Source organism: Coptis chinensis, unplaced genomic scaffold (assembly GCF_015680905.1).
Source record: "Coptis chinensis isolate HL-2020 unplaced genomic scaffold, ASM1568090v1 utg1929_pilon_pilon, whole genome shotgun sequence".
Taxonomy (NCBI): domain Eukaryota; kingdom Viridiplantae; phylum Streptophyta; class Magnoliopsida; order Ranunculales; family Ranunculaceae; genus Coptis; species Coptis chinensis.
The window spans coordinates 38,746-165,716 of NW_028238118.1; the positions used below are offsets into that span (position 1 = coordinate 38,746).

The window sequence follows — 126,971 nt, forward strand, 5'->3', positions numbered from 1 at the left end:
ATTTTTTTCTGTGCATTTTCGGCCATCTTTTATTTAACTACATTGCGTCCCGTATACGTTAGTTTGACATTATTTCGTTCCCGATAATTCACGAATTTTTTTCAACAGTCAATTTTCCAAATATTTTTTTTCGACGACGCCTTTATACATTTCGCTCATTTTTTCTTTCTTCTTTGCCATATGAACTTTGTTAAGCATGCCAAAAAGGGGTGATGTTCGACCCCCACCTACGGGTAAGCGTCCATTGGTAGGAGTCTCCACTTTATTCGTTTAATCGGCGGGGCTAAAGCCCAATTCGCGAATATCATGGATCAATGTACAAGCCCATAACTCATGTGTCTAAGGCTGAAACTTAGCCACATGACTTGCCACCTAATGTACGTTGATTTATGTCCGTGATTTCTTATCAAAGAGATAATTATCGGTTGAGATTTATATTCTATCACAACTACTCAAACTACAAGAATACTTGATCTACAAGGACTCTCTACTCTACCTATATAAATACCAAACTATTTTTCATTGAACTACGTTCTTGAGACTTGATCCGATAATTTGGGATGCGTAGGCAACCGCAAGAATACAGTCTCATTATTCCCCGATCACCATCATTTTTCTAATTACTTTTTCTCGTTCTTCGTCTTTTTCATCAACACTTAGTGTTTTAATCATATTTGGTCGAAACAGCGTGCACTACTCTAAAAGCTCATAACAGCTTCCACTATTGAAGTTTGCGCCATTAATTCAGAATATACTTGTTGGTCTAACTACCTTGTGAAACATTCTTCCATATGTTCTACCACATTAGAAAGCCACGATCTTCATCTAGGAAATCTGAAGTTAAAAAACCCATCTTGAAAAAATTAACTTTTCACGTACATACCACGTAAGAGTGTTCAGACAAAAGCACATGTCTCATTTAGTGTGCTATCTCTTTCCTATTGCGTGATATTTGTTTGTTTTCTTTAATTGGTGTGATATGTTCAACTTTCTTTTGACATGTTACATATTGTGCTCGACACACTATTTGCCGCTGTGTTAGCTGAATTTTTTCTCAAGCTTCACAGGTATTTTCTTTTTTCATCTCTTTACATTTTGAGGAGAGAGCATCCTTCAGTTTGGGGGTGGTAAGAACCTGAAGCAAAATTTAAACAGTTTTTAGGTTGTATATAGCTTCTTTATGAATAAGTGTACTTAGTGACAAAGTCTTGTTTCCTTTTCTATGATGAAAATCGTCTAGAAATCTCACACTAGTATTCGAATTAGGATTTGTTCTTAGAAATTTAATATAATATGTACGCAATAGTTTTTACATCTTTTCTTGAATATTAATGCACGAAGTATCATTGACAACACATTGTATACATTTTCTAGGTTTCAAATACCGATATGATCATGTCAGGGATATTTTATGTGATGCATTTTAGATGGCTGGAGTACAAGTGAAGAAGGATACTCCTGTAAATTTTTTCATTGATCCAAATGAGGGAAGATCAACACTTCGACCTATGGATGTATTGGTCTACAGTTGGTTTAAGGGGAGGCATGCGTGTGTTGATGTAACTGGAGCCTCTCGATTGGTACGACTTAGGAATGGAGTATTTGAGTTTGGAGAAGCAGCTAATAGAGCAGCGGTAGGGAAGATTGGGAAACACGAGGAGGCTTGTAGAGCTAACCAGCATTGTTTCATTCCGTTCAATTTTGAGACTTTCGGTTTTTTGGCACAACAATCTGTTAAGCTCTTTAAGTGATTGCAGAAAATTACGGACTGCAACCTAATGACAGCTGGTTCAAACGAGTTTGTATTAAGGAGGATAGAATTTGCCGTTCATAAAGTACTTGTGTTACAATTTGTCCTAAACGCTTACTTAATTATTTGTAAAATTTCGTTATCATTATCAATAAAATTTCCACTTAAAAACAACAACAACAATATTTTATTTTATTCAAGAGTATATACTATAAATAAAAAAAAAAATAAAAAATAACAACAACAACAATATTTTCTTTTATTTGAAGAGTATATATAAAAAAAAAAAAAATAAAAAAACTACAACATCATCATTTTTTTTTCGAGGATTATCTAATACAAAAATAAAATAAAATAAAAAAATAAAACCATTAAAATAAAACAAATAAAAATCTCACAAAGGCAAAGCTAATTGAACTTATTCTGCTCAAATACAGTCGCGTGCACAACTCTATAAGCGCCAAACAGATTCCACTATTGAAGTTTAAGTAGTCAATTCAAAATATACATGTTGGTCTAACTACCTTGTGAAACATTCTTCCATATGTTCTACCTCATTACAAAGCCACGATCTTCGTCTACGAAATCTGAAGTTAAAAAACCCATCTTGAAAAAATTAACTTTTCATGTACATACCACGTCAGAGTGTTCAGATAAAAGCACATGTCTCATTTGGTGTGCTATCTCTTTCCTATTGCGTGATATTTGTTTGTTTTCTTTGATTGGTGTGATATTTTCAACTTTCTTTTGACATGTTACATATTGCGCTCGACACACTTTTTGCCGCAGTGGTAGCTTAATTTTTTCTCAAGCTTCACAGGTATTTTCTTTCTTCATCTCTTGACATTTTGAGGAGAGAGCATCCTTCTGTTTGGGGGTAGTAAGAACCTGAAGCAAAATTTACACAGTTTTTAGGTTGTATAGTGCTTCTTTATGAATAAGTGTATTTAGTGACAAAGTCTTGTTTCCTTTTCTGTGATGAAAATTGTTAAGAAATCTCACACAAGTATTGAATTTGGATTTGTTCTTAGAAACTTAATATAATATATACGCTAATAGTTTTTACATTTTTCATGAATAGTTATGCACGAGTATCATTGACATCACATTTTATACATTTTTCAGGTTTCAAATACCGACATGATCATGTTAGGGATATTTTATGTGATGCATTTTGGAAGGCAAGTACAAGTGAAGAAAGAGGAGGCTCGTGATTTTTTCATTGATCCAAATAAGTGAAGATCAAAACTTCGCATCTGAATGTATTGGTCTGCGAAGTTGGTATGGGGAGACATCGTGTGTTGATATAACTTGGAGACTCTCCATTGGTAGGGCTTGGGAATGGAGTCTTTGAGGTGGGAGAAGCAGCTTATAGAGCAGCAACAGGGAAGATTGGGAAACACGAGGATGCTTGTAGAGCTAACCAGCATTGTTTCATTCCGTTCAGTTTCGACACTTTTGGTTTCTTGGCACAACAATCTTTGAATCTCCTTAAGTGATTGCAGAAAGTTATGAACTGCAGCCTAATGACAGCTGGTTCTAATGAGTTTGTATTCAGGAGGATAGGATTTGCCGTTTAGAAAGGACTTGCGGCACAACTTGTTGCATGCTCGTCCTAATTATTTGTAAAACTTGTTATCATTATCAATAAAATTTACACTTAAAAAACAACAACACCAACATTTTCTTTTTTCGAAGAGTATATACTACAAAAAACAAAAAACAAAAAAATCATTTTTTTATTAAAAAGTATATATTAAAAATAAAAAATAAAAAATAACAACAACAACAATATTTTCTTTTATTTGAAGAGTATATACTAAAAAAAAAATATAAAAAAAACAATGTCATTTTCTTTTTTTTCAAAATTATCCACTTAAAAAAACTATATATAAAATAAAACAAATCAAAAACAAAAGCAAAGCTAAGCGAACTTATTTTGCTCAAATACAGTCGCGTGCACTACTCTATAAGCTCCAAACATCTTCCACTATTGAAGTATGCGCCATCAATTTAGAATATACGTATTGGTCTAACTACCTTGTGAAGCATTCTTCCATATGTTCAACCTCATTACAAAGCCATGATCTTCGTCTAGGAAATCTGAATTTAAAAGACCCATCTTGAAAAAATTAACTTTTCACGTACATACCACGTAAGAATGTTCAGACAAAAGCACATGTCTCATTTGGTGTGCGATCCCTTTCCTATTGTGTGATATTTGTTTGTTTTCTTTGATTGGTGTGATATTTTTAATTTCTTTTGACATGTTGCATATTTTGCTCGACTCACTTTTTACCGCAGTGTTAGCAGAATTTTTCCACAAGCTTCATAGTTATTTTCTTTCTTCATCTCTTGACACTTTGAGGACAAAGAATCCTTCTGTTTTGGTGGTGGTAAGAACCCGTAGCAAAATTTAGGCAGTTTTTAGGTTGTATTTAGCTTCTTTTTGAATAAGTGTACTTAGTGACAAAGTCTTGTTTATTTTCTATGATGAAAATTGTCTAGAAATCTCACACTAGTATTCGAATTATGATTTGTTCTTAAAACTTAATATAATATGTATGTAATAGTTTTACATCTTTTCATGAACATTCGTGCACGAAGTATCATTGAGAACAAATTTTATACATTTTTCAGGTTTCAAATAGCGAATGATCATGTTTATTTTTTTGTGATGGATTTTGGATAGTACAAGTGAAGGAGGAGGAGGCTCCGTGAATTTTTTTTTTGAGGGAAGCTGGATGGATGTATAGGTCTAATGTTGGTTTTAGGGGAGGAACATTTGGTAAGGCTTAGAAATGGAGTCTTTTCTAATTTGAGAAACACAAGGAGGCTTGTAGAGCTAACCAACATTGTTTCATTACTTTTAGTTTCGACACTTTTGGTTTATTGTCACAACAAAAAAAAAAAACAAAGTTAATTTTTTTTTTTTTCTAGCGAGTTTGTATTTAGGACGATAGGATTTGCCGTTCATAAAGAATTATCGCTTATCCTAATTATTTGTAAAACTCGTTATCATTATCAATAAAATTTCTACTTAAAAAACAACAATGACAACATTTTCTTTTATTCGAAGAGTATATACGACATTAAAAAAAAAAACATTTTCTTTTATTTAAAGATTATATACTAAAAGAAATTAATAATAAATAACAACAACAACAACAACAACATTTTCTTTTATTCGAAGAGTATATACTACAAAAAAACTATAAAAAAAATTAAAAAAAAAAACAAAAAAACAACAACTTCATTTTGTTTTTTCGAAGATTATATACTACAAAAAAAAAAAAAAACCATTAAAAATATAACAAATCAAGCACTCAGAAAAACATAGCTAACTGAACTTATTATGTTCAAATACAGTCGCGTGCACAACTCTATCTACTCCAAACAGCTTCCACTATTGAAATTTGGGCCATAAATTTAGAATATAGGTGTTGGTCTAACTACCTTGTGAAGCATTCTACCATATTCTAACTTCGTCTAGGAAATCGGAATTTTTAAGACCCATCTTGGAAAAATTTATTTTTCACATACATACCACGTAAGAGTGTTCAGACAAAAGCACATGTCTCATTTTGTGTGCTATCTCTTTCTTTTTTTTGTGATATTTGTTTGTTTTCTTTGATTGGTGTGATATTTTCAACTTTCTTTTGACATGTTGCATATTGTGCTCGACTCAATTTTTGCCGTAGTGTTAGCTAAATTTTTGCTCAAGCTTCACAAGTATTTTCTTTCTTCATCTCTTGGCACTTTGAGGAAAAAGAATTCTTCTGTTTGGGGGTGGTAAGAACTCGTAGCAAAATATAGGCAGTTTTTAGGTTGTATGGAGCTTTTTTGTGAATAAGTGTACTTAGTGATAAAGTTTTGTTTCATTTTCTATGAAGAAAATTTTCTAGAAATCTCACTATTGTATTTGAATTAGGATTTGTTCTTAGAAACTTAATATAATATGTACACAATAGTTTTTACATCTTTCCATGAACAGTCATGCACGGAGTATCATTGATAGCACATTGTATACATTTTCCGGGTTTCAAATACCGACAAGATTATGTCAGGGATATTTTATGTGATGCATTTTGGAGGGCTGGAGTACAAGTGAAGAAGGAGGCTCGTGAGATTTTTCATTGATCCGAATGAGGGAAGATCAACATTTCGATCCCTGAATGTATTGGTCTACAATATGGTTTGAGGGAGGCATCGTGTTTTGATGTTAGTTGAGCCTCTCTTTGTTGGTATGGTTTGGGAATGGAGTCTTTGAGGTGGGAGAACCAGCTAATAGAGCTGCAGTGAGGGAAAATTGGGAAACACGAGAGGAGGCTTGTTGAGCTAACCAAAGATTGTTTCATTCCGTTTAGTTTCGACACTTTTGGTTTCTTGGCACAACAATCTGTTAAGCTCCTTAAGTAATTATAGAAAGTTATGGACTACCACCTAATGACAGCTGGTTCTAATGAGTTTGTATTCGGGAGGGTAGGATTTGCAGTTCATAAAGGACTTGCGTCACAGCTTGTTGCACGCTTTTCCTAATTATTTGTAAAACTTGTTATCATTATAAATAAAATTTCCACTTCAAAACAACAACATTTTATTTTATTTTATTCGAAGAGAATATACTATAAAAACAAATTCTTTTATTTGAAGAGTATATAGAATAAATAAATAAATAAAATAACAACAACAACAACATTTTCTTTTAACAACAATATATTTCTTTTATAAAAATAAAATAAAAATAAAAAAAATTTTTTTTTTTGAAAAAATCTACTAAAAAAAAAAAAATAAAAAAATAAAAAATAAACAAATCAAAACCTAATAAAACCAAAGCTAAGCTAAGCTGAACTTATTATGCTCAAATAGGGTTTGCGTGCACTACTCTAAAACCTCCAAACAACTTCCACTATAAAAGTTTAGCCATCAATTAAGATTATATTTGTTGGTCTAACTATCTTGTGAAACATTCTTCCATATATTCTACCTCATTACAAAGCAACGATCTTCGCCTAGGAAATCTGAAGTTAAAAACCCATCTTGAAAAAATTAACTTTTTCGCATATACCACGTAAGAGTGTTAGGACAAAAGCACATGTCTCATTTTATGTGCTTTCTCTTTCCTATTTTGTGATAACACGAGGAGGCTTGTATTGGTTTGATATTTTTTCATTCTTTTCGGTTTTACACTATTGGTTTCTTGGCACAACAATCTGTTAATGTTGCTTAATTTTGATTACAAAAATTCTGGACTACAACCTATTATTCTTGGTTCTTAAAAGTTTGTGAGGAGGGAGGATAGGATTTGGGGGTGGTAAGGACTTGAAGTCCAAAATTGTTGCATGCTTGTCCTAATTATTTGTAAAACTTGTTATCATTATAAATAAAATTTCCACTTAAAAACAACAACAAAACCAACATTTTATTTTATTCAAGAGAATATACTATAAAAAAATTCTTTTTATTTCAAGAGTATATACAATAAATAAAAAAAAAAAAAAAAAATAACAACAACAACAACAACATTTTCTTTTTTGAAAAGAGTATATACTACAAAAAAAAAAACCACCGTTTTTTTTTTTTTGATTTGATTATCCACTAAAAACCAAAAAAAACCCCATAAAAAAATTTTTCAAAAAAACTCACAAAAGCAAAGCTAACTGAACTTATTATGCTCAAATAGAGTGAAGGAAGTGCACTACTCGTAAAACCTCCAAACAACTTCCACTATAGAAGTTTGCCATCAATTCTGAATATACGTGTTGGTCTAACTGTCTTGTGAAACATTCTTCCATATGTTCTACCTCATTACAAAGCCACGATCTTCATCTAGGAAATCTGAAGTTAAAAAACCCATCTTGAAAAATTAACTTTTCACGAATGGAGTATTTAAGTTGGGAGAAGCGGACTAAAAAGCACATGTCTCATTTTATGTGCTTTCTCTTTCCTATTATGTGATAACACGAGGAGGCTTGTAGAGCAAACCAGCATTATTTCATTCCGTTCAGTTTCGACACTATTGGTTTCTTGGCACAACAATCTGTTAAGCTCCTTAAGTGATTGCAAAAAGTTCTGGACTACAACCTAATGACAGTTGGTTCTAACGAGTTTGTCTTCAGGAGGATAGGATTTGCAGTTCAGAAAGGACTTGCGTCACAGCTTGTTGCATGCTTGTCCTAATTATTTGTAAAATTTGTTATCATTATAAATAAAATTTCCACTTAAAAACAACAACAAAACCAACATTTTATTTTATTCGAAGAGAATATACTATAAAAAAAAATTCTTTTATTTGAAGAGTATATACAATAAATAAAAATAAAAAATAACAACAACAACAACAACATTTTCTATTATTCGAAGAGTATATACTACAAAAAAAAAAAAAAAAAAACACCATCATTTTCTTTTTTTCGTTGATTATCCACTACAAAAAAAAAAAACCCTTTAAAAAAAAACAAATCAAAACTCACAAAAGCAAAGCTAACTGAACTTATTATGCTCAAATAGAGTTGCGTGCACTACTCTAAAACCTCCGAACAACTTCCACTATAGAAGTTTGCGCCATCAATTCAAAATATACGTGTTGGTCTAACTACCTTTAGAAACATTCTTCCATATGTTCTACCTCATTACAAAGCCACGATCTTCATCTAGGAAATCTAAAGTTAAAAACCCCATCTTGAAAAAATTAACTTTTCATGCACATACCACGTAAGAGTGTTCAGACAAAAGCACATGTCTCATTTTATGTGCTTTCTCTTTCTTATTGTGTGATAACACAAGGAGGCTTGTAGAGTTAACCAACATTGTTTCATTCCGTTCAGTTTCGACACTGTTGGTTTCTTGGTACAACAATCTGTTAAGCCCCTTAAGTGATTGCAGAAAGTTATGGACTACAACCTAATGATTGATTGTTCTATCGAGTTTGTATTTTGGAGGATAGGATTTGCAGTTCATAAAGGACTTGCGTCACTGCTTGTTGCACGTTTGTCCTAAATATTTGCAAAACTTGTTATTATTATAAATAAAATTTCCTCTTAAAAACAACAACAAATCCAACATTTTCTTTTATTCGAAGAGAATATACAAAAAAAAAATATTTTCTTTTATTTGAAGAGTATATACTATAAATAAAAAAAGAAAAAAATAACAATAACAACAACAACATTTTATTTTATTCGAAGAAGCACATGTCTCATTTTATGTGCTATCTCTTTCCTATTGTGTGATATTTGCTTGTTTTCATTGATTGGTGTGATATTTTCATCTTTATTTTGACAAGTTATATTTTCAAATTTCTTTTGATATGTTGCATGTTGTCCTCAACACACTTTTTGCCGCAGTATTAGATAAAAATTTTCTCAAGCTTCACAGGTATTTTCTTTTTTCATCTCTTGACATTTTGAGGAGAAAGCATCCTTCTGTTTGGGGGTGGTAATAACCTGAGGCAAAATTTTACGTAGTTTTTAGGTTGTATAAAGCTTCTTTATGAATAAGTGTACTTAGTGACAAAGTTTTGCTTCCTTTCCTATGATGAAAATTGTCTAGAAATCTCACACTAGTATTCGAAGCAGGATTTATTCTTAGAAACTTAATATAATATGTACGCAATAGTTTTTGCATCTTTTTAAGAACATTCATGCATGGATTATCATTGACAGCATTATTTATACAATTTCCAGGTTTCAAATACCGACTTGATCATATCAGGGATATTTTATGTGATGCATTTTGGAAGGCTAGAGTACAAGTGAAAAAGAAGGCTCCCATGAAGTTTTTTTCATTGATACGAATGAGGGAAGATCAACACTTCGGCCTACAGATATATTTTTCTACAGTTTGTATGCGTGTGTTTATGTAACTTGAGCCTCTCTGTTGGTAATCCTTGGGAATAGAGTCTTTTGGGTGGGAGAGCCAGCTAATAGAGCAACATCAGGGAAGATTGGGAAACACGAGGAAGCATGTAGATCTAACCAGCATTGTTTCATTCTGTTTAGTTTCGGCACTTTTGGTTTCTTGGGACAACAATCTGTTAAGGTCCTTAAGTGATTGCAGAAAGTTATGGACTACAACCTAATGACAACTGGTTCTAACGAGTTTGGATTAAGGAGGATAGGATTTGCAGTTCAGAAAGGACTTGCGTTTTCCTTGTTGTGATATTTGTCCTAATTATTTGTAAAACTTGTTATCATTAAAAATAAAATTTCATCTTAAAAACAACAACAAAACCAATATTTTCTTTTATTCGAAAAGAATATACTACAAAATAAACATTTTCTTTTATTCAAGAGTATATAAAAAAAAAAAAACAAAACAACAATAACTTTTTCTTTTATTACAAAAAAAAAAAAAATATAAAAAAAAAAAAAAAAAAAACCATCATTTTCTTTTTTCGTTGATTATCCACTACAAAACCAAAAAAAAAAAAAACCCTATAAAAAAACAAATAAAAACTCACAAAAGCAAAGCTTATTGAACTTTATTATGCTGAAAAGTGTTTGCACTACTCTAAAACCTCCAAACAACTTCCACTAGAAGTTGTTTGCCATCAATATAAATATATGTGTTGGTCTAACTATCTTGTAAAACATTCTTCCATATATTCTACCTCATTACAAAGCCACGATCTTCATCTAGGAAATCTGAAGTTAAAAAACCCATCTTGAAAAAATTAACTTTTCACGTACATACCACGTAAGAGTGTTCAGACAAAAGCACATGTCTCATTTTATATGCTTTCTCTTTCCTATTTTGTGATAACACGATGAGGCTTGTAGAGCAAACCAGACATTGTTTCATTCCGTTCAGTTTCGACACTGTTGGTTTCTTGGCACAACAATCTGTTAAGCTCCTTAAGTGATTGCAAAAGTTCTGGACTACAACCTAATGAAAGTTGGTTCTAACGAGTTTGTATTAAGGGAGGATAGGATTTCAGTTTCGAAAGGACTTGCGTCACAGCTTATTGCATGCTTGTCCTAATTATTTGTAAAACTTGTTATCATTATAAATAAAATTTCATCTTAAAAACAACAACAAAACCAACATTTTATTTTATTCGAAGAGAATATACTATAAAAAAAAGTTCTTTTATTTGAAGAGTATATAAAATAAATAAATAAAAAATAATAATAACAACAACAACAACAACATTTTCTTTTATTCGAAGAGTATATACTAAAAAAAAAAAAAAAAAAAAAAACACCATCACTTTCATTTTTTCGTTGATTATCCACTACAAAAACCAAAAAAAAAAAAGCCCTATAAAAAAAACAAATCAAAAACTCACAAAAGCAAAGCTAACTGAATTTATTATGCTCAAATAGAGTTGCGTGCACTACTCTAAAACCTCCAAACAGCTTCCACTAAAGAAGTTTGCGCCATCAATTCAGAATATACGTGTTGGTCTAACTACCTTGAGAAACATTCTTCCATATGTTCTACCTCATTACAAAGCCACGATCTTCATCTAGGAAATCTGGAGTTAAAAAACCCATCTTGAAAAAATTAACTTTTCACGTACATAACCCGTAAGACTGTTCTGACAAAAGCACATGTCTCATTTTATGTGCTATATCTTTCCTATTGTGTGATATTTGTTTGTTTTCATTGATTGGTGTTATATTTTCAACTTTCTTTTGATTTGTTACATATTGTGCTCAACACTCTTTTTGCCGCAGTATTAGATAAAAAATTTCTCAAGCTTCACAGGTATTTTCTTTCTTCCTCTTTTGACATTTTGAGGAGAAAGCATCCTTCTGTTTGGGGGTGGTAAGAACCTAAAGCAAAATTTACGTAGTTTTTAGGTTGTATAGAGCTTCTTTATGAATAAGTGTACTTAGTGACAAAGTCTTGTTTCCTTTTCTATGGAGAAAATTGTCTAGAATTCTCACACTAGTATTCGAATAATGATTTGTTCTTAGAAACTTAATATAATATGTACGCAATGGTTTTTACATCTTTTCAAGAACATTCATGCACGGAGTATCGTTGACAGCATAATTTATACGTTTTCCAGGTTTCAAATACCGACTTGATCATGTCAGGGATATTTTATGTGATGCATTTTGGAAGGCTGGAGTACAAGTGAAGAAGGAGGATCCCATGAATTTTTTCATTGATAGGAATGAGGGAAGATCAACACTTCGGCCTGCAGATGTATTTGTCTACAGTTGGTTTGCGGGGAGGCATGTGTGTGTTAATGTAACGTGATCCTCTGCATTGGTAAGTCTTGGGAATGGAGTCTTTGAGGTGGGAGAACCAGCTAATAGAGCAACAGCAGGGAAGATTGGAAAACACGAGGAGGCTTATAGGGATAGGGATAACCAACATTGTTTAGTTCGGTTCAGTTTCGACACTTTTGGTTTTCTGGCACAACAATCTGTTAAGCTCCTTAAGTGATTGTAGAAAGTTATGGACTACAACCTATTGACAAATTTGGTTCAAACAAGTTTGTATTCGGGGAGGATAGGATTTTGATTCGAGAAAGGACTTGCGTCACGCGGCTTGTTAGACGCGTTTGTCCTAAATATTTGTAAAACTTGTTATCATTATAAATAAAATTTCCACTTAAAAACAACAACAAAACCAACATTTCTTTTATTCGAAGGGAATATACAAAAAAAAAAAACATTTTCTTTCATTTGAAAAGTATATACTAGAAATAAAAAAAATAATAAATAATAAAATAACAACAACAACAACATTTTCTTTTATTCGAAGAGTATATACAAAAAAAAAAAAAAAAAAAAAAAAAAAAAATCTTCATTTTATTTTTTTTTCGTAGATTATTCACAACAAAAATTAAAAAAAAAAAAAAAAAAAAAAAAAAAAAAAAAAAAAATCTATAAAAATAAGACAAATAAAAAACTCACAAAAGCAAAGCTAACTGAACTTATTCTTCTCAAATACAGTCGCGTGCACTACTCTAAAAGCTCCAAATAGCTTCCACTATTGAAGTTTCCGCCATCAATTCGGAATATACGTGTTGGTCTAACTACCTTGTGAAACATTCTTCCATATGTTCTACCTCATTAGAAAGCCACATTCTTCATCTAGGAAATCTGAAGTTAAAAAACCCATCTAAAAAAATTAACTTTTCACGTACATACCACGTAAGAGTGTTCAGACAAAAGCATATGTCTTATTTTATGTGCTATCTCTTTCCTATCGTGTTATATTTTTTTGTTTTCATTGATTGGTGTGATATTTTCAACTTTCTTTTGACATGTTACATATTGTGCTCGACACACATTTTGCCGCAGTGTTTGCTTAATTTTTTCTCAATCTTCACAGGTATTTTCTTTCTTCATCTCTTGACATTTTGAGGAGAAAGCATCCTTCTGTTTGAGGGTGGTAAGAACCTGAAGCCAAATTTACGAAGTTTTCAGGTTTTATAGAGCTTATTTATGAATAAGTGTACTTAGTGACAAAGTCTTGTTTTCTTTTCTATGATGAAAATAGTCTATAAATCTCACACTAGTATTCGTATTAGGATTTGTTCTTAGAAACTTAATATAATATGTACGCAAAAGTTTTTACCTTTTTTCAAGAAATTTCATGCACGGAGTATCATTGACATCATAATATATACATTTTCCAGGTTTCAAATACCGACTTGATCATGTTAGGGATATTTTATGTGATGCATTTTGGAGGGCTAGAGTACAAGTGAAGAAAGAGGCTCCCGTGAATTTTTTTCATTGATCCGAATGAGGGAAGATCCACACTTCGGCCTACAGATGTATTGGTCTACAGTTGGTATGAGGGGAGACATGCGTGTGTTGATATAACTTGAGACTCTCCATTGGTAGGGTTTGGGAATGGAATCTTTGAGGTGGGAGAACCAGCTAATAGAGCAGCAGCAAGAAAGATTGGGAAACACGAAGAGGCTTGTAGAGCTGCATTGTTTCATTCCGTTCAGTTTCATAACTTTTGGTTTCTTGGCACAACAATCCGTTAAGCTCCTTAAGTGATTGCAGAAAGTTATGGACTACAACCTAATGACAACTGGTTCTAACGAGTTTGTATTCAGGAGGATAAGATTTGCAGTTCATAAAGGACTTGCGTCACAGCTTGTTGCACGCTTGCCCGAATTATTTGTAAAACTTGTTATCATTATAAATAAAATTTCCACCTAAAAACAATATCAAAACCGACATTTTCTTTATTCGAAGAGAATATACTACAAAAAAAAAATCTTTTATTTGATGAGTATATACTAAAAATAAAAAATAAAAAAATAACAACAACAACAACAATAACAACAACAACAACATTTTCTTTTATTCGAAGACTATATACTACAAAAAAACTTTAAAATAAAAAATAAATAAAAAACCATTATTATTTTCTTTTTTTCGTAGATTATCCACTACAAAACAAAAATAATAAAAAATAAAATAATAAAATAAAACCATATAAAAATAAAACAAATCAAAAACTCACAAAAGCAAAGCTAACTGAACTTATTATGCTCAAATACAGTCGTGTGCACTACTCTAAAACCGTCAAACAGCTTCCACAATTGAAGTTTGCGCCATCAATTCTAAAACCTTCAAACAGATTCCACTATTGAAGTTTGCGCCATCAATTCAGAATATACGTGTTGGTCTAACTACCTTGTGAAACATTCTTCCATATGTTCTATCTCATTACAAAGCCACGATCTTCATCTAGGAAATCTGAAGTTAAAAAGCCCATCTTGAAAAATTAACTTTTCACGTACATACCACGTAATAGTGTTCAGACAAAACCACATGTCTCATTTTCTGTGCTATCTCTTTCTTTTTGTGTGATATTTGCTTATTTTCATTGATTGGTGTGATATTTTCAACTTTCTTTTAACATGTTACATATTGTGCTCGACAAACCTTTTGCCGCAGTGTTAGCTAAATTTTTTCTCAAGCTTCACAGGTATTTTCTTTCTTCATCTCTTGAAATTTTGAGGAGAAAGCATCCTTCTCTTTGGGGGTGGTAAGAACCTGAAGCAAAATTTACGTTGTTTTTAGGTTGTATAGAGCTTGTTTATGAATAAGTGTACTTAGTGACAAAGTCTTGTTTTCTTTTTCTATGATGAAAATTGTCATGAATTCTCACACTAGTATTCGAATTAGGATTTGTTTTAGAAACTTAATATGATATACAATTAATTGTTTTGCATCTTTTCAAGAACATTCATGCACGGATTATCATTGACAGCATAATTTATACATTTTCCAGGTTTCAAATACCGACTTGATCATGTTTGGGATATTTTATGTGATGCATTTTGGAGGGCTGGAGTACAAGTGAAGAAGGAAGCGCCCGTGAATTTTTTCATTGATCCGAATGAGGGAAGATCAACACTTCGTCCTGCAGATGTATTGGTCTACATATGGTTTGAGGGGAGGCATGCGTGTTTTGATGTTAGTTGAGCCTCTCCGTTGGTAGGGTTTGGGAATGGAGTCTTTGAGGTGGGAGAACCAGCTAATAGAGCTGCAGCAGGGAAGATTGGGAAACACGAGGAGGCTTGTTGAGCTAACCAGCTTTGTTTCATTCCGTTCAGTTTCGACACTTTTTGTTTCTTGGCACAACAATCTGTTAAGCTCCTTAAGTAATTACATAAAGTTATGGACTACAACCTAATGACAGCTGGTTCTAACGAGTTTGTATTCAGGAGGGTAGGATTTGCAGTTCAGAAAGGACTTGCGTCACAGCTTGTTGCACGCTTGTCCTAATTATTTGTAAAACTTGTTATCATTATAAATAAAATTTCCACTTCAAAACAACAACAAAACCAACATTTTCTTTTATTCGAATAGAATATACTACAAAAACAAAAACAAAAAAAAAACATTTTCTTTTATTTGAAGTGTATATACTATAAATAAAAAAATAAAAAAAATAACAACAACTATAACAACATTTTCTTTTATTCAAAGAGTATATACTACAAAAAATCTAAAAAAAAAAAAAAAACAACATCATCATTTTCTTTTTTTCTTAGATTATCCACTACAAAAAAAAACACTATAAAAATAAAACAAATCAAAAACTCCCAAAAGCAAAGCTAACTGAACTTATTCTGCTCAAATACAGTCGCGTGCACTACTCTAAAAGCTGTAAATAGCTTCCACTATTGAGGTTTGCACCATCAATTCAGAATATACGTGTTGGTATAACTACCCTGTGAAACATTCTTCCATATATTCTACCTTATTATAAAGCCACGATCTTCACCAAGGAAATCTGAAGTTAAAAAGCCCATCTTGAAAAAATTAACTTTTCACGTACATAACCCATAAGAGTGTTCAGACAAAAGCACATGTCTCATTTTATGTGCTATCTCTTTCCTATATTGTGATATTTGTTTGTTTTCATTGATTGGTGTGATATTTTCAACTTTCTTTTGACATGTTACATATTGGGCTCCACACACTTTTTGCCGCAGTATTAGCTAAATTTTTTGTTAAGCTTCACAGGTATTTTCTTTCTTCATCTCTTGACATTTTGAGTAGAAATTATCCTTCTGTTTGGGGGTGGTAAGAACATGAAGCAAAATTTACGTTGTTTTTAGGTTGTATAGAGCTTCTTTATGAATAAGTGTACTAAGTGACAAAGTCTTGTTTCCTTTTCTATGAAGAAAATTGTCTAGAAATCTCACACTAGTATTCAAATTAGGATTTGTTCTTAGAAACTTAATATAATATGTACGCAATAGTTTTTACATCTTTTCATGAACATTCAATCACAGAATATTTTATACATTTTCCATGTTTCAAATACCGACATAATCATGTCAAGGATATTTTTTGTGACGGATTTTGGATGGCTGCAGTACAAGTGAAGATGGAGGCTCCCGTGAATTTTTTCACTGCTCCGAATGTGGGAAGATCAACACTTCGGCCTGCATACGTATTGGTCTACAGTTTGTTTGAATTGGGGCAAGCGTGTGTTAATGTAACTAGAGCCTCTCCGTTGGTAGGTCTTGGGAATGAAGTATTTGAGTTGGGAGAAGCTGCTAATAGAGTAGCGGCTGGGAAGATTGGGAAACACGAGGAGGCTTGTAAAGCTAACCAGCATTGTTTCATTCTGTTCAGTTTTGACACTTTTGGTTTTCTTGGCACAACAATCTGTTAATCACTTTAAGTGATTGCAGAAAGTTATGGACTACAACCTAATGACAGCTGGTTCTAACGAGTTTGTATTCCGGAGGATAGGATTTGTAGTTCATAAAGGACTTGCGGGTCACAGCTTGTTGCACGCTTGTCCTAATTATTTGTAAAACTTGTTATCATTATAAATAAAATTTCCACTTAAAAACCACAACAACAACAACGACATTTTCTTTTATTCAAATAGTATAAACTACAAAAATAAAAAATAAGAAAAAAACATTTTCTTTTATTTAATGAGTATATACTATAAATAAAAAAATAAAAAAATAACAACAACATAAACAACATTTTCTTTTATACGATGAGTATATACAACAACAACTTCCACTATTAAAGTTTCCGCCATCAATTCAGAATATACGTGTTGGTCTAACTACCTTGTGAAACATTCTTCCTTATGTTCTACCTCATTACAAGCCACGGTCTTCATTTAGGAAATCTGAAGTTAAAAAACCCATTTTGAAAAAATTAAATTTTCGCGCATATACCACGTAAGAGTATTCAGACAAAAGCACATGTCTCATTTTATGTGCTTTCTCTTTCCTATTGTGTTATAACACGAGCAGACTTGTAGAGCTAACCAGCATTATTTAATTCCGTTCAGTTTCGACACTGTTGGTTTCTTGGCACAACAATCTATTAAGCTCCTTAAGTGATTGCAGAAAGTTATGGACTACAACCTAATGACAGTTGGTTCTAACGAGTTTGTTTTCAGGAGGATAGGATTTCCAATTCAGAAAGGACTTGCGTCACAGCTTATTGCACGCTTGTCCTAATTATTTGTAAAACTTGTTATCGTTATAAATAAAATTTCCACTTAAAAACAACAACAAAACCAACATTTTCTTTTATTCGAAGAGAATATACTAGAAAAAAAAATATTTTCTTTTATTTGAAGAGTATATACAATAAATAAAAAAAATAAAAAAATAACAACAACAACAACAACAACAACAACAATATTTTCTTTTATTCGGAGAGTATATTCTACAAAAAAACTAAAAAATATATATATATATATATATATATATCATCATTTTCTTTTTTTCATAGATTATCCACTACAACAACCAAAAAAAACCATATAAAAATCAAAAAAATCAAAAACTCACAAAAGCAAAGCTAACTGAACTTATTATGCTCAAATACGGTTGCGTGCACTACTCTAAAACCTCCAAACAGCTTCCACTATTGAAGTTTGCGCCATCAATTCAGAATATACGTGTTGGTCTAACTACCTTGTGAAACATTCTTCCATATGTTCTACCTCATTACAAAGCCACGATCTTCATCTAGGAAATCAGAAGATAAAAAAACCCATCTAGAAAAAATTAACTTTTCATGTACATACCACGTAAGAGTGTTTAGACAAAAGCACATGTCTCATTTTATGTGCTATCTCTTTCCTATTGTGTGATATTTGCTTGTTTTCATTGATTGGTGTGATATTTTCAACTTTCTTTTGACATGTTACATATTGTGCTCGACACACTTTTTGCCGCAGTGTTAGCTAAATTTTTCCTCAAGCTTTACATGTATTTTCTTTCTTCATCTTTTAACATTTTGAGGAGAAAGCATCCTTCTGTTTGGGGGTGGTAAGAACCTGAAGCAAAATTTACGTAGTTTTTAGTTTGTATAGAGCTTCTTTATGAATAAGCGTACTTAGTGACAAAGTCTTGTTTCCTTTTCTATGATGAAAATTGTCTAGAAATCTCACACTAGTATTCGAATTAGGATTTGTTTTTAGAAACTTAATATAATATGTACGCAATAGTTTTTACATCTTTTCAAGAACATTCATGCACGGAGTATCATTGACAGCATAATTTATACATTTTCAAGGTTTCAAATACAGACTTGATCATGCCAGGGATATTTTATGTGATGCATTTTGGAGGGCTGGAGTACAAGTGAAGAAGGAGGATCCCGTGAATTTTTTCATTGATCCGAATGAGGGAAGATCAACACTTTAGCCTGCAGATGTATTGGTCTACAGTTGGTTTGAGGGGAGGCATGCGTGTGTTGATGTAACTTGAGCCTCTCCGTTGGTAGGGCTTGGGAATGGAGCCTTTGAGGTGTTAGAACCAGCTAATAGAGCAACATCAGGGAAGATTGGGAAACACGAGGAGGCTTATAGGGCTAACCAGCATTGTTTCATTCCGTTAAGTTTCGACACTTTTGGTTTCTTGGCACAACAATCTATTAAGCTCCTTAAGTAATTGCAGAAAGTTATGGACTACAACCTAATGACAGCTGGTTCTAATGAGTTTGTATTCATGAGGATAGGATTTGCAGTTCAGAAAGGACTTGCGTCACAGCTTGTTGCACGCTTGTCCTAAATATTTGTAAAACTTGTTATCATTATAAATTAAATTTACACTTAAAAATAACAACAAAACTAACATTTTCTTTTATTCGAAGAGAATATACAACAAAAAAAAAACATTTTCTTTTTTTTGAAGAGTATATACTATAATTAAAAAAATTTAAAAAAATAACAATAACAACAACATTTTCTTTTATTCGAAAAGTATATACTACAAAACAACTAAAAAAAAAACAACATCATTTTCTTTTTTTCATAGATTATCCACTACAAAAACCAAAAAAAAACCCTATAAATATAAAACAAATCAAAAACTCGCAAAAGCAAAGCTAATTGAACTTATTATGCTCAAATACAGTCGCGTGCACTACTCTAAAACCTTCAAACAGCTTCCACTATTGAAGTTTGCGCCATCAATTCAGAATATACGTGTTAGTCTAACTACCTTGTGAAATATTCTTCCATATGTTCTACCTCATTACAAAGCCACGATCTTCATCTAGGAAATCTGAAGTTAAAAAACCCATCTAGAAAAAATTAACTTTTCATGTACATACCACGTAAGAGTGTTCAGACAAAAGCACATGTCTCATTTTATGTGCTATCTCTTTCCTATTGTGTGATATTTGCTTATTTTCATTGATTGGTGTGATATTTTCAACTTTCTTTTGACATGTTATATATTGTACTTGACAAACTTTTTGCCGCAGTGTTAGCTAAATTTTTTCTCAAGCTTCACAGGTATTTTCTTTCTTCATCTCTTGACATTTTGAGGAGAAAGCATCCTTATGTTTGGGGGTGGAAAGAACCTGAAGCAAAATTTACGTAGTTTTTAGGTTGTATAGAGCTTCTTTATGAATAAGTGTACTTAGTGACAAAGTCTTGTTTCCTTTTCTATGATGAAAATTGTCTAGAATTCTCACACTAGTATTCGAATTAGGATTTGTTTTTAGAAACTTAATATAATATGTACGCAATAGTTTTTACATCCTTTCAAGAACATTCATGCACGGAGTATCATTGACAACATAATTTATACATTTTCCAGGTTTAAAATACCGACTTGATCATGTTAGGGATATTTTATGTGATGCATTTTGGAGGGCTGGAGTACAAGTGAAGAAGGAAGCTCCCGTGAATTTTTTCATTGATCCGAATAAGGGAAGATCAACACTTCGGCCTGCAGATGTATTGGTCTCTAAGCAGTTAATATCGGATTAAATCGCTGATTAATCGGTGATTAATCGTGTATCGGGGTTAGAGCGATAAGTTTTTTCCCGATTTTTGAGTTATTACTTTCGGTCAAAGCGATTTTTCGGTCATATCGACCGAGAACACCAATTTTCTTGGGTAAATAAGAAGAAAACGCGGCCGATATTATCGGAACCAACAAGTTCTAGAACCGGCGATGGAGGAAAGCATAAAACTTTGAGGATATGACCGAATCAAGGGGCTGATTTGGGTGAAATTCTAGTTGATGAACGGTAAAACCGATGAGATATGCGCTTTCTTTGGAGACAACTAGGCGATGAAGAGTTGTGTGCAAGGTAAAAAGGCGACTAATTGATGAAGAGTTGCGTGCAAGGTAAAAAGTCGCATTAGTGCATCCTACATCTCCTCCTAGAACTTTAGCCATGGATGAGTTAGCTCCAACACAAAGAAGGAGACGAGGAGTAAATGGGTTGAAAACAAAGTGGAAATGGGTTGTTTATCCGAAAAAGGGAAATGGGTTCACACGTGCCTTAATCTTTGTCTTTTAGACTTTTAGTCTCCATATTTCATGTTTTAACTGTTTGTTGTTTCTTAATTACGTATTTGCCATACTTTGTGGCTTTGTGCTATATATATATGCTTATATTGTGGATTTTTTTTTTAATTTTTTTTTAAAGGTATAATTATATATTAATATATAACCGATTAAATCGGCGATTAATCACCGATTCACCGATTAATCGCATATCGCTCTTCGACCGATTACTTTCAAAAACCGATTTTAACTGCTAAGATTGGTCTACAGTTGGTTGTTACATCAAATTTATAATTTCCCGTTAATCATTCATTTAGGTTAGTTCAATGCACTTTCATCCATTTTTCAATGTTTAGTTAATTAGTCTTTGAGATTACTTCATTGCATTTGGATCCAGTTTCCGATTTCCCGTTAATAGCTCTTTAAGGTTAGTTCAATACATCTGCTTCTAGTTTCTAATTATTTATGCTTTGAGGTTAGTTCGATACAATTATATCCGGTTTTTTATTTTTTTATTAACTATTCTTTGAGGTTATTTCAATGCATTTGCATTTAGTTTCCGATTTCCCACCAATTATTCTATGAGGTTACTTCAATGTCGTTGCATTCAGTTTTTGATTTTCTATTTATTATTTTTTGAGTTAAGTTCAATGCATTTGCATCCAGTTTCCGGTTTTCCATTAATTATTATTTGAGGTTTGCTTGATGTATTTGCATACCGTTTCTGATTTTCCGTTAAATATTTTTCAAAGATTTGTATTAAATTTCTAATTTTCCGTTAGTTATTCTCTGTCGTTAGTTTAATGCAATTTGCATAAAGTTTCCGATTTCCCGTTAATTACTCTTTGAGCTCAGTTATGTATTTGAATCCAGTTTCCGATTTCCTTATAATTATCCAATTTGGTATGTATAATACCAACTTCTAATGATCCATCTGTAGTGTCCTTGCAAACATGACATAAAAAGTAAATTATGCTTAATTTACTATGTGGGACGATCATTGAAGATTATCTACGAGTTCCCGATTTTCCGTTAATTATTATTTAAATTATGTATGACTCACTATGTGAAATCTTTAAAGATTATCTATGAACGGGTGTTGTTATATTAATTATTCTGAAAAATATTTGTAAATATACATAACTATTATATATTAATATTATATTGATCACTCAACCAAATTTCTTATAACGTTAAAACCTCACTCTCCATTAAAAAAAAACTCACATTTGATAAAATCCTTCAACTTCATTTCGTTGTTTAATAATAGAAGTTTGATTAAAGTTTTGTGAGATTGCCTAAGGCTGAGTCCAATGGCTCCCTATCCCCTTAAAAGTAGAGCTAAAGTCAACAGATTTTACTCTCTATCATTAATTTCCTCTGTATATATACAAAAGATTTTATTCTCTATCTTTATTTTACTTTGTATATATATAGAGTAAAATAAGGATAGAAAGTAAAATCATTTGTATATATACAGAGAAAATTAATGATAGATAGTAAAATATGTTGACTTTAGCTCTACTTTTAAGGGGATAGGGAGCCATTGTACTCAGCCTAATAAGGCGAAGTTCATGTATATTGAAACTACTTGAATACGGAAAGAGATAAGATAAACACCATTTTAAATGCAAAACTATACTTATCGAGACATTTCCACAACATATAACCCAAATATGTTTTGATGTTAGTTCAATGTATTTGCATCCAGTTTCTGTTTTTTCGTTATTTATATTTTGAGGTTAGTTCAATGAAGTTGCATCCAATTTCCAATTCCCATTATTTATTTTTTGAGATCAGTTCAATGCAGTTCCATCCAGCTTCTGATTTCTCGTTAATTATTTTTTTTTGGTTAGCTCAATACATTTGCATCCAATTTCTAATTTCCTGTTAATTATTCTTCAAGGTCAGTTCAATGCATTTGTATCCAGTTTCTGATTTCTCGTTAATTATTCTGTGAGATTAGTTTAATGCATTTGTATCCAGTTTCTGATTTCTCGTTTATCATTTGATAAAGTTGTATTTGCATCTAGTTTCCGATTTCACGTTAATTATTGTTTGAGGTTAGTTCAATGAATTTGCAACCATTTTCCGATTTTCTGTTAATTATTTCTTGAAGTTTTGCATCCAGTTTATTTTTTGAGATTAGTTCAGTGAAGTTGCATCCGATCTCGATTTCCTGTTAATTATTTTTTAAGATTAGTTCCACGCATTTGCATTATGTTTCCAATTTATAATTAATTTTTTTTTAAGGTTAGTTCAATACAGTTGCATTCAGTTTCTGATTTCCGGTTAATTTAATCTTTGAGGGTTAGCTCAATGCATTTGCATCCAGTTTCTGATTTTTCAACAATTATTTTTTGATGTATTTACATCCAAGTTTTAATTTTCCGTTAATTATTCTTTGAGGTTAGTTTAATGCAGTTGTATCCATATTCTGATTTTCTATTAATTACTTTTTAAGATTAGTTTAATGCTTGCATTTGCATCCAATTTTCGATTTCCCGTTAAATATTATTTGAGGTTAGCTTGATACATTTGCATCCAGTTTTTGATTCACCATTAATTATTTTTTTACGTTAATTTCATTCAGTATTATATATATTTTAAAATATTTGTCATTATTGCTTTGCCGTTATTTTTTTTTTCATTTTCTATTATATATTTTGTGATGTTTGTAGTGGTAGTATTGGGGGCCCAAAGTATCAAAGAGAGGATGCGCCCGAGTTAACGAAAGATAGCATGCCGCGACGTACTGGATCGAGGCTAAGTCACGTGATCGCAGTACGGAAACCCTACACGCGTAGAGATGGAGACCGCGAGATGGAAGGACAGGTGGAGGGCCCGGATGAAGAAAGGAAAAGATATAAAGAGAAAGTGAAGGGAAGAATGAGAGAGGGGCAGCCATCAGAAAAGGAGAGAGGATAGGGAAAGAAGGGAGGGGAAGGAGGGGCTGAGGAGAGAAAGAGAAAGGAGTGAGGAGGAGTCCGGGGAAGAGACAAGGGAGGAATCGGAGAACGAAAGGGTGGAAGAGGAGGAGGAACAGGGACCGACTCTGGTGGACAACCCAGTGACAAGATTAACGATGGAGCAAGTCCAACAAATGATTAACAACGACCGGGAGGCGAATCCTTTGTAACGAAAGTTCGTGGCGGGGCGGCGGTCGTGGTGGCGGGACTGAACCGCAACCCACTGGCAGATGCGATATGGACTTCTGAGGTGCCAAAACGTTTCAATCAGCCAAGGTTTGAGAGATATGACGGAACGGGAGACCCGGCAGATCACATCCACCACTTTCGGCAACAGATGCCTCTCTGGCAAGAGGTGAAGTACGACGGTCTGCGGTGTATGATGTTCCCGGCCAGCCTTAAAGGAGGGGCTTCCGACTGGTACTATCGGTTGCTGTCAAGGAGCATAACCAATTTCCAAGCCTTTGTTGATCACTTTATACATCAGAAGCGGAGGGTGGTAGACATCGCGGCCTTATTTAATGTCAGACAAAGGTCCGCCGAATCAGTCAGGGAGTACCTATGTCGCTTCAAGGCGGAAACACTTAAAGTGGAAAATCTGGATGAGAGGACGGCGGTAATAGCGTTCGAGAGGGGGCTGCGACCAGGTACGGCGGTACATCAGTCCGTGGCAAAGAATGAGATTGCGACATTGCACGAGCTCTATCCGCGTGTAGAGAAGTATATCAGATATGAGGACACTATGCAGAAAGACTCAAAGAGGGGAGCTAAGGCAGTTACAGCGGTAGAAAAAGGAAGGGAGCGCAGGAAGACAGAGGGAGAAAACAGAGGTGGGGAAAGGTATCGCGGTAAGACATCGCGGCTGGAGAGGGGGAGTGAAATGGCAGGCAGGGAGCAGAGGGAGAGAAAGCCATACCGCGAGGTGGAACAAGTGCCCCTGGCGAGACCGTTGAGTGAGATACTGCCGTTGATAAAGAATGTGCCGGGATATGAAGGTCATGAACGCGTTTCGCGAAATGCCTAATAAACCCTACTGCAAATATCACCAGGTGCACAATCATGGAACAAACGACTGCTATGCTTTAAAATGGTTGGTCCAGAGATTAGTTGAGAAGGGAGTGATGAGGGAGTTCGTGGCAGAACCACAGAATAGGGAGCCGGTGCCCAATGCTGGAAGAATATTGGGAACCATAAACATTATCTTCAGTGGGGAAGCACTGAGTCACAATGACCACCGGGATAAGGTCAGGAGGACAGCGAGCATTCAACAAGTTAATGAGTCCCACCGAGGGCAGAGTTACGGCACGGAGCGAAGGAAAGGGGAAGAGGGGATTACCTTCTCCAATGCAGATCTCCGAACCGTGGATACTCCGCATGAAGATGCGCTAGTCATCACGGTAGCAATGGGTAATTATGTGGTCAAAAGAGTCCTGATTGACTGTGGCAGCGCCGTGGATTTGTTGTTTAAGGGAGCTCTTGAGGAGATGGGGATGGACCCGGGGCAACTAAGGCCCCCGCGGACCAGTTTGTATGGGTTCAATGGGAGCGTCACGGAGCCTATGGGTGAACTTTTGCTGCCAGTGACAACGGGTCCGGTGACGGTGTTCTCGAGATTTATGGTGGTGGACTCCCAATCCCAGTACAACGCGATCCTAGGGAGGAGATGGATACATGAGATGAGAGCGGTGCCCTCGACTTATTATCAGGTCATACGCTTCCCTACCCCTACGGGAACATACGAGGTCCGCGGAGATCAGGTGGCCTCCAAGAACAGCCACCAGAACACAATTAAGAGGATGTCCCGTGAACCGGGGTGTGGATCGGCGAATCCGAGGAAGAGGTCGGCATAGCAATTACAGTGCGGGGCCGTGGAGGGGGCGGAAGAGGCCGCGATGGTTCCGAAGACTTTAGATGAAACAGAAGTAGTGGATCTGGGAGAGGGCGGAGAGGGGAAGTTGACGTCGATTGGATCGAGGCTGACGAGCGAGTGGAAGGCTAAGTTGGTGCAATGTTTGGTGGAGAACAAGGACGTGTTCGCATGGGGAATAGAGGATGTTACGGGCTTGGATCCGGGATTCGCATGTCATCGCCTACATATGAGGGAGGACGCAAAGCCTGTGAGACAGAAGATGAGGGGAATGAGGGCTAAATACGCGGAAGGAATCCGGGAAGAGGTTGCCAGACTAAAGAATGCCGGGATCATAAGAGAGGTGGAGTTCACGGAGTGGCTGTCCAATATAGTTGCGAATGTGTGTCGACTTCACGGACGTAAACCTGGAGTGTCCGTTATCATATGCCGCGAGTGGACGAATTGGTAGACAGGACGGCGGGCTTCAGTATATTCTCATTTATGGATGCGTCCATGGGGTACAACCAGGTCGCGATGTATGGTCCTGATCAGGAAAAGACATCATTCGTGGTGGAAGGAGGCACATACTGCTATACGAGGATGCCATTCGGGTTGAAAAATGCGGGGGCTACGTTCCAGCGGTTGGGAGAGAAAATGTTTGAGGGCAAGATCCGACGGGGTATTGAGATATACATCGATGATATGGTGGAGAAAAGCATGTCAGAATTAGAGCACCTGGAGGGGTTGAGGGAGACGTTTTAGATACTGCGGGTCCACAACCTAAAACTTAACCCAGAGAAATGCACATTTGGAGTCACCACAGGGAAATTTCTGGGGTACATCGTGACGCAGCGGGGAATAGAGGCAAACCCCGAACAGATAAGATCGCTGGTGGAGATGCCGTCGCCGCAGACAGTGAAGGAGGTGCAGCGGTTGGCAGGTAGAGTCGCGGCTCTCAACAGGTTTATCTCAAAGTCATCCGACAAATGTAGGCCACTGTATCGACTGTTGAGGAACACCACAGATTTCAAATGGACAGCGGAGTGCGAAGAGGCATTCCGGGGGCTTAAGAGTTATTTAGAGGAGACACCGTTGCTGTCGCGGCCCGAAGTGGGAGAAAAACTATTTTTGTACTTGGGGGTCACAGATTACGCGATCAGCTCAGTCCTCGTTCGGGTAGTAGATAAAATAGAAAGACCAGTGTACTTCCAGAGCAAAACCTTATTAGATGTAGAGACTAGGTACAGTCGAGTAGAGAAGTACACCCTAGCTTTGGTGTTCTCGGCCCTGAAGCTGAAGCCCTATTTCGAAGCCCATGCAGTAATCGTGGTGACTAGCCCGCCTGCGTGCTCGAGGGTTGAAAAATGGAGGATGCTGAAATGGGCGTGATGCTTAGTTCATATGAGATTCGCGATCAAGTCGATACCGAGGTTGAAAAATTCTTGGCGGAGGGAGGATCGGGTCGAAATGGCTATATCCGAATCCGAACCGAATAGTTTTATAATATCCGAACCCGAATCGAATCCGATTATATTCAAATTTAATATCCGAACCCGACCGAACCCGATTATATCCGACTAACCCGATCGGATAACACTAAAAATTCAAAAAGCCCAAAAATATATATCAATTCGAATCCGGCAGAGACCAACCCGAACCGACCCAAATAAATAAAAACGGAACTATTCGGGCGGAGGTCGGTCGGAGGTCAAACCCGACCGATTCCCTACCCGCAGAGGATCCGACATGGGGGGGGAGATGGTTTTGGAGCCGAGAGAGAGGAGGAACTGGATTGTGCGAACCCCGGGATGCAAGGAATGGTTGGAGGGTGTTTGTTTGCCGATAGATCGTTGAATCTTGATGCCGGCAATGGAATAGGCGTGGTAATCGGTCACCGAGGAGAACAATAGGTTAGAGCAGACGATGAAATTGGGCTTTGCAGCGTCAAATAACGAGGCGGAGTATGAAGCCTCGGATCGGGCATGAGAATGGCGGTAGAATTGGGCGTGAGAGAACTCACCGTATACTCCGACTCCAATTTGGTGGTATGCCAGGCGAATGGAGGATTCGCGGCTCGGTGTCCTAGAATGGCAAGGTATTTGGGGGTCTTGCGGGCTTGGGCCTCGAAGTTCAACCAAATCTGATTCATCCATCTGAACCGTGGGGAGAACCGCCACGCCGATGCTCTGGCTTACGTGGCCGCCGCCATTCCAGGATCTGAGGAAAGGACAATCGAGATAAGGAAATTGAGCAGGCCGAGTACCGAGGAAAGGTTAGAGGTAATGATCACGATGGAGGGTGATGACAGATGGATGGGTCCGTTCAAACAGTTCTTGGAGGGGGTCGAGGTGAAAGACCCTAAAGAAAGGCGGAGATTGGAACAGGCGTCTCGGAGGTACACACTGATCCGAGGAGAATTATATAGAAGGAACTTCAACGGGCCTCTGTTGAAATGTTTGGGGCCGAAGCTGGCTCAAGAGGTGCTCAGTGAGCTTCACGAAGGAGACTGCGGGAGTCATTCAGCGGGCCGGACAACGGTACACCGGTTGTTAACACAAGGTTACTTTTGGCTGCACATGAAAAGAGACGTTGTAGAATTCTCCAGGAAGTGTGAGAAATGTCAAAGGTTCTCTCAACTGATATGGGCCCCTGCCGAGCCGCTGCACTGTGTATCGAGTCCATGGCCATTTGCAATGTGGGCCCTCGACATAGTGGGGCTGCTGCCAATGGCCCGAGGCAAGAGGAGGTTACTGTTGGTCGCGACAGACTACTTTACAAAGTGGATTGAAGCCGTGCCCCTGCAAGTGGTAAAGGAAGCTCAAGTGATTAAGTTCTTGTGGGAGAATATCATTTGCCGTTTCGGGTTGCCGTATGCTATCGTCGCAGATAATGGAGCGCAGTTCACGGGATCGAAAGTTAAGAGCTTTCTGCAGGCCTATCTTGTGAAGCAGGGGTTCTCGGCCCCGTACAACCCCGAGGGCAATGGGCAGGCGGAGTCCTCCAACAAGACCATACTAAACAATCTCAAGAGAAAGTTGGAAAGCAAGAAAGGGTCACGGGCGGCGAGCTCAACCATGTACTATGGGCATATCGAACAACGCCGCGGACCACTACAAAGGAGACCCCCTTTTCTTTAGCATATGGTGTTGAGGCCGTGATACCAACAGAACTGGTGGCAGCTACTACTAGAACCTCAGCCATCGAGGATGGATCAAACTGGGGCATCCTAGCCAGGGATATGAATCTAGCTGAAGAAAGAAGAGACACCGCGCGCATCCGACTAGAAGAGTACCATCGCCGCCTCCAACGGCAGTACAACAAGAGGGTGAAGCCTAGGAGCTTTAAGGTGGGAGACTTGGTGCTGCGGCGGGTAACCCCCAATACCAAGAAGGTGAGCGAGGGAAAGCTGGGTCCAACATGGGAGGGGCCTTATGTGGTGATTGAGGTGGGAGGGTCAGGCACCTAGGTTCGCTTAACCTTGGAAAGGAGAGCCGCTGTTGAAAAACCGTGGAATGTAAAAGGTCGCTAAAAAATTTCATGAGTAAATGTAATGGGAGTGGGTGTAAACCACATGAGCTAGTTGTACATATATAAAACTTTAGCACTTTTGAGATGGTTAATGTCGCGTGAATTTTACTGCCTTCTTGAGTATAGGGAACGGAAGGGGAGAGCCTTCCGAGGACGAAGTCTAAAAACTCGGTCGGCAAAAAGAGTGTCCACGACGGGTTCGAGATCTCAGGCGAGCCGGGGCGAGAGGAGTCGCCCCGGATACGATATGAGATGCCGGCAAGGGGAAGCGATGAGGCTTCCTCTGTCCGCGGACAAGGGGTCCGACATGAGTATAGGTCAAGGGCGCGGTCCCGACCTGAACAGGGGGCAAAGGGAGCGAGGCTCCCGACCAAACGGGTGAAGACGATGATAGAGGATCATTACCACTAAAGTCATGTAAATATCGGATACCGACAAGGACACTTGGGATTTACAAAGACAAAATATTTGGTATATCAATAATCAGGTATCCTCAACCGGAGAGAGTAAAAATAAAACAAAAGGTATCAGAAATACTACAAATAGTAACAAAGAAGCCGGGCCAGGGCACAAAACAGGCCATTTCAAGCAAAACACACTTAAACATTTTCGTGGACCACTGACTCGGCGGCTTCCTCGAGGGCGGCATCCGCAGCAGCGTCTATCACCCCGGCCACTATGACAGCGGCATCATCGACCGCTGAAACAGATTCCGGAAGTGGCGCCGCCACCTCTGAAGGGGGGACTGCGGTCGGGGCTTCAGGGAGAAGTCGCCCTTCTTTGATAAGCCGCTCATGCTCCTCCTTAATCTTTTTGGCCACTCTCTTGTCGGCCTCGGCGCGGAAGTGGTCCTCGAGCTCATCCATGTCGGTGTCGTCGCTTATGGAGCGCGCAAACCATTTCAACCGGTGCTTCTCGAGAGGAGGCCGTGGCGGCGGTATCTCGAGCAAGAGGGTTTCCCGCTGATTACTCAGCGGTCATTAACCTTATCCATATAGGCGGTGGGCGGCCTGGGCGATCTTCAGCATTTCGTCCGGGCCCCGAAGCTTCTCCATGTCCGCGCAGCCTCATTCTTTTGCTCCAGCGGCAACGCCGCCGTCAACCGGTCGATCCGGGCCCTTGCACCAAAAAGGCCTCGGATCATGTAAAAGATGTCCAAGCTCATCTGAAAAGAAATAACAGAGGTTAGAGCATCTGGGGGGGAGGGAAAGGCACACAGATAAAGAGAGAGAGAGTACCTTCTCCGGCCCAAAGGTGTAAAAAGGAGGTCCGGTGAGAGTCGAACGTTCCCCCATCAGCATAGGCCATGTCCCTGGGAGATGAGACCCATAGAACAAAGAGGAGGCCACGGCGGCGTTGTCCAAGGCTGAATCGCGAATGTTGAGAGTGCGGTTCCGAACCTTGTAGGTGGGGCAGAAAGTAGGAATGGGCGCAGTGCCCCCTCTTTCAGAGCGGGGGGGCACTTCCTTCCCAGGCCGCTGCTCAGCACGAGGGGGAGCAGCAGGTTGGTCCGCGGACTGATGGGCGGGATCCTCTTCATATGTAGAAGTCCGCAGACGCTTGGAAGCCGGAGGAGGGGAGGATGGAGCGGCAGCTGGAGGGACGACAACGGAGACATCCTCATCATCCGAGTCGCTGTCGAAAAGCTTGCGCTTGTGGGCGCCCATGTCGGGTTGAGGAGAAGAAGTGGAGAGCGAATGAGGGGAAGAGTATTGGTCTTCCCAAGTGGTCAGGGACCGGTAAGGGCGTGGGTCAGCGGAATGAGGTGGGGAAGCGGAGGATGAATGAGGGGGATGGCGATTTGGTCGGTGACGGGGGGAAGCTTTTCTGGTGTGGCTCCTCTTCTTGGGAGGGGGTGAATCCCGAGGCTTTCTTTCTTTGGGCGGTGGAGGGTGGTAAAAAGGGGAACAATATTTTCCAATAAACTTCAGTTGGGGATCGGAGAGGAGGGGAGTGGCAGTGACGGGATCAATTCCTAGTACCACAGACTGGGCATGTCCCAGGTCGCAAATCTTCCTGAATGTGGTGGAAAAGAAATTATCGTAGGGCTGCGACTTCGAGTCCGGACGCCAACCTGAAAAAGAAAACGGTCAAGTCAGAAGGGGGAGCAAAGAAGACCTACACCAAGGGATTAGTAGAGAGGCAGACTCACCGCTGGGGAGAAAGGCCAGATGATTAAGGCTCAAGTCGGGAGGAAGATCCACGGAGAGGAAGTTCCCAGAGATGTAAAGGGGGTAATGGTGCCACAACTTGTCCGAAGAGGTGACACGAAGTATAAAATGTTGCTTCCTAGGTTGAACACAGAAAGAATGGTATCCCACGCTGACATCCTTGGTGCTCTTTTTTATGTAAAAATGAGCAGTCATGTCGCGGACTGTTATTTTGGGGACTTCTGACCGGTTGTAGTGGTTCGCAGCATACATAACCCTCCAGAAATTGTCGATGCCTTGGCAAGGAGGGATGTTGAAGTGATTGCATACTTCGACGTCAAGACGGGTGAGGGGCAAACGGAGGCCGGCTACAATCTGCCCCACCGTGGCAACTAGACAGCCCGGCTTATAGATATAAAGTTACTCACAATGTGGAATCAGGACGAGGTTTTTAGTTGCATGCCCTTTTAAAAGTAATAGGTGTTCAGCATTAACCATGATCACTAAGGTAAGCAATGTAAGAACTCACTGCTGCACTGAGTAAGGGCATCTCCAATGGGGGGTGTAAAATTACACCTCCACCTAGGTGCCATTAGGATTTTACAACTTGCACTGAGTAAGGGCATCTCCAATGGGGGGTGTAAAATTACACCTCCACCTCGGTGCCATTAGGATTTTACAACTCGATCTAATTACAAATTATTGTATATCCCATAAATATCCACTCTCTATTGTTCCCAATGGAGAAGTATAAAAAAAATTGATTTTAAACTCGGACGACACTTAAAGTGACGTCCCTTCAAGTGTCGTCTAAGTTTAAAATTTTCAAATTGTGACTTTAGAAATAGATAGGGACGTCACTTCAAGTGACATCCGAACGTTTCTTTTGTTCAGACGTGTGTTCAAGTGTCGCCTAGGCTATTTATCAACTGATAGCAAGATGTAGAATTCTCCACTCTCTTTATCAACTAATAGTCTATTACCTACGGTTTAGCAACCCCATTGGATAGATGTTTTTTACACTTGGAGTGTAAAGTTTCCACTCTATATGGTTTACACCCCCCATTGGAGATGCTCTAAAGGACACCCCCTTCCCTTGTAATCTAGCAAAAAATAAGTGAAGAAAGAAACAACTTTCAAGTATAATTCATCATTTTTTAGGTTTTGGTTCTTCTAAATAATTGGTATTTGGGGTTTGGTTTGTACTAATCAATTTATTAGGCTTTGGTCCTCCTAAATCATTTTGACTAACGGCCTATGATAGTCAACTTGGCTGATTGTTAGTCAAGACGATTTAGGAGGACCAAACCCCAAATACCCATTATTTAGAAGGACCAAAACCTAAAATACCCTAACCCTTTTGTTTTTTAGCATCACAATCCATTGAGTTACTCAAAAAATTGTATAAGGTTTTGGATATCAATGTGATATCACAACTAGTGCTAATGAGTTTGTTTATGGGAGTGAAGGGTTTGTTATTCATATGGAATTAACACCACAACTTGTAGCACACTTGTCACCTCTCATAGTGTAATTTGTTTATATATCAATTAAATATGAATAAAGTTTGTTTCTATATCAATTAAATATTAAATTTTAAAAAAAAATAAAAAATTATTGATGTACTGTTGGTACGAGGAGAAGTATGTGTGTTGATGTAATTGGAGCATTTTCGTTGGTAGGGTTTGGAAATGGAGTAATAGAGGTAGGAGAAACAACTAATAGAGCAGCGGCATGGAAGATTAAGAAACACGATGAAACTTCTAGGGCTAACCAACATTGTTTTATTCCATTCAGTTTTGACACTTTCGATTTCTTAGTACAATAATTTGTTGAGCTTTTTAAGAGATTGTAGAAAGTTATTGATAATAAGGTTATAATAGTTGGTTTTAACGAGTTTGTATTTAGAAGAATGAGATTTGTCATTCAGAAAGGACTTGCAGCGTAGTTTGTTGCACACTTATCTTAATTATTTGTAAAACTCGTTATTAATAAAATTTTCACTTGAAAAAAAAAGTGTGTAGGGTATCAATTTTGTGTATTATTTTTTTCAATATTTAATAATATATATTTTAGGTTTTCAAAAAAGAACAAAAAGAAAACTTATTTAGGACGCAACACCATTTGTCACTAGCCAGAGCATTTTTTTTATTAGATAGGTTTTATTTAGGGTTGTCAAATGGATCGGGTTAGAATTTGGAGATACATGTATTCGAAACCAACTTAAACCGATAATATTATACTGTATCCGAAATCGAACAGAGAGGAAAACTATGAATTCAGTCAAATCCTAGATTATATCAATTAATTTTAGCCACAATTTATAACACATGTACAAAATTAACCATAAATATTACTAAAATATCATACTATTAGTGGCGGGTTTATATAACCAAACAAATATCTAACCAGAACTTAAAATTGGACTCACTACCAAACTGAAACCGAATTACCAAATCTGAAACTGTTGTTTAGCAGTTTGGTTCGGGTCGAATACCATTGAGGCATTGACAGACCTAGTTTTATATCATATATACGCTGGGAATGTTTGCGGACAGCTTTGACTTGTTAACACATTCGCTGTTGTAAAATGTCATTCCTGCCGTCGGTTCTTTAGAGAATCCAATTCAGCAATCCGTTTGTTGTTAAAAGTCTTAAAACCTATTTTTGTTATTTTTCGTTGTTACCCCACACATATTTGACACTCTAAAATTTCATTCATATTGTTGGTTCTTTAGAGAATCCAATTCAGAGATGCGTGTCTGACCTGCAAGTTTATTTTCATCACAACTACCTAAATGCCGCGTCTTCAATCTGTACTCAGACTCCTCAGTAAATGCGCGCACCCGGTTTTATGATTACGTAGCAACTAGCAACCAACGACCCGCCAATAGACTTGTCAAAGAACACAAGAACCTAAAATCTTTTTCAAACAAAGAAAACAACACATATAAAAGCACCTCGTCATCCTCTCGGCTTGAACGCACAGAGACTTTAACTCTCCAACATAGCACTTCGAGATCTTCGTTCTTTATTGCGCCGAACAATGGATTACCTGGCTTGTGTTGGCATTAAAGTTCCAAAACTTGTAGTCACACACGACCTACTCAAGCTATTATCACATCTCAAGTTGGCAATCTGTGATTCCGAATTCATCAATCTGCTATTGGCGGATTATACTTATTATAGTGATTCTTCATTGCTGGGCCTTCCTGTACTCCCTGCATCAGCAGCACTAACATTATTGTCTCCCAATCTTTTGATGGAACCAATCAAGACAAGGCTTCCAGTTGTGAAATTTGGTGCTTTTCAAGACAAACACAGAGGAAGAGTTTCATCATCATCATCATCATCATAATAATAATGACTCGGAGACGGAGGAAGAGATGTGCGCAATTTGCCTGAGTAATTTGGAGAGAAGCCATGAGATGAGAGAGCTATCAAATTGTTGTCATGCTTTCCATAAAAGCTGCTTGGATACATGGATGGATCAACATCAGATAACATGTCCTACGTGTAGATCCAGCCTACTACCAATACTCCAACATTCATCAATTGCAGCTGCTCAGGATTTACTACTGCATATTTCTTAAGGAATTAAGGGTTGGATTTTGTTATGTATTGTTTTCGATCAATTAATTTTGTGGAGTTAGTCAGATCAATTAATTTGGTGGTGTAGTCACAACCTAACCAATTGTTTCATGTGTCCATAATCTTTTCTTCAATTTTGTATATATCATTTGGTACTAAACTACTAATAATAATATTGTTGTTTGTCACCACTTTTTGTGTACTCACTTCTACCGTTCGGTATCACCTCAACGGTACTTAATAATTCCATCTTGGATAGTTGGATCTACTTGACGATTTTGGAATCCTCTCTGACTACTCCAAAGATTTCTGTGTCTATTTTATTTGGAAAGTGACGCGAAAATGGAAAACCAATAGCAAAACAAAAATTGGCCCAAAGAACAACTTGAATAGGCGATTATCGGAAGACTTATTAGTTTGGGAGCCAGATAAACCAGAGAAGAAGGGCTGCTTGTGCTTTCTTTTAATCCTGAGAATAACAAGGTCTTTTTTGTAAGCCTATATATGGCAGAGGAGTATTTTGTTTGCTAAATTTCAAGTAGTCTAGCACAAAGTAGCGATATTAGATTGTTAGGTTCGTTTTTCTTGATAAGTTGTCTAGCACAAAGCGACACAACAGCTTTTCGGATCCACAAAAGGTTGGCGGTGCTGGCAGAAATCTGGTGCGGATCATTTGGGAATTGGGATACTACTTCTCTCACCCCTTACCAAATTCAGTAAAGTTTTTGGCCTCTTAGATCTAATAAGAGACTAGAACCTTTCAGCTTTCTTTTGGTTGCTTTTCCTTGTAGTAAGGTGGGGACTGGGGAGAAGAGCAAAAATAGTTTTTCATTGCTCATGGGTAGAGACTAGAGAGGATAGGTTGATTCCACCTGATCCATGGAAGTCTTAATGAGATCGAGTTGGGACGAAGTATGGCATCATTCTTGTCGTTGTTCTTGAAATTTTGGGTTGAGTAGAGTTGGATTGGTGTGAAAACTAGAGATGGCAGGCTGAGAATGGAAGTTTTCAAGGCTAAAGTTTGGGACTTGACTCAAAGCTATTTGGCTGGAAACAACGTAGGAGATCGCAGGTACTGGCTGTATTTTAACCAATTCTTCTCTATGGGTGGAGATGAAGATCGATTGGTATTGAAAATCTTGGCCGATGAACATTGATATTATTGTCGCTGTGACTTCTCCTAAAACCTTGCTACGAGTGGATGCTAATCAGGTGTAGGCTAGAGTTCGAAATCTGATGCTTGAAGCTACAAAGAGTACTATAGACCTGAAAATTGCACTTGGAAAATTCCAAAGACTTGAGATGGGGCAGAAACCATACAAGGCGCTGGTTGCTTGTAGAGATGGTGGAGTTCGGGTCGCACAGATCAATCTTCCGTTCTCAGGCCTGAAATCTGTTGGACCATGTTTTAGTTTTGTAGTTTAGAGAGTAACTCTCAAGAGTCAAGAGAACCAAAAAAGAAGAAAAAATCACTCTGGAACCCACTTTTTTTTAGAGTCCGGTTCCTCTCTAACCGGTACATATATCTACTATCTATATAGTAAAACAGAGACTTTTAAAAGATGATTTTCTCTCTCCTAGGTGCCATCAAAGACTATTAATAATGAGTAGTTGAGAATGCTCCCAGTGACCCACGTCAGCTCCCCTTTTTTCTATGAGACTGATACATCAGATTTTACAATAATTCGGCATAAAAAAGGGAATTCTACGCTCTTTTTTGCGGATTTCAATTGTTCGTAATCCAAAATAGATGAAAATCTCTTTCTATACTCTTTTTTCAATTCTACAAAACACTCCCAACTCTGCAAAACAAAAAATCATCTCTTCAAACCCTCTCTCTTATTCTTCTCTTCTTCCCAAAAAAAAAAAAAAAAAAAAACCTAGCTCCATTCTCTATTTTCATTGATAATCAGTCAACTCGCCCAATCGTCTCTCACCTTTTTTCTCCAAAACCAAAAAAAATGAGAAGCACAACATGTAGAGTGGAGTAAGATTAAGACTCCAACTGATGGAGTTGTTGTTCCTTATGATACCTTGAAACCTACTCCCGAAGGTAATCATATATGTTTTTGAAGAATGATTGATATTTGATATCCGCATTTTGTTATTTCGATTATTTGATACAATTAATTGTTTATAACTGGCTCATTTCATTTGCATCTGGATGGAACGTGACTTACAATTGTGTTTTCCATCCAACGTTGTTTCTAGCGAGCCATTTCATTTGTATCTCGATAGAATGTGACTTCCAAGTTCCAACTATGGCTTCCAACCAAATTCTCACGGCTATGTGTATTAAAAATTGTTATGCGTATTAATATTCACGTTAGAAAGGTATAAGAATCAGTTGGGCCTAAGAGGAAGAGAGTTTTGAGTTTGGGGAGAAGAGAAGAGGGAGAGATTGCAACTACTGAGAGCATCTACCCAATTTTTTCATATATTCTGAAAAAGTGCGATGTGTTGTAGTAAAACCAAGAACAAAAAATTGGTTGGTTACTTGGTAGTTGTTAGTTACTTTAGTAGTTGATAACTTACACTTAGTCACCTGGTCCTAAGTCCAAACCTACCCCCAACAAAGCATGGAATAGTGAGTGGTAAGTTGGGTGTGGTGGTAGGTGGAAAGCACCTGACATTACAGCCTTGAGCATTCTCATTGCAACCAACCTCATCAGTTCCACCACACTTATCTTCAAAACCAGAACCCTTTTCTTCCTTGTAGAGATTTGTTTGCTTGAAACTGTTTTGGGTTGTCCCAATGGCACAAGATATTGCATTCCCAAATGATCAGGTACTTCCTTTATTTAGTTTTTCAATTTGGTTTTTCTTGCAATGCAAAGTGTGTTAAATCACTTACTGTGTCATTTGACTTACTAGGTTGTTATTGCTGAAAAAGTAAACCATGTGAGGTTGATCACCTTGAACAGACCCCGTCAGTTGAATGTTATTTCAGCCAAAGTGGTATGTTCAATCAATTCACTTACCAGAAATGTTGTCTACTTAAAGATCTTATGATTTATTTCATTGTGGTCAGGTTTCTCTCTTAGCAGACTACTTAGAGAAATATGAGAAAGACAACAATGAAGGTTATTTCTGATAATGCTTATTTAATTGTTTCGGTTTATTTTTTATAAATTTTAGATCCTACGGAGACTAGAAAGCTTTTGGACAAACTGGTTGTTTTGTTGCTTAATGGAGGCTTGGGAACAACCATGGGCTGTACTGGTCCCAAGTAAAGTTTTATGTTATGTTCTGTGTGTTTACTTTCCGTGTTTGTTTAATATAAATTTGATTAGTTTCTATCATTATTATCCAATAGTAATATACTGTTTGGTGAGAGGTTGAATTTTGCATTTATTAAGACTATGTTCAGATTGTTCATTTCATAAATTGGTTGCATGTGGTTAGGAGTCTAGGACTGAAAATTCGGATTTGTGAACTCAAATGTTGTAATATTGCCATGAGAGATTGTTGGAAGAATCTGTAATGCTTATGGGTTCACTCTGCACAAGGAACTGCAGTCTATGGATATTTCACTGGATAAGATTCCACTACCCAAGTCTTTCTCATCTTCAAGTAGGAATGATAAGGGAAAAGGATTGGTAGAAATTACATCACCATCAAAAGTGGTGGTTCGCGACGAAAGAATGGAGAGACAAATTGAGGGGACCTCTTCCTCATTGTCATCTTCATCATTGCCGGGCGTTATACAAGAAAGACCAAACATGACTTGCCCACTTCAAAGGCCCCGAACTTCGAGAGGTGATGGGCATTGCAAAACTGCAAATCTTGCATCTCAATATGAGTGCTTAAGACGAAAGTCGATGACTCATTTGATGATCCGGGTCCGAATGTTGTGGAATCTGGATTTGAAGATGATGAAAATTTGGGTGATAGGATTAAATCAGCTCCCATGAAATCATCGGGTCGGCAAAAAGTTAATCGCCCCAATAAATGGTCCAAGATGGAACTCAAGGAAGGGACCTCAGTTTTATGTGAAGGATGGGAAGAACTTCTGATTACAAAGTTTCGGGATCGGTTGTTGTGATAGATTCTAAAGAAGCAGCTTTGGTCAATCAATCCCGAAGGAAGTAATTAATGGTCTCGGATGTGGTGGAAACCTTCCACCGGGTCTTTGTTAAAAATTTGATCTAATGAGCAAACAGGATCGAGGCGTCGATGTTATTGAGGTAGGCGGAAGAGGGAGACCAGCTAGCTTGAGGGGCAGGGGAAAAAGAGGTGGTGGTTATCGGAAGGATCAGGCAATGAAGAAACACTTTGCAGGGATAGGTGGTGGTTATTGAGTACATGCATATTTGAGAAATAGCATATGGTCTTTTCCATTTTTATATCATTTGGTGCAACCAAATTTTGTTCAGTAGGCTTCCTGCTTGATTTTGAGTATAATATTGAGTAGTCCTGTCATAGTAAATGTATAGTGTCCTGAGAATCTTTTAACATATAACGTTAAGCTTGGCCCAGATAAACTTATTTGTCTCTGGAATTTGAATAGAGAAAGAAACACATCTTCGGAATTTGAATACAGAAAATTAGCTTTGGTTGAACTTTGAAGATCTTATTACTACTGTAATAGAAAATGTCTTTAATTATAATTGGAACAAGGAGGGCTAATTCTAAATTTTCAAGAATAGTGCAAATTGTCTAGTCCGCCATTATTTTGGGTGCAATGAAGGTGTTACATACCGTGTTATTCACCGACGACCCACCGCTGGAGGAAGGGCTACTAGATTGGTCCTCTAAAAGGAAACCACTGAATGATAATTGATATATATTATTTGCATATTATTAGATATACATAAATATCTTATAATATCAAAAGATGAAACATGCATGTTCATAGTTCCACATACCGACGCTTATTTAGTAAATTGATCGTATCACAATGAAATATTTTTGTCTTTTCATCTAGATCATTTTTAGCATTCAAAATTAAAATAATAAGATGTTCATTCCAACAACCTTCCTCTATCTAATTATGCATGCGAAGGATTATGCATTATCACATGGAGATATTCAAGGAGGTTGATATCTTGGTGACCCCAACAATAGGGTATGTACGTGGTTTCATTAATAACATATGCTCATGAGCTATGTTGCACAATCTTTTCATAGGCTATGTGCACGGTGCTTTGGTTCCTTTTTTAAGATCATTTGATGTCTATCATAGTATACTCCATAATAAAACCCGTCAAATATAGTACTTTATTAGATTGTGTAAAATTTATTACCGAGTCCATTTGTCCAGTTTTTGGAATTCTTCTTAATCCAACACTTAATACCTGATCATTCCAATACCGATAACATTGTCTGTGCAAACACATTCCTAGGAGTACTTTATTTCTTATCATATTTGATTCCTTTTGTTTCTTTTAGTTTAAAATCATATCCGTAGTGTATGAGGGGAAAATAAGGTGTTATCTACTCAAGTTTCATTCTGTTGACTGTCTGATTGACTAAATGCTACTTTGATTTTTTAAATATAACTTCAGAGATTTTTTTATGATGGATTCCTGTATTTGGTATGAGGCGCTTGAAAAATCTAAAATATTCGAGCCTATTAGTATTTTGTATCGGAGATTTTTAAATTAAAATTTTAGAATAGTGCAAGGAAATCTCTTTCAAGAAACATTTGTATACACTATACACCAACTCGAAGAGGTAAATTGGTGCTTTAACAAATTTTTCATTTTTCCTTTGAGGCCAGAGGGCGAGTAATATTTTAAAAAATGCTTTTCTTAACATCTTCTAGATCTTGCCTTTGTGTCTATGAGAAAGTGTTGCTGCATTACAATTTCTGATAAATTTTAATTGATCCTAATCTGCTTTTATCAAGTGCAACGTTAACGACCATATAGAACACAACCGGTGATGACTGTATGTTGCCCATCTGAATGTATCTGTATCATTTTACTCGGACATGAGGAGAACAGACCGTCCAGTCCAATTAAACAAGATGTAGGCAAGAGTTGTCAGACACATGAATTAATTGGACCAAATAAGTTTGGTCATTGTTTTCATTGGTAATAGAATTTGATCTAAAATGAATGTCTTGGACTTTTTTGTGGACCAAATACACAAAATCAATTGCTTGCACATATTATTGTTCTGCTTATGTTGGTATTTGGTTAAGCATTGCTTCCTAATTGTATTTATTAAAATTGAGGCCATTCAATTTCAATCATTGTTGTTATTTTTCTACAAGTGTGTTTGATAAGTTTGCCTACAAGTGTGTCTGATTGGTTTGCATGTTTTCATTAATAATGAAGTTGTTGATGCCATGTTTGACTTTTTTTGTTTTGTTTTGTTTTGTTTTGTTTTAATTTTTTGCAACTAAACAGAGATGGTGTCTTGCTATTACGCATTCTGGACTCTAGGCTCTCCAAGGATCTCCCTTCAGACCTTCAAAAGCTTCGATGCAAGGTAAGTTCCAGTCTTATATATTCACTTCCATAAGTATATATAACCATCAATTTTTTTATTTATAATTAAGAGCCTTTGCTTAACATGTTTAACATCTAATTTGATTTCAAATACATGTATGAGAGGCATCCGTATTTTATAGTTCTCTAATAGATTCAGTAGAATCCAGAAAGAGAGTGTTTTGATCCAAAGATCAAACACTTTGGTTTTTTATTTTTGGATGGAAACTGAGTTGGCCCTTCACTTTGATATATATGAAATGTTCAGAGTAATATATGTAGCATTACATTGTTTGATAGGTGGCGTTTGAGGTCATGCAATTTACCACGCCAATTGTAGAACTTGGAAACAAACTGGCAGAAAGGATGAGGAGCAAGGGCACCTACATAGCTCTCCATCTACACATGGGAAAGGATGTCTAGACTAGAACTGGTTGCCTTACGGGCTGAGCCATAAGTATGATGAGATCATTAGCAATGAGAGGAAGTTCTGATCCCGAGCTCCTAACAACAAGATCAAACATGAGTTATCATGTGAGGGAAACTTCTTTGGGCTCTCGCCCCTTGAATGTTATTTGAGGTCACGAGGTGCGGTTTGAAATATATTTTTTCTTTTTACGGTTTGCAACTTTGCATTGCTCCAATTGTCATGGGACACTTTCATCTACACAATTAAAGCGGATGGAGCTGAAACGACACCACTATATATCTCAAGAGTTGAAAGCGGTCCAAATTTTAAAAAAAAAACTTCGAGAAATCTTTGGAAGAACTTTATACTAAGTTACCATCAATTGATGTTGTCGCAGAATAAAACAAATGGAGCTAAAGCGGCACCTGTACCATCAGAACATCTCAAAGCCCTCCATCTTAAAGAAGCAACTCCAAAAGTACTTGAAGAGCTTAAATCCTTGATGAGCTTAAATCCTTGATACTCGGTCACCACCAACTGATGTAACAACAAGGCTTAAGTCTTCGCATAATCAAACTCATGCCACTATTAAGCAGATTTTAAGTGCACATTCTGCATGAGAATTGATTGTCAACTGGATTGAAGGTCGAGGCAAGTCTGTTGTTTGCGAAGCTATTATCAAAGAAGATGTGGTAAAGAAACCAATGAAACATTTTTTTTAGGAGTCTATTTTACGTGTTTGTGTCGGTAGGATGATTTTCTCTTGGTCGTCATCCTGCACATGCCCAAGCTAGAACATGGTGGTCATTGACCAAGTTTAATTATTAGATTCATATGCGTATTTTTATTTATGTATTGAAGTTTTTACTGTAATGCATTTTGGGTGTTGTTCTTTTCGATTTAAATTGGGTATATTGGATAATTGGAGTATAGGTTTTGTGCTAATGAATCGATTATATTTGGATCTCAATATTGAGAAAGTGCATTGATTAACAGATTTTAATGAGCATTTTAAAGATGGGTTTAACTGGGTAATGTTAAATTAGATTAATTGAGTTGATTGGATGATTCTGTAACACTAAATAGAATTAGTTCATCACAATCTGGATTGAAGCCAATGTGTTTGGATTTTATTTTCCTCTGTTGGATGCTATTCTATTGTGTAATTTGTCCGAGCACTGAGAGAAGTTTGGCTCGGGTCTTTAGCTATCTATGTAGCAAGTCCGGCCATGGGCCGGGCCAAATGGCTAGTTATAATATAAGAGTTAGCCTTTTCTCTATCCTATGTGACACTCTAATATGAAAGATAGTATTTTCTAATAGCCCATGTACATGGAACCTCTTTGGAGAGTTTGAGTATATTTCTAATTCTTATATTTGGAGAGTTTAAGTAAATTTCAAATTCTTATATATTTGATCAAATAAAAAAAAATTGCTAAAAAATAAGTGATTTGTATAAGGTAATTTCCTATTACGAATCAAACACTTTTCGTGTTCCAATTCTTATATATTTGATCCAATAAAAAAAAATTGCTAAAAAATAAGTGATTTGTATAAACTAATTCCCTATTACAAATCATACAATTTTAGTGTCTATGATAAAACACCGACTTATTTCAAATATATCCTTAACACGGCCTCAAAACATAGTTATCAAAAACAATTATACAAAAAATAACATTGTTACAACCCTTTTTCTACTACACGAACTAACCCCTAGTTCTCAGACACTTGTTACAGTCCTGTTTCGGCAGCAAACTGCTTCAACACAACGAGAGCAATGGTAAAGAACACACTAAGAAATAGAGGAATTTGATGTTGGGGGAGATGAAACTGAACCAAATAATGGCTGCCTACGTACCCAAGATCTGTTCTCTAGGGATCAAGTTTCCACGTAGTTCCTTATGAAAAATAGTTTGATATTTATAGAGGTAGAGTAGAGAGTCCTTGTAGCTCAAGTAATCTTGTATCTTGAGTAATTGTGATAGAGCATAACTGTCAACTGATAACTATTTCTTTGATAAGAAATGAATCTGGACATAAATCAATGTACATTAGTGGCAAGCCATGTGGCTAAGGTTCAGCCTTAGACACATAAGTTAATGGGCCTGTACATTTATCTATGGTATTGCAAATTGGGCTTTAGCCCTGTTGATTAAACGAATAAAATAGAGGCCCCTACTAATGGACGTTTGCCACGTAGGTGGGGGTCGAAACACCGCCCCCTCTTTGTCATGCGAACAAAGTTCACATGGCAAAGAAGAGAAGAAAAATCATGGAAAACTTGAAATAATAAAAGAGTAAGCGGAGTGTATAACAAAATGTCGTGTGAGCGTAAAGCGATAAGAAAAATGGACAATCGGAAAAATTCGTGAATTAGCGGAAATGAAAAATGTCAAATTAACGAATTAACATTATCACGGGACGCAATGGCGTAGTTAAATAAAAATGGCGAAAATGCAAAGATAAAATAAAAGATGCACATAAATAAAATTGCAAAAGAAATTGATTGGCGAAAATGTACCCGAGCGCGTCGCGTGATAATATGAAATTTGAGTCGCGATGAAGCGTGCAATAACGGAATAGCGATACTTTCGGATTATACCGTTGAAAACTGTGGAGAAAAATCCGCGAATGTCTGTGAACGAAATAATTGGAATTCGAAATATGTCCGGAATAACGAGAAGATGTGAACGTGAAAATACCACAGAAACTATGACTCCAAAATTAAATCCGGATTAGATAATGCTTATCATCAAGTCTTGCACATGAATTCGGTTTGGTTTAGCTAATAGAATTACACATGGACTGAAATACGAGACCAGCTCAAAGAATATATAAACAGAGAACAGAGAGGCTCGATCCAAACCGGCCATTAGTTTCGACGAAGAAAAGCTGCGTGTAGACGAAGAAAAGGTTAGTACTGCTTTGTTGTGCATTACTGCTTGTACTGAGGTATGTGTTTGTCGTGATTGGATCTCATCGCAGCACAACCTCTTTTGTTTTTGGGTTGGTTTTTGCTTGTTTTTGGTGGTGTTAAGTGTTTTAGCACGACTTGATCCCATAACCAAACTAGCCGATAGTATGCCACACTACCAACAGATCGGTGAAAGTGAACACGAAAGCCGACGATGTTGTACGAGCTGGTGGCTTTGGAGCTAGAGATGAACAAGGTAGTCTTCTTCCTGTTGCAATCGAGTCAACTGACTTTGAGGCTTCTCTTCATGATGCTAGAGTTTAGGAGGAACCACAAGGAGAAACAACCAGCCCAGGAAATCTGGAGTCAGAAAAACGTTGATGTTACTCCATCCTGAGTTCTAGCAGTTGTGACTGCTGTAGTGCTCTGAAGTTGGTTCGCGCACCTGTTGCGTAATGGCTTGATGCAATAGTGTAATCCTTGAGTTGTTGATATCTTGCCGTTTATAATCATGTGGAGGCTCTGGAAGTGAAAACAGACGAACGTGGAAGAAAACCGGTATCTTTGGCGGTTTCAAAAAGGGAAACTTTAAACACGATATAGTGCATCTCTAGTAAAGGAGGGGCATCATAACCGCACTTAACAACCTGGTCCGGTGCATCCGAAATATGAAATAACAAACAAGATACGGTGCAACACCAGCAAAGGAAGGGCACCGTACCTGTGTTCCATTAATCTGGCCCAGTGAACCCGGTTTTTGAGCTTTCTAACCCGATTTTTGACCTATCTGACCCGGTTTTATTTGCTTTTTTTCAGGTAGAAACTACCGTACTATCGGCGAAAAACACTTTCGAGAAGAAAAACTTCGATGGCGATCCTTGGACTTGGTGAGGTGGAAAGAAAAAGTGGCGGATATAACGAATACACGAGGCCACGACATAATCTAGCTTCGAGGATCGGCGGCTTCAAATTGGATCGGCTAGGATATTAAGCTTAAATTATTGAGTTTCGATAAAACTTAAATTTAGCCTGTCGAAGAACACGAAGAAAAGCGGAGACAAGCTGGAAAGAATATAATGAGCGCCGTAAAAGCGGATATGTTAGTATTTTTTTATAAGTTGTCGTAAAATTTTGGTTAAGTCTGAAAGACTGACAAAAAATTTATTCTTGTTGTCGCAGGTAGAAACAGTGGTACGACGGGAGAAAGAATATTTCCGAAAATACCGCGAAGAAAAGTTTCGCTCCGCATGATCTCAATGCCTTGTAAAAAATAAATAAGGTGAAGATAATTTTCAATCCACTCAGAAAGTTCGGCTTAATGCCTTAAAATAATGAAGCTGTCAAAAAATTTCACTTGGTAAATTTCTCGTAGAAAGATCGGCAGAATGCCTTTGAAAAAATAATGATGCTGACGGAAATTTTCACTCGGAAAATTTTTCGGAGAAAGATCGGACAATGCCATAGAAAAAATAATGACGCTGACGAAAATTTTCGCTCGGAAAATTTTCCTTAGAAAGATCGGCACAATGCCTTAGAAAAAATAATGAAGTTGGAGAAAGTTTTCGCGAAAAAATGTGACGTAATGCGAATTCTCGCCGCACGGAGAAACGGCGGTATTATGAGCAAATTATATTCATAAAGAGTCGATGGAGAAAAGTTTAGCGAAAAAGGCGTCAATTAATGTAAAGTAGAAGAATTAAAGAAAATTTGTGAAGTTTCGTTGAGAAAGAGCGACACAATGCCTTAGAAAAAGAATGACTGCGGAAAATAATTAACCGAAAGCGCTAAGCGAAGCGAATGCATATTTCGATAGCGGAAAATAGTTAACCGAAAGCGGAAAATAAAAGAACTGGATTGTAAAGGAAAGAATGATAGAGAATGTCGGGGTGACTATTCGAAAACCAATGGCTAAAGAAAAAGTGTCGTTCACCGTGGATGAACTCGAAAAATACTTTAAGCGGTGCCAATGATTATTGACAGCATGAAACAGGTATGTTAGTATTTTTATTTATCAATTATCGTAAAATTGTGGTTAAGTCTGAAAAACTGACGAAATGATTTGTATTTTTGTCGCAGGTTGAAATGGCGGAATTACGAGCAAAATATAGTTACAAAGAGTCGACGGAGAAAAGTTTCGCGCAAAAAGATGTCAAGTAATGTCGTAGAAGAAATTAAATAATGAAGCTGTCGGAAAGTTTAACTCAGAAAGTTGTACTTAAAAAGATCGACACAAGGCCTTAGAAAAAATAAGGAAGATGAAGAAAGGTTTTGCTCAGGGTGATCGCGCCGCAATGCCGTAGAAGAAATAAAGAAGTCGGAGAAAATTTTCGCTCAGAAAAATTGATGAAAAATGTCTCTCAGAAATATCGGCCCAATGCCTTAGAAGCCGACGGAAAGTTTCGTTGAGAAAGAGCGGCGCAATGCCTTAGAAAAAATAATGAATGCGGAAGATAATTAACCGAAAGTGCTAAGCGAAGCGAATGCAGATTTCGAAGAAGAAAATGAAGATTTAATTGAGCGACCGTAAGATAATTGACAGAGACAATTGATTAGGTAATTGTGTGAATGTAATACCATAGAGCTAAAACTTCTTTTGATGAAAAATAAATAAAAATAAAGTATGCGTTTGCTATTGAATGTTGTTGTTGTGGTAGATAACATACCTGTGGAAAACTGACAATGTTGTTGATTTATATAGTTAAAATGAAATAGAACGAGATGCCCCCACGTAGAGAAAAACGCCCCCAATGCATACTTAACTTTGCAAAATTAGGCTAAAAAGCGAGCATAAAAGCGTTCAAACTTAGGCCCGACAAAGCTAAGCGTGGTAACCTCGTCGGATTTTGTCGGAACAATAGTAACGAACTAAGCGAACTAAAAGCGTTCAAACTTAAACTTTGGCGAAGTTAAAAGTAGTAACCGTCACGATTTTGTCGTAGCGATAGTAATGATTCAAAGCGTTCAAACTTAGGATTTGGCGAAGTTAAAAGTAGTAACCGTCCGATTTTTGTAAATAGCGATAGTAATGATTAAAGCGTAAAAACGCGTTCAAAGCGTAAACCGAAGCTAAATGTGGTAACCGTCCGATTTTTTAAATAATGATAGTAATGAACTAAGCGGCGTAAAAAGCGTTCAAACTTAGGCGAAGTTAAAAGTGGTAACTTTGTCGATTTTTTAAGTAATGATAGTAATTAACTAAGCGTAAAAGCGTTTAAACTTAAACGGACGAAAAGATGACCGCAAAAGTGATGTGTCTTGACCGCCGCTTAACGGCGGCGGAGAGATAAGCCAATGAATGCATGACGCATGTCATTTCGGTCTTTGAGTAATAGAGATGCTATCAAATTGTCGAGCAAGACTACATTATCAAACTAAGATAAGCCGCCATCGGCTCATCTCTTGCTTCAAAAAAGACCCACCAAACCGATTGGCAACAAAGGCGAGAATCCGTGTATAACTGGAGCTTGGCGGCCCCATTGTCAAAGCTGTTCTCAAGGCACAAATGGCGTGACCTCATACTTTCGGCCGTTATTTGAAGCGGCGAAACTAAGTCACCGATTTCCCAATCTTTTCTCCGCCCGGGTTTAACAAAAAATGCATCAATTCCAAACCCAGTTACTATGGGAGCCATCTCGATAAACAATCCATAAGTCGATGGGATTAGGAATTGCGTTTTCATGTTGGTCTTAAATTAAGCCCCGGTTATTGGCATGAGAATGTCTTCCATAGATTCTTCTGGCGCAAGAAATCATCAATAGGAGAATCATTAATCGGAAAATCAACTATCAAAGAAGCGAGCATGTCCTTTTCGATTAGTATGATCCAAAGACAATGCTATATGCACTAAGATAACTTTCCCATTCGGCTAATCAACTTGATTCACGTGCATCCGAAAAGATCTTGCGTAAAGGGATTTTCGGTATAATTATGACCAACCTCCCTTGGAAGTATGGTTTCAATCGGCGACACGAACAAATGCAAGTGCAATTTATTCCATCTTTGAATAACGAGACTCGACTCGGTTAAAGTCTTCTCGATGAAAAAGGCGGGTCTACCATCATCAATGAAAAGAACAGCACTAACAGCTTGAGTTGTAGCTGTCAGGTATATGCCACTAGGTTGACCCGTTGAAGGACTTGTCAATATAGGAGGACTGACCAAGTATTTCTCGATCTATATGCCACTAGGTTGACCTATTGAAGGACTTGTTAATATAGGAGGACTAACCAAGTATTTCTTCAGTTGTTGCAATGCCATCTCACAATCAATGTTCCAAGTTGCCGCCCTCTTTAAAGTCTGGAAGAAAGGATGACAACGATCGGAATATTTAGAAATAAATCTATGAAGAACGGCAAGCCGACCAGTAAGTCGTTGAATTTCCTTCTTATTTTTGGATGATGGCATATCAATAACGGCGCATATTTGATCAGGATTAGCCTCAATACCTCTACGAGTCATGAGGTATCCCAGAAATTTCCAGAAGAGAGGCCCAAAAGAACATTTGGCGAGATTGAGTATCATGTTATACTTGTTAAGTCTATCAAAAACAAGTTAAAGATCGGAAAGATGATCACCCGTATTGTTCGATTTAACGACTATATCATCGATATAAGCCTCCATTATTTTTCCAACAGATCGGAAAAAATTGTATTGAAGAGTAAAATCTATTTCACCCAGAAGATTTAAACAGACAGACGCCCCCGGTCGAGCCTATGTGGAAGATGACACCGCCATTACCTCTTACAAAGAGTTAGAGATTTTAGGCGGTACACACTTTTGGGTCCGACTGGAGATTGTCTTTTTCTTTGCGTGTAACCAACCTATCTAGGTCGATAGTTTGTCTGGGATTGTGGTCTTCCCTCTAGTTAATTCTGTGACACCTTCCATCCCCACTGGTCCGGACACATGCGGGATGGCGTTTTTTCTCAAATATCGCGAGGTCGGCCTTCCCTGTCAGGTCGGTCCAATCTAGGATGAAGGTTTTCATTATACTTTCTTCTGTGACGCCTTTTTTCCCTGTCTGGATAGACCTGTCTAGGATGGCGATTTTCCGCAAATCTGCGAGGTCGGCCTTCCCTGTCAAGTCGGTCCCGTCTAGGATGAAGTTTTTTCTTATACTTTCTTCCGTGACGTTTTCTTTCGGAGGCATTTGTATCGCCATTTTGCGGTAGGCTGCTTGGCGATCTTTCTGCCGCCGGAACCTAGTAACAAAAGTCACGTAACTTTTTCGTCCACGTTATTGCTTGATGTTTAGAAGTGAGTCGACATTCTTTGGCGTCTTGCAATTGTGGCGAAACGATTAACAAACCGATTTTCTAGTTCATTGAATTGGTGAATCGATCTTGAAGGCAACTCATTAAACCGATTGTAATGCTTCTCCTTTTAGAGTTGATGGAAAGAGCTTACATATGGCGGATCATCTCCACCCCATAACACCAACTTATTTTTGAGCGATAGAACATGCAAGCCGGGATCTCCTTCCGACTCATCATAAAGTTCAAAATCTGGTTGTTTGAAGTCGGGATGGTGGTAAGCTTCTTGAATGTCGGTTTAAAACTTATCAAATCGCGCCATCATTGGTATCAAGTTTTTCATTTTACATCCTCGACTCTCTATCGTTAAGTTCTTTTTGCAATTAACTCTTTTTTTGTTGTTACGTTAGAGTTAAAGTATTGGATCGAAAAACTGGGCGCCCGGTCGTGCCCATGTGGAGAAGGATACCTTCCATTATCTCTTATTGGAGTTAGAGATCTTGGCGATGCGACGATCGGCTCCGACCGGTGATTGCCTTTGTCTATCCACAGTAACCCGACTGTCTAGGCGGTAGTCACCCTTGGCGGGTGGCGGTATAATTATACCACTTCTCCATGTTTTGTTGCTCTTATGCGGGATGCCCACCTTCCCGGTCATGTCGGACATATCTCGGATGGCGGTCTTCCCGAAATTGCTTCTCGAGAGGTAAATCTTCCATTTGAGATCGGACATGTCTAGGGTAGTAGTTATCCCTACTAATCGATTCTCCCCATATAAGTACGGATAATAGGGTCATTACTCTTAGAGTGTGCAATCGGTCATGACTCGTCGTAACTCACGCTCAACCATTATTATTAGAGGTGGTGTGGCGGAGGCGATGGCGGTGTGGATGGTGGCGGTGGCGGCTACGGTTGGATGTTGAGAATTGATCTTACCACTAGGAGCAACTTGATTGTTCAATGGTTCTTGCATTGGCGATTTGAATTTCGAGGGTTGCAATTCCTATTAGCGGGGAAGAATATGTTGACTATTTGAGTGCGCTTCTTGCGCTTACCATCTTGATTGTTTCACGTGATAATGAATTCTAAATTCTGACGGGGCGGCCAATTATGTTTTGGCGGCAAAACTGCTTCAACACAACGAGAGCAATGGTAAAGAACACACTAAGAAAACAGAGGAATTTGATGTTGGGGAGATGGCCGAACCAAATAATGGCTGCCCACGTACCCAAGATCGTTCTCTAGGGATCAAGTTTCCACGTAGTTCCTTATGAAAAATAGTTTGATATTTATAGAGGTAGAGTAGAGAGTCCTTGTAGCTCAAGTAATCTTGTATCTTGAGTAATTGTGATAGAGCATAACTGTCAGCTGATAACTATTTCTTTGATAAGAAATGAATCTGGACATAAATCAATGTACATTAGTGGCAAGCCAGACACATGAGTTAATGGGCCTGTACATTTATCTATGGTATTGCAAATTGGGCTTTAGCCCTGTTGATTAAACGAATAAAATAGAGGCCCCTACTAATGGACGTTTGCCACGTAGGTGGGGGTCGAAACAAGTCCCACTCCCTTTCTTCACTATTTCCTCTCTTCAGACCCTATCCTCTCTCTTTTTCTGATGGCTGCCCCTCTCTCATTCTTCCCTTCACTTTCTCTTTATATCTTTTCCTTTCTTCATCCGGGCCCTCCACCTGTCCCTCCATCTCGCGGTCTCCATCTCTACGCGTGTAGGGTTTCCGTACTGCGACCACGTGACTTAGCCTCGATCCAGTACGTCGCGGCATGCTATCTTTCGTTAACTCGGGCGCATCCTCTCTTTGATACTTTGGGCCCCCAATACTACCACTACAAATGCCCCCTCTCGAGTCCGCGACCATTTGGTGATCGGGGAGTCGAGAGTCCCTGATTTCACGTTTCCCTCCGCGGTTCCCAAAGATTCTTTTTTTCCTCATTTGGACTCCACGAGTCCCATCGCATTATATAACTGCGTCCCCTCGTTTCTTTTAGCATCCACGCGTCAATCCCCTGGACCGATCCCTTTTAGTGTCGCCTCGATTTCACCCCCTTCCAATTACTCTTTTGCCCCTTCCTCTTATAAAAAGCCATTTCGATTCTTTCCTTCTTCCATTCAGTCTTTCATTTTCCTCTTAACTGCTCTCCCTTTTCTCTACTCTTCCCTTGGTTAAGCTGCTCCGTCGCGTTGTTCTTCTGTTTTCCTTTGTGGAGGGGTTTTGTTCTGCTTGCTCCTCCCTTCCCTCGAGGTTGTCCCCTTTCCTCCTTAACCCATTATTTGCTATATTGCGTGTTTCTCTCTTGAATTTGAGACTATTGACTTCTTCTCTCTCCAACCGGTCTTATGCGTTTAACTTTTTCCACGACCTCGATGTCGGCCTCCGGATCCGACACCTCATCCTCCTCCCGTCCGTGGTGGTGTCGCCTCCCCACCCGAGCCGGATCGGGGCTTCTTCCACGAGCCCTTTTTGCCCTTCCTTAGCCCCACCCCACAGCCGCCGACCTAATCTCGAAGCTGTCAAGGCGGCTTACGGCATACCCGCTGACGTCATATTGGAGCATGTCCCTGCCCTAACCTACTACCCTCATCTGGTTCCTCAATTGATCTCTTCAGTTGTAGCAGTAATATATGTCTAAAGTTGTATTAGGGAGAGTTCATTGATTGGCTAGTCTACCTATTTAAATATTTATCAAAGACATTACATGTCTAGTAGCATTGGTATGATTGTCTAGAGTTAATGATTCAATCTAATTAAAAAGATTAATGATAAAAGGATTTTTCCATAATTGAAACAACTTTACTAATAAGATCATAATTTGTACTAGGTAGAAAAGATAGCACACATTTAGTTCTTATAAATTATTAACAACTTCACCGTGAATCATGGTTATTAACTTATTCATAGTACCAACTATCAAAACACGTCTTTCCTACTGCATGATACGCTTTCAGTTGAAGGACATAAATATGACAGATAAATTATGGAACAGATATGAAGTTACTCACAAAGTGGAATCAGGACGAGACTTTCAGTTGCATGCCCTCTTAAAAGTAATAGGTGTTCAGCATTAACTATGCTCACTAAGGTAAGCAATGTAAGAACTCACTGTTGCACTGAGTAAGGGACGCTTTCTTATATGCACCCCTCATCTTGTAATCTAGCCAAAAATAAGTGAAGAAAGAAACAACTTTCAAATATAATTCATCATTTTTTAGGTTTTAGTCCTCCTAAATAATTGGTATTTGGGGTTTGGTCCGCACTAGCCGATTTATTAGGCTTTGGTCTTCCTAAATCATTTTGACTAACAGTTTGTGCCAGTCAACTTGGTTGACTATTAGTCAAGAAGATTTATGAGGACCAAAGTCTAATAAACCGATTAATGAGGACCAAACCCCAAATACCCATTATTTAGGAGGACCAAAACCTAAAAGACCCAAAACAAAAAATGTTAAATGCAAATAAGATTTATTTATTTATTATTATTATTATTATTTGAAACTACAAAAATATTAAATGAAAATAAATTTTATTTATTTATTATTATTATTTTTTGAAACTACAAAAATGTTAAATGCAAATAAAATTTATTTATTTATTATTATTATTTTTTGAAACTACAAAAATGTTAAATGCAAATAAAATTTATTTATTTATTATTATTATTTTTTGAAACTACAAGCCTACTATAACCCAAATCCTAGATAACCCATGAATGTCTGCTAGCCTGCTAGTGAAGTGTAGCGTCCATGGGGGGTGACAGACGGACTGACGTTTGATTCTTCCTTTTTGCGAAGGAATCAAACAATGTTTGTTTTCCAGTCAAAACCGCAAGCCCATAGTCAATATGTATTCTCTATTCTGGAATTACTTGACGAGGACAACAACGCTTGATCAAATTTGAAGTCTCCGCCAAATAACTAGGCCCCCTCGTAGAGTCGTAGCTACGAAGAGACCAACCAACTTCTAGAATTATAAGGCTTGCATTAGAAATAAGAAGGCAAGTGCAAATTCACAAACTGGAAATCTATTGGGCCGAGGCCTAAAATAATGAAATCTTTTTTACCAATATCAAACTAATCAAAGTATCAAGCTGGTATTTACAAAACATGTGAAATCATTTGGTATTGTCAATATTCTCCGTTGCATATCGAAAGACAACTTGCTTTATATTGTCTGGTCATTCCTTTCCAGACTTTCTTTGCCTTCATATTAGCTGGCGTTATTTCCCAGCACGTCTTGTAAATGATAGTTTATTATCGAAAAAAATAAAGTAAATTATAGTTTGGCAGTTTTGCGAATGGGTGATTCAGGTGTCTTATTTTATTTTATTTTATTTTTGGTAAACATAGGCGGTGTTTGGCAACTAACAAAAAGTCATAAGTTACCAAGCTTAAAAGTCCTTATCTGATTTTTCGCTTAATGCAAAGTATAAGTATGTTTGTCAAAAACACAATTTCTAAAGCAGAAATACGAAATTTAAAAGCCAAGAAGTTAAAAGTTTGTTTGGCATAAACAGTAAAAAAATGCTTCTTAATTAGCAAATATTACAATACCCATAAAAAAATTACAACGGTAGTCTATAAAACATACTCATCCCCCTACAAATACCATCTCTCGCTATCCCCATGTCTCCTTGTACTTCACTCGCACTTGTTGAACTTTGTCCCGCTTCATGACTACTACCCACACCTTGCACAACAATTGATCACATACTATTTTCTTGACAATGAATCATTGTGATATGGTTGCTTATTGATATAGTTAGTATACTAAATAATAGCCTCTGTTGCAATCAATTCGGCAACTTCCCATTCTTTGTCACTTGTATCGGTAGAGGTAGAACTTGTTGAACTCATATCTTTATCCTGTTGAATTTGAAAAAGAAATATAATGTTAATTTCTCTATTTGTTTGGAGTAAGTAAATGCAAGTAAGTACAAGCATTCTCTACTTTATCTTCTTGTTGATACTACAGATAAACTGATGATGCACCAATTTTAGCACAGCAGAAAAACTGATGATGGAAAGTAACAAAGATGATACACATGACCAAAGAAAAACACTCAACTGCAATCACATGATAACATTAACCAACTAGAAATGAATGAATTGAAAAAGGCAGAGCACTGGCTAGACCCTTAGAACAGAAAATTTTTACATATGGATTCTAATATGGTCTGTTGGACACTTGGACATGGACATGGACAACTGTGAATCTGTGATACAAGGTAAAAAGATAGCCTTCATAAAAGAGTTGGAAAAGATATCAACTACTATCAAAAAAAAAGACAGGAAAAGATATCAACTATGTAAGCTACTCCAATACTTGACTCTAGACACATGAACATCGGCGAACATTCATAAGCACTAAACATGCCTTATATAAGACTGAGGGTCCCATGTGCATACAGAGGCCCCACATGAATAAAGAAGCACTACCAAGCTTCCCTTCCCACTAGTGCTTATTATAAATTTAACATGATTGATTTCAATAAAGTTAATAGTTACTACACACATAGATATGAAGTAACAGTCAATATAGTATAACCAGATGATAGTCGGGTTGTCAGCACAAAGTGCTCTGACCAGTTTAACATAGTCAGGTTGGTTGCAGTCCTCTGCAACTACACAGAGCTGAGCTGCATGTTTCTCAATCACCTTGACACCTTCATGGATCCCTCGAGCAAGCCCGTCGTGTGCCAATGATTTCTTCAACGCTAGCTGCAGAGCTGTCATTATATCCATTGAACAGGGAAATCAAAAGGACAATAATTACATGTCTATGGCAAAGTGACCAAAATCGCCAGTTATAACAACCTTCGCCTTGGCCATCAGCACTTTCCTTTGCAGTGCACTCCCTAGCTCTATGGGCCAGGATTCCCGCAGTTATAACAACAAACATCGCAAGTCACATAACCTCCATTATTACTATTAGCACCAGCAGTAGCATTATTCTTCTCTTGACAATCCCTAGCTCTATGCCCATGCTGACCGCAGTTATAACAACCACCATCGCGAGTGCCATAGCCTTCATTATTATTACCACCACCACCAGCATTACTCTTTTCTTGACAATCCCTGGCAATATGTCCAGGCCCGCCGCAGTTATAACAACCACCGAGCTTCACTTGACATTCCCTGGCAATATGGCCCTTCCCATCGCAGTTATAACAACAACCGCCCTTACCAGCAAAATTCATTTCAGACTATTAAAAATTTTACTCCAAACTCATGAGTGCAAGCTACAAATTTTATGATAGTACAAACTACAAACACAAGGATAACAGACACAGCGAACATGAGTGTGTGTATTGACTCGCCTACAGATTGTGTGAAAGGCCTTATTGAATCTCAATAAAGAAATGAAACACACAATTTAAATAACAAGTGAGAACTCACCTACTGTTGGAATCCCTTAATTGAATAGGATAGCAAATTAAGTAGGCATTCATGGTGTAGTTTAAACTTCATTGACTACCAAATGTAGACTCGTTTTTGTATCAGTGAGCAACACCCAGACCCAGTAACAAGTTTGCATGACAGTTTGTCTCACAAACAACATGTGCATTCATCTCCAATGCCAATTCATCATTACAATATTGGTTTTCTGGTTTTCTGGTTTTCCCCCAATTTTTTATATCAATTTAGCAATAAAATCGATCAATACAAATAAATAAGTCGAGAAAAATTCAGGAAATGGAAATGGATGCCAAAATTGAAACATTGGAATGGATTCACATTAACTAGGGTTTTCAATCGATTGAGAAAGGGTTAATCGTTTTCACCTTGTTCTTCGATCAATGATTGAGTTGAGATTGTCCATGGATGGATGGATAGAGTTGAAATTTATCGAAGGGTTTTTGGAAAAGAGGTGAGAAGAGAAACAGAGAAACCACAGGAAGACAAAAGGAGAAAGCTAGAAAAACTGACTACCCGGAAATGAGTTTTTGGACTTCCCAGAAAGACAATTTTTTTGCTTTCCCACTTCTTATATTTTTAGCTTTCTGAGATTGCCAAACGCGTTTTTGACTTTTGTCCTTCTAGAAAGCCAGGAAGTGACTTATTGAGGTGTTGCCAAACGACCTCATAGTGTCTTAGTTTTAGTTTTGGAGGGTGTTATTTATAGGGTTTATTAGCTTTTGGCCCTAATTTTTATATGGTAGTTAGTGTTTAGGCCTTTCTGTTCGTTTATTACTTTTAGCCCCATTTTTGTTAGTTGACTCGATCAACATTTTAACACCACTACGATTTTTTTTCTCAAATTGGAATGTTTGCCCTTCAAATTTCGCTATATTTCGAGCTAGAATTCCATTACATTTTCATTTTGTTGAATTCGATTTAAATGACCACCTGGCAATTATGTAAAGTAAAAAATTGCCGGCTTGGATGTTAATTATTACATCACGAGAAAGTTAGTGAAAATCTGGGAAAATAAAATGCTTTATTAGATTTTGGCCCCACTTTTTGTGGTATTAAGCGTTAACCCCAGTTTGTTTGTTTATTAGGTTTTAGCCTCACTTTTGTTAGTTGACTCAGTATCGTATGTTATCTTTTCTATCGTGAAACTATTCTCTCTTTCTCATGAATTGGGGTTTTCATCAATTTAGAGTTTTATTGTGCATAGTGAATATAAATTAGCCAAAGTTAGACTATACAAATTGGAAATTTCAACAAATTAGGGTTCTATTGTGCATAGTGAACATAAATTTGCCCAAATTATACCATACAAATGAGAGAGTTTGTCCAATTAGGGTTCTTTTGTGTATATTGAACATAAATTTGTCCTAATTACAAGTAACAAATTAGGGATTTTGTCCAATTATAGTTCTACTTTGCATATTAAACTCTAAGAAGTCTGTTGCTCACTTGCTATTCTGTATGCTTATGTATTTAGGTTGTGTGTGTTGCTAGGGGTGTAAAATGGGTCTGGTCGGATCGGCCCTCAAACCAGGAAGAGGCCATCATGACTTGATGGCGAGGCAATACTAAAATTGTGAAGCCCTAACCCTCATATCCTCTTTAGAGAATTGAGGGCCAGACCGAAAGTCATTTGATTACTCTCTTAAACTCAATATTTATAGTATAATCTTGCTAAATTGATACGCGATAAATTAATTATTATGCTGAAGTAATAGATTTTGTTGGTCCCAATTTTGGTCAATGTAAGATAATTTGGCTAAAATTTGTAAGATAATAAAATTTAAAATTTTCCACGTATGGTTCTTAGGTTCTACTGTTCTAATGTGCCCATGTATTCCATAAATCAATAAAAACTGCACATAAGACTAAATATAATTATGAGAGACTAATATACATAGCCAATGTATATTATACACGTGTCCAGCATGACTCATCACATAATTATACGAATACCTCAGCCAGGTCGCTCATATCAAGACCTCCACCAAGTCGATTATACTAAGACCTCAACCAAGTTGATTATACCAAGACCTCAGTCAGGTCGCTCATATCAAGACCTCAGCCAGGTCACTTATACCAAGACCTCAGCCAGGTCACTTATACCAAGACCTCAGCCAAGTCTTGTAACGCTCAAAAAGATTAAAAGACAGTCGTTACAACAATTCTGTAACAGCAACCATGCACTCATTTATCTTCCATTTAAACTCATTCAAGTCCCACATTAAAGGGAATTGACCAAAAGTCATATGATATAAAATCAGGAGGGGAATGACCAAAATGGAGGAGAGCTCTATGCTCACATTCTCTCCATCTTCAACTCAATCACTCAACATGAACTATGTCTGACTTGATTCCAGTTCACCGGAGAACTGGAAACGTAAGCAGTTCGATCATTTAAACTCAGTCATAACATCACCAATCTCATTTATCCACTATTCTCATAGGTTGATCAGGTCAAACACAAAACGCACATTTACATTTGCGCCATCTGTGAGTAGAAAATCTTGAGAAAAACTATATTTTTCACTCGTTTTTCTCAAGCCCACGAAGCGTGATTGAAAACATGCAAATGAGCTACTCAATTTCTTATGTGTTGCTGGAAATAACAAGTTCATTATCAAAGACACTAAACTTCACGAGTTTTTTCGTCTTTCTGAGCTAACGGCTAATATGCTAGTCCGATAAGTTTCTTCTCTTTTTACTTTCTATTTCATATTTGTTCAAACTGTATTAAGGTTTGATCTGCAAAAATTGAAGTTGTCATTAAATTGATGATACGGTGTAGTTACAGATCTTCCATATATAGGCGTAGTTACAGATCTTTCATATATAAAATATTTCTATGTTACTTTATGCTACTTTCTTCGACTTGACATTTAATTTGCGACTTGATTTCCCTCTATCTGCCATTACACTAGTCAAAACTCTTATCTACAATTCTCAATTTCTTTTTCGAAATAAAAATTGATACTACATGACGTTATTAGCTATCGTTGGACTACGCACCACAGGGCTTGATCAGATTTCAATCATCAGTTCAATCAACCTCAACATGTTATCATATACTCTCGATCAATCTCAATTGGCTATGCTCCTTTTTCTAGACCACTATCGATATCAACACAGCAGTTAAAATCTAACATCATGAAGACTCACATACATTACCACACATTACCAAGTTATCCAGACTCTTATTAAAGTCAGCTCAAACACTTTGGTATGCATAATGGACATTTAATTATTTTACTAATCCAGACACTAACATTTTTAAAAGTGTTTCCACGCTAGCATCAACCTCAACCGAAGCTAGACATGAACTTATAACATTTTGGTTTATAGAAGCAGCATACCACTAAGGGTTGCTACCAAATTGATTGAAGAACTGATCGATCTGGTCGATTCTCCATCCAGTGTGAACTCAAAAATGGGTGATAGCTACTGCCTTTTTGTCTTGTGTAGCTAAATTTGTTACAGGTTTATTACACTCCAAATTGGAGGTTATTATGCACTTACGACCTAACTCCATACTTATACCATTACAAATATTCTATTGAACTATCAATTTTGATAAGCGACCTCTCCAGCGCAATGATCACATTTTGACAGGGGCTACCAGAAGTGTGTTTCACAAATTCTTACAGGGGCTTAAATGTAATGGCAAGTTACAGTAAGGGAACCACCAACTCCAAAAGAGCATCCATTCGCGTGTTACTTACACTCCGTATTATGCAAAGTCCAATTGATTTCTGATTTTAAATGTGCAAGCGTTCGGTTAAATTATCGACCTTGATTCGATTGTACTACTAATTTCTATGTCTATAGTTCGATCTATAACGGGTCGATTACACTCCAAACTGGGGTTAGTTACAACCAACTCCAAATTGGGGCTAGCGCCATCTGTGCATATACAACCCAGCCTTTTGAGCTCAATGCTCAATTTTTCTTCGAACTTACTATTTGGTTTGTTCTAATTCCCTTTTGGTATTAGTTCGCTATAGTGCATGAATCAAGTTGGGGGCTAGACTTAGCCATCTCTGAACTGGGGCTAGTCATTGCCATCTAAACAGGTCAATCAAGTTCCAAAACTGGGGCTAGCTATAGTCACGCCAATTCAAGACTAGCTATCAACCATAGTAACGCCCTCAAAATGCTAGCTATCAACCAATCAGTTTGATGCCTAGCTAAGGATCAAATTTGATTCAATTATAGTTACGCTAATTCAAGACTAGCTATCAACTACGATCTCCAAATCATAACGCTCACTTGAGCTACAACCGTCTCACTAATTGAGGACCTATATTTCTAGGATCAATTCAGTGCAGAAATTCAAACTAGAACGCTCTCTTGAGCTACAATCTTCTCACTAATTGAAGACCTATATTTCTAGGATCAATTCAATGCAAAAATTCGAACTAGAACGCTCTCTTAAGCTACAATCTTCTTACTAATTGAGGACCTACATTTCTTGGATCAATTCAGTACTTGTCAAAACTGCATCACTTGCATCTTCAGTCATTACCCTGTGTGCTTCCCACATGTGGAATTAATCTCTCATCAAATTGTCCTACATAATAGGAACAACCTAATGAGAGGGGGCTATGTGAGGGACTAATATAGATAGCCAATGTATATCATACACGTGTCCAGCACAACTCATCACAGAATTATACCAAGACCTCAGCCAGGTCGCTCATATCAAGACCTTAGTCAGGTATTGTAACGCTAAAAAATGGAAAGGCAATTGTTACAACAATTCAGTAACAGCAGTCATGCACTCATTTATCCTCCATTTAAGCTTATTCAAGTCCCACATTAAAGGAGAATGACCAAAGATCATATGATATAAAATCAAGAGGGAAATGACTAAAATGGGGGAGAACTCTATGCTCACATTATTTCCATCTCCAACTCAATCACTCAACATGAACTACGTCTGATTTGATTCCAGTTCATCGGCGAACTAGATACGTAGGCAGTTCGATCATTCGAACTCAGTTATAATATCACCAATCTCATCTATCCCCTAGTCTCTTAGGTTGATCAGGCCAAACACAAAACGCACATTTACAATAATGCGGTATTGTAAGTTGTAGAATAGTTTGTGTTCGATTAGTTGAAATTGATTAAAAATTTCATTACCATATACTAAAGATCATATCATATCACTCTGATTTATATTTTATTCTAATTATACATATAGAAGTAAAGTGACCCGGGTTCATATTATGGCAATAGAACAATTTGTTCTTTTGAACTAGATTTTTCATGTAACGTTGGAAGAACCTACACAAGACGCTAACTTATGTAAAACATATTTTTCATTTTGCTATTTATGTAAAAGTAATTGTACTTTTTATTTATACAATTCTTTTGAACTAGAGAAAGAAGTTGTGAGGGCCTTAGAGGGTCGGGTTGAGCGTTGCCCTCATCCTTCCATATCTAAGCTATTACCCTCCCCACAAAACATGAGGGCCGGGTTGGCCAAGATCTTGAGGGCCTTTTTTACACCCTATGTGTTGTTATTGTTAACAACAATATTTGTTTTTAGCCCCTCATTTTGCAATAGAATTTAAGAAAATACAAGGATCAAAAGACACAGTAGTGTTAAAGTTGGGTGAGTGAGGTTAAAAACTAATAAACGAACAAAGTGTGGCTAAAATATGAATACCATACATATATAAAATAAAATGGGGACAAAAGCTACTAAACTCTTATTTATATCTTTATCACTTTTATTCTTAAGGATGTAGTTTTCTGGAATATAATTGAAGTCCAAGCAACACCGGGTAGCTCATCCATGTCTCTTTAATTTAATATAAAGTGGTTTTATCAAAAATAAAATAAAAAAATAAAATGTAGTTTTCCTGTTTTAAACCATTAAAAAAAAAAGATGGTTGTATGAAGTCCACTTTATAGCGAATCCAATGTTATTCCACTCCTAAAAGTATTTCCTGTTTTAAACCATTAAAAAAAACAGATGGTTGTATGAAGTCCACTTTATAGCGAATCCAATGTTATTCCACTCCTAAAAGTATACTTACAAAATTACACATCACATAATGGAGCCCCATCCAAAAAATAATAATAAAAAAATAAAATCAGCTTAATTGAATATATTTAAACTTGTCAAAAGTTGTATAAAAAAAATTAAAAAAATCTAGACCGTCTGATACTTTCATAACATTCTAAACGATTTTTGGCGATGTTGTATATTTTCAAATGAACTGATTTTTTGCAAGGCTGATCTCGATCTCTATTATGTGGAGAACATCTCCATAAAAAATCGACTTCTAGTTCATTGTATTTAGTGGTGGAGTAACTTCGGAGTCGTTTTAAGTGGAGTAACTTCGGTTGGGGCGACGGATATCAAAGGACTCAAGTCTCAACTGATCACTTAATCAACTACCATAAACCAAGCTCCAGCTTTCCTGCTTGCAATAGGCATTCAAAAGGTAGGTAGGTAGGACTGTAGGAGATCTTATAGACCAGCCATATATATACACCTTTCGCTTGATCCTAAATCATCTGCATTGACTAACATAAGGTAAGATTTTACACAAAGGATACGACACCTGACTTTCTCAGCCCACTTGTCCAAGCACTCTCTATCCTCTCTATGAAACATAACAGAGCAGTTCTTTAACTTTCTTATATCATTCCCCTCTCCAAGCAACACAAGCAAAGAAAATCTAAAACAAATAAACCGTTTGAGCAAACTACTGAAGATTTAGCAACTCTTTTTGTAGTTTCAATTTCATTCCTTAGGGCTTAGGTTGTGAGTTGGTCCGAAAGTGGGATCAAAATGGGATCAAAGTATGTTATGGTATTTCTTGTCCATACCTTGTCCGATCATTACGAGAGTGTTGACACGTGTCTACTTCCCATTAGCAGAAATACGTACACAGTAGCCTCACTAATTGGATAACTTAAGAGAATATAATCTACAAGATGGGCATTGGTTCAAGTAAAGTCTAGTATAACACATAATTCAATAGCTTATCGTGTTCTTCTAGTGATGAGAGATTATTTCATCACAAGTCTTTAGATAATTTTCACTGAACATAAAACATATTGTTTATTGTTTAATGTGAAATGTCTCACAAGATCATACATTGACATAATCTGTTAGCCCATTCGACAAACCAAAGAGCATAACCAGCCATTTTACCACCCATCCAAATGCAGTTCTATATTGATCACCACAAACTGCATTGGGAACGGATGTAACCACTTTTAAGATCAAACTTTGTAAAAATATGAACACCCTATAAACAATCTAACAAGTCTTCCAACAGGGAAATCATACTGATTGCCCTACTATCTACACATGCGAAGTTCCCTATTCCTTTGGTGAATAGCACAAGGACTGCGTAGGAAAATTTGCTTTCTCTAAACTAGCCCTTTTGGCCCAATTCAACCTAACGTGGCATCTCCACATGTTCCACAGGAGAACCCGGTAGTGAGGGAGATTCAACAAAGAAACTCAAGGGATAAATCTATAGAGTGTTGGATTTCCCTGAGAGGGGGATGTTGACTTCCATTTTTTTCATGCAACAGACATCACAAGAAGACTACAAAAGAGGGATCAAGACTCACAACACCTTTCTTGAGTCGACTTTCAAAGTGGTGTGCTATAGCAAGATGTGCCCAAGTCCCATGCTTCTTCGGCTAATAAAGTAGCATGTGCCACATTTTTCAGTATGGGTGGATAGAGTGGCTCCAAAAGCAATTTCTTTTCGTTATGCATGAATGTATGAGTATTTGACTCACCACCAAGAATACTCTTGTGGTTGAATTGCCACGTTCAACCATAATAAGAGGTGGCAGAAAAGTTCTATGGATCTAACCAACCAGTTAACCTTAGTACATTAGTGTGTCATCCAAATGTCTACAGGACTACATCTTGATAAATGCTGAGCTTAACTGCCTACAAACTCTACTACAATATATAGTGTGCTCAGAAAATGTGAGGATCAACTGTGTTAGAATCTTAGAAACGTAAGTAAACCACTTTCTTAGATACATTCAGTTCTCCTGAGACATAGAAAACACTGATTTTGTTTAAGCACACATTTGACATAGAACTAGGAAGGTTAAAATAGATGTAAAACTGTAGTGCAGTAATAGAAGAAGTTGTTGAGTGCACCTTTAGACTTTCAAGAGCTGCATCTTTGAGGCAAATGCAATAGCAATCCAGTCTGGTTGGAGCACTGACCACTGCAGCTGGTTAATTTCGGAGTCGGCAGAGTAGGCCAGCATGGGATCAATCCCATTGGGACCAGCAACAGTTGGCAACTCCCAAATGAGTGCCTGGGCATCATCACCGGCAGAACAGATATGGCGAGGACTCTGGGGAGCCCAAGCAATAGCATTAACGCTTGCACGGTGCCTATCCAACTCAGCAACAGGCATTGTGGGAGACCGAATATCCAAAATGACAACCTTATTGCTATCCATCAAAATGGTAGCCATGTACCTCAAATCCTGCTTGTTCCAAGCGAGCCTGAGCAGAGGGGTATCGGGGTGAGGACTCTCGTAGATAATGGTGGAGTGCTCTTTGTCCCTCAAATCAAAAATGCGGACAGAGCCATCAGCAGAGACGGAAGCGAAAACCCCAGCCTCGCCCCAAGCAATGTCGTAAACCTCCTTGTCGTGGGCGATGAGTTGAGTCTCAACGACACCCCTCTCGACATCCCAAATGGTGCAGGTGGTGTCGATGCTGGAGGTTCCGATCCTCCTGGGATCTACTGGGTTCCAGTCAAAGGAAGTGAGGGGGGCACAGAACTCGCTGGTCTTGCTGTTGTTGAGAAGTGATTTCTGGACAACCGAGGGGGAGGAGGAATCGGAATCGGAGTCTCCCCCCTCTTTGATCTCCCACAAGCGAAGGAAATCGCCAGAGGAAGCGAGGAGGTCAGGGGAATTGGGTTTGCTGGGATGGAACATGAGCTTGGTGGGAGGGTAGGGATGGTCGAAGGAGAGATTGGGATGGGTCTTGAAAGCTAGGGTTTCTTCGTCGAAGGAGAGGATGTCTACCTTGTTGTTCAAGTCCTCCAGAAAGCTCCCCGTTGCGATGCGGTGCTGCGACTTACTATTGTCGTCGCAGGAAGAGAAGGCCATAGCGTATATTGGGTACGGAGAATCGTAAGTGAACAAGTTCTCCGATCTCTCCTGCCCTGAATTCGAGTCCATCATCCTTGGAAACCCAATCCGATTGATTTTTTCTTCCTAGGGTTCCAAAATGAGGCAGGGTCTGGTGTCTGTGAGAGAGACTAGAAGAGTGTCTTTCCTTTACCAGTCAATTCTTTTTTTTCGCTAAAATGACCTTTACCAGTCAAGAGGGGCTACAAACTCGGCTAACGGATTTGTTTGGTGGGTGATAGAAAAATTTGGTGTCCGACTCTTATTTTTTCGATAGAATACGGCGTCCGACTCGAATACACGTAGGGGGTGTAAAAACGGCCCTCAAGCCCTCGGCCCGCCTGACCCGACCCGGCCCATAGACAAAAAAAGCCCTCAATTTTAAGCCCGCATGCAATTTGAGGCGGGGGCGGCCCGACCTAAATGTTTTGAGGGAGGGTAAAGGCCTGGAGATATGGAAACATGAAGTGCCCCGGCCCGACCCCTTTAAAAGCCCTCACAAAGCAGTATTAAGGCCCCCATTTGATATTTAGATTTTCTAAACAAAATTACATTATAATACCCTTGGTTATGCATTATAATGTCCTGATGGAGGTTCTCTCTCTTGTAATGAATATATTGTTAGAATATGTGAATATATTACATAGGATCTGTTGTATTATATGGATATATCTACATCCCATAGAATATATTCATATATTATTATATATGTTAATGAAGTTTGATAGGTTTCAAGAAATTTTTGTAATTAATATGTTAATTAGTTAATGAAATCGATAAAACCAAATATGTTAATGAAGTCTAAACAAGTTGTATTGAGAGTTTTGAATAATTAATGAGTTATGCGGACCTACTTGACGTTTAAAAAGGAGGTGAGAGTGAAGTATATAATTAAAGTGTTGGCCCTCACAGGCCGACCCATCATAAAGTAATTTGGGCGGTACCCTCAAATCAATCATATGGGCTTTATGATTTGAGGGCCGGGCTGACCCGGCCCGACCCATTTTACACCCCTAAATACACGTATGTGTAGGCCAAAAACCCCCTATTTATGACATACACTAGCAAAAATACACGTGCTTGGTTCAGAATATAATCTTAACTAAAGATTAATTTAGTTTCAATTTCCAAAAATTTAGTTAAATGGTTGAAGTATAAAGTTTAAAAAGTTCATAACTTAAGAATAATTTATTCTCATAAAGTTTATAAAAAAACACATTTTTATCGAAAAAATAAATAAATAAAATACACAGTAATTACAAATTTACAATAAAAAAAAAAACAAATAACTAAAGTTTCTACACAGTAAGAAAGGTAGGAGCTTAGGAGTGGACTTGAATTGATTGTCTGCACTTGTATAACTTCAAATGACCTGCAACACATATTAAAAGTTGAATTAGATAGTTAGTATTTTATTGGTAATCAAATGTACATCAAATATGTTTCATGAAAATGAATAATTGCTCGACTGAACCCAGATAGAACACACACGGATCTTAGACTTGCTACGAAGAGGGGACTACTTCAATAATAACATTTAATAGTTCAATAGCAAATCTCATGAAACAGTACCTAAAACCACCAACACTTGCATATTACCTCTAAATAACATATATACCAAATAATCAATAAAATCTTGCAACAAAAACTTAATATACTGAGCATATATCATATGGACTACCAGGTACCAGCCAAAATGGTCTTCCTTCATTCACATTTAATGAAGTTGATTCAAACCAACAATAATATCGTGAAAGTGAGAGCCAAAGCCCCATAATAGTTATATTTTGTCCTATATCACATATAGGATCTCATACCACAATCAATGTTAATTATTGCTTGTGTTTCTTACTTCAATCTTTATATAAAAAAAAAAAAAAGGGGTTAACTAGTAGATTAGCCCCCACTAGATAGATGGGAAATTAGGATCCTAAATACACACAAAAAAAAGCCAATTGGGTTGACCGAAATTTTTTTGTGTGTATTTAGGGGGGAGACCCTAATTTCCTATCTAGTGGGGGGGAAATCCTAATTGGCTCATCTAGTGGGGGGGTAATACTAGTTCACCCAAAAAAAAATCATCTTCTACATACTAAAAGTCATTCACACAGGTTATATATTTGCTAGATTGCCTTATGATTGTCAAGACCATTCATCATCACAACCAAAAGGTACTTTTAGGATGTCATGCGTTTGCCTTTTGGAGGTCATGGTGTCATACCAATCTTCTTTCCATTCACATACAATGTAACACAGTTTATGAACACCATCATAAGGCACAAGTCAATCAAGGATAAAATCAAACAGTGGCTCTATACATACTACCATCGAGTACTGACATGGCCTTCTGTTTGAAAGAAGATACACCTAAAAAAAAAACTATATTACTTCAGGTGCTTCATATATTTAGTTTAAAGGCGATCCATCTTCTTTGCTAAAAAAAACTATGACAACTCGTGTGCAACGTACATGCACTGCTATTAGTGTAATGTAAAACATTTCAATTAGATTGATATTTATGCACTACTTACGTTACACGGACATGAAAGAGAGTGTCATATTCCTTCAAAGTTTATTACTGCTATTGTTATGCGTGTACTGCAACAAAAACCTCGAAAGCGTTAGCTTTATAACAACTGCTACGAAATCTTCAATTTTGGCTAAGGAAATTGGTGATGGAGTGGAGAGGCAACCTTTAATTTCTAAACGATGATGGCAATTCGTATTTTTTTTGTGAGTGAAGAGTGTTTTTCTTTTTTGTGGTGAAGGAGGAGGTGATCTTTGAGGGGTGAAGAGTGTTATTTTTTTTTTCAAGTGAAGGAGGCGTTAGAAGTTAATTAAGGCAGAAAATGTGTTTTGTTTTTTTTTAAGCTTAAAATGGAGTTGGAAGCTTGGGGAGATAGAGAAAGAGTGGAGATGAAGAGACTGGACAGAGAGGAAAAACCGAGAAGTCTAAGCAAAATGATAAAACACCCATGTTGTTAGATGCGAAAAGACAAAAATGCCCATGGGACGTACACCAAAATATTGTTCATGGACCCTCAGATTTTTTGAACATAGTAAGATTTGTGTTTAAAGGCGATTCATCTTCTTTGCTAAAAAAACCTATGACAACTCGTGTGCAACACACATGCACTGCTGTTAGTGTAATGTAAAACATCTCAATTAGATTGATATTTATGCACTACTTACGTTACACGGACATGAAAGAGAGTGTCATATTCCTTCAAAGTTTATTACTGCTATTGTTATGCGTGTACTGCAACAAAAACCTCGAAGGCACTAGCTTTATAACAACTGCTACGAAATCTTCAATTTTGGCTAAAGAAATTGGTGATGGGGTGGAGAGGCAACCTTTAATTTCTAAACGATGATGGCAATTCATATTTTTTTTTATGAGTGAAGAGTGTTTTTTTTTTTTTTGTGGTGAAGGAGGAGGTGATCTTTAAGGGGTGAAGAGTGTTATTTTTTATTTTTTAGTGAAGGAGGCGTTGGAAGTTAATTCAGGTAGAAAATGTGTTTTGTTTTTTTTAAGTTAAAAATGGAGTTGGAAGCTTGGGGAGATAGAGAAAGAATGGAGATGAAGAGACTGGACAGAGAGGAAAAATCGAGAAGTCTAAGCGAAATGATAAAACACCCATGTTGTTAGATGTGAAAAGACAAAAATGCCCATAGGACGTACACCAAAATATTGTTCATGGACCCTCAGATTTTTCGAACATAGTAAGATTTGTGTTCCCCCCCCTTATTTTTTTTTTTTTTGGTGAAGGAGGCGTTGGAAGTTAATTCAGGTAGAAAATGTGTTTTGTTTTTTTTAAGTTAAAAATGGAGTTGGAAGCTTGGGGAGATAGAGAAAGAATGGAGATGAAGAGACTGGACAGAGAGGAAAAATCGAGAAGTCTAAGCGAAATGATAAAACACCCATGTTGTTAGATGTGAAAAGACAAAAATGCCCATAGGACGTACACCAAAATATTGTTCATGGACCCTCAGATTTTTCGAACATAGTAAGATTTGTGCCCCCCACACCCATTTCAATTAACAAACATAGTGATACACAAATGCATGGAGTGTTGGTGGCCTTCTTAATTAATTAGTTCTTACCAGATTTTGGGGGCTCCCTTGGTTGATCTCTTTATATTTTGTAATTGCTTACAATTCAATGGCGGCAGTGGAAACTCTTGGCAAAAACCAAATCAATTATCTACTAAATGATTGTGTTTATAGCCTTAAGGGGGTAATAAATCTAGAACAATAATTAGAGATGCAATGTTTTTCTGATTGCTTGGCTCTGAGAGTTTTGGTGACATTCAGTTGTGTTTACCCCACAAGCAGAGCAAGAAATGGGTAAGATATGCCAATATCCGAATCCAAACCCGAATTTTTTCATACTATCTGAACCCGAATATGAATTTTTTGTAAATATTTCACCTGAATCCGAACGTTAAACCCAATCGGATAACACTACAAATGTGAAAAATTACCCAAAATATTTATCTGAATCCGAACTCGAATTATCCGTATCCGACCCAAATTTAAATACGGTTAGAGAAACGTATCTTAAATTTCGAACCCGACATATTCAAATTCGGGTCAGGTTCAATTCCCTGCCCTACCCCTAAGAGTCAACAGTTGACCAAATTGCCCCTCAATCAAACAACTCGCTAGCGGCTAGCCCACTTTCTTTTTATTTATTCTTTTGGTACTTTTCTCTATCTATTTTCGTAAATCATGGATTTTTTTGTTAATTTTGAAACCCACTTGGCAGACATTTAGACAAACTGGTTGTATATGAGCTCCAAACACTCATCCAATCAACTATCATTGAAAAAGAATTGCTTGTCCATCGATGCTACAAAGAGGCCATATTTACTCCATTTTTGCCTCTGGTAGTTCTTCTCCCACTATCAAACACCAATTATCCAGTTATAGTTTTTGAGAATTGGGTCTTATTTGTTATACAATTAAAACATTTTTTGGTTAAATCATGACCTGTTCGGCATCTGCATTTATCGCAAATGACTAATAGAAAATTTAAGCACATTTTCCATCGGTTTAGCTTTCTTAGATTGTGGATGACAACACCTCCTTTATATTTCATAATCCACAAATGCTTGCTCAGTTTGATTAAGTTGTAATTGACCAAAGTGCAATTTAAAAGGATACACGAACTTTATTTAAGAAGCTGTACATTCTCAACGTCCTGAAGATGGTTTCTGTTTTAAACAGAGGGTATATTCGGTACTTCAATGTTTAAGAAGGGGGGAAGTTATCATGTTGAGGGGTGAGTTGGTTGAATAGTGGGACCCGCTGATGTAGAAATAGGCAGATGCCTCTCTCCCATGATCCGAGCTATTTGTGGAGGAGAATTGTTTAAACTCAGGACTTTCGCGAAAAAGCGCAAAGGCCAACGCCAAACTATGAGCCGCTAGTATTTCTCCACGTGTCGATATCTCAGGAACTACTATCTCGCTGGCCACCTTTGGTTTGATACCAGCCTCCCAAATTATTATTTGTTTTCCATCATGTTTTAGTTTAAGAAACCAATAATATTTCTAGTGGCTGAGATTGCTCTGCCAACGGCGCTTATTACTAGTCTCTGCACACCGATCTCCACTCTCACTCTTCTACTTGTTAATCTATTTTTCTATTTCTTCCTTCAAAGTGGTAGTAACTAGCTAGTAAGTAAGTTGTAAGTGTGATATATCTTGATTGCTGGCTGGAAGGAGCAGTTTCATCTGGGCATGGCGGTCCGTAAAGGTATTCCATAATCCATACTATGAGCCTCCTCTCGATTGATCTTGGGCTTTAATTTGTTTGCTCTTCCAAATTTAAAAATTGTGTTCATGATTACTGATTTAATTTCCTTTCAAGGTTTCGCCGTCTTCTCTCTGTTCGTTGTTGTTTTGGTGAGAATTCTGAAAAATATAACAAAGGAACGAATTTCCTTTTTCTTTCTTCCATTTTTTTTTTTTGGATTCATTGATTGATCGATCGATTGATTCAGAGAGCCACATCTCTATCTCTCTATTGATTGAGTCTGGAATATTATCTTGACGGTTATCTCTATCGGTCTGTATTTGTTGAATTTTGCAGTAAAATCGAGTTATTATTATGAGCTTCTTTGTACGAAGAAGAGATCGTGTTCATCTCCATTGCTGGATGGAAGTAGGACGCTGCAGCCTCTCCTTGTCATAGAGGAAGAGGACCTCAACAAGTTCCCTGCAAGCTCTCTGCATGTCGAGTCATGGACATGTTCTCTTCCAACGAAGAATTGCTCATCAAGGTGACTGCAACAACTTCTTCCTTCACTCCATAATTTGCACTTAATAGTATCTAAGTTCAGAATTGCATTTTTTTTTTAATCTAGGCAAGGAAACCGTATACAATTACAAAACAAAGGGAAAGATGGACATCCGACGAGCATAATAGGTTCCTAGAAGCTATTAAACTATATGGACGATCTTGGCAGAAGATTGAAGGTTATATATGTATATATATTACGTTATGAGACATATTACCTCTTCGTTTCCTTTTTCCCTTTTGCTCTATTTTAGTAAATTTGAAGGTACGAAATCACTTGTTTACAGCTCCGAGAAGGCTTGTTAGTTTTATGTTAGAGGTGGTCACAGTAGGTCATTTTTTTTGGTGTTTGTGCCATGAATTTGGATCCTTGTGTCTTTCCTCTTAATGTAATTTTGAAAACTGTGTTTTGATTTATACACCTCCTCTTACTTGAGGGACTATTTGTTCTCTTCTTTTTTTGGTTTTTGTTCTTACAGAACACATTGGAACAAAGACGGCTGTGCAAATCAGAAGTCATGCACAGAAGTTCTTCTCCAAGGTTCGTTAATATTTTTATATTTGCTTTAATTTTCGTCAACACAAATGTTTACATTTTTTTCTCGCACTTTCCACTGTCACATATCTATTTTATTACAGTTGTAGACTTGTAGGATGTTTATATGTCATTGTTGCCTTCCAATAACCAAATCCATGAAAAGACTATCCTTAAAAATAACTTTCTAGTAAATAATCTGTTGGATTAATGCTGTTATAATTTGTTGTTAACTGTTTTAGATTGTAAGTGAACATGTCTCCTAATTCCTTTGTAGCATGTTTCCTATCCTTCCAATTTCTCCTCTCTACTTTTTGCCTAAACTTTTTTCTCATAGATAGCCTTATTATGCATTTTTATCCTTCATTATTAAAGTGTAGTTCCGAATTCATGATCAGGGATTTGTTTGGAAGAAGGTTAAATAGCTAAAAGGTAAAATGGACTAACTAAAGAAACTACCTTTTAAGATCCTGGGGATTTTTATGGAAGTATAGAGTTGGATTCTTTGTACCTTTCGACTCTTTTATCTCTTCTACAGCTCCACGAACATTTTATTTAATCGGGAATTCAGTTCAATTGTTAGGAAACGAGTAGATTGTACCTAAAGAGTCCAGAAGCACTCAAAGCTATAAAGCCAGTTGGTTAATGCTGTTACTAAGACGTGTTGGAATTGAATTTCGGTCTCGCAAATACTAGTGCTTTAGATGGGGAAATGTTTTGTTCTCTGTTTTCTGAGTTCATGATTCCTCTTTAATAGTCAGGGAAATTGCAGAGCACTAAATTAGTTCATAATTGTAGCTGTGTGAGGTTGTCAGGTATGGGTGTTTGTTACTCAAGCTCCAGAGGAGTATAAGTTTAAGCTTTACTCTTTAATAACTTTTCCTTCAGAGCCATTTTCTGGAGCAAATAATAACCTCTGTTCATGGTATGAATGTCTGGTTTAGCTATTTGCCTTTTCTGATCCAGTATGAGTTTGTAATTCTCGTTTATTAAGAATAACTTCATTGCATGGGATCAAATGCTGATGAACACTTGATTTTACATCAGTTGGAAAAGGAGGCTCTTGTTAAAGGTGTACCTCTTGGACAAGCTCGTGACATAGATATCCCTCCCCCCCGCCCGAAAAGGAAACCAAACAATCCATATCCTCGAAAAACCAGTACAATCAATTCTAACTCTTTATCTGACGGAGCAAAGGATGGAAGTCTTATAAAGTCAGCTTCTTCTTCACACTCTGGTAAACAAATTCTGGACCTGGAGAGCGACGGACATCATAAGGTTTATGTCTAATTCTTCAGCATGATTTTTTTTTTCCATAATTATTTCTAATTGCTTTTCTTACAAAATTTCATCAGAAACCTTGTGGAATTGCCAATGCAAAAACAAATGAAAAAAGTGGTGAGGTCAGTAGATCTGGAATCCATACCTTTTCCCAAGAGACTCCATGTATGTCCCTCTCACAAGCAAGTAATGGCCGACTGACATCTGTGGTACTCAAAAGCCAATGTGTTTTCAGGGACTTCGTCCCTTCTGTGAACGGGACGAGCAATGGATGCGCGACAGATGGAAGTTCTGATCTTGAAGTCACTCAAAAATTGTCCCGAACTGATGCCAACAATAGAGACATGGATGACAGCATGGACTGCTACAACAATTTGGATGTGAAAATGATGGAAGGGGAGAAACACAAACAAACAGGAAAACTCAGACTACTACCTAAAGAAGAGATTCGATCCAATCAAAATTATCCAAGGCATATCCCTGTGCACGTTGTAGAAAGGAGTTCACAAAGCTGCGCACAAAATCCGTCACCTGATATGATATGTAAAGCACCCATCATTCATCATGTGGAAGGAACTATGGGAGATGTGAAAATTTTCACAAATACATCTGCTTCTGCAACTACTGAAAATCATAGCAACGTATCCCTTCAGCAATTGTTGCCAAATATTTCTTCACCAGATAACCTGCCCTCCAACAATCAAGATAGTTGCAACACCTTTGTAAACACAACTTTGTCGAATCTTATCGTGTCTAGTCTTCTACAGAACCCAGTAGCCCATGCTGCAGCAAGCCTTGCAGCTATGTTCTGGCCTTTTACAAATGTGGAAACGCCTGCAGATTCTCCTTTGGGCAGCATTGAAGGGGTTCAGTTCAAACATGGAAGCCCATCTCCAAGTACCTCGGCAATTGCTGCTGCTACAGTAATGGCTGCTTCTGCGTGGTGGGCAGCTCATGGACTCCTACCGTTTTACCCTCCTCCTCAGCCAGGTTTTACTTGCATTTCTGAACAAATTAATTCATCTCCAGTGCGTGCCAGCGTAGTTACTCCTGACAAAGAGAAAAAGGATCACATGTTCAAGGCTTCACCTTGGGAAGGTCAACAATTTGAACCTCTGCGCTCCATGGCTCTTGAACCAAAAGTCACAGATACTAAATTGCTACCTGTGTTATCATCAGACGGTAACAAGGTTGGAAGTGTCATGTCAAACAACACTAAGGAAGAAGTCCCAGGTGACAAGCCGAAACCTGTATCTGTCACTGAATTCCAAGATTCCAAAGGAAAAACCAAAGAACCAGTGGATCGTTCCTCGTGTGGATCCAACACACCATCCAGCAGTGAGGTTGAGATGGATATGTTAGAAAAATGTGCCAATGGAATGGACAAAAGCAAAGAACAGAACATAAACCATTGGACAATTGAACCCAACAATCATCGCTGTAGAAGCGCAGGCAACATGAATGACCCTTGGAGGGAGGTTTCCGAAGAGGTTTGTGGATTAAATCACATTTTGCATTTATGTTTTTTTCTGTCCCCTTTTTTGGCTCATTTCTTTTTTAGTGTATGCTGTGAACATTGATAAGTTATGGAAGTCGTTTTGCCTTGTGTTAGGGTAAAATGGCCTTTAAAGCGCTCTTCTCCCGAGAAATATTACCACAGAGCTTTTCACCACCAAATCATCTTGGAGACAATGGGCAGCTGAAGAAGAATGATGAAGATGGGAAGCATGTGTCTGATGAGATCAGTGAAGATACGCTAGATCTCAATATCAAGACAAGGATAACTTCTCTAGATTGTGGAGAAACGGAGAAGGGCGTGATAGATAACACGAAGGGGCTGTTCTCATTGGGATTTTTACATGGAAAACTCAAGACTCGTAGAACGGGATTTAAACCATATAAAAGGTGTTCTGTGGAAGCCCAGGAGAGTTGTGTCGGGAATGAGAGTAGTCAAGGCGAAAAAAGAGAACCCAAGAGGGTTCGCCTAGAAGGAGAAGCTTCTATGTGATATGGCAGGCAATCATGCAAAGGAAACCTTTGTTTGTTGCATTTGTTTCTCAGATTTTCTGTTTATCCTTGATTTTAGTACCGAGATCGAACTCCACAAATTTGTCTGAACCTGTAGTACAAATACCGTGTTATGCTGATATATATCAACCACTGATTTATACTACCCTCTTTGTTGTTTTTTAACACAAGGCATCATGTAAAAGTTGTTGATATATTTGATATGTTGGTATTTTTTTTATATTAACCTAGGTGTTTTAGGACAAGTTCGATCACCTCGACAAATTTTCAGCTCATTTAAAAACTTAACAATGTCAAAATTTTTGAACCATTAAAAGAAATTTAAAATTGTTATCTAAGGGGTTGTTTGGTTTTTTCAGCATTCTGCGACCAAAATAGTTTTTTGTTTCTATTTTCTATTCAGTATTATGCTAAAAGAGAGAGATGATGGAGTTTTCCTCTGTGTTCTGGAGAGTTTTGAGAGAGAGGACTAGAGGAGAGAGAGGATTGGGTTCTTTGGATTTTGATAAGGGGATCGGTAATGGGATGGGTGGATATATGATACAATGGGCTTGCTTGCATGTTACAAGTTAGGACAACTGATAACAAAACAAAGCCCTCCCATTGTTTTTTTTTAAAAGAAAAATGAGCCAATGAAATTTTTTCTACAACAAATTGATAACTAATTTTTTCAAATTGTCCACATTTTTCTAACTAATTAGCCGAAAAAAATAATAAATAGATAAATATATTTATTTTCACTTCTATAATAATAACCTATAATTTAATTTAACTTGGTATTTTCATATATTTTGTTTTTATAAACAATTAAATTGTGTTCAAAATAGATAATAATAGGTGAAATTGTCTAAATAATTTATATTTAGTATTCAGAGGCATATCATTTTGACAGAAACACAAACGTGTATTTTAGCGATCAGCATTCAGCATTCATAAGATGGACCATTTAGCATTCAGAGGCTCATAAAAACAAACGACCCCAAGTTAGGGTTTCCGAATGAATGATGGTCTCTAAAATCATCTTGTAGGGGAGCGGTACCACAATATAAAAATCATGGTATATTGATCACTTTCTGTTTATATGTTCTTAAAACTTTTGATGAAATCGACTTTTTCAAATTAGTTGGATCATATACACAAAAAAATATATTAGTGCTCAATCTATTCTACACTTTTATCAGATTCATTTATCACTGAGGTTTTTAAACACATTTTAACACCTACCTCACATGCTCACACAACTTTGGATTAGACATACCTTCCAAAACCAAGAACAAAGACTTTCATCTCTAGAGAGGTAGGGGATTGCGAATGGGTTCCCATCACCCGCATCTGGGCTGGGATGAAGGGGAACCAACAACAAATTATGAACGGCATGAGGTTTTGGACTATGGACTAGATGGCGAGCTTCCATATGAACTTTGTGTCCGGACCTTCCATAGCAAGAATTGTTAACTGTACATGGATTTTATTGATAATAATTAATAAATCCCCGGTTAACTGGATTACTGCTATACGCGTGACCAAAGAGAGAGATTCAATTCAAAAATGTTCGCTACGTTACGGCGTAGAAAGTACCACTAACTTGATTATAGAAACACCCCCTGGTATGGGTTTAAAATTTAAATACTTGTAAAGATAATAGTTTAGTTGTATCGAAATAACCAAACTTGCATGTGCCGACTAGCAAAGTTGGTAAAACCTTTGGGTGATGATACCAGAAGTTTGGGGTTCGAATCCAGCCAGTATCAAAGAGTTACTAATCCCATTTAAAAGTTAAAACAGGCTTGCCAAAAAATAACCGAACTAGTGCACTCTTTTCTCACTGGTTGGGCTGGGGCTTGGGGCTTGGGGCTTGGGGTTTGATAAAGCTTATCCATCGTTCCAGACTTCCATCCAACCAAAAGAGCAGCTTCACTCTTCATTCACCCCATTCACTCTCTTTCCTCACAGCTAGGATCCCTGAGGTATGTACGCACGCTCCTTCCTAAAGCAATTTGTTGTGTTACTTTTTCCAACTAAGGGCTTCCTGTGATGTTATTGATTACTCTGCCTTTAATTCATGTTTTCATTTTTCCTTTCCAAGAAAAGAAGAAAATACAAGGGGATTTTTTCTTTTCATGTACTGAGCTTTCATTATTTTACATTGTTTTGAGAGTTGAGATAGACAAACAAGTTGGGAACATCCCTATAAATTAAGAACTTCAGTGTCAGATGCCAAAACGGATTTTGTAACTGTTATTCTTTGGTTAAGTCTCATTTCAGTTTTGTTTTTGTTGCATTTCTCATTCTAACAGCTTTTCCAACTATTGTCTGTCACTCTCAGTACACTGGTATACCAGTATCACAATTCATCAAGGGTGTGCTTTTGGCTAAAAGCAAAGGAGAAGCTATAAGAAGAAGACATAAAATAATGGATCACACCCTTCAAAACCTAGATGTACACCCAGAAACTAAACAAGAAGAGGACCACCAAGACGAACGCATCATTCTAACCTCTAAACCCCCACCACCTACCTCTCTCCTCTCAACTGCTTCAATCTCTCTCTCCCTCTCAACACTCCTCCCTGTCCACTTTCTTGTTACACCCAAATCATCTCCCCTTCTGTCCCCCCTTCCAAGCAAACTCAAAATCCCCTCTCAAATCTCATCTCTTTCACACCTCTCCCTCTCTTCGTCTGTCTCTCCTCCAAATCCTTCTTTCAAATCCACCATATCGTCTTCCCCTCTCCAATCCCCTCTCTCTCGTGGTCCCCTCCGTTCTTCTGACCCCAATAACCCTGTAGGTGCACGCCGTACATCAATTGTTTGGTTTCGCAATGACCTGCGTGTCCAGGACAATGAGTGTCTCAACAGTGCCAACACTGAATCCATTTCTGTACTTCCTGTCTATTGCTTTGACCCCAGGGACTATGGTAAGTCTCTTTCTGGGTTCGATAAGACTGGCCCTTATAGAGCTACATTCTTGATTGAATCAGTTTCTGATCTTCGGAAAAACCTTCAATCTCGAGGGTCTGATCTTGTGATTAGAATTGGTAAGCCGGAGATTGTGTTGGTTGGGTTGGCAAAAATGGTTGGAGCTGATGCTGTGTATGCACATAGAGAGGTTTCACATGGTGAGGTTAAATCCGAGGAGAAAATGGAGTTAGCGATAAAGGGAGAAGGAATGGAAGTGAAGTACTTTTGGGGTAGTACATTGTATCATATTGATGATTTGCCATTCAATTTGGAAGAGATGCCATCAAATTATGGTGGGTTTAGGGAGAAAGTGGAGGGGTTAGAGGTGAGAAAGACCATTGCTGCTTTGGATCAGTTAAGGGGTTTTCCGGCTAGAGGGGATCTGGAACGTGGTGAGATTCCAACATTATTGGATCTTGGTCTTAGCCCAAGTGCGACGATAGCTCAGGTTTGGCTTCTCAGTTCATTCCAAGTTTTTTGTGACTTTCATTTAAGTGTTTCATTAGAACACGATAGACATATATAAAGTTGCAAACCAAAAATGCCCACAATAGAACCCAACTTTTCTAACATGATTAGAAAACCCTATTCTATATTCCTGTTCATCGTCAACCAAGAAAAAAAGCTTGTATATGGTGAAACTTAAGTACTTTTGTGACTTTTATTTATTTATTCATGGTGTTATATGTGGCATGTGTTACTGAAGCAGTGTCTGAATTGCTACTTGATTTACTATGGGTTTGGGTGACTATTTCTTATTGCTTGAAATCCATCTGCAGTGGTGCTTATTAGAAAGTAGAAATTCCAAACGAGATGATTGCCTCATATTATTGCTCTATGTCATGCGAAGAACATTTGGAGTTTCTAATCTTCTAAAAAAAATTTAGGCTTTTATTAAATAATAATAATCTAATTCTAGAAGAAATGGGAAAATATGCCGTTGAAAATAAAAACAAATCAAACTTTTCCACACGTATTTTTCTCCAGCCAAACGTTTTTCACTAGTCAAAGTTCAAACACAAACAAAAATACTTCTTAGAAAGGTTAAAGGTATAAGAGTTCTTCAACCAAACATTTCTCATAATTCAATCACAAAATAAAGTATGAAGTTATGAACTAGTCGATTGTAGATGTGAGACAAGGATCGAGTTAGAGGTGTGAACACTTGAGGCTGGGACCGGGTGTCTAGCTGCAGTAGTTTGGTGTGGTTGGTGAAAGGTTCGTCATCGTCTTCTCCTTGTCCCTACAAGCTCTTTACACTGAGCTCAAACTCGAACTAATTGAGTTGCCAGACTGTTTGATTGAGAAAAGGGAGACGAAGGATGATAAGGTGACAAAACAAGCGATAGTTCTGCCTTCATCCCGCCTGGCTCTACTAGTTGCCCGCCTAGCCCACCTTGAACTAACGCACCTAGACCTACTAGTCATCCAGGCAGATTTATTCACCAATTAGAAGCCTAGGCAAGTTACCTGATGCCTAGGAGGCCGCCTAGGTCAACTTTTAGAACACTAAGTAGGTACCCCTACTCAGTGAAATACAACTAGAAGGTAGGGTATCACATCAAGTCCATTGAAACATGAATTGTTTTATAACAGAAAATTGTTGATAATTCATGCATCGACTATGATCTGAAAATTGTTCAATCTTGCGTAGGATGGAAAGCCTGCTGCTAATGCTTCTCTTGTTGGTGGGGAAACAGAAGCCTTGCATCGGCTCACGAAATATGCAGCTGAATGTAGGGCATATCCAAACAAGGATGGTGGACAAGACAGCATATATGGTGCAAACTTTTCATGCAAAATTTCACCATGGTTAGCCGTGGGATGCCTATCTCCCCGTTATATGTTTGACGAGCTAAAGAAAAGTGCAGTGAGGTATCAGCCTGCTCTAAATGTCTAATTTATCATGTATTTTGATGGTTTCTTTATATGGTCTTACTTCTGTTTTATATTGTGAGCTCTAGAGGTATTTCTGCTACATCAATTCCAAAGGTTGGTGGTACCGGCTCTTCTGGGAATGGAATGAGTTGGTTGTTGTTTGAATTGTTATGGAGGGATTTCTTCAGGTAATACTCAACAGTGATACTGCATCCACACGCTCCCCCACAGACCAAAAAAAGTGAAAAATGGACGTAAGAAATCCCACTCAAAAGGTGTCAAGTGTTTATTTTGTCAGAACTCTATGTGGTTGATGTTTTATTATTAATTTTGCTTTGTTTCCATTGGATGATTAAGGATATCCGTTTCTTATGAAGAAATTGAGGGCTTGATCTCTTATTGGTGTTCACTTATGTTGGGTCAGAGTGAATCTAACCTTTTGATTCTCTTCTTGACAATATCTGTCATCGAATAAGAATTCATTTTTGAAACATGAAATCTCTTGACATGATCCAGGATGCATCTACAGTTTGTTATTCTACCAAATAACTAATTCCTGCTGGTGCATCACGGTTAGTCTGTCACTGGAATATAGTCTGTCTATTCCACTCTAGACTTCCATTTTAAGTTAGTCTTGAATGTCTCCACTAGCTGATGAGACGGACCCCCTCCAAAGTCCAACCCACAACCACAAACATGTATCACATAAAAGAAGACCAAATGCCATCCAAAAGGCCGAAGTTGTTACTTTTGGCTTAAATCTTTATTGTTGTTCTGCCTATTAATATTCTGTTGTTTCCATAAATTAAGTAGTTGATCGTTCATTGGACTTCACTTTTTTGGTATTTGAAAGTGAAACCAACCTTTGTCTGTAGTATGATGTACCCTCATTAGTGATTCTGATCCAACATCATATTTGACACATGAAATCTCCTTTTACGGCGATCCATTTTCTGATTCCAACAGGTGCATCACTACTAATAATAATGTCACTGGAATGTAGTTGTGTGCTCTACATTGTTCACCACATCACTTCTATTACTTCTACCTTATTCTTGAATTCTCCCCTCACACTGCTTGCTTGTTTGTAATGTAGATACGTTACGAAAAAGTACAGTTGTCCGAAGAAAGTGGCTGATGGTGCTCCCGTAACAGCTTGCACAGGTGCTCTTGCTTAATTAAATGGCAGTCCAGGTGAAAGATCATGGTTGCAATTGAAGTTCTGGTTATGGTCTTGTCAAATTGTAGATGTAGTGTTGTACTGTATTGTTAAAAAGTTAAGTGTCCATTGGTAGCAATTTTTCATTGCGACTGGAAGGGTATGAATTTTCTATTCACCCTGGCATGAAAAGTTGTAGGTTTCCGCGGGTAGCAATTTTTCATTGTGATTGGAAGGGGGTGTATTTTATGTTCATCCTTTCATGAACAAATGTGAGGCGATTTAGTGGGTTAGATGGAGGCTATTGTTGGCGGATGGGCCGGCCACAAGAGTGGGATTTTGGTGAAGTTTTTGGTGGGTGCACCAGCTGACTCAATCTGGTTATGAGGCTCGTGGATGGTGCCTTGAGGTATGGCAAGGTGACACAAAGAATCTCCTTTTTTTATTGCTTCGATAATCTACACAAAGAATCTCCTCAAACCATTTCTCAAATCGATCAAATGTTTGTTCAAAATTTCTTTTTCACTCTTAAATCATCAATTTCTCCAAGTTCGTTATTTGCTATATTACCAAAATCTGACGTGAATTGGTGCAGCATATTTTCACCTGACAAATTGCACCGCAAATCCATTCTTAATAGCAAAATCAATCTTTCTAAACACATATTTATTGGAACCAGTTGATATGGCGTCGCAACCTTCTAAGTAGCACAGCCACTTACGCATACAAAAAGATGAAATAAAAGCGTTGATTTCCCAAGCGAAGGCGGCTTAGTTGCTGTTGGTTGAGCCTAGGGGGGAGGGGAGGGCACTCGGTCTTACACCCGCTTGCCGGTGTATTACTCACCAACCATTAGCAGCTACCAAGGCGCACGCCCATTACTAAATCGTATCGTCGGAGATACTCATGCAAAGACTAATCATAAAAGAATACATTTGTCTGTCAAAACTGTCTTGTCTATTGTCTATACAAAATTTAGGCTTAGACAAAAGGGTAACAAGGAAGGCTGGGAAGTATGAGATTATGTCCATGAAACCCTAGAGAGCGGACGTGGCACAAGTACTACTATAAGATGGGCCGTGGGATGAAGGGAATGAGGACGGTCTGGATTAGGGTGACTCAATAGAGGAGCGACGACCGAGTCAGCGGAACAAGGGAGGGAAGCAACTTAATATGCTACCCTGGGGAGCAGGGGATTCGAGCCGTGGAACCCTAAGGGTCGGACGTGGCCGTGGTACGGTAAAGAGGAGAGCCATCAGATGAGGAGACAGATGGACGGTACAGAGAGGAAGTGGGAGGGGTATAAAAAGAAGGAGATGAAGAGAGAAAAGGGGGCGGATTGGAGAGAAAGAGAGAAAAGAAAGAGAAAACAAGAGAGTGAGAGATTTTAGGTTCATACATTTGGCACCGTCTGTGGGGACCGATGAACAAAAGCAAAGTAGAAATGACACCTAAGAAACGGGTAGGCAGACCGAGGAGAGTGGCGGTGTAGGAACCGACATCGGAGGCGATGATTGATGAAGAAGGGGACATGAGAGAGGAGCCGGAAGTAGAAGAGACGCGACTCATAAGAGAAGTGATTGGGAGGTTAAGAGAGGAGAATGAAGGGTTGAGAAGAGAGAGAGAACAAGACGAGGAAGGCGTAGGTAGAGAGGCAAGCGATAGCTCTGAAGAGGAGGATGAGGAGCCGAATCTTGTTGAAAACCCGGTGACCGGCTTGACAATTGAGCAGGTGCAAGAGATGACCGACAAGGATAGGGAAGCGAACCAGCAGAAAGCGAAGAGTCAGGGAGGAACAGCTAGTCAGGTGGTGGCTGGGCTAAGCCGCAATCCTTTAGCGGACGTCATCTGGGCGTCGGAGGTCCCAAAGCGTTTTAATCAGCCTAGATTTGAGAGGTACGACGGTAAATGGGACCCAGCGGATCACATCCATCATTTCCGGCTGCAGATGCCACTATGGCAAGAATCACGATATGATGGGCTGAGATGCATGATGTTCCCGACCATTTTAAAGGGAGGGGAGTTGGACTGGTATTATCGGTTGCCAGCAGGGAGCATAAAGAATTTCCAAGAGTTGGAACAAGCATTTATATATCATTTCATACACCAGAAGAAGTGTGCGGTGGACATAGCGGCCTTGTTCAATGTGAGACAAAGGTCAACGGAGTCAGTGAAGGAATATCTATGTCGGTTCAAGGCCGAGACATTGAAGGTCGAGAATCTGGACGAGAGAACCGCGGTGATCGCGTTTGAGCGAGGGTTGCGGCCAGGAACGGGAGTGCATCAGTCAGTTGCAAAGAACGAGATTGCAACCTTGCATGAGCTATATCCGCGGGTAGAGAAATACATTAGGTATGAGGACACTTTACAAAAGGAGTCTAAGAGGTCAGGGAAAGCTGTTTTATCGTTGGAGAAAGACATGGAACACCGAAGGGAAGGGACGTATGAAATATAATAGAATTCAGTTCTCTTTTTTCCCATTTTTTTTTTAGCAAATTGGAGTATTTACAACACGTGTTGTATCAACGATTTTTGTGTGACTTTTTTAATATGGAATCTCAAGTATAATTTTTAGGACAAAGAATTCAGTTCTGTATTTTTTTTTTATTTTTTAATTTTTATTAATTCCAATCTCGTCAGAAAACTGGTGGATTACAACACACACACACATGTGTTGTATGAACGATTTTTGTGTGTTTTTTTTTAATATGGAATCTCAATTATTATTTTTAGGACAAAGAATTAAGTTCACCATTTTTTATTTTTTTTTAATTCCAATCTCATCAGAAAACTGGTGTATAACACACATGCTGTATCAACGATTTTTGTGTGGTTTTTTTAATATGAAATCTCAAGTATAATTTTTAGGAAAAAGAATTCATTTTTTTTTTTTATTATTATTATTTTTCCAATTTCATCAACAAAATGGTGTATTACAACACACATACTGTATCAACGGTTTTTTTTAAAAAAAAGGATCAACAGTTTTTGTACGGCTTTTCTAATATTGAATTTCAAGAATAATTTTTAGGACATAAAGGTGAAACAATCACCAATTCCAGGTATACATGCAGAAACTAACAAACATGTACTCAAAAAGGTGAAAGTCAGATTGGGATTGATAAAAGATAAGTTGTTGTTGTACTGCTCAACAATGAAAGAAAAATAATTCAAAGGGAAATATAAGCAACCAATATTATTCATCAATGACCGTTAACGTGAGCAAATTTTTGTATAAAACTAACCTGGAAAATTACAAGCCTCAAGTCCAAATGGAGAGATTTCTGAAAAGCAATACAAACTTCTAAAAAGATCCACAAGTTTCTAAAAACGAATCTACGCAACCAAAAATATATTAGAATTCATTTCTCTTTTTTCCCATTTTTTTTTAGCAAATTGGAGCATTTACAACACGTGTTGTATCAACGATTTTTGTTTGGATTTTTTAATATGGAATGTCAAGTATAATTTTTAGGACAAAGAATTCAGTCCTGTATTTTTTTTATTTTTTATTAATTCCAATCTCGTCAGAAAACTGGTGGATTACAACACACGTGTTGTATGAATGATTTTTGTGTGGTTTTTTTTAATATGGAATCTCAAATATAATTCTCAATTATAATTTTTAGGACAAAGAATTTTGTTCACTATTTTTTTTATTTTTTTTTTTTTAATTCCAATCTCATCAGAAAACTGGTATATTACAACACACATGCTGTATCAACAATTTTTGTGTGGTTTTTTTAATATGGAATCTCAAGTATAATTTTTAGGACAAAGAATTCAGTTTTTTTTTTTTTTTTTTTTTTTCCAATTTTATCAGCAAAACGGTGTATTACAACACAACACACATGCTGTATCAACGGTTTTTCAAAAAAAAAAAGTATCAACTGTTTTTGTTTGGCTTTTCTAATATTGAATCTCAAAAATAATTTTTAAAACGTAAAGGTGAAACAATCACCAATCCCAGGCACACATGTAGAAACTAACAAACATCTACTCAAAAAGGTGAAAGTCAGATTGGGATTGATAAAAGATAAGTTGTTGTTGTACTGCTCAACAATAAAAGAAAAATAATTAGAAGGAAAATATAAGCAACCAATATTATACATCATGGACCGTTAATAAGACCAATAGGAAAGAGATAGCACACCAAATGAGACATGTGCTTTTGTCTGGACACTCTTACGTGGTATGTACGTGAAAAGTTAATTTTTTCAAGATGGGTTTTTTAACTTCAGATTTCCTTGACGAAGATCGTGGCTTTGTAATGAGGTAGAACATATGGAAGAATGTTTCACAAGGTAGTTAGACTAAGATGTATATTCTGAATTGATGGCGCAAACATCAATAGTGGAAGTTGTTTGGAGCTTATAGAGTATTGCACGAGCAGAATAAGTTCAGTTAGCTTTGCTTTTGTGAGGTTTTGATTTGTTTTATTTTGAAAGAGGATTTTTTTTTTTTTTTTTTTTTTTTTTTGGATAATCTACTAAAAAAAAAGAAAATGATTATTTTTTTTTATAGTTTTTGTAGTATATACTCTTCGAATAAAAGAAAATGTTGTTGTTTTTGTTGTTGTTATTTTTTTTATTTTTTTATTTATAATATATACTCTTCGAATAAAAGATTTTTTTTTATTTTTATTTTTTTTGTAGTATATACTCTTCGAATAAAAGAAAATGTTGTTGTTGTTATTTTTTAAGTGGAAATTTTATTGATAATGATAACGAGTTTTACAAATAATTAGGACAAGCGTGCAACAAGCTGTGATGCAAGTCATTTCTGAACGGCAAATCCTATCCTCTTGAATACAAACTCGTTAGAACTAGTTGTCATTAGGTCGCAGTCCATAACTTTCTGCAATCACTTAAAGAGCTTAACAGATTGTTGTGGCAAGAAACCAAAAGTGTCGAAACCGAACTGAATGAAAGAATGCTGGTTAGCTTTACAAGCCTCCTCGTGTTTCCAAATCTTCCATGTTGCTGCTCTATTAGCTGCTTCTCCCAACTCAAATGCTCCATTCCCGAGCCCCCTACCAACAGAGTGGCTCCAGTTACATCAAAACTCGCATGCTTCCCTTCAAACCAACTGTAGACCAATACATCCCACAGCCGAAGTGTTAATCCTCCCCATTCGGATCGATTGAAAAAATTCACGGGAGCCTCTTTCTTCACTTGTACTCCAGCCCTCCAAAATGCATCACATAAAATATCCTTCACATGATCATGTCGGTATTTGAAACATGGAAAATGTATACAATGTGTTGTCAATGATACTCCGTGCATGAATGTTCAAGAAAAGATGTAAAAACTATTGCGTACATATTATATTAAGTTTCTAAGAAGAAATCCTAATTCGAATACTAGTGTGAGATTTCTAGACAATTTTCATCATAGAAAAGAAAACAAGACTTTGTCACTAAGTACACTTATTCAGAAAGAAGCTATATACAACCTAAAAATTGTGTAAATTTTGCTTCAAGTTCTTACCACCCCAAACAGAAGGATGCTTTCTCCTTAAAATGTCAAGAGATGAAGAAAGAAAATACCTGTGAAGCTTGAGAAAAAATTCAGCCAACACTGCGGCGAAAAGTGTGTCGAGCACAATATGCAACATGTCAAAAGAAAGTTAAAAATATCACACCAATCAATGAAAACAAACAAATATCACACAATATGAAAGAGATAGCACACCAAATGAGACATGTGTTGTTGTCTGGACACTCCTACGTGGTATGTACGTGAAAAGCTAATTTTTTCAAGATGGGTTTTTTAACTTCAGATTTCCTAGACGAAGATCGTGGCTTTGTAATGAGGTATAACATATGGAAGAATATTTCACAAGGAAGTTAGACCAACACGTATATTCTGAATTGATGACGTAAACTTCAATAGTGGAAGCTGTTTGAAGCTTATAGAGTATTGCACGCGACTGTATTTGAGCAGAATAAGTTTAGTTAGCTTTGCTTTTGTGAGATTTTGATTTGTTTTATTTTTAAATGGTTTTTTTTATTTTTTTTGTAGTGGATAATCTACGAAAAAAAGAAAATGATGATGTTTATTTATTTAGTTTTTTTGTAGTATATACTCTTCGAATAAAAGAAAATGTTGTTGTTTTTGTTGTTGTTATTTTTTAATTTTTTATTTATAGTATATTTTTTTGAATTTTTTTTTTTTTTTTTTTTTTGTATATACTCTTCAAATAAAAGAAAATGTTGTTGTTGTTGTTGATATATTTATAGTATGCACTCCCCGATTATCTTTTTCAATTCACAGAAAATCCGATTTTTCTTAGTTTGTAATACAATAGAATATTCAAGGCATACAATATTCAAGACTCAAGAAAAGAAAGGAAGGCTTGGATAATAAGGTATTAGTACTTAAGCAAAATGTTCAGAGATTTAAGTTTTGGATTTCAAATCGATTGCCTCGTCGAGTTCAATAAGATTTCTACTAATGAGGTATAATCACCACGCTGGTGGTTAACCATTTAAAGGCTATGATGTTTGAATCAAGGGAGAAAATGGCACTCATGTGAGGTAGGCTTAGGCTTGCAATAGATTTATGAATAAACAATTTTTTAAACATTGTTTCCTGTACTTATATAACTGTGGTTACATTGATTTGTTTTTGGGTTATTTAGACTTTGGTACCACTTTTTATACCGATATTAGGAAATAGTACCAGATTTCAAAAAAATTAGGAAATAGTACCACTTCTGTCAGTTGACCGACTTGACCGAAGTCAAACTGTTTCAATCTGTTCAGATTTTCATAATGTCCATAATACCCTCAGGGTTTTTTAGACTTTGGTACCACTTTTTAGATCAATATTAGGAAATAGTACCAAATTTCAAAAAAATTAGGAAATAGTACCACTTCTGTCAGTTGACCGAAGTCGCACTGTTCACAAAACATGCATGCCCGAGTGAAATAATTTCACCTTCGGTATTTCGTCCTTTATACTTTTGATATTTACCATGCCAAATGTTCATTCCGAATCTACTGTTGCCATCTTTACAAAAAGATTTAGGCAAGAACATCAAGAGACAAGGTAGTCGTGTAAATGTGTAATTGACATGCCGTATTATCATTTTGGGCTGGGCCTAAACCTTGATACAACCGGAACACGGGCTTTCTGAACTATTTATTTATTTTTCCCAAAAGAATTGAATTTTTAAATCAAGAAGAAACCTTTTAGTTACAAAAGGAGACGAGATGTTTATATTATGAGGAAAAAATTTGGGATGTTGAGAATAGGATCAAAGTTTATGAAGCAGAGAAAATTGAATATCAATAGTGAAACCAAGAAACGTCGTCCTCGCGTCGTTAACTGCCCAACTAGCAACGTAGCGAAGGAGGAGATGACTGTGTGCTTTGTTGTGTTTATGAAAGGTAATTACCGCTTGTACGAGTTAAATCCGACCTTTGATACTGGTAGTAGTAAAAGTAAAATTAAAAATGTCCTTTGTTTATTATGGGAGCTTCCTTCTTTATGGATTTAGATGTGCTTCAGTAGACTCTAAAGTTTATATTATTGGAGGTCTTGACTGTGATTCTCAGCTGTCTTAATATCATCATATTCCGTCATCATTGTCGTGTCATTGACACTCCCTCTTTTGGCAAGACTGCTAGTATGAGTGTGGGCACTGCAATGTACGGTGGCAAGTTTTCGACTTTAACGACTGTTTTGGATGGGAAAATTTATGCATTCGGTTCTACCGGGGAGCCGTGGGCAGAGGTTTTGATCCGGCTACGAATAGGTGGGAAGGTTTACCTTATCCTTCTGAAAAGGTTATTAACCTTTTAAAGAGTAGGGTTGGTATACCCGTAGTTTATGAAAAACAGAAGAAGATTCTTGTGTTATACAATGGCGTTTGTGAGTGTTATTTTGATGTATCTACTCATTTATGGAAATATGATCTAATTTTGCCTATAAGAAAGGACTGCTATGTGACCCGGGGTGGAAGTGTTATTGTAGATGACTGTCTATACATGTTCTGTTTGCCTAAAAAGGAATTGTATGCCTATGATCTAGTCCAGGGAGGGCAAGACTTCATTCTGGTGCATGGTTTAGAAAAGGCCGTCGAGTCAATAAATCTTCACGATCGTCGAGTAGGATACACACGTATGTTTCATTTGGTAAACAGAGTTATATGCATGGTCTAGCTTGTAGGGACTTTCTCTTCGTATGATGTGAATTGTGTTGAATATTATCGTATTCACTGTTTGAAGTTTCATATATGTCAACGACAGAGATGGTTGCTTGCATGCTGTTGTTGACCGCTGTGATAACTATTTCCTCAAAGGTTTTGTCGATGTCTCTGATTGCTTTGCAATGTAAGTATTCATGTCTTTGTCTTTCAATTTTAATTTTTCAAGTTTTTCCTGGCAAGTCATAGTTGGTGGTCTTGAGGGAGCTGGAAACACCTTCAGAGGATTTGCATGCTTCAATGATGCAGGAGAACTTCCATAGTCCATCAAGATCTTGCTTGATGATGATCTCTCTCGGAATGAACATTTGGCGGTGTTGGCATGGTAAATATCGAAAGTATAAAGGACGAAATACCGGAGGTGAAATTATTTAACTCGGGAATGCATGTTTTGTGAACAGTGCGACTTCGGTCAACTTGGTCAACTGACAGAAGTGGTACTATTTCCTAATATCGGTCTAAAAAGTGGTACCAAAGTCTAAAAAACCCTGAGGGTATTGTGGACATTATGAAAATCAGAACAGATTGAAACAGTTTGACTTCGGTGAACTCGGTCAACTGACAGAAGTGGTACTATTTCCTATTTTTTTTGAAATATGGTACTATTTTCTAATATCGGTGTAAAAAGTGGTACCAAAGTCTAAATAACCCTTTGTTTTTTTCCACTCTCATTTGTTTTCACTAATAGCTAAAATTTATTTTATTGTTCAAAATTTTCTATTACATCATTTAAAGTAACATTGCATACATTTTCTGACCCGCATACACACTTATTTGCAATCAGAAATGAAACATATGACTGTAATTAAAGCTCAAACATTAATTTTTCCAAAATAAAAAAGCAATATCACGTCATTTACTAGTTTTATATAAATAGAACATTAAAAACTAAATTAAATGTATCAACATTTATAAATTCAAAACTATTCAAGATAAATAGCCCCAAGATTAAGTTTAATATTTCCTAATCAAACTTTAAAAATATGTCATAAGTTTTACAAAAAATAAAAACCGGAAAAATTGAATTTTTTAGTATTATTTTGATTTATTTTATATTTTTTTAAATTAAAATCCTAGTCCCGACCGCGTCCTGACCCGTGTCCGGTTTAGTGTCCGGCGCGGCATCGCGCCCGACACGGACACAACCCTTTGGTAGGTGCGTCCGTGCTTTAGAGAAGAGAACTTAAGAACGATCCAATCCCTACATGACGGTACAAGGTTCAGAGTCATATAAAGCTATTTGTATTGTTTTAGATTTGACCATCCAGTAGAGATTTCAGTTTGGTATATTTTTAAAGGGATAAAACACAGTAAAAGAAATGTAACAAAAAATTGAAGAATTCCGATGTACATAGTTTCGAATTACACTTTTACAGTGTTTGTTTTAGACTACAATACTACATTTGTTGTTGATATCAAAATTCCAGAATAAGATCATACATCTACACTAAGATACATACATAGTCACTCCCATACGTTTGGGTGTCATGTACGTGTGCTGAGAAAAATAAGGAACAACCAACAAAAATCAGCTGCAACGAAACTGTCATCTGGTCCTCTACACAAGCCAGTTGAGCATTTTCTGCATCAAACTCCATGCTCTCTTTGCCGTTCGCCATTTATCAAAATGTGAATGAAGCACTTGTGTATTTTCAAACTTTTTAGTGGATACAGGTATATAACAGGCTAGAATTATGTTTCTTAACATTTGTATATTTGTTAAAACAAAGCTATTTTTTCATATATAACATAAGTTACACTGCTCTGAGAAGCACAGTACAACAATCGCCTATCATTTCTATCAAGATTACAACATGAAACTCATGTAAAAGAAATGATGTACCTATACAAAAACAAAAGAGACCAAACTTGTATAACTGTACCAACAACACTTGGGACTTCTGTAGGCCGCAATCCACGTATGTGCATCAAATCTGTTAGACTACAAAACTGGCAAGCGTAACCTAAATTAACCTCTTTGGAAAAAGAATCAGTTGACCCCGTGCTAATATGTCTCTGACTAGAATTAGTTCACCTTCATATACATGTTTATTTTCCCTAATCATGCAGTATCCCAATTGCCAAAGGCAAAGGTTGGCGTGTAAGTGCATACTCCTAGCACCTAAAATTGTTCACAAGTCACTCAACTTTAATACCTCTTTCCTTTGCTATATTGTACAACTGAAGTCCCACTTTCTGTCTTCTTCTTAAGAAAATTATAATAGGATGTCCAAAAGCTTAGCAGAAAAAGGATATACTGACAAAGCACATTGATGGAAGCTCTCAAACATACCCTGGGCTTCGACTAGATTACTCAATATACCAGACACCTCTACCCATGTATGCTCTGGTGCTACTGGGTAAGCCTGATAGATCGAATTCACCAGGAGTGAGCATGCCCAGAAAGAAACATTAGCAGATGCAATGCCACTGGAAACATATTTGACAGTCGTCAATTTACAAACTGCAAAGGCTAATGAATAGTTGCTTGAAATAAGTCCATAAGAGTCTCGACAAAGTGAACTAGATCTTTTAGATCACCATAGTTTTCGGGAAGAAGAGATGGACCATAGCATGATTCCAGGACTGAATTGATCAGAAAATAATTGTTTGGAATTGGACCCAATATGTTGCTGATTAGCTGTCGTATCTTTGGCTTTCTAATGCCTTGGCAAAATTTTCTAGACAAAGGCTAAGAGACAGGTAAAACACGTGAATCAACTAAATATATCTATTAAGAAGGCTCAATATCCCACTGCCACATGCATCATCAACTGGGACCAATGCACGAGAGAGACTAAAAATGGCATGCTCTCTCACACAATGCTCAAAATACTCTAGACCGGCAATTTTTAATGTTTTATCTATCACCAAGTGCGCTTTAAGTTTATCTTTCTGCAAGAGTGAGAGATTAAGGAACCCAAAAAGCTCATCTTTAGAGTCAAAGTGCGTAAAACAAACATGAGGTTTTGGAGAAGAAGATTCTGATGAGCCATAAAAGCAATCATCCTCCATGAGATCTAGTTCTCCATTTTGAAGACAATCACCTTTGCAAACAGATTCAAACCAGTGTAATATTAGTTGTCTTGCAAAATCCAACCCTCCACTCACCCATGGCAAGAATGAGCATACCGATTCGGATGCAATGAACTCCGTGGATTTCCCTAGGCCACTTACGAAGTGCTTCTTCATAATTTAAGTTTCCAAAATAGGTTCTATGCAACCTAGCTGAGGTGAGAACAAGTTCTAAGAAGGTTGGATATGCCTTAATGTATTTGTCCAAGAAACTCCTACTGCAATCCCTATGCCCTCGAGAGCTGCTACACACTGAACATGACTAAGACACGGAAACTGCACTTCCTTGTCATGCTTACCAGCATTTAAAGTAACTGAATCTACACCAATTTTCATCAAGTCTAGAGCCCTATGCATGTTAGAATCTGTTAATTGAATAGAAGGCCATTCTACCACAGATTTAAGTTCCTTGTCCAATTCAAATTGATATGAATGTATGACAGAGAGAGAGACAACAGTGTATTGAGAATTGTGAGTGAATTCTGTTATATTACAAATTGGGTGAGAGAGCTGCTGACGCCAATACATTACATGACAAGAAAGAAGTAGTAGCAGCAGCAGGGAAATAGAAGCAGGCAAACAGGAGGTCGAGCACTCCAGCAGCAAAGGTGGTAGCAGGTGGAAGAAAGGAGGTAGGAGCAGTATGAGGACATGTGACGCAGCAGCAGCAGCAGCGCATTAGGAGCACACAGCATCATATTATGACCACAACAGTGGGCCACTTCATTAGGCAGTCCTTGCATTGAACGCAACACCGTTACACATTTCACACTATACTCCAAAAAGAATCGGCAGCAGCACAATAACAATCATGTAGCATTACTGCATAAGTTGGAGTGCAGATACTAGAATTGTGAGCATGAAATATAGCGGGGGGGAAAATTAGGTACAAGTTAATGAATCCAAAGTTGGGAAGGATATTCCATAAAAAAAATTACAAATCCCTCTGAAATACAAAGGCAGACAAAGCAGAGTTTATATGTACTGGATGCAATTAAAGTATGTACAATGGCTAAGCTTGCTTCGCAGTTCCATTTTGTTGAACACCTGTTACTGGGGTGTTGGTGTCACTCTTCTTGGAGGCACTTGATAGCCCTGTAATTCTCCTACCCATAAACTTCCCTGCCTTGCTCGGCACGTCAAGCGCCGAGGTAGTTGGCGTTGATCCTATCCTTGATATGAGCTCTCTTGGGCTACGGTTGAGGTGAACAGTGAGATAGTGGTGGATCGATAAAGAAGGAATTCTAACCCTTTTGTTTTGCTACCGCTTTTGAACTAATCATATTAAACCGGATTGCTTATCCAAGAAAGTATGGTATACATTACTTAGAGAAACCGTGAAGGATGAGCTTTATTCTCATCTAGTTTTGGGCAATGGAATATTATGAGCAGCCTTCCCTATGGCCGGCTATCCTTTGACACGAATAGCCTATTTGATTTGCTGAAATGAGTTGTTTCTTTCTCCGATAACGGGTGAGCTGAGCTGCGATTTAACCGCGCGTAAAGGACAGAAAGAAAGACAAGGGAAGTGAGCACAGGAGGTTGGGGTGAAGCAGCCATTTTGATAATCTGTGGCTCCGAATCGAATCGGGATGGAGATGGAGGTCCGTGAACGCAAGGTTTGATTTGTATAGATGCTTTGAATAGCCCATAATTTGTATTCCAAGAAGCAAGTAAAGCAAGTAAGTGAAGTAAGTATGGCAGCTATAGTTGAATTCTAAGGGCGGGAATCCAATCTTTGTTTAATAGACTGACCTTGATAAACATCTTATTCTAAAAATGATAGGACGAGCTCTTTCATTGAATTCCCAAATGAGTCTCCTGCCCCAAAATCCCCGAACTTAGGAAGTGAAGCCCGAACATTCGTGAAGTTTGTAAGTTGAGCGGTTGAAATCCCTTGACGTAAGATATCCCCCCCTCTACCACCATCCACCAACTAACACCAAGTTAACACCAAGTTAACACAAAGTGTGACACCACCATCGCGCAAAAATCACTTCACCACTCATTAGTCTACACAACAACACGACACACACTGACGTAGCTTGCGGCAGCAGTCAGCTGGGGCATCTTTGGTGGCAGCAGCTTGAAATCCCTTGACGTAAGATATGCCCCCTCTACCAGCTTCCACCAACCGCCATTGCTAAGTCTTGGTTACTGACAAATCTAGGGAGTTTTATGTTGCAACTGAGCAGTTGGGGGGCTGCATTGTACGTCAACTTGAGGCCGGATTTCTTTGTTGTTGAGTTCTTTTCAATCAAACAAGTGGTGAGTGACTTTGTGGTGGGAGTTGTTTAAGTTTAGTCCCACATTGGAGAGAAAAGACTAATGAGTAGTGTTTATAAGGCAAAGTCCCATAATGAGGGCGTGGCCCCATTGTTTAGGGATTACTCAGACAAAGCGATTCATGGATAGAGCTAAATTCAACGAGCTGGTGACATACTCTCCCTCCCCGGGGAACTAAAGGACATACGCCCCGGGGCACTAAAGCGGATACTCTTCCCCCCCTCCCGGGCTTTTACAATTGACTTTTTTAAACTGGATACCAGTGGAACAGAGCACTTTATTGCTGCTCTTGTCTATCTTATTAATGGTCAAACCAACGATTGTTGATAAAAAAAGTAATAGAGTCTTTCTTTTTCTAGTTAAACTTCTATCAATGCAATGAAAGAACCATCTCTTCCTATTTGTTTGTCCTATTAGATAGAAAGAAAATGAGACCCCATCCCTTCTTTACCACTTTTAGGGGTGGGGGTGGTGAAGGGGGGGTTTTACATACAACCGAGGCAAAGTGGTTTATGATTGAATCTCAGAGGCATTATTATCATTTGGTAGATCCAAGTCCATGGCCTATTTGGGGTTCACTCGGAGCTTTGGCAACCACCGTAGGAGGTGTGATGTACATGCACCCATTTCTGGGGGGTGCAACACTTCTAAGTTTTGGCCTCATATTTATCCTATATACCATGTTCGTATGGTGGCGCGATGTTCTACGTGAATCCACGTTGGAAGGACATCATACCAAAGTCGTACAATTAGGACCTCGATATGGTTCTATTCCGTTCATCATATCGGAGGTTATGTTCCTTTTTGCTCTTTTTCGGGCTTCTTCTCATTCTTCTTTGGCACCTACGGTAGAGATCGGAGGTATTTGGCCCCCAAAAGGGATTGGAGTTTTAGATCCTCGGGAAATCCCTTTTCTTAATACCCCTATTCCCCCCTTCATCCGGAGTTGCCGTAACTTGGGCTCATCATGCTATACTCGCGGGGAAGGAAAAACGAGCAGTTTACACTTTAGTAGCTACTGTTTCACTGGCTCTAGTATCCACTGGCTTTCAAGGAATGGAATATTACCAAGCACCCTCCACTATTTCGGATAGTATTTATGGTTCTACCTTTTCCTTAGCAACTGGCTTTCATGTGATTATAGGTACTCTTTTCTCGATCATATGTGGTATTCGCCAATATCTTGGTCATCTGACCAAGGAGCATCACGTTGGCTTTGAAGCAGCTGCATGGTACTGCCATTTTGTAGACGTGGTTCGGTTATTCCCATTTGTCTCTATCTATTGGTGGGGAGGTATATGAAGGAACGAAGAAGTGGATTGAGGAATGAAAGCTCGAAGACAAAGAGAACCGGGCTTTTCAAAAGAATTACTGCAGCTTTCCCACTCCCTTTGATTCTCATATACAAAAAAGTCTCTTCCACTTCCCTACCAAATCTCTCTGTATTCTGGCACATAAATGAAGGGATCGAAGAGATTATGGCAGATCATGTTCACCAAGAAATGACCCGAAATTGGATCTTGGTCTATTTTAGATTGTTCCTTTTAATCGTAATCAAAGATGTTTTCTTGTCTCTCGTTTTCTAGGATCTTCAAGTAAAGATTTTCATTAAGTGGATTGGATTTCGCTTGGATTATGCTATGTATGAATTGAGAGAAAGTCCCCTGAAGCGGTTGAGGGGCCGCTGACCGAAAGGAAAGCGGGTAAACCGGCGGCGTCTTATTGTTGTCAAACTGGGCCATACAGGATAGCTTGGTAAGCAAGTAACCATCGGCAACTTCCAGTTTATTCTCTTCTTTCTTTTTGTTGTCACAATCGACTAACGGAGAAGTCACCCGAAAGGGGCAATATTGGTTCAAATCCAATTCGTGAGAAGAGTCCAAGCGAGATAGGCCTATACGCTGGAGGCTCTATCATACATCAATTATAAGTTCAAGACGGGCATCCCCATAAAGTAGTTGGTCCTTTCCCAACTATAGCTGAACTTGCCCGAAGGAAATGTTGGAGATGCTTGCCGGGAAAGAGTTTTGTTACCAAGTTCAGTTACCATAAGCGGAAGTGCAACCCTTATATCTCCGATATAGTTGGTTGCATACCCAGTTGTCCTCGTTTACTCAGATTCAGTTGGAGCTCAAAAGCTTGTTCCAACATCCGAGCCAATTCGAGTACCGGATCTCGCAGCAGAGCCTGCGGCAAAGGCAGAGTTTTTGGTTCCATTTCCCAGTTGCAGTTCGAGAACCAATGCCAGTGGATCCCACAGAGGTAAAGGTTGGAGCAAAGATGGAAGCAGCTGGAGCATAGTGGGTAGCTAGAGCATAGGCAGAGACAAAGCAAGCGCCAGGGTGGGAGGAAAAAGAAGGGCATTGATTTCGACTTTATTAAGTCGTCGTTTCTTAAAGCCTTTCTTTCTATTTATTAATTTCTTTATTTATTTGAATTGAGTTGTTAATCCTCTACTAGGTACCTATACTTATGGCTTTGCTTATGCCTATGTTCCTGCCTTTGTTCTTGGTGTTACCGATAGATACCTTTGCTATTGGTAGATAAGCTGGAACTACTGGATCTTATACTAGGTATACTTCTATCTTAGCTACAGATGCTGCTGATACTATTGATGGTGCGTATGGTACTTCAAAAGGATCTGGTACTGGATACACTACTGGATTTGGGTATGAATAAGCAAGAACTTGAAAATAAAAGTTCTACAACCCTAGTTTATGCCGCCTATGCTACTGTCTCTGCCTTTGCTTATAGGTATTATTATAGGCACTTAATATGCTACAGTACATGTTATGCTTCACTTAAAAAGTAGCCATCTTAGCTACTAATGCTACTGGTCTTTCGACTGGATCTACCCTTGCTTCCTATGCTGCTACTGATACTGATAGTTATGCTGGTGGGTTGACTGGTCTTGTTACTGGTGCTGGCTATGCCACTACTGTAACCTCTGTCTATGGTGGCTGTGCCCCTGCCCTTAATGCCTTTGCTTCAGCTGATGGGACTGGTGCTTTGGCTGGGGGATTCAATAGTTTGTTTGGCAAGGCACAAACTTGATTTATGTATATAGATGTGCGGCGCAGCAGGCAATGACGAAACCACCTTTATAGGGACTGAAAAAACTCCAACTCGGTCTTGAACTGACACTGGAATTGGATTGACTACGGGATCTGCTTACTCCCCAGCACCCAGATTCACTTTTGACTCGGTCAACCAGATATGGAACTTAAAGTACTAGGTAAACTCTGGCACCTGGCACGAGAAAAGGATCTTTATCTGGGCGAGATAGTAATGGCTTTCGAAATTCAATGTATTTGCTCGAACCGGAACAACTGGAACTACACCCAGCAAGAAAACACCCCTATCTATAGCAAGAAAATGGATCGCTAACGCGCCTTACTAGTTTTGGGCGCTCAGTCCGTTGCTTGTTTGCTGCTACTTCTGGTTGGTGCTCTGATGCTGGTCATGATTCGATAAAAGAAACTGCTTACTCGGAGGCCTTCACCTCTGCTACTAACTTCATTAGTCGCTCTCCTTATGGTGTTCAGTGACTCCGTACACCCTTGCTCTTTCTCCCGCCGTTGTTCCTGTCACGGGTTGTGCTCCCGTGACTCTCTGCGCCTAGGTTGGTTATAAGCCCGGAGATCGGTATCGGTAGGCAGGCCTATGGGCAGGGCCCCAGCCGCAGAGCTTCTTTCATTCTTATTGATCGTGCCTTGTAAAGGTTTTATCGAACAATAAGACAGAAAATTGATACCGCTGCTGACTTTTCTCATATAGCTTCAAGAACCTCTTTGATAGGGACCCACAGCCCACTTCCCTACCCCCTGTAGCCGCAATGGCACGGGGCCTCATTTTAGGCTTCTTCTTTCTATTCTTTGCGCCCTCAACTATGCCGAAAAAGAAGTTGGACCGAAACGAAATAAACAACCGAAAATCTTAAAAAAACCACATTGCCCAATATTGGGATTGGGCAATGACTCTGTCAAGAAACTGCGCTTGCATTTCCTGTATGTACAACCCGTTTACCACATCTAATCCGCGGTAAAAAATCTCAGACTGAACCCCATTTCTCACTAGATCATGATATGAGTGGAGAATGCTATCAAAATCATCATATCTAGTGAATAGGTGAAACAAAACTAAATTGCAATAACCTTCCCTCCAAAGGTCGCAGCTGGTTTCTCTCAAAAGCACCTCCAGGCGGTCAAGTAGCACCCCTAGTACGACTTCATCTGCCTGTTCTTCGACCGCCTCCTCTGCAGCCTCTCTCGTTAGTTGACTAAGGTGAGAAAAACGAAGGTTACGGGCGATTATAAGAGATAAGCCAAAGCCGACTTCCCAACAATAAAAAGTCTATGACTTCATGTTCAGACATTTTATTTCTTATTTCTTTTTGGCTGACTCCCCTTCCGGCACCTATTAATTTCGCTTCTTCTAACATTGATAACAATAACACAAAAAACAAATTCGAATCTTTAAACTAAAAAAGAAAGAAGAGAAACAACTGGGAGAAAGAAAGCTACAAAAACGAACTAGAATATCTCCTTCCTAGAATACGAATGAGATAAAAAATGCCATCATTAGGGCAAACAAAGTAATAGCTTCGGTTAGAGCAAAGCCTAAAATAGCATAACCAAATGCATATCCATTCTGTGGCCACCTAGCCATTATTGTGGTATAAAACCCACACATTAAAAAACCTTAGACCACGATGGTTATCTCAGTAAAGTCCAGAGTTCCTCGAGTAATAATGGAGAAAAAGATATAGAAAGAAGTAACAAGAACTAAAAGAACAAAAGTGCATCAAAACTAGTTCAGATTTCACACTAGATATGTAGCAAGAGCTATATAAAAAAAATTAGTAGATTTCTGACGGAAAAATATACCTTAACAATAACTGGAGAACGTAATTCCAGTAGTCGATGAATGTCGACATTAGCAGACTCTCCTGTGCCAGATTGGAGATCAGACGCCTCCTTCAGTATCTGTCCACAGAAAGAAACTAGTTTCTCTTGGCTATGCCCTCGAGCTTCTCATCTGCATTTATATTTTTACTATAATTTCTACCATTAACGGAGGTCATATCTAAACCAACAGAAGCATTCCTCTCCACTGGATTCTCAATGTTAGTAGTAAAGCTTGAAGTTGTCTTCTGTAAAATATCCAAATAAATGCTAGTTCCTGCTAATTCTCGGCGAAGAAGATTCAGAGGCCTGACCTGAAGATTGTGGAAATTAGAAAATAATGAAAGAAAGCAAGTGAATCTAGATATGCATATGTTGCCTACCTTTCAGCAGGAATGTAGTGCATACGTATTCTGAGACTGGAATATGAATTGTAAGAAGCAGAAAACTCTAGAACTGAAAGCAAAATGTCCATTATGGCGATCTTCTGTTGGGCCTTCAGTTTGCTCCAGTATTTCTTCTGCATTTACAAACCATTTCTCTTAAACTCCAGTGTCCGGTAAGTGAATACAACAACTTAAATTTTTCATTTTTCTTCTCTTTTTTATTTAACTCTTTTTACAAATTTTCTTCTTCAGCCCTGAACCTTGCTATGGTTAGACTACTGGACTCAAAGCGGGAAAACTATGTTTTTTTCAGAATATTTCAAACAGATAAAGCAGTATTTCAATGTTCCAGAATAGAACATTAAGAATGCTCCCAAAATGCTCTAAAGGATGAAATGTCTCAGCAAGAACATGTTATTATTATTGGAATGTTGCGGCTGAAACACAGTGTATTCTGCTTCACAAGACTTGTGAAATCAAACAAATTTGTGAATGCTGATCCAAACAAGAGCATACCTACTTGCATGTAGCAAATAAGTAATACAAGTAATAGAAGGTCCAAGTTACATGGAGCCGATAATGTTAATTTTGTCAACTACTTGAACCGAATCGAAATGGATAGAAATACCACCACGCCAGGCTCAAGTGGAAAATTGATAAGCACCTGAATACTATCAATGGCACCTAGAAGTAGAAGCTGAGTGATGCATTTGCCTCTAACTGTTCCCCACAGTGAACTTTCCTCCTCATTCTTCAGATCAGATTCGATGGCATCAGGAATCTTTGAGGGCATACAATCAATAACAGAAAAATAAATAAATAAATATAATATTAAAAAATAAAAAATAAAAAATAAAAAATAAATCACCGTCATTAGCTGCAAATGTATCAAACAAAGAAACAAAATAACTTACTAAATAGCATACTAATCATATATATATCACAAAGCACAAATATTTTCAAAACCACGCAATAAGAACTCCTGCAAGTATTAGCTAGCTAAATCTCTTACTCTAGTAGTCTTGTATTGTATTCTTTATCTGAAAAACATAATAGAATAGATCAAAATCACGTACAAAATAGCGGTCACCTCAAGGGCCAATCTACAGTCTAACCATGCAATAAGCTTAATTACTGGTCATTTGGGCCAGTATACGCCTGAGATGTGACAATTACAAATCCCGGACTATGGTGTGGACTAAAGGGGTGAAGGCTGCGCCAGAATTTTAGATCCACCTCAGTCAGATACTCGGGTTCTATCTCAAATGCCAAAGTTCTTAAGAGACGAGCAATATTGTACTTGCATGAAAGCATTTTCAGATATCCATCACACTTCTCATGGGGGTGGTTGAGTAGGAACGCTATTGGAGGTGTAGGGTAGCAGCACCTATAGGGATGGGGGACTTGGATACACCAAGATTGTGTCCTTGAGGGTATGTTGGAAAGGCTCGTAGCCCAAGGGGTGAACACTTGGCCTAGGAGTTTAGACCCACATTACTTAGGTTCCATCCAAGTATGGGGTTCTTGAGTAGTTGAGTGATTCTCGGTCTGTACTTAACACCGATGCCTTTTCAGAAACCACAGACCTTGACCCGGCAAATCTCTAATAGATTCAAAACTAAAGGGAACAAGCCTTAAAAATAAGTTACCGAGTACTTAAGAGACCTTACCAATCTATTTAAGATCACCAAGGTGAAATGAAAAGGCCAATAATCCAGCATAAAAACGACTCAAAAACAGGGCTGATCAATACCCACCATATGCAGGACCGATCCCATTTTCCCACATGGCAAGATAATTGGTAAACCAAGTTTGACCATATTGGTTTCAACATTACTGTTAGAACTTTTTACCTGTCTTGACTAAAACCAATTTAAGTATATTCAAAAGCACATTCTAGGGTCTCCATTCACTGTCAAACTTACTGCGCATGTCAACATCATCTAGGTCAAGTGATCCCGAGAAAGCATGTATTACACCTAGGCACTCATAAGAATATCACCAAATAGTGCTTCAAAGTGTTGTTAAGCCATTCAAGGCTTTAGTCTCAATCTCGGCCACACGAGCATGACTAAGACATTCAACAAAACAAACTTACAAGTCAATTAGAACTGCCGTAAACTCAACCTATACCTCAATATCCTTCTTCAAGGTTATTCACACTCGCCTCCAGACTTGTTGATCAATGACAGCTACTCTGTCTCAAAGCCCAAACTACGAGGAGGTTTATCTAACTATGAGGAGACACCTAAGAATAGCCCAAATATATGGCTGGAGTGCTAACTCAATCTCAAATTCTCAACCTCTCGAAGAAACGAAGGTCTAACTTGAGGCAGGCACAGCCTAATGAGCCTACTAAGTCCACACTCCACAGTACTGTGCATACACCCCAAGAATGAAGACGAGTGAAATAATCAAATTGATGAAGGCCAATTTGGAGAAAGAACAGGTGTTTCTTGAAACTGTACATTCTGTGACAGCTGCCAGAAAAAGAACTAGTCTGGAAAAAATCAGGAGGGAAAATTTTGTGTTTGACTAGAATGCAAACAAGACCAAAGTTGATAATCAACACACCCAATACCTTGACAGGAGAAGATGGTACCAAAGCATCTGAAGGACGACTCCTCGATTTAGAGGTTAGACTTGTGACTAAAAGGTTGTCCATCATATTACCCATAATCCTTTGTCCTAATGTTTGAGTCCGTTGCAGATCACCAGCTTCAGCGGTCTTTTGACCTCGTCCTGATGGTGATGGCACACCGGAAATAAATTGGAAGAGGATGAGTAACACATTTTACTAATTAGTAGATATTTCAAAGATAGATCGAGCACCCATCATTCGTGCAGGTACGCAATCAAGAATTCAGGTTGAAGTCGCTAACCTTGAGATTCCTCCAAGTTTGAATGCACCTCAATGTTTTGATAACCATCTGGTTGGTATGAAGTGGTAGGATGTTTTCCAGGACTTTGATTATCAATACGTGGGAATGCCTGATTGAGGATCTTTCCATTGTCACCGTTATGAGGCTGATGATGATGACCTTCGCCCACGTTGACCCCGGAATCTTTCATTAGCAATATATGGTTCTTAGAGCTATCAAAGCCCAATGAATTGAGAAGCTCCACAGGTTGAGTTGTGTATGAAGCATCCCTTAAATAAGAGTATAAGATACAATCAACAGTATTGCAGAATACAGCAGACTGACTACACACACAGGTTTGTGTATGAAGAATTCCTCAAATAAGAATGTGAGATACAATCAACAGTAGCGCAGAATATAGCACACACAAACACAAATTTACCTTATGGTTTTCAGTAGCGTATCCCAATCACTGTCGCTAAATTGATGGTCTCCTACTTCAATAAGACGAACCAAGGCACCAAGGGAGATTGAAACTACAGATTGATCCGTCTTTTTGGCACAATCCAACAGCAAACCAAGCAGAGGTGGCAACATAAAAAAGAGCTCCGATGACTTTCAACATGGGAGTCTAACCAGAGCGAATGGAACTTTATAAGCTGGTGTAGCTTTCTGTGATTATAATTAAAGTTTACATTAAGACCTGCATGATCTGTAAACATTAATGGGCTGATGTCTCTGGAAAATTTGGTGGGAAAGCCTGAGGAAGCAAATACCAAATTGCATGGTGTGGGAATGGCGGGATGCCTTGTCAGGCTGAGGAATTGGAATTACTGGAAGCCCCCATGTACTAGCCTAAAATTTCATTTAAGTTCACTAGTTGTACACTTGTACTTAACTTCCTCTTTCATTTCATGACACAAATGGGCAGCAAGGGCGCTTTCATAAAGTTCAAAGCTCCTGACATGAAACCAAATATAACTACCTTAACTACCTTTACTACAGTGGTGAGTATCTAGCAAATGTGAAATTTTAGTCTCTGCTTTTGTCAGATTTTCTAGGGTTTAGGGTTTAGGGTTTAGGGTTTAGGGTTTTAGGGTTTAGGGCTCATGATGTATAGGCTATCATTTATATAGAATTATAGATGATATGCAGTTATGCACATTCTTAAAAATGTTAAAAATACAAAGAAGAATATGTCGAAATTTCAAAAGAAATGATTTGTGTTGAGATGTTATAGTATTCGTTTTAATATGATTTGTGTCGAGATACTTTTTAATTAGGGTTTATCTCGTTCAATGAGAACTCTCTACTTTCCATTGATTCTTCGTTCCTTGTAAAAATCTCGTCCAATTATATCTAGCATGAAACTGAATTAACAAGTGAATAGGTCGAGAAATCAATGAACTAGTATTATCCTCTGTTCTTATAAAATTAAGGTGTCTAATTGAAGATTCACCGAGTAATCCCTTAAACACTCGGGTATGAAAAATGTAAGTACATATATTTACAAAGATTACAAATTCATCCTCGAAAGATTCTTGGGTACGTAGGCAATCATCTCCTTGGTTCAGTCTCGTCTCTCCTAACTTTGAATCTTCTTATGTTCCTTAGTGCTTTCTTCATCATATTGCTCTCGCTGTGTTGAAGTAGATTGTTGCCGAAACAATATCGAGTCTTTATGGGAATCAGGAAGTACTAGAAGAGTACTAAGCTTTTAATAAGGAAGCTTCCATTTTCCAGTGCCTTGTCCGTGAAATTGCTCAGTATTTCAAGACTGATCTCCGTTTCCAGAGCTCTGCTGTTGCTGCTTTGCAAGAGGTTGCTGAGGCTTATTTGGTCGGGCTATTTGAGGACACAAACCTCAATGCAATTCATCTTGGCCGAATCACTATCATGCCTAGAGTGACGAGTTAGGAGACGGAGTAAGATGTAAAACGCCATGTAATAATTCGTCACGAGTATGTAGAGTGTAGTTAAATAATTGATTGAAAAAGTAGCCAACCCCTTTTTGGCAACCACAGTGTCCAATCCAAGTTTAATTTGTCACCACGAAGTGATCGAACGTTAACTTGTACTTGTGAAGATTATAACATGTTATTGGTATAAACTGATTGATCGTATTCTTCATTCTTAGCAATATGTTATTGTGTTGTGCTGAAGCCGACATAGTTATGGGCCGGGTCTCCTACTTATAAACGATTAGTGAGTTTGTCAGTTACTGTGATTTGAGAATGTTATTATCTATTTAGAAATTTTGTTAAAAGAAGACAATTATATGTGTGCAGAAGGTGATCGCAAACATATTCCACCCAAAGTTATTTTTATTCTTATGAATTCCAAAATGAGCGGTTATATATCGAAACAATGCAATCATAACATACTCGCAGGTGCCAACTAGCAAAGTTGGTAAAATATTTGGGTGATGATACCAACTAGAGCGATGGGGATTGAACTCTGCCAACATCAAAGAGTTAGTGATCTCATTTAAAACATGTTAGGCAATAAAAATAATACCATATTCATTTACGGGTTCTTGTTTGCATATATATTGTTTAATGGTAATCAAAACGCGATCAACATCCAAGTTACATGCAATGTTCTAAAAAACGCTAGGCGGTGGGAGAGCACCTAGTGTCTAGGCTTTCTAGGCAGTGCCTAGATGGGCTAGGTGCTAGGCAGTTTTTTTCCCTAATATATATAATAATACACACATACTACAAGAAATGAAGAAAATCATTTACCATAACTCAAAAAATAATCGAACACAAACAAATATACTTATTACAAAAATGCGTAATAGTTGATGAATATTGACTTCATATAAAAACATACTCTCTGTTATAGTGCCATATAATTTACATTAGATTTAAGTCTTTTAAACTCATTCAAATCTTAAGCCTACAGGAGCCTTTATTTTTCGATATTTAATCATTAAAAAAACTTGACTGGACCGCCTAGAAGCCGCCTAGCCTGCCTAATTGGTCCGCCTAGACCTGCTTAGTCGGTCCACCGATTTTTTAAACGACTTGTGCCTAGGCGAGTAGGTTGGGCACCGCCTAGACCGATTTTTAGAACAGTGGTTACATGCATGCTAGAATGCTAGATAACCGAAGCCATAATAGAATTATGGATGGACACTTGAAAAACAATTCTCCTGTAACAAGCACGAGATAATGAGGGTTGGATTACCGTCGAATGGGTTGGAATTTGAAATTTCGGGCACAGTGTGTATGAAAAAAATTGAGCTCTCTCGGGCTGGTTCCCGCTCTATTATTTGCTAAAAATACTGAACCCAAAGTTTAAAAATTTAAAAATTTGAAAGAAGGATTTTAAAAACCCAAAGTTTAACTCATCCCGCTAGATATCAAAGAGGGGGAAGTAGCCCGAGATTTGACTGAACCCAAAGTTAAATTTAAAAATTCAACTAAACCCAAAGTTTATACCCGCTTAACTCAAAATTTGAATAAATTTGAGTTTTGAGAAAGGGAAACCCTATTCTTCTTGCACAAAAATAGAAATAGAGAGAGAGAGAGAGAGAGAGAATGTGTCAGAGAGAGAGAGGAGAGACGAGAGAGAGAGACGTTATTGGAGAGAGTGGAGTTACAAGTTCTTTGGTCATTTAATGGCGCTAGCTCAATACAAGTAAGCCCTTGCTTATTTTTTTTCTCTTTCTTTCGGACCGGTGAGTTGATCTTTGAATGAATTGTTAGGTATTCTAGCATTACTTGTTAATATAATTTGTTGAGATACTAATGCATGTTGTTGACTAGAATTACATAAATCATAAATGTTAACATCTTAATTGAAAATACATTGTTATGATTTAAATAATATAAAATGCAGTGGTTATATAGATCGAAGACCCTCTGTTTATCTCTAGTGTCTAGTCCTCTAAAGCAAAAAAGCTTAGACGTGAATGGTTGTCTGGACGTAAATTTGTACAAAGAGGAGGCAAAAGCGAAAATTTGAATAGTTAATAAGTTGTAACTATACTGTTGGAAAAGAAGTGATTTAGAAAGCTGAGAAATTGATGTTTAGAGGTTAAGTAGTATGTAGAAGCTGAGGGTGTTGAGATATATTATTAGGAGTGATGACATATTGGTAAAAGACACGAAAGTTATCTAGATTGAAATAATTGAAGTAAGCAAATCTATTAAGAAATAAGAAGTTTAGCTGTAATTAAGTTGGTGCCACGGTTGTGATCTGAGGGACAGTCCTTGTGTCCTATACATGTTCAGTCTGGGTGATCCTATAAAGAGTTGATTAGGAATATGTATATAATACATAAAAATGAAATGGTAATGAGCATACGATATTGTAAACAGAGTACCACAGGTTTCACCAGAATACAAGTGTCCTTGATAATTCCCTTAATAATGTTTGCAGTATGGTGATCTCGAGTGTAGAAAAAGGTTTTTGGTAAAGCTGTAGCATTTGTAGCAGCTTGGTGTGGTTAGCTTAGGCATCATATTCTATAATGTGGCAAATTGTAGAGAAAATGATTCTAGTATATTGTCAGAGGTTAGCTTGGAGGATATTTTTATTTGAATATTAGACGATGAATATATATCCATATCAATCTGGTTTTAATTTCATAATTCCATGTTTAATATGAATGAAGATCATTTGGGTGAGTCGCCATCCTCTCAACTTTTGAGTGCCAGGTCAGCAGTTGACTCTTTACTAAATCTTATAGGTTCCACTGTAGTGAGCATTCTCGAACTTATAGCTTTGCTGGGAACTGAAACCTTGCAAAGTAAGGCTGTTAGGCGTAGGAAGAGAATGAGCATTAGCCAGAAAATTGGTCCTAAGTGGTTTGGAGTCTAGAGTAATTGCCTATACTTAGTTGTCTGTGCAGATGGGTGTGAAAGGGTTGTTTATAGATATTTTTGGTCCTAATATGTTGTTAGAGAAAAAATATTTGTCTCGTTCGAAGACTTTAGCCATGCGTTTTGAATTTTTCCATATGTTGTGGTGGAAGTAAGTTTTGATGAGTTGTTTGCAAGCTGGAGAGTTGTGAAGGCGAGAATGCAGAGTCTATGATGAAGAAAGAAATGTCTGCAGTTTTACAGCTGTACTGGTTAATGAGTTGTGATCGAGGTTGTTGAATAAGACAGAGTACATGCAGGTGTAGTTTGTTATATTAAGTTTGTTTTATGATGCAATAAAAGTTGCTGTAGGGGGTATGAATATTTGTTTTCTCAAATACTCAGCCTTTATATGAATGTTCATGTTGTCATGTTTTGTGATGTGCACTGATATATAGATTAATCAATGGCATGGCAGTTTATGCATGCATTAAATATTATGATTAAATCCATTTAACTTGTTATTTTGTTCTAGTGGTGGCTTTGGTGAATATTGGAAGACCAAAAAAGAGCCCTTATACAGTAAGGTAGATATATAAAATTAATTACACAATTTTTTTACTCATCTTATTAAGGTCTAGGATGGAGAAGATGGTCGAAGTTAAGGGATGGACACGAAGGTGTTTTGTAGTCATTGTGTCTAGATGGTTTCTGAAGCTTTTGTTTTGTTTGGATTTGTAAATGGCTAAACACCTATAGTTAAGATTTGTAGCGTTGAATGTCTTAATACATGATTTTACATATATATGGAACACGTTTGATATATGCGTGTAGTGTTTACACAATAATTGGTGTATTACAAGGCAGTGATTGGCACCCCTTCGGTGACCTAGAATGTATAAGCGACAAGTTCCGACCACAAGTGGCAATTGTTTCTTGAGAGATTCCCACACGTCCGATCCAGCGAAATTTGTTGATCTGGTTGAGAAGATGTTGGCATTTGATCCAAAGGCAGAGAATGAGAGGTAAGAGTGAGAATATGTTCCTCGGTTGTTTTGATAAATATGTTTTGTGGCGGTAAAGTATTTGTCTTTGTAGAAGTGAAGGCAAAGTGGTGCATTTGCTTGATTTTGATTATGGTAGTAAAAGCAAGAATAACACCACGAAATGAGGTATTTGAGTTGTGTTTTCCCAGCAAAGTTGTGCAGTTTGATTGAGCGGGATATGGCGGGTTTATGTATCTATGTGTGTATTGTTCTCTGTGGTTTGCGGTTGAAGAAGCACTAGCACATCCATACCTAAGCGTCCTGCGACGACATTAGTGATGAAGGCATGCGCTTTCGACACCCTTGAGCTTTCACTCTGAGCAGCATGCATTGTCTTCGGAACAGATTAAGGAGTTAATTTAGCAGGAAACAGTGGCATATAACCCGGAGTATGATGAACAGTGAGTTTTTCCGTATTGAGAAGTAGAGTTGAGGCAGTCTGCCTAGAAAAGGTGATGTTTGATCCCATTTTGTTTGATGTAAGTTTGAGAGTTAGTCTTTTGATTTTTTAATGATGCGCGCGTGCTTCCTTTAACTTGCTTATTCACATTTTTTTTTAGATCGTTAAACCACGAATGACGTTTACTTGCCATCGAATAAAAGAAAATGTTGTTGTTGTTGTTGTTGTTTTTTAAGTGAAAATTTTATTGATAATGATAACGAGTTTTACAAATAATGAGGACAAACGTGCAACAAAGTTTGTGGCGCAAGTCCTTTACGAGCGGCAAATCCTATCCTCGAACACAAACTTCGTTAGAACCGTTGTCATTAGGTTGCGGTCCATAACTTCTTGCAATCACTTAAGGAGCTTAACAGATTTGTGCCAAGAAACTTAAATTGTCGAAGCTGAGCGGAATGAAACAATCTTTGGTTAGCTTTACAAGCCTCCTCGTGTTTCCAAATCATCCCTGCTCTTTGCTCTATTAGCTGCTTCTCCCAACTCAAATACACAATTCCCAAGCCCTACCAACGAAGAGGCTCCAGTTATATCAAAACACGCATGCCTCCCCTCAAACCAACTGTAGACCAATACATCCACAGGTCGAAGTGTTCATCTTCCCTCATTCGGAACAGTGAAAAATTTCACAGAAGCCTCTTTCTTCACTTGTACTCCAACCCTCCAAAATGCATAACATAAAATATCCTTGAAATGATCATGTCGGTATTTGAAACCTGGAAAATGTATACAACGTACTGTCAATGATACTCCGTGCATGAATGTTCAAGAAAAGATGTAAAAACAATTGCGTACATATTATATTATGTTTCTAAGAAGAAATCCTAATTCGAATACTAGTGTGAGATTTCTAGACAATTTTTTCATCATGGAAAAGGAAACAAGACTTTGTCACTAAGTACACCTATTCATAAAGAAACTATATACAACCTAAAAACTGTATAAATTTTGCTTCAGGTTCTTAGCACCCCTAAACAGAAGGATGCTTTTTCCTCAAAATGTCAAGAGATGAAGAAAGAAAATACCTGTGAAGCTTGAGAAAAAATTCAGCTAACACTGCGGCAAAAAGTGTGTCGAGCACAATATGCAACATGTCAAAAGAAAGGTAAAAATATGACACCAATCAATGAAAACAAACAAATATCACACAATAGGAAAGAGATAGCTCACCAAATGAGACATGTGCTTTTGTCTGGACACTCCTACGTGGTATATACGTGAAAATTTAATTTTTTCAAGATGGGTTTTTTAACTCCAGATTTCCTAGATGAAGATCGTGGCTTTGTAATGAGGTAGAACATATGGAAGAATTTTTCGCAAGGTAGTTAGACCAACACGTATATTCTGAATTGATGGAGCAAACTTCGATAGTGGAAGCTGTTTGGAGCTTATAGAGTAGTGCACGCGACTGTATTTGAGCAGAATAAGTTCAGTTAGCTTTGCTTTTGTTAGATTTTGATTTGTTTTATTTTTAAAGTGTTTTTTTTTTTTTTTTTTTTGTAGTAGACCCACGAAAAAAAGAAAATGATGATGTTTTTTTTTTTTATTATTTTTTTTTATTTTTATTTTTTATTTATAGTTTTTTTTTGTAGTACTCTACGAATAAAAGAAAATATTGTTGTTTTTATTGTTGTTATTTATTTATTTATTTTTATTTATAGTATATATACTCTTCGAATAAAAGAAAATGTTTTTTTTTTTTTTTTTTTTAATAGTATATACTCTTCGAATAAAAGAAAATTTTGTTGTTGTTGTTTTTTTAAGTGGAAATTTTATTGATAATGATAACGAGTTTTACAAATAATTAGGACAAGCGTGCAACAAGCTGTGACTCAAGTCCTTTCTGAACGGAAAATCCTATCATCCTGAATACAAACTCGTTCGAACCACCTGTCATTAGGTTGCAGTCCATAACTTTCTGCAATCACTTAAGGAGGTTAACAAATTGTTGTGGCAAGAAACCAAAAGTGTCGAAACTGTACAGAATCAAACAATGCTAGTAAGCTTTACAAGCCTCCTCGTGTTTCCTATTCTTACCTGCTGCTGCCTTATTAGCTACTTCTCATAACTCAAATACTCCATTCCCGAGCCGTACCAAAGGAGAGGCTCTAGTTACATCAAAACACGCATTCCACCACACAAACCAACTTTAGACCAATACATCCACAGACCGAAGTGTTAATCTTTCCCCATTTGGATCAGTGAAAAAATTCATGGGAGCCTCTTTCCTCACTTGTACTCCAGCCTTCCAAAATGCATCACATAAAATATCCTTGAAATGATCATGTCGGTATTTGAAACCTGGAAAATGTATACAATGTACTGTCAATGATACTCCGTGCATGAATGTTCAAGAAAAGATGTAAAACTATTGCATTACATATTATATTAAGTTAATAAGAAGAAATCCTAATTGAATACTAGTGTGAGATTTCTATACAATTTTTCATCATAGAAAAGGAAACAAGACTTTGTCACTAAGTACACCTATTCATAAAGAAGCTCTATACAACCTAAAACTACGTAAATTTTGCTTCAGGTTCTTACCACCCCCAAACAGAAGGATGCTTTCTCCCAAAAATGTCAAGAGATGAAGAAAGAAAATACCTGTGAAGCTTGAGAAAAAATTCAGCTAACAATGCGACAAAAAGTGTGTCGAGCACAATATGCAACATGTCAAAAGAAAGTTAAAAATATCACACCAATCAATGAAAACAAACAAATATCACACAATAGGAAAGAGATAGCACACAAAATGAGACATGTGCGTTTTGTCTGGATAATCTTACGTGGTATGTACGAGAAAAATTAATTTTTTCTAGATGAGTTTTTTAACTTCAGATTTCCTTGATGAAGATCGTGGCTTTGTAATGAGGTAGAACATATGGAAGAATGTTTTACAAGCTAGTTAGACCAACACGTATATTCTGAATTGATGGCGCAAACTTCAATAGTGGAAGCGGTTTGGAGGTTATAAAGTAGTGCACGCGACTGTATTTGAGCAGAATAGGTTCAATTAGCTTTGCTTTTGTGAGATTTTAATTTGTTTTATTTTTAAATGATTTTATTTTTATTATTTTTTTGTAGTGGATAATCTACGAATAAAAAGAAAATGATGATGTTGTCATTAGGTTGCAGTCCATAAGTTTCTACAATCTCTTAAGGAGCTTAACAGATTGTTGTGCCAAGAAACCAAAAGTGTCGAAACTGAATGGAATGAAACAAAGCTGGTAAGCTTTACAAGCCTCCTCGTGTTTCCAAATCATCCCTACTGCTGCTCTATTAGCTGCTTCTCCCAACTCAAATACACCATTCCCAATCCTTACCAACGGAGAGGCTCCAGTTACATCAAAACACGCATGCCTCCCCTCAAACCAACTGTAGACCAATACATCCACATGCCGAAGTGTTAATTGATAAACACCCAAAACTGTATTATAAAAACCTGTAGAGACATAACATTTCGGTCAATTTTGTGCTTAATAATCATGAAATAATCGCATCTTCGTGCTTTTTGCAGGTTGGAGCAACTAATGTAAAAATTATTATAAAGCCAGCATTTAAGCACGGAATAGGGAGTATACACATTCCTTCCGATCAAGCCCATGTGAAGCCCAACAAATCCGGACTAAAGCCCAAAGACTCAAATAATCTGAGAATCCGGTCGAGAAAGCGGGATTACGTTACCGCGAAGCGTCAAACTTCCGAAGCTCATATCTCTTGAACCAGGACTCCGAATGCGACGAGTGAGCTACTCCGACGATCAGTGCGACGAACTCTACACATAGGCGGGAACTTGTAAAAATGCCAAAAGACCAGACTGCCACTGGACACTGCACGTGGACCCACTAGGCGGGCCCATAAGATGTGATGAGTCATCATGCAAGTCAAGACAAAGGTGCAAATAATTGGTGCAAATTTGACAACTTGCATGAAGTTAATGAGTTGGTTGGATTTAGGTGATGATTATCTAAAAAAATAAAAGGTGTCAAATGGGGGTTAGTTGTGGATAAGTGAAAAATAAATGAGAGGAAAGTGTTTCACGTGGGAGAAGAGAAAAAGGCTCTCTTCTGTAAAGGGGGGCTGATTTTGGGAGTTAGCTAGCTTTTACTTCCTTGAATTTTACTTTTCATTTACTTCCATGCCTTTACTTTTAGTTTTTAGTTTTTAGTTTTAAGAAAAAAAAGCTTGTAACTTGTTAATGGAGGACTACACCTTCTAGTTCTTCAATAAAAACTTCTGTTTTCCTTAGGTAATTAGTGGGCTTTGTATTCATTTATTCTTTCTATCTCTTTTTACTTATCTTACTTGTAGAGGAAACAAGACTTTGTCACTAAGTACACTTATTCATAAAGAAGCTATATACAACCTAAAAACTGTGTAAATTTTGCTTCAAGTTCTTACCACCCCCAAACAGAAGAATGCTTTCTCCTCAAAATGTCAAGAGATGAAGAAAGAAAATACCTGTGAAGCTTGAAAAAAAATTCAACCAACAACTACTTGTGAAAAAGTGTGTCGAGCACAATATGCAACATGTCAAAAGAAAGTTAAAAATATGACACCAATTAATGAAAACAAACAAATATCACACAATAGGAAAGAGATAGTACACCAAATGAGGCACGTGCTTTTGTCTGGACACTCCTACGTGGTGTGGTATGTACGTGAAAATTAATTTTTTCAAGATGGGTTTTTTAACTTCAGATTTCCTAGACGAAGATCGTGGCTTTGTAATGAGGTAGAACATATGGAAGAATGTTTCACAAGATAGTTAGACCAACACGTATATTCTGAATTGATGAAAGCATGAAACTTCAATAGTGGAATTTGTTTGGAGCTTATAGAGTAGTGTGCTGTATCGTATTTATTTGGCGGAATAAGTTCGGTTAGCTTTTGCTTTTGTTAGATTTTGATTTGTTTTATTTTTAAAGTGTTTTTTTTTTTTTTTTTATATATAGTTTTTTTTGTAATATATACTCTACGAATAAAATAAAATATTGCTGTTTTTATTGTTGTTATTTTTTTTATTTTTTTTATTTATAATATATACTCTTCGAATAAAAGAAAATGTTTTTTTATTTTTTTTGTAGTATATACTCTACGAACAAAAGAAAAATTTGCTGTTGTTGTTTTTTAAGTGGAAATTTTATTGATAATGATAACGAGTTTTACAAATAATTAGGACAATCGTGCAACAAACTGTGACTCAAGTCCTTTCTGAACGGTAAATCCTATCCTCCTGAATACAAACTCGTTCGAACCACCTGTCATTAGGTTGCAATCCAAAACTTTCTGCAATCACTTAAGGAGCTTAACATATTGTTGTGGCAAGAAACCAAAAGTGTCGAAACTGAACAGAATCAAACAATGCTGGTTAGCTTTACAAGCCTCCTCGTGTTTCCAATTCTTACCTGCTGCTGCCTTATTAGCTGCTTCTCCCAACTCAAATCCTCCATTCCCGAGCTGTACCAAAGGAGAGGCTTTAGTTACATCAAAACACGCATGCCACCACACAAACCAACTTTAGACCAATACATCCACATGTCGAAGTGTTAATCTTTCCCCATTCGGATCAGTGAAAAAATTCAAGGGAGCCTCTTTCTTCACTTGTACTCCAGCCCTCCAAAATGCATCACATAAAATATCCTTGACATTATCATATCGGTATTTGAAACTTGGAAAATGTATACAATGTGCTGTCAATGATACTCCGTGCATGAAAGTTCAAGAAAAGATGTAAAAACTATTGCGTACATATTATATTAAGTTTCTAATAAGAAATCCTAATTCGAATACTAGTGTGAGATATCTAGACAATGTTTCACCATAGAAAAGAAAACAAAACTTTGTCACTGAGTACACTTATTCATAAATAAGCTTTATACAACTAAAAAACTGTGTACATTTTGCTTCAGGTTCTTACCACCCACAAACAGAAGGATGCTTTCTCCTCAAAATGTCAAGAGATGAAGAAAGAAAATACCTATGAAGCATAAAAAGTTAATTTTTTCAAGATGGGTTTTTTAACTTCAGATTTCATAAACGAAGATCGTGGCTTTGTAATGAGGTAGAACATATGGAAGAATGTTTAACAAGGTAGTTAGACCAATGCATATGTTCTGAATTGATGGCGCAAACTCCAATAGTGGAAGCTGTTTGGAGCTTATAAAGTATTACACGCGACTGTATTTGAGCAGAATAAGTTCAGTTAGCTTTGCTTTTGTAAGATTTTGATTTGTTTAATTTTTAAAGATGATTTTTTTTTATTTTTTTTTGTAGTGGATAATTTATGAAAAAAAGAAAATGATTATTTTTTTTTATAGTTTTTTTTGTAGTATATATTCTTCGAATAAAAGAAAATGTTGTTGTTTTTGTTGTTGTTATTTTTTTTATTTTTTTTATTTATAGTATATACTCTTCGAATAAAAGATTTTTTTTTTTTTGTAGTATATACTCTTCGAATAAAAGAAAATGTTGTTGTTGTTGTTGTTTTTAAGTGGAAATTTTATTGATAATGATAACGAGTTTTACAAATAATTAGGACAAGCGTGCAACAAGGCATGTGACATAAAGTCCTTTCGAGCGGCAAATCTATATCCTCGAATACAAACTCGTTAGAACCACTTGTCATTAGGTTACAGTCCATAACTTTCTGCAATCACTTAAGGAGCTTAATAGATTGTTGTGCCAAGAAACCAAAAGTGTCGAAACCGAACGGAATGAAAGAATGCTGGTTAGCTTTACAAGCCTCCTCGTGTTTCCAAATTTTCCCTGTTGCTGTTCCATTAGCTGCTTCTTCCAACTCAAATACTCCATTCCTAAGCCCTACCAATGGAGTGGCACCAATTACATCAAAACACGCATGCTTCCCCTCAAACCAACTGTAGACCAATACATCCACAAGCTGAAGTGTTAATCTTCCCCCATTCGGATCAGTGAAAAAATTCACAGAAGCCACTTTCTTCACTTGTACTCCAGCCCACCAAAATGCATCACATAAAATATCCTTGATATGATCATGTCGGTATTTGAAACATGGAAAATGTATACAATGTGTTGTCAATGATACTCCGTGCATCAAATGTTCAAGAAAGGATGTAAAAACTAAATTTTGCTTAAAGTTCTTACCACCCCCAAACAGAAGGATGCTTTCTCCTCAAAATGTCAAGAGATGAAGAAAGAAAATACCTGTGAAGCTTGAGAAAAAATTAAGCCAACACTGTGGCGAAAAGTGTGTCGAGCACAATATGCAACATGTGAAAAGAAAGTTAAAAATATCACACCAATCAATGAAAACAAACAAATATCACACAATAGGAAACAGATAGCACACCAAATGAGACATGTGCTTTTTTGTGCGGACACACCCTACGTGGTAAATGCGTGAAAAGTTAATTTTTCAAGATGGGTTTTTTAACTTCAGATTTCCTAGACGAAGATCGTGGCTTTGTAATGAGGTAGAACATATGGAAGAATGTTTCCCAAGGTAGTTAGACCAACACGTATATTCTGAATTGATGGCGCAAACTTCAATAGTGGAAGTTGTTTGGAGCTAATAGGGTAGTGCACGCGACTGTATTTGAGCAGAATAAGTTCAGTTAGCTTTGCTTTTGTGAGATTTTGATTTGTTTTATTTTAAAGGGTTTTTTTTTTTATTTTTTTTTGAAGTAGATAGTCTACGAAAAAAAGAAAATGTTGATGTTTTTTTTTTTTTTTTTTTTTTGTTGTAATAATTTTTTTGTAGTATATACTCTACGAATAAAAGAAAATGTTGTTGTTTTTGTTGTTGTTATTTTTTATTTTTCTATTTATAGTATTACTCTTCGAATAAAAGAATTTTTGTTTTTGTTTTATTTTTTATTTTTTATTTTTTGTATATACTCTTCGAATAAAAGAAAATGTTGTTGTTGTTGTTGTTGTTGTTGTTGTTGTTTTTTAAGTGGATATTTTATGGATAATGATAACGAGTTTTACAAATAATTAGAACAAGCGTGTAACAAGCTGTGAAGCAAGTCCTTTCTGAACGGCAAATCCTATCCTTCGAATTGAAACTTCGTTAGAACCAAATTGTCATTAGGTTGCGAGTCCATAACTTTCTGCCAATCACTTAAAGGAGCTTAACAGATTGTTGTGCCAAGAAACTAAATTGTCTAAACCTGAGCGGAATGAAACAATCTTTGGTTTGACTTTACGAGCCTCCTCGTGTTTCCAAATCATCCCTACTGCTACTCTATTAGCTGCTTCTCCCAACTAAAATACTCCATTCCCAATCCCTACCAACGGAGAGCTCCAGTTACATCAAAACACGGGTGTCTCAACTTAACCAACTCTAGATCAATACATCCACATGCCGAAGTGTTAATCTTCCCCCATTCGGATCAGTGAAAAAATTCACGGGAGCCTCTTTCTTCACTTGTACTCCAGCCTTCCAAAATGCTTCTCATAAAATATCCTTGACATGATCATGTCGGTATTTGAAACTTGGAAAATGTATACAATGTGTTGTCAATAATACTTCGTGCATGAATGTTCAAGAAAAGATGTAAAAAGTATTGCGTACATATTATATTAAGTCTCTAAGAAGAAATCCTAATTCAAATACTAGTGTGAGATTTCTAAATAATTTTCACCATAGAAAAGGAAACAAGACTTTGTCACTATGTACACTTATTCATAAAGAAGCTATATACAACCTAAAAACTGCGTAAATTTTGCTTCAAGTTCTTACCACCCCCAAACAGAAGGATGCTTTCTCCTCAAAATGTCAAGAGATGAAGAAAGAAAATAACTGTGAAGCTTGAGAAAAAATTCAGCCAACACTGCGGCGAAAAGTGTGTCGAGCACAATATGCAACATGTCAAAAGAAAGGTAAAAATATGACACCAATCAATGAAAACAAACAAATATCACACAATAGGAAAGAGATAGCTCACCAAATGAGACATGTGCTTTTGTCTGGACACTCCTACGTGGTATATACGTGAAAAGTTAATTTTTCCAAGATGGGTTTTTTAACTCCAGATTTCCTAGATGAAGATCGTGGCTTTGTAATGAGGTAGAACATATGGAAGAATTTTTCGCAAGGTAGTTAGACCAACACGTATATTCTGAATTGATGGCGCAAACTCCGATAGTGGAAGCTGTTTGGAGCTTATAGAGTAGTAGTGCCGATTTGTATTTGAAGCGAGAATAAGTTCAGTTAGCTTTGCTTTTGTTAGATTTTGATTTGTTTTATTTTTAAAGTGGTTTTTTTTTTTTTTTTTTTTTTTTTTTGTAGTAGACCCACGAAAAAAAGAAAATGATGATGTTTTTTATTTTTATTTTTATTTTTTTTTTTTTATTTTTATACTTTTTTTGTAGTATATACTCTACGAATAAAAGAAAATATTGTTGTTTTTATTGTTGTTATTTTTTTATTTTTTTAATTTATAGTATATATACTCTTCGAATAAAAGAAAATGTTTGTTTTATTTTTTATTTTTTGTTTTTTTTTTATAGTATATACACTTCGAATAAAAGAAAATTTTGTTGTTGTTGTTTTTTAAGTGGAAATATTATTGATAATGATAACGAGTTTTACAAATAATTAGGACAAGCGTGCAACAAGCTGTGACTCAAGTCCTTTCTGAACGGCAAATCCTATCATCCTAAATACAAACTCGTTCGAACCACCTGTCATTAGGTTGCAGTCCATAACTTTCTGCAATCACTTAAGGAGCTTAACAGATTGTTGTGGCAAGAAACTAAAAGCGTCGAAACTGTACATAATCAAACAATGCTGGTAAGCTTTACAAGCCTCCTTGTGTTTCCTATTCTTACCTGCTGCTGCCTTATTAGCTACTTCTCAGAACTCAAATACTCCATTCCCGAGCCATACCAAAGGAGAGGCTCTAGTTACATCAAAACACGCATTCCACCACACAAACCAACTTTAGACCAATACATCCACAAACCGAAGTGTTAATCTTTCCCCATTTGGATCAGTGAAAAAATTCATGGGAGCCTCTTTCCTCACTTGTACTCCAGCCTTCCAAAATGCATCACATAAAATATCTTTGACATGATCATATTGGTATTTGAAACCTGGGAAATGTATACAATGTGCTGTCAATGATACTCCGTGCATGAAAGTTCAAGTAAAGATGTAAAAACTATTGCGTACATATTATATTTAGTTTCTAATAAGAAATCCTAATTCGAATACTAGTGTGAGATATGTAGACAATTTTTTCACAATAGAAAAGAAAACAAAACTTTGTCATGAAGTACACTTATTCATAAAGAAGCTTTATACAACCTAAAAACTGCGTAAATTTTGCTTCAGGTTCTTACCACCCACACACATAAGGATGCGTACTCCTCAAAATGTCAAGAGATGAAGAAAGAAAATACCTATGAAGCATGAGAAAAAATTCAGCTAACACTGCGGCAAAAACTGTGTCGAGCACAATATGTAACATGTCAAAAGAAAGTTAAAAATATCACACCAAATAATGAAAACAAATAAATATCACACAATAGGAAACAGATAGCACACCAAATGAGACATGTGCTTTTGGCTGGACACTCTTACGTGGTATGTACGTGAAAAGTTAATTTTTTCAAGATGGGTTTTTTAACTTCAGATTTCCTAGACGAAGATCGTGGCTTTGTAATGAGGTAGAACATATGGAAAAATGTTTCACAAGGTAGTTAAACCAACACGTATATTCTGAATTGATGGCGCAAAGTTCAATACTGGAAGCTGTTTGGAGCTAATAGAGTAGTGCACGCGACTGTATTTGAGCAGAATAAGTTCAGTTAGCTTTGCTTTTGTGAGATTTTGATTTGTTTTATTTTTAAAGGGTTTTTTTTATTTTTTTTGAAGTGGATAATCTACGAAAAAAAGAAAATGATGATGTTTTTTTTTAATAGTTTTTTTGTAGTATATACTCTTCGAATAAAAGAAAATGTTGTTGTTTTTGTTGTTGTTATTTTTTATTTTTCTATTTATAGTATTACACTTCGAATAAAAGATTTTTTTTTTATTTTTTATTTGAAGTATATACTCTTCGAATAAAAGAAAATGTTGTTGTTGTTGTTGTTGTTGTTGTTTTTAAGTGGAAATTTTATGGATAATGATAACGAGTTTTACAAATAATTAGGACAAGCGTGTAACAAGCTGTGAAGCAAGTCCTTTCTGAACGGCAAATCCTATCCTCCTGAATTGAAACTCGTTAGAACCAGCTGTCATTAGGTTGCAGTCCATAACTTCCTGCAATCACTTAAGGAGCTTAACAGATTGTTGTGCCAAGAAACCAAAAGTGTCGAAAGTGAACGAAATGAAACAATGCTGGTTAGGTTTACGTACAAGCCTCCTCGTGTTTCCAAATCTTCCCTACTGCTACTCTATTAGCTTCTTCTCCCAACTCAAATACTCTATTCCCAAGCCGTACCAATGGAGAGGCTCCAGTTACATCAAAACACGCATGTCTCCCCTCAAACCAACTGTAGATCAATACATCCACAAGACGAAGTGTTAATCTACCCCCATTCGGATCATTGAAAAAATTCACGGGAGCCTCTTTCTTCACTTGTACTCCAGCGTTCCAAAATGTATCACATAAAATATCCTTGACATGACCTTGTTGGTATTTGAAACCTTGAAAATGTATATAATGTGTTGTCAATGATACTCCGTGCATGAATGTTGAAGAAAAGATGTAAAAACTATTGCGTACATATTATATTAAGTTTCTAAGAAGAAATCCAAATCCGAATACTAGTGTGAGATTTCAAGATAATTTTCATCATAGAAAAGGAAACAAGACTTTGTCACTATGTACACTTATTCATAAAGAAGCTATATACAACCTAAAAACTGCGTAAATTTTGCTTCAAGTTCTTACCACCGCAAAACAGAAGGATGCTTTCTCCTCAAAATGTCAAGAGGTGAAGAAAGAAAATACCTGTGAAGCTTGAGAAAAAATTCAGCCAACAATGCGGCGGAAAGTGTGTCGAGCACAATATGCAACATGTCAAAAGAAAGTTAAAAATATGACATCAATCAATGAAAACAAACAAATATCACACAATAGGAAAGAGATAGCACATCAAATGAGACATGTGCTTTTTGTGCGGACACTCTCTACGTGGTATGTACGTGAAAAGTTAATATTTTCAAGATGGGTTTTTTAACTTCAGATTTCCTAGATGAAGATCGTGGCTTTGTAATGAGGTAGAACATATGGAAGAATGTTTCACATGGTAGTTAGACCAACACGTATATTCTGAATTGATGGTGCAAACTTCAATAGTGGAAGCTGTTTGGAGCTTATAGAGTAGTGCACGCGACTGTATTTGAGCAGAATAAATTCAGTTAGCTTTGCTTTTGTTAGATTTTGATTTGTTTTATTTTCAAAGTGGTTTTTTTTTTGTAGTGGATAATAACCAACTAAAAAAAGAAAATGATGATGTTTTTTTTAATAGTTTTTTTTGTAGTATATACTCTTCGAATAAAATAAAATATTGTTGTTTTTATTGTTGTTATTTTTTTTAGTTTTTTTATTTATAGTATATACGCTTCGAATAAAAGAAAATGTTTTTTTATTTATATTTTTTGTTTTTTTTTGTAGTATATACTCTTCGAATAAAAGAAAATTTTATTGTTGTTGTTGTTTTTTAAGTGAAAATTTTATTGATAATGATAACGAGTTTTACAAATAATTAGGACAAGCGTGCAACAAGCTGTGACTCAAGTCCTTTCTGAACGGCAAATCCTATCCTCCAGAATACAAACTTGTTCGAACCAGTTGTGATTAGGTTGCAGTGCATAACTTTCTGCAATCACTTAAGGAGCTTAACAGATTGTTGTGCCAAGAAACCAAAAGTGTCAAAACTGAACGGAATGAAAGAATGCTAGTTAGCTTTACAAACCTCCTTGTGTTTCCAAATCTTCCCTGCTGTTGCTCTATTAGCTGCTTCTCCCAACTCAAATACTTCATTCCCAAGCCCTACCAACAGAGAGGCTCTAGTTACATCAAAACACGCATGTCTCCCCTCAAACCAACTATAGATCAATACATCCACAGGCCGATCCCCCATTCGGATCAGGGAAAAAATTCACGGGAGCCTCTTTCTTCACTTGTACTCCAGCCTTCCAAAATGCATCACATAAAATATCCTTGACATGATCATGTCGGTATTTAAAACCTGAAAAATGTATACAATGTGTTGTCAATGATACTCCGTGCATGAATGTTGAAGAAAAGATGTAAAAACTATTGCGTACATATTATATTAAGTTTCTAAGAAGAAATCCTAATTCGAATACTAGTATGAGATTTCTAGATAATTTTCATCATAGAAAAGGAAACAAAACTTCACTAAGTACACTTATTCATAAAGAAGCTATATACAACTTAAAAACAGCGTAAATTTTGCTTCAAGCTTTTACCACCCCCAAACAGAACGATGCTTTCTCCTCAAAATGTCAAGAGATGAAGAAAGAAAATAACTGTGAAGCTTGAGAAAAAATTTAGCCAATACTGCGGCAAAAAGAGTGTCGGGCACAATATGCAACATGTCAAAAGAAAGTTAAAAATATGACACCAATCAATAAAAACAAACAAATATCACACAATAGGAAAAAGATAGCACAACAAATGAGACATGTGCTTTTGTCTAGACACTCCTACGTGGTATTTACGTGAAAAGTTAATTTTTTCAAGATGGGTTTTTTAACTTCAGATTTCCTAGACGAAGATCGTGGCTTTGTAATGAGGTAGAACATATAGAAGAATGTTTCACAAGGTAGTTAGACCAACACGTATATTCTGAATTGATGGCGCAAAGTTCAATAGTAGAAGTTGTTTGGAGCTTATAGAGTAGTGCACGCGATTGTATTTGAGCAGAATAAGTTCAGTTAGCTTTGCTTTTGTTAGATTTTGATTTGTTTTATTTTTAAAGTTTTTTTTTTGTAGTGGATAATAACCTACGAAAAAAAGAAAATGATGATTTTTTTATAGTTTTTTTTGTAATATATACTCTACGAATAAAAGAAAATATTGTTGTTTTTATTGTTGTTTATTTTTTTTTTTTTTTATTTATAGTATATATACTCTTCGAATAAAAGAAAATATTTTTTTATTTTTATTTTTTGTTTTTTTGTAGTATATACTCTTCGAATAAAAGAAAATTTTGTTGTTGTTGTTGTTTTTTAAGTGGAAATTTTATTGATAATGATAACGAGTTTTACAAATAATTAGGACAAGCGTGCAACAAGCTGTGACTCAAGTCCTTTCTGAGGCGGCAAATCTATCCTCACGAAAACAAACTCGTTCGAACCACCTGCCATTAGGTTATAGTCCATAACTTTCTGCAATCACTTAAGGAGCTTTAACAGATTGTTGTGGCAAGAAACCAAAGTGTCAATTTGAGACGGAATCAAACAATCTTTGGTTAGCTTTACAAAACCTCCTTGTGTTTCTAAATCTTACTGCTTCTTTGCCTCATTAGTTGTTTCTCCCAACTCAAATACTCCATTGCCGAGCCGTACCAACGGAGAGGCTCTAGTTACATCAAAACACGCATGCCACCACACAAACTAACTTTAGACCAATACATCCCGCAGGGCCGAAGTGTTAATCTTCCCCATTCGGATCGATTGAAAAAATTCGGGGAGCCTCTTTCTTCACTTGTACTCCAGCCCTCCAAAATGTCTCACATAAAATATCCTTGACATGATCATATCGGTATTTGAAACCTGGAAAATATATACAATGTGCTGTCAATGATACTCCGTGCATGAATGTTCAAGAAAAAGATTTAAAACTATTGCGTACATATTATATTAAGTTTCTAATAAGAAATCTAATTGAATACTAGTGTGAGATATCTAGACAATTTTTCACCATAGAAAGAAAACAAAACTTTGTCACTAAGTACACTTATTCATAAACAAGCTTTATACAACCTAAAAGCTGTAAATTTTTCCTTGAGGTTCTTACCACCCACAAGCGGAAGGATGCTTTCTCCTCAAAATGTCAAGAGATGAAGAAAGAAAATACCTATGAAGCATGAGAAAAAATTCAGCTAACACTGCGGTAAAAATTGTGTCGAGCACAATATGTAAAATGTCAAAAGAAAGTTAAAAATATCATACTAATCAATGAAAACAAACAAATATAACACAATAGGAAAGAGATAGCACACCAAATGAGACATGTGCTTTTGTCTGGACACTCTCACGTGGTATGTACATGAAAAGTTAATTTTTTCAAGATGAGTTTTTTAACTTCAGATTTCCAAGACGAAGATCGTGGCTTTGTAATGAGGTAGAACATATGGAAGAATGTTTCACAAGGTAGTTAGACCAACACGTATATTCTGAATTGATGACGCAAACTTCAATAGTAGAAGCTATTTAGAGCTTATAGAGTATTGCACGCGACTGTATTTGAGAAGAATAAGTTCAGTTAGCTTTGCTTTTGTGAGATTTTGATTTGTTTTATTTTTAAAGAGGATTTTTCATTTTTTTTTTGTAGTGGATAATCTACAAAAAAAAGAAAATGATTTTTTTTATAGTTTTTTTTGTAGTATATACTCTTCGAATAAAAGAAAATGTTGTTGTTTTTGTTGTTGTTATTTTTTTATTTTTTTATTTATAGTATATACTCTTCGAATAAAAGATTTTTTTTTGTAGTATATACTCTTCGAATAAAGGAAAATGTTGTTGTTGTTGTTTTTTAAGTAAAATTTTATTGATAATGATAACGAGTTTTACAAATAATTAGGACAAGCGTGCAACAAGCTGTGACGCAAGTCCTTTCTGAAAGGCAAATCCTATCCTCCTGAATACAAACTCGTTAGAACCACTTGTCATTAGGTTGCAGTCCATAACTTTCTGCAATCACTTAAGGAGCTTAATAGATTGTTGTCCCAGGAAACCAAAAGTGTCGAAACCGAACGGAATGAAAGAATGTTGGTTAGCTTTACAAGCCTCCTCGTGTTTCCAAATCTTCGCTGTTGCTGCTCAATTAGCTGCTTCTCCCAACTCAAATACTCCATTCCCAAGCCCTACCAACGGAGTGGCACCAATTATATCAAACACACGCATGCTTCCCCTCAAACCAACTGTAGACCAATACATCCACAGGCCGAAGTGTTAATCTTCCCCCATTCGGATCAGTGAAAAAATTCACGGAAGCCTCTTTCTTCACTTGTACTCCAGCCCTCCAAAATGCATCACATAAAATATCCTTGACATGATCATGTCGGTATTTGAAACATGGAAAATGTATATAATGTGTTGTCAATGATACTCTGTGCATGAATGATGAAGAAAAGATGTAAAAACTTTTGCGTACAAAATATATTAAATTTCTAAGAAGAAATCCTAATTCGAATACTAGTGTGAGATTTCTAGATAATTTTCATCATAGAAAAGGAAACAAGACTTTGTCACTTAGTACACTTATTCGTAAAGAAGCTATATGCAACCTAAAAACTGCGTAAATTTTGCTTCAAGTTCTTACCACCCCCAAACAGAAGGATGCTTTCTCCTCAAAATGTCAAGAGGTGAAGAAAGAAAATTCCTGTGAAGCTTGAGAATAAATTCAGCCAACACTGCGGCGAAAAGTGTGTCGAGCACAATATGCAACATGTCAAAAGAAAGTTAAAAATATCACACCAATCAATTAAAACAAACAAATATCACACAATAAGAAAGAGATAGCACTCAAAATGAGACATGTGCTTATGTCTGGACACTCCTACGTGGTATGTACGTGAAAAGTTAATTTTTTCAAATTGGGTTTTTTAACTTCAAATTTCCTAGACGAACATCGTGGCTTTGTAATGAGGTAGAACAAATTTAAGAATGTTTCACAAAGTAGTTAGACCAACAAGTATATTCTGAATTGATGGCGTAAACTTCAGTAGTGGAAGCTGTTTGGAGCTTATAGAGTATTGCACGCGACTATATTTGAGCAGAATAAGTTCAGATAGCTTTGCTTTTCTGGGATTTTGATTTGTTTTATTTTCAAAGGGTTTTATTTTATTTTATTTTTTTTATAGTTTTTTTGTAGTATATACACTTCGAATAAAAGAAAATGTTGTTGTTTTTGTTGTTGTTATTTTTTATTTTTATTTATA

At 37.2% G+C, this 126,971-nt stretch overlaps 6 protein-coding genes and 2 long non-coding RNA genes across 14 annotated transcripts; 5 read left to right on the top strand and 3 right to left on the bottom strand.

The window, feature by feature from the left end:
* Positions 1 to 24,927: 24,927 nt before the first annotated feature.
* Positions 24,928 to 25,800, top strand: LOC147473725 (uncharacterized). The gene has a single exon (XM_086587109.1). The coding sequence runs from the start codon at positions 24,928 to 24,930 to the stop codon at positions 25,798 to 25,800; it is 873 nt and encodes a 290-aa protein (XP_086443235.1).
* Positions 25,801 to 34,368: 8,568 nt separating this feature from the next.
* On the top strand, positions 34,369 to 35,259 carry LOC147473726 (uncharacterized). Its single transcript, XM_086587116.1, is given in 2 exon segments — positions 34,369 to 34,835; positions 34,837 to 35,259. Coding segments are annotated over 2 exon segments (546 nt in total). The 5' UTR covers positions 34,369 to 34,523; the 3' UTR covers positions 35,071 to 35,259.
* An 11,332-nt stretch (positions 35,260 to 46,591) lies between these two features.
* Positions 46,592 to 47,463, top strand: LOC147473727 (uncharacterized). The gene is made up of 2 exons (XR_015210318.1): positions 46,592 to 46,821; positions 46,908 to 47,463. It is a non-coding gene; the product is annotated as an uncharacterized LOC147473727 (long non-coding RNA).
* Positions 47,464 to 54,591: 7,128 nt separating this feature from the next.
* On the bottom strand, positions 54,592 to 65,932 carry TTG1 (Transducin/WD40 repeat-like superfamily protein). Of its 5 annotated transcripts, none has more exons than XR_015210312.1 (4): positions 64,668 to 65,932; positions 56,501 to 63,046; positions 55,688 to 56,283; positions 54,592 to 54,967 (listed from the first exon to the last, which is right to left on the bottom strand). XR_015210312.1 is itself a non-coding variant. In XM_086587108.1 (2 exons), the coding sequence occupies exon 1, from the start codon at positions 65,711 to 65,713 to the stop codon at positions 64,670 to 64,672; it is 1,044 nt and encodes a 347-aa protein (XP_086443234.1). In that variant the 5' UTR covers positions 65,714 to 65,930; the 3' UTR covers positions 54,592 to 54,967; positions 64,668 to 64,669. The 5 variants fall into 5 exon arrangements, 1 of the variants encoding a protein (XP_086443234.1); XR_015210310.1 differs by having other exon boundaries at positions 55,760 to 56,283; positions 64,668 to 65,930; XR_015210313.1 differs by lacking the exon at positions 56,501 to 63,046.
* A 5,076-nt stretch (positions 65,933 to 71,008) lies between these two features.
* On the top strand, positions 71,009 to 75,949 carry LOC147473729 (protein LATE ELONGATED HYPOCOTYL-like). Of its 3 annotated transcripts, XM_086587113.1 has the most exons (8): positions 71,009 to 71,419; positions 71,534 to 71,568; positions 71,756 to 71,945; positions 72,030 to 72,141; positions 72,442 to 72,503; positions 73,545 to 73,775; positions 73,853 to 75,268; positions 75,391 to 75,949. In XM_086587113.1, exons 3-8 carry the CDS (start codon positions 71,907 to 71,909, stop codon positions 75,784 to 75,786), a joined length of 2,256 nt encoding a protein of 751 aa, XP_086443239.1. In that variant the 5' UTR covers positions 71,009 to 71,419; positions 71,534 to 71,568; positions 71,756 to 71,906; the 3' UTR covers positions 75,787 to 75,949. The 3 variants fall into 3 exon arrangements, with proteins under 3 accessions (XP_086443239.1, XP_086443240.1, XP_086443241.1); XM_086587114.1 differs by lacking the exon at positions 71,534 to 71,568 and having other exon boundaries at positions 71,168 to 71,419; XM_086587115.1 differs by lacking the exon at positions 72,030 to 72,141 and having other exon boundaries at positions 71,181 to 71,419.
* Positions 75,950 to 77,665: 1,716 nt separating this feature from the next.
* Positions 77,666 to 82,315, top strand: LOC147473730 (blue-light photoreceptor PHR2-like). The gene is made up of 5 exons (XM_086587112.1): positions 77,666 to 77,773; positions 78,133 to 79,212; positions 80,419 to 80,639; positions 80,729 to 80,830; positions 81,739 to 82,315. Exons 2-5 carry the CDS (start codon positions 78,220 to 78,222, stop codon positions 81,818 to 81,820), a joined length of 1,398 nt encoding a protein of 465 aa, XP_086443238.1. The 5' UTR covers positions 77,666 to 77,773; positions 78,133 to 78,219; the 3' UTR covers positions 81,821 to 82,315.
* Positions 82,316 to 93,459: 11,144 nt separating this feature from the next.
* LOC147473731 (uncharacterized) lies at positions 93,460 to 100,580 on the bottom strand. Its single transcript, XR_015210314.1, has 2 exons — positions 100,260 to 100,580; positions 93,460 to 93,909 (listed from the first exon to the last, which is right to left on the bottom strand). It is a non-coding gene; the product is annotated as an uncharacterized LOC147473731 (long non-coding RNA).
* A 37-nt stretch (positions 100,581 to 100,617) lies between these two features.
* Positions 100,618 to 104,569, bottom strand: LOC147473732 (brefeldin A-inhibited guanine nucleotide-exchange protein 5-like). Its single transcript, XM_086587110.1, has 5 exons — positions 103,967 to 104,569; positions 103,546 to 103,814; positions 103,245 to 103,405; positions 101,328 to 101,444; positions 100,618 to 100,797 (listed from the first exon to the last, which is right to left on the bottom strand). Exons 1-5 carry the CDS (start codon positions 104,119 to 104,121, stop codon positions 100,657 to 100,659), a joined length of 843 nt encoding a protein of 280 aa, XP_086443236.1. The 5' UTR covers positions 104,122 to 104,569; the 3' UTR covers positions 100,618 to 100,656.
* Between the last annotated feature and the right edge of the window lie 22,402 nt (positions 104,570 to 126,971).

What these genes read in the sequence shown, in the direction of transcription:
- LOC147473730 (XM_086587112.1), top strand. Translation starts at nt 78,220, where the DNA reads ATGGATCACACCCTTCAAAACCTAGATGTACACCCAGAAACTAAACAA. An exon ending in CAAGTGCGACGATAGCTCAG is followed by an intron (nt 79,213 to 80,418) that starts GTTTGGCTTCTC and finishes AATCTTGCGTAG; the next exon opens with GATGGAAAGCCTGCTGCTAA. An exon ending in TTATGGAGGGATTTCTTCAG is followed by an intron (nt 80,831 to 81,738) that starts GTAATACTCAAC and finishes TTTGTAATGTAG; the next exon opens with ATACGTTACGAAAAAGTACA.
- LOC147473729 (XM_086587113.1), top strand. Translation starts at nt 71,907, where the DNA reads ATGGACATGTTCTCTTCCAACGAAGAATTGCTCATCAAG. An exon ending in AGAGCGACGGACATCATAAG is followed by an intron (nt 73,776 to 73,852) that starts GTTTATGTCTAA and finishes AAATTTCATCAG; the next exon opens with AAACCTTGTGGAATTGCCAA. An exon ending in GGAGGGAGGTTTCCGAAGAG is followed by an intron (nt 75,269 to 75,390) that starts GTTTGTGGATTA and finishes GCCTTGTGTTAG; the next exon opens with GGTAAAATGGCCTTTAAAGC.
- LOC147473725 (XM_086587109.1), top strand. Translation starts at nt 24,928, where the DNA reads ATGTGCCGGGATATGAAGGTCATGAACGCGTTTCGCGAAATGCCTAAT.
- LOC147473732 (XM_086587110.1), bottom strand. Translation starts at nt 104,121, where the DNA reads ATGTTGCCACCTCTGCTTGGTTTGCTGTTGGATTGTGCCAAAAAGACG. An exon ending in AAACTTGGAGGAATCTCAAG is followed by an intron (nt 103,406 to 103,545) that starts GTTAGCGACTTC and finishes CATCACCATCAG; the next exon opens with GACGAGGTCAAAAGACCGCT. An exon ending in TACCATCTTCTCCTGTCAAG is followed by an intron (nt 101,445 to 103,244) that starts GTATTGGGTGTG and finishes ATGCCCTCAAAG; the next exon opens with ATTCCTGATGCCATCGAATC.
- TTG1 (XM_086587108.1), bottom strand. Translation starts at nt 65,713, where the DNA reads ATGATGGACTCGAATTCAGGGCAGGAGAGATCGGAGAACTTGTTCACT.